The following is a 144,179-nucleotide window of genomic DNA, read 5'->3' on the forward strand; positions in this document are numbered from 1 at the left end:
AAGGTCCGATTAGGGCCAATCAACCACAACAAGGGCCCCAACAAAGGATTCATGCAACAATTAGGAACCGAAGAGCAGGATTCCAGAATGTTCCCGTGGAAACTACAGGTACACTGTTTGAACAACCAATTTCAATTCTAATTGACACTGGGTCATCTGAATATTTCATCTCACCTAAATTAGTAAGCAAATATGCTTTAAAAGTTAATCAAATGGAGTCATCATGGACGATTCAATATGGGGATAAGGCAACTAGGGAAGTAACTAAGTGTTTGCCGAGGGCAAGGGTACAATTTCCTGAGTTTGAAACAAGGGTAGATCTCTATGTGGCACCCCTAGGATTATATGATGCAATTATTGGAATGAGTTGGTTAACAGATCATCAAGCTAATGTAGATTGCTATAACAAAGTTGTTGAATGCTTGGATGATGGGGGGGAAAGGGTCAAAATCCAAGGAAAGTTTAACCCCATTAATATAGAAACCATATCAGCCATGCAGTTAAAGAAGGAAAGAAGAAGAGGAGGCCTAATCTATATGGTTGAAATTGATGAAGGAAAAGAGGAAAATACCCCAAACTTTGAAAATACCCCTTTCTTAAGAGAATTCAAGGATGTATTTCTAGAAGATTTACCCGACTTACCCCCTAAAAGGAAGTTTGACTTTTCTATCGACTTACTACCGAGAGTTGAACCAGTATCAAGGGCACCTTACCAAATGAACACAACTGAACTACAAGAGCTCAAAATGCAATTAGAGGAACTCTTAGCTAAGGGATTAATAAGGCCAAGTGTGTCACCATGGGGAGCACTAGTCTTATTCGTTAAGAAGAAGGATGGAACCTTAAGACTATGCATCGACTATAGGATGTTGAACAAAGTCACAATAAAGAATAGATATCCCTTACCTTGAATAAAGGATCTTTTTGACCAAATGAAAGGAGCAACAATTTTCTCAAAGATAGACCTCCGATCAGGATATCATCAACTCAGAATTAAGGAGGAGGACATTCTGAAGACAACTTTTAGTACTAGGTATGGGCATTATGAGTTCATAATAGTTCCTTTTGGTGTAACCAATGCCCCAACTGCATTTATGAACCTAATGAATAGTGTACTCCATGACTACTTGGACAAATTTGTTTTGGTATTTCTGGATGACATATTGATTTACTCTAGGAATGAGGAGGAACATTTAGTACACCTACAAATTGTTTTGCAAAGGTTGAGGGAGCATAAGTTATATGGGAAACTGTCAAAACGTGTCTTCTTCGAGGAAAAGATTCACTACCTTGGGCATATAATATCAAAGGAAGGAATAGCAGTTGATCCAGATAAGATAAAGGCTATAGTAGAATGGTCGATCCCTAAAAAACATTTCAGAGGTAAGAAGCTTTATGGGGCTAGCAGGGTACTATAGGAGGTTTGTGGAAGGATGCTCTAAGATAGCAAACCCCATCACCTCATTACAAAGGAAGGGTAAAAGGTTTGTGTGGACATAACAAAGTGATAAGGCATTCCAAATTTTGAAAGGGAAACTAACTTCAACACCCATTCTAAAAGTACCAGATCCGAATGGACACTTCATAGTCGTAACTGACTCTTCTATTGAAGGTTTAGGAGGAGCACTTGTCCAAAATGAAGGGGTAGTAGCTTATGAATCTAGGAAGATGAAGACTCATGAAGTTAATTATGCACCCCACAACTTAGAGTTAGCAATGATTGTACATGCCCTACAGAAATGGAGACACTTCTTACTAGGGAAGCCCTTTGAGTTAAAGTCAGATAACCAAGGACTAAAGTACATCTTTAACCAACCTCACTTAAATGCTAGACAAAGAAGGTGGTTAGAGTTTCTAAGTGAGTATGATTTTGAAATTGAATATATTAAGGGGAAGGAAAATAGGGTGGCAGATGCTTTAAGTAGGAGGAGACACTTGATGACTATAGCAACATTCAAAACTTCTTTCAAAAGGCAAGTAATGGATGAACAGGGACATGACCCATGGTATGAGCAAGTCAAATTGACTTTAGAATACAATCCAACCGATCCTAAGGTTGAAGAGTATACATTAGATGAAGATGGGTTGCTCAGATACAATAATAGAATCTATATTCCTAATACAGGAGACCTAAGGGAAGTAGTCTTGTCGAAGGCTCATAATGCCCCTTACTTAGGGCACCCAGGGGTTAACAAACTTTATGCTGATCTAAGGAAGCTATACTTTTGGCAAGGGATGAAGAATGACATAGTCAAGTATGTGGCTAAATGTTTGGAGTGTCAAAGGGTAAAGGCAGAGCATAGACATCCAGCTGGATTATTACAGTTACACGATGTACCTCAACACAAGTGGCAAGTTATTAGCATGGTTTTTGTGCAAGGGTTGCCCATGTCACCTTCTAGGCATGATACAATAATGGTGGTAATTGACAAACTCACTAAGGTGGCACACTTTATACCAGGGAATCTGACGGATGATGCACCTACCTTGACAAGGCGCTTTGTTAAGGAAATATTTAGGTTACATGGAATGCCAAAGAAAATCATATCAGATAAAGATGATAGATTCACTTCAAGGTTTTGGACAACTCTTCAATCAACTCTGGGAACTCAACTAAATTTTAGCACTGCATACCATCCTGAAACCGACGGTCAAACATAAATGACAAATCAGATTTTGGAAGACCTACTTTGCATGTACTGCATGGACCAACAGAAGAAATGGGAAGATTACCTACCTCTGGTAGAGTTTGCTTACAATAATACATATCAAACATCTTTGAGAATGACACCTTTTGAAGCATTGTATGGTAGGCCATGTCGAACACCTTTGAGTTGGGATAGTCTTGAAGATAGAGCAATTGTTGGACCAGATATGTTGAAGGAAATGGAAAGGAAAACTAAGGAAATTAGGCAAAGATTGAAGGAAGCCTCAGATAGGCAAAAAAGTTATGCAGACAAGAACAGGACACCAAGGGAGTTTGAGGTGGGAGAGAAAATCTTTCTAAGGGTTAAGCCACACAAGAGTTCCATAAGGTTTGGGAAAAAGACTAAGCTTGCACCTTGTTATGTTGGGCCTTTTGAAATATTGGAAAGGATTAATCCAGTTGCATACTGGTTGGCCTTACCTCCCCAGTTGAGCCGAATCCATGATGTCTTCCATGTATCTCTTCTTAAAAAGTATGTACCTGATGAGAAACATATTTTGAATTGGGATGCTTTACAAGTCCAGGAAATGGGAGGAATATTGATAGAGCCCTTCATAATCTTGGAGAGGTGCCAGTGCCAATTGCGCAATAGAGAGGTTGATCAATGCAAAGTACAATGGAATCAGTATGATGAAAATAATGCCACGTGGGAAGATACTAGGGAAATGCAACAGTTGTTTCCTTTTTTGTTTTAAACTAATCATGAACTATAAACTCTTTTGGATACATTCAATAAGTGCATCGGGACGATGCACAAATTAAGGGGGGGAGGATGTCACAACCCTCCTTTATCACTTTTCGATTTGATACAATTCTATTATATTTTTTGGGTTGAGCTATTAAAAATAATTGAATGAATATTATAAAAGAATAAATAATGGACCCACATACACACTTGGAGAATATAATTTAAATAGACACTATTTATTTATTCTTTTTCCCATTCCCAATTATGGCACATGTTGTAGGAGAAATTAGAAGCTTCTAGAGGAATCTTCAATACCTTGCATGTAACTCCCCCACTAGGATATCAATCAATTTTGCATGAGTCCAATATTGGAAAAAAAGAATCTCATTCTTAATTAATTTCTCTAGATAGTGGAATTAAGGGATTTTTCCTATATATTGTATGCAAGTATTCAAAAGAGGGAGTTGGTTATTCTTTGAAGAAAGTTTTCTCAAATAGTTTATTTTTAGTAGTCATATTTTTTCATTTTGAAAGAATAGTTAAGGTTGTTTTGAAGAATTTTGTTCCAAGCTTGCAAGGAAGGATCAAGGAAGGCTAGGCTTGAAGGTTTGGAGAGGATTCAACATGAAAAGGCTTCTCCAGGTTCCCTATTTGCATTTGTTAATTCCTTATGTAAATTCTTTTTTTTTTTTTTTCAAAGGAAATATCTCCTCCTAGATTTTTTAGTTGAATATAACTTTATGAAAGAAATCATTTCTTAATTGTTAGATAGAAAGGAAATCTATTTTTCATTAAAGAAATGTAGTGATAAAAATTTCTTTTCTTTTTAAAATACAAATGCAGATTTCTCTTTATTTGTTAATCTATTTAAAAGAAAGAAATCAGATTCTGCTTTTCTATTTTTTTTGAAATCCAGAGAAGATCTTGAATAAAAAAAGAAGAAGAAGATAAATCATGCTTTTCAACATCTCTATTTTTTTTGTTTGAAAAACTCAATTTTTTTTCTATCTCTGTAAGTAATTTTTTTCTCTCTATGCATATAATCATTTGTATTTAGGAATCTCACTATGAGAAATAGTATATCAAGTATGAATTCTTCTCATTATTATTCTGTTATTTATTTATTCTAGAAATCTCTCTCTGTGAATATTATTTTCCTGAAAATCTCTCAAAGAAAGTTGTTTATCTCAACATAAGAGCAAAATTGTTGGATATCATCGCTGTGAAATCAAAATTTAAACATTTGCCTATCTCTGTGATAATCTAGTTATCTGTTATGTTGTTGAAACAAATTTCTCTATTGTCTTCCATGCCTGTGAATGAATTCTTATTCTTATTTTTATGATAGCATTTTTTTTTATATAAATATACCCCTCTTATATCATTAAATAGACTGGAGTAAAAACCATTATATATATATATAATTAATTTATACAAAAAAATGGTAATAAATAAATAAAAAAGTATTTTGCAAAGTCTTTTCGAATAAGTAATTTTGGGCAACGTGCAGGGGGAGGCGGCGTAAATGTAACTGCCGGGGAAGTGGTACCCTCCACTTCCCCTGCGGTCACTATTACGACAGTGGCCGCAGGGGGAGTGGAGGGGGACCACGGTGTCCCCTCATCCCTATGGGCCTACACCTGCAGGTCCGCAAGGGTGATGGGACCCGTGGCCCCCACCCCCCATTAACTCTTAAAAACAAGTTCATTTTTTTTATTATTTAGATTATAATTTTATATATATATATATATATATATATATATATATATATATATATATATATATATATATATATATATATATATATATATATATATATATATATATATATATATATATATGTATGTATGTATATAATTTGCAATTTAGGAATTGTTATTATTTTCTTAGTATAAATTTTAAGTTAGTAAATTAAACTTAGAATTTTATTTTTTTATAAATAATTGGGATCATTGTGTAGTAAATTCGTAATTGTAAATTAAAGTATATAATTGGAATCTCTCAATCTATTTGAGATTTATTGGGTTACTTAGTTTGAATTTTAGATTCATTATAAGTAATAAATTTATATTATTTTGATTTGATCCAAAATTTGTCTATGTCTAAACTAATTGCTATTTTTGGAACCTATGACTATAATTAATTATTCCCGTGGTAGGAATAAAACATTGCTTAATCTTGCATGTAAGTTACACTATTCTTGTATCATGCCAATTACTTATACATTAATTGCATTTATTGGCGTCTTCATCATCTCCATGCAAGTTACACGTTTTTAATTATCAATATGCGAGTTTTGTAATTGTCATTATTGTGTAAGTTAGATTTCAAGTTTGAAATATTAAATAGTTTAGTTGAAGAAAGATGGTATTTTTATCAAGTGGTACATGAATGCCATCGAGGTAGTTATTTCAATTAATTAAACCTTGCAATGTCTAATTATGTACATTCATTTCATAATTGTTTCAAGCATGATGTTTTTCATAGCTTCTTAGTTAGAAAACTAAATAAAGGAAGTCGAAAAACCAAAACCTAGCAGCGTTCGGTATTTACGGTGCCTCTGGGTCACGCTTACGGGTAATGTCATCGTGTTGAACTACTGCACTTAACACCTAATAAAACTGCATCAACGACGTTTGTGGCATCGTCCCTATAAATTGTCGGGGAGTAATAAGGGACACTTGGAAGTTAAAATCCAAGGGGCAGGTAATCCCCCTTGGATCGATAATCTAACAAAATAATCCTTAAATGATTTTACATCCGTTGAGTTAAACCATAGTAAACCACCTTTAGGGTTGATTAAGTGAAATGCTTTTATGAAATTGATTTAATCTTGAAGAGTTGTTGACGATTGACAATTGGGTCAAGGGTGATGCTCATGATAGGTATTAGGATCTAGTTGTTTTAGGCCATAAGCAATAGGCCACCTTGAGCCTTTGCTTAAGTGCTACCACCGTGGGTAGCAACCGTAGAGAAACTGTCTGGGACATTGACCCTAGAAAGGGTTGTGTACCCACTAATCAGTTTACATCAAACCATAGAGTAGAAAATAGAACTACATACTTTACGCTTTGATCCCATGCCGAAATGGGTATGTAGGCAGTCTAGGGACGGAGTTGCCCCTAGTACTCAGGCGTTCGTGGATGGGGTCTAGGTTTGGTAAGAAGAAGGATTGAGTAGAATCCTAACTTGAAAGATAAGTGTAATAAAAAGGAAAAAGTAATTCAATGCATACTCGGAAGGAATCCCGTATGGATTCGCTTGATTTCCCGAGGTCGAATTCAAGCTTGTATTATGTTATTTTGATTACTCCTAAGGACGGTGACCTCAGTGCACTCCTATTAGAGGAGTGTAGTACTTAGTGAGTGACTTAGGACCCAAATGGTCCCGATGAGTCTAAGTCTCTGGCCAGAGCACCTCCTATCCCAGTTGGATAAATGCCTACCCCGTATGGGTAGATGCCTATCCCGTATTGGATAGATGAAACCTCCTGCTCCATATGAACATATGCCTAACCCGTATGGTTAGATGCTCATCCCAGATGGATGAATGCCTAATCCTAATGGATGGATGCCCAAAGTATATGATTGAATCAAACACAAATGATTAAAGTAAACAAAATAAAAATGGTCAAATTTTGTTGGGTTGAGTAAAGTGGGTTATTACAGGGCTTGCTACATTCAATATTTCATATATTCAATCATGTAGCATTGCAAGCACAAGTATATGGTTTATAATATTGTTAAGTGAAATAAATTTTGAAGATGACTCAAAGTTGCTTTATTTAAGTGTATTTTGGTTGGAAAGTGCGAATGCTATGATTAAATTAAGACATCCAATGATGTTTATGAACAGTATTGAAAGAAAGTTAATTTATTGGAATGAATTCTCAATTGTATAAAACTATTGTAGTAATTTTGGATGTGATTGGAACTATTGAAAATTTGAAGGGATATTTATGAAAAAAGTATACAAGAAAAAAGTTTGGGATATTTATCCAAAAGGTATAAAAGACATTACAACTACCATAACAAATCATAGAATTTATCATATTTAAATCCCCAATTGGGTATCCTCCTTTGGCTTATTCAATCCCATTCAAAGATGCTTCTTGACTTTTCATAATGTTGTTCAAGATTCTAAGGCAACTCTTCAATAATCATGCTCTTACGTGTCATAAGGAACTCCTATCTTATAATATCATAAGACTCTCTTACACATCATAATGACATTATATGCTCTTACGACGTCTTTCAAAATTCCCAAAGAATCTAACAAATTATAAAGAGCATGTGAGGACATAGTGAATAAGTACAAATTAGAAGAAAATTAATTCATAAGCGCAAATATTGGGAATGCAAGGCTAAAACATATTTTTCTAGCACAAATCAAAGAAAGTAACCAAAATTTTGTTCTTGTAATATTAAAGTAAGCCTATTTGTACTCAAATATGAACAATAAATAATAATTGTGATCTTAAAAAAAATGCACCAAATAAAAGGAGGCAACCAAAATTTTATTCATCTTGCAATGCCAAAGTAGGTTGTTTTTATTGTTGAATAACATTAAACCATGTTGAAAAATACAAATGATTAAAGTCATAAACATCGTTATCTATAAACAACTAATGAAGAAGATTTGTGTGGTGAATAAGACTATTGACTGATAGCCAAAAGAACCAATATCATATATTTGTTTTAATGGAATCAACATACCATTATGCAACATATAAAGATAAATTTATGCTATAGTAGAAGAAAATAAAGGAAAAGCATCTAGTTCAAAAAACATCAACATGTTTAATCTTTTAAAAACTAAAGAGACTTCAACAAGTTATTCCAAGATGAAGCTAAATCCACCTTTTAAATATTTCAACACTTAAGAACAAACCTAGTAAAAAGAATAGACATCATATGAGCTAAAAACTACACTTTTACGATCATCACCATTTAATTATGAAAATGATAATATGAATCGAGGTTTCAAAGTCTTATTTATCATTGCTAATAAACTTCTATAATCTATAATATTAAGTGCAATTTTATTTGCACTAAATATGATGAATAAAGGGATGCACATCTTCATTAATTTTAATTTTCTTTGCTTTATATATATTTGGCAAGTCATTTTCTATCCTAAAATATTAATCGCAATTAAAATAAATCATATAAAGTCAAAGTATTTGATATATATGTCAATTATCATTCAAACTATTATAAAAAGTCTGAAAAAGGTTACACAAAATTTAATAAAATATTGTACCATCTTGGTTCTGAACATTCCATGGATCAAAATTAATGATTAAAAAATAGTTAATTGAAATATCAATCCATTCTAACAAAAATAATATTGATCATTGTAAAAAAATAATTAAACAACCAGTTTAAAGATTATTGAATCAAACTTTAATAGTTTTTTTGTTAAATTCAAACATTATACTTTTATTGTCAAACTCTTTAATTCTTGCATTTGATTAGTTGATGTATTAGAACTATTTTTTTTTTTTGGATCCTATAGTATACTTTTGTACTAATAGGAACTAATAATATGTATAGATGTTACATTATTCTCTCGATAGTAACATACTCTAGCATGTGTTATTTATGTACGCTGAATTCCTACATTGTTTGTATTTGTAGATCATAAACACCTATTTTTGTAGTGGCTATGCAATTAGGAGTAGTTATATTTATCCACGAGGAGCAATATTATTTTTTTGTATCTCAATCAATTAAAATTTATTTTCTAAAATAGAGATATTGTTGATTTAAACACATATTCATGCATGCTTATGTACTTGATAGGGATGATAACATTTATGTTATAAAAAAACATTCTACCTAATACCTCATGCATATAAGCTAATTTGAAAAACCAAGAAAATGCATGGATGATTTTTATTCAATTGAATGAAACATAAATATAAAGAGTGACACACACATATATAGACCATTTGAATACACAATTCGTTGAAGTGTCCCAATGAAGAGGTAATAATTTAACTTCTAATCACTCTCATTTATGAGGGGAATCAACACAATCTAACTAGCATGATAGATGGACTGAAACTCAATCCATGCTAGATAAGTGAATTACATTAATCAAAGCATATGCTTTATTGACACAACTACATAAGTGTGCTTAAATAGAGTGAATAAATAACACATAAATAAAAATTATTCTAGCTTAGTAGACTATCATGAACCTAGAATAATGAAAATATTTTATTAATCTAACACCTCTAAGTACAGTTTAGGGGGAGAGAACACCATAAAATATGGGTCTCAACAACTAAGCCTAATAAAGTACCCATGTACAATATGATCCATCCCAAAAGAAGAAGGAAAAAGTCTGTAAAATAAACCTCCCTCCTAGTGAGATAATGATGTATGGATGGACCTAAAAGATCTTGATACCTTAATGTTTATGGCAAATTATGATTGAAACAAATCCATGTGATCAAGTATCACGAAATATTTGGGAGCACTAACAATAATGAATGACTCTCAATTTGAGATGTGAACTAATGTGAATAAGATAATATTAATGAATATTTACCATGTATAAGTGGATCTTAAATTTGAGATTTGAACAAATGCAAATAAGGAAGTGTCAAGTAATAATAAAGATGTGGTAGCTTGAGAATAGATGGTCTAAAATATCAATGGGACTTGATGTGAATTTTCATGAAGTGGAGTTAGAGTGCATACAATGTGGTTGTATTACATATCCCATTATGTATTACTATGTAGAGCATTGGAAACCCATGGATTAAGCCCCTAGGGTGGAATTTTATTTTAATTTTTTTTTGCATAATAATATATTTTCCCCTAAAAGAAAAGCACATGTGGTAGCACTTTATAAGTCAAATGCATTTGTATTAATACTTCCTAAGTTATTTATGACACCATAATTAAGTTATGACAATCTATATATTTATGTGATTGTAAAGTTGTAACTAATATTCTAGTGTTTTACAATGTATAATGTAGCCCAAAAAATTAAAAGTACAATTAGATACCAGTATAAGAATAAATAGATATGGTTGATGGGTAGTGAACTAGTGGTATGGTTGGTGGATGTAGAACATAAGAGATCCAATGTCAACACGAGGTTGATATCTAGCAAGTCCACTTCAGTGGTGGAGGGGTGATATCATTGGCGATGATGTTATTATATAATAGCTAGATGGAGGAATGATGACACAAAGTATACATGTGGACAATTGCCTAAATAGCGATGGACTACCATCAATTTTTATTTTAAACACTAATAGTGGGGAGAGGTCCTTGACACCTCCTACTCATAATAGGGATCAAGGTACCCCTACATAATGTTGTTCAAAGTGCTTAAAATGTGAACTTATTTATGATTCTTTTATTTTTTATTATATTGTATCACGCATAATAATAAAAAATCATACTTTCATGTTAGGATTATATTGCTAGGAATTATTTTTTCAAAAGCTTTGATTTTGATAAATTTTATGTTGATCTAAAATATTTCAACCCTTTTGAAATGGAATGGCATGGTCTATTTTTGAATTTCATTTACTACAAAATATTCATGTAAAAAAAGAAAACCCTTCCATTAGTTGAAAACTAAAAGTGGATCCTAACTAATTTAGTTGTTCTACACACAATGATGGGACCAAAACAACTCCACCATTCACTAGAGTTGTCTAAAGCTCATATCTACTTGCTCTCATTATCTAGAAATGGACTAACTCTATGAGATTGTGGCTTTAATACCATATTTGAATTTTGTTATAAATAATTCTACCCAAAATTTTATGTGTATGAGTGAATCACAAAACCAAGAAAATGAGAATTTTTTTTAATTAAAAACTGTGATTTACATAGTTACAAAGAGTAACATACTAATGTATAAACCTCTTAGATAATTTGTGATTCATGGAAGTAACATGTCCAAGAGATAAGAGTTCAAATCCTAACCACTCCCAATCGTTAGGGGATTTAACTCACTCTAACATGATAGATGAAGTGTAACTCAACCTATAATAAATAAGTTCCAATCAAGTGCATAAATCAATACATGTGATTAATAGACAAAACTGCTTAAGTGCAATAAAATAGAAATAGAAATAGATAGAGAAATTATTCTATCCCAATGAACTAACATGAACCTAGACTGGTGAGAATATTTTATTATTATAATAACTTATAGGATGCATTAGCAATGTATTTTGTGTATCTTACTTTGTTTTGTCATTTGTATTTTGTATTTCTTACTCTTTTTTATCATTGAAAATCTAATTGACACCTTTCTTTAAATACATCGAGAAGTATGACTTGTTATTATTAATCTTAATTTCATGCGTACAAGATGTAAGCATAATTTGACAGGAATATGGAATATATAAACTAATGTTTATGGAAGTGTTGGCTAGAGGAGCCCTCCTAAACTAATTATATAGTTTCCATTACACTCTTCCTTCTTCACACATAGACACACACAAAATGTGTGTATATGTATGTATATATATGTATAGATACATACATACACACAAACATGTATATATATGTGTATGTGTATATATGCACATATGCATACATTCATATATACATATACATATATTGAATTGAATCAAACAAATGTCTAATAGAGAACACCCTTTTGACCATCAAGTTTTGATAAGATCAAGAAGTTAAGCATTAGTTAGATATAATATTATTATATTGAAACATTTTTATATTTACCTTTCTTATAATTGTAATAGATTTTTTTTAAAAAAAGTGACATATCATCTTAAAGTTTAATTTGTGTCATCCCTAACATCTACCCCAAAACAAGAGGGTCTTATCGAGTAGAAAATAATCATAAAATTTTATAATTAATGAGTGTCCATTATTCCAATTATTAAATAAAGTATCATTTGAAAATTTTGTCAAAGCATTATTTATTTGGAGAAATATGTAAACCATTGCAATCTTTTAACAAATGAACAAATGATATTTACATATCCATCCACAATTTAATTATAACTAGGAGGGGAAGTGTAAAAGATACATATTTGCTAACAAGGCATTGAATGGCCATCATTTTAACATGTAAGAATAGGTGTCATCACCCATATAATAACCTTTATGGGTGAGCTTTGAACAATTCCACAATCTAACCCAAAAAATGATCATTCTTTTACCAATACTCATAATATCCACATAACACGAAAATTAATAGTGGCTCAAAGATAGAACCTTGGAACAAGATTTGTCTCATAGCAAAGATATTATTTATTCTTCTATCTAATCCAACTATTTACCTTGTATAAGGTTGATGCATTATAATAGGATGTGGCTAATATCCATCCTAATACACATATTTACACATAAATGACGAACATGTGTTCTATAATGTCTTTGCAAGTAGGAGTAATATCTCCACGAACTTCTAATCACTTTAGAATCCTCTTCTTAACAATATATTAGATGGAAAAAATGCATACACATTGAAATTCAAAGGAGATTCTCACTATCTAAATTAAAACTTATTTTTAAATATTTGATGAAAAAAATATGGGTCATTTTTTTTCTTTCTATTTTTATGGATGCTAAAGAAATTAGTGATGAAAAAATCCATAAAAGCCAACATAAAGTCACGTATCACTTTAAGTTGTCATTTATGTACTACATATAATAAATTAGGTTGCAACGTGACATAAGAGAGCATTTAAGATATAATGTGTCACATTAGGAAAGGTTCTTTGGCCATATTCTCAATAAGAGAATATCGAAGGATTTAGGGAGACACTCATTTTCCTTAATTATTGGATTGAGCTTTCCTTAAAAAAAAAATGTAAGCATGATAGCATGATATCATGTGACATTGACTCAAATAAATTTTATCCACATAATTGTAGGGAAGGCGACTCACCCTACAATTCTATGGGGTGCATTAATGAAAATATTAATGAACCCCCATCTGTTCAGATTCTAGCTAGTTGGATGGATCAATTGCTAGTTTCCTCCCACCAACAACTATAGAATAGTAGGGGCTTCCCCACCCTTTCATTAACCTAAACCCATGCCTTGTTGATGGAAATATTTAAAAATATAGTTTCAAGCCTCTTCTTTCATGTTATTATTTGTGTTCATTATGAAAAAAATTATAATAATACTTTTTTTGGTCGATAATATTTTGATTTTATTAATAGTATATAAAAGGAGTACAAAATTGTATCAAAATTGCCTGAATAAGGAGGACAAGCATATCATTACTGTAGTCTACCCCAACACCAAAACACCTTGACAAAGCCAACACCAAACAATTCGAAGCCCCTACACATAATAGACAACAACATAACCCTAGCAACCCACATTACAAAAACAGGGGAAACCATACTTCGTGAACCAACCCTAAACACAAAAAGGCTGGCTAAATATACATTTTGTAAATGCTGTAAACTTTAATAGTGTTCAGATTTACATATAGGACATATGAGAATTGCCCAACAAATCCAGACAACCTAGAAAAAAACCAACATTAAACACACCACCTGGACTCACCACCCATCCTTGCCGCCACCTTCCCTGTCTTCTTCCGCTTCCTAGCAGCTCCCAAGTTCTTCTTCGCCACCACCATATTGTCCTTCGACTCCATCATCTTCTATTGTAGAAAAAATCTGAGTGAGTCCCATCCAATTGCCGCTTATGCTCGCCTTTTTTTGTCAATAGCCCAATGCATGAAGGGTACTAGCTCATGCACCTCCTCATCACTCTCAACCCCTCCTCGGATGACAAAGCCTACACCTAGAACAACCCATTCCAAGATTGAGCCTAGCAAGTGAGTCCAATCTTCTTGAACACACAATTTCATGACCCATTTAATCTCCTCTTCATCTCAGCCCAATTCCAAGCCCCATGCAACCACCATTGACACAATGTCAACATTGGTGTGATATTTGTGCTCTGCGTGCATAAAAGTATCCCTTAGCAAGGTCTCCATAATCTCCACAAAGGCATCATCCCGAAAATTGAAAAGGGCTTTGAGCCGTTTTGCAAAAATCAACCCCAAAAAGGCAAACTACTATCAGGGAGTATTGAGAGAGAAATTGGCCTCTATGTCACTACAGAGAAATGCCACCCGCCAACACCTCTGTTTACCACGTTGCCTTTACCAAAATTGCCACCTTTTAAAACCAACTCACATGGGAGAAAACACACCAACATGCCATTTAGTGAGTGCCACCAACTCATGACAAAGAATGACCTCCCTCCCAATATAATTGGGATAAATCCATAAGATTACATAAATCCTCCAAAACCTCCATCATACCATTGGTATTAAATTTAGTTACCCATTTTGAAAGGGCATCTGCCACATCATTGCCAGCACGTGTGACATGCAAAACCTCAAGCTCCTCAAAGGCGTGGAGTAAATTTTTTTATAGAAAGAATGAATTTATTTAAATGCCATGCGCGTGCTTCTCCATTTTAATAACATAAACAATAATCAAAGAGTCGCCTTCAAGGTGAATTTTTGAGATGCCAAGCCATTTACCCATTTTGACCGCTTGCAAAGTTGCCTGGGCCTCCACCATATTGTTGGTTCCCTCAGGTAATTTTGTTGATCCCATTGCAATAATGTTACCACACCAATCTCGTGCCACAAATCTTGCTCCAGAAGGACCTGGATTACCATTAGATGCACCATCAAAATTTACCTTGTACCATACTTCCCTTGGGGTGCTCCATACGACTTTCTCTGTATCCTCCTTGCTTGGATCAACTCGATTGGGCTCATTAACAGGCCAATTACAATAAATTTATTAATCATAAAAATTATATATAATTCTTTTATGTCTTTTATGTTTTATATGACAATTTATTTAAAATTTTCTTAACATTAATTAAGATACATATTCAATATATCTATTTAATATTTAAATTAAAAAAAAAAAACAATATATTAAATTGAAATGAAATCTAATTTTATTTTTAGTAATAATTTATATAAAAAATCATGGAAATAATATTTTTATTCATTTTTGTATCAATATTTTAAAATATATTTTCCTATAGAGGACTTATAAATTAATTTTTATGTAATATAAATTTTAATGTACTAATTTTTTAAATCTTTTATTACAAATGATTTTTATTTTTTATTATTTTTTAATGGAAAAGGAAAGTGACAATAGGATTACAATACAAAAGTGCGATTACCAGTAGAATGGTGGGAATATGCTATGGCTTCCCCAGTTGCGACATTACCTTGGATCAGCCAAATCTTAACCTGGCAAATATGCAACAATTATAATATTGTTTAACGCCTGCACCCAAGAAGTTTGAGTAAAATCAGACGAAATTTCAATGAATCCTCCCTGTCCCAATAATATGGGATATGCCTATATATTTATTACTCAACCGCAGACCAAAAAGGCCAAAGTGGTCAACTCCAACTCTTTCTCAGTTGAACGTGTGCCTGGAATGAAATCCAGAGACACTGCTCTTACGTTTATTTTAAGTATAATGCATCTGTGAGAGGGAGGGGAACAAAAAGTGAGGAAGCAATAGATTGCAAGGAAGAAAAATGGGTGAGGTGGAGGTGAGAGAGAGGTCTCTGGCCTTGACACCCACATGGTCTGTGGCCACTGTCTTCACAGTTTTTGTGGCTCTTTCTCTCCTGGTGGAACGTTCGATATACCATTTGAGTCAGGTAAGCAATGCTCTGGCAATTTTACTTTAATCATTAGTGTTGTTAGATGCTGTTTTAATGGTATTCCTAGAAAATAGCTCAGTACCAGTACCCACATTCATTCAGACATGACCCAGTTTGTTGGGCATCGAGCGTGTGGAGTGTCTTAATGGGGTGTGGGCTTGAACATGGGACACATATTCACCCGGATGCTCAGCCAAAATCTATCAAATGCACCCAATTTTCAGTACTCCACAACTACACTTACCCATTTTTTTCAGTCCATAGTTCACTTTTATGACTAGCTTTATGGGATATGAACCTCCTTATTGTGGTGTTCAGATTGAACCAGGTCACTCTCATAGAAAAGAGGCGCTTTACCATTTAAACTCAACTTTTTTGGGCAGATAGATTATTAGTTCAACTGTAGCTCATGGGTTTCTAGATTTTAGAGATAGATAATAGATCTCTTGACATTTGTAGGATTGGATCGGAGTATGTACAGATTTTCTCACAGCTGCATGGTAGGGACTGGAACAAGGGAAGTGCCAAACCATTTTGCTTGAAGCCAGAATTAAACTGATCTGTTGAATGCTGTGGTAGATTACAAGTTTGTCTGGATCTCCTTTGGCTAAGGAGGAGTAGCACCAGAATCAGGATTTAATCACTGCAGCGTGATTAAAATATTTCCTTCATTTTTGATTCTCCATACAACCTCACTGGCCGACATTTCAATACTTGACAAGCTCTGGTTTACTTGCTTGTTGCATCAATACTTGAACTTGGGTTACTCTAATATAATTTAATCCTTTACTATTATACTACAAAGCTTTCAATTACGTATTTTAACGAGTCATTTTTTCTTCTCCGTTATTTTTCGTTCAGAAATGAAAAATAATTGTTAATGCTAGAAGTAGTAATTACATAAATGATTGGGCTGTGAAGATTGACAATATATCCTTCCCTTTCTGCTAACAAATGCCATTTTTCTGTACACACAAAGTTAATTGTAAATATATATCAACTACTCACTACGGAAATGTTTTGCAACTTCACACTATTCGTTGGGACTTGAGAGTATCTGACCATTCATCACCAGGAAATAAAAATAACGTCTCAAAATTCATGAAACAACTTTCAGACTGTAAATGCGTACTTCCACATTAATAATAACTCTATCCTAAAGCTCTTCCAGCTGCTGCATTATTAGTTGCTTGACCAGAACTGACCACGCACCCTTGAAACTGTAGGTCTTTGTAAATGCTTACAAGCACTTCATTTGAAGCCAAAGCTCCCCTATTTTGCAGGTGATGGATTCCCATAGATTCATGAAGCTAATGTTGATACCTTTGCTAGTTTATTTTACATAGAATTGCAGACAGAGCTGGGTGGTCTTTGTATTTGTCGTTGGGGTGCCATGACTCTTCTGTGAAGTGAGAAACTGCCCGCTTTTTGCTTTCCTTGTTGCGGATGCTCAGACAGCTTGTGTTTGTGCTGCCCTGTATTTACCTTCTTGGATGACTAGAATGCGTGGTTCCTTTTTCGCCTAATTTTGAGAACAAAATACTCCAAAGTTTGGAGAGATCCATAGATCATTTAACGCACAAGGTCAGGTTTAATATTTTGAAAATTTTATATACAGTGATTGCTTTTTCTGTTTTTCAAAAGACGTGAGACTCCTGAGTTTCAGGGATTGTGTGGAAAAAGACATTTGAAGTCTTCAAGTCTTATCCTTGGTGATGAGTGTTGCAATTCATTTCAGCGACATGGTAGGGTAAATTCAGCATTGGAATAAATCTTATTTTAAAATTATCTGCAATATCAATAGATACGGACAAACAAAGAAGCTTAATAAGTTAAATGATATCAGTCTCAGCAGGTGCTGGAATTCCTTAGATTGGCTTATCCCAGATGCCATCTGATTTTGATCTGGTTGGTTTCAACTTCCAGGTTCAAACCTTAATTTATGGTTATTAAGTCGCCTGAGCTCAAAGCTCAACTACAGAGAAGTCTGTAGCAGAGGTTATATACCAGCCACTGGAGGCCAGACAATCTTGGTGACCTGGGAAGTACACCTATTTGGAGGAGTAGCGACACCAGCCCTATAAATGACAAAATCCTAATAGTCTCATATTTGGACACATTGCAAGAGGGTTTTCCATACCCAACTAGGAATTGGCTTGAAGATAGAATTAAACCTTTTTTGATAATTGATATTAATTCTCACCCTCAGATCCTTGACCACCGGCACTTGTTTATTTCTCACTGGCTGGAGGCCCGATGTTATACTATGAGTCTGTGATACTGTTAACTTTTCCTGATGTTTCTATCTAGACTGTGTAAATATTTTCAATTAATGATCAAATCAGATGATTCCAAGTGCTAGTTTGTTAATTCTTTTGGATAAATCTCATCAATTCCTTGTCAAACTTAATGCTAATTTAATGCCAATAGAAATTCAATCAAGCTCTTTTGCTTAGTACTGTTTACCCAGCATCAAATGGCCCACATCAACTAGGCATTTTTTCCTTTATTTAAGGATTGAACCAGTAATGTGGATCATTTTAACAATGGGTAAGTTGCTTCCTTTTTATCATTCTTCATGTCACCAAGGTTTATATTGTGTGTTATTGTGCAATTTTGCCATTATCCCGGATGAGATTACTCTTTTTGAAAGCATCTTACAGATTATTCGTTCTTGCAGTGGTTGCATAAAAGCAAACGGAAGCCTCTGTTTGAAGCAGTGGAGAAGATGAAAGCAGGTTTGATTCATCAAAAAAATAGTTTGGGTCTTGAACAACGTTCCAAAAAAAAAAATCTTCTCCATTTAATTGATTATTTGTTTAAAGTTTCCATGTGTGACTGAGATTAAATGCCAGATATCTGATTTTATCATAAGCCCAAAGAATGGCTTGCCCTTTTTAATTTAAGATGTTACTATGTCAATATAGAATCCCATATATTATTTTTTTATTATGATATTCTGCTCATTATATTGGTTTGTATCACTTGCTTACTTCCCTTTCATTTTTGGCTTCTTGTGGAACAGAGCTAATGTTATTGGGCTTTATATCTCTAATGCTGACTGTCACGTCAAGTTCAATTACAAACTTTTGCATTGAATCAAAGTACTATAATACCAACTTCTCTCCATGTACACGATCTGAGGTTGAAGGAAGTGAAATATCTAATGGGTCTACATCCCATGGACACAAGCAGCTGGAATATATTGTTCCCAGTTTGTCGAGGCGTGTTCTGAGTAGTGCAATGCAAAATAACTGTAAACATGTAAAACATCATTAATTGATCTTATTTCTGCAATTGGGATGTATTGAGTGATTCTTGGATTCTGTAAATAAAATTCATGCAATAGGCATAACTCAGCACAATGAATAATTCAACTAAGCATATAGGATAGCAGGTTAGTTGTTTCATTTGCTGCATTTGTACTGATACATATGTAGCAAGGGGGAAAAAGTAGTACAAAAAATTACTTGGTATGCTTTCATCCATTCCTAACATTCAGTTCATTCTTTGTGCATGCTTCTGAATGCAATCATTTGACCAGACAGAAACAAATTTACAGTTATGTGTTGTCTTTAAGAACATTGCATTGTAAACATGCTTATACATATTTGTTCTGCTTAACATTGCAGGGTTATGAGCCTTTTGTTTCATTCGAAGGTCTTGAGCAACTGCATCGATTTATATTTATCATGGCAATCACACACGTATTTTATAGTTGCTTGACCATGCTTCTGGCAATCGTCAAGGTTTGTGTGCTCATCTGTTTACCAAATGCAATTGAAGAGAAAATGATAATTATAATTCTCTTTTATCTTGACTGATCATTCTATGCAAAACATTCCCAAAATATATCTTAATTTTATCATGTAAAATTATCTTTTGTGGGTTAAGGATAGAATATATATTTTCAATATATTATAATTAGATACAAAATTCAGCTATTGGCCTGCCAACAAAATATCATGCTATAGCAAAGTTATAGATTTCTACAATCCCATTTATCATATTCTCTAAGTTAAAAGCTCACCTTTTAAGAAAAATATTAAAGCTAGATAAATTTTTATATACACAGTAAAAAAGGTTGCGAAGCAAAAATAGTTCAACTGACTTGGCTTGCACCTAGACAAGCATCCATTATATTATGCTCCTCTTTTCATCTCATTAACTGATCTCTGTGTTGCACTAAATAACTTTTGCTGCAACCTCTATGGCTTGCATTTCATGCCCCAAGGATTTTTCACTTCTTTCCTTCTCCTGGTTTGTAACAGCTTCCCCCTATATAGTAAAAATATAACTTTAGCCTTCATCTTGGAAGCTTAAATTTTATGACTAACGTCTGGCCACGATAGGTGCAATGTTCTCAGAGCCTCTTCTCTTAATATTATTTCCATAATTCCTCTTCCTTCCTCTCAAATGATCCCTGGAAAACCTTTTGCCACTTCCACAACCTTTAATTTCTCTCAATTTCTCAAGGTATTTAGGAAGCCATTTTTAGCCTGGAGGGATCATACCATTTTTTTGTTCAGAACCATTATCACAAGGGAAAATGCCTTTGCCAATGTTTTCTCCCAAACTGGGAAATGTTTCCTAATTTCTGAAGTGTTTCTTGTGTCAAGACTAGTGTTACAAGACTCGGACTCGCCTCAGACTCGACAAGCTAATTTTGGACTTAGACTTGAACTCGGCACCCAGACCCACAAAATTGAAAAACCCAAGAAATTTAGAGATCTTTAAGGATTTAAAACTTGTTTCATGCACTCTTTAATAAATAAACCTTAAAGACACAATAACCTCATCAATTAGAAGCTAATTTGATCACATACACAAGTATACATTGATTACATAAGTATACATGTGAATTTTAGTTGAATAACAAATTTAGATATACAAGTAGTGTCAAATGTATACAAAGCTCATGGAACATGAAATCCATGGCATCAAAAATTTCAAACAATTATCAAACAAAAGCTAGACGTCTATGATTTAGAGGAGCCTACAACCCTCTTGCGTGGGTATCTAAGATAGGTCCTGGATGATGTTGCAACCATGATATTTGCCTCTGTCTTGGTGACACCCACACCAACATCCAAAGTGTCTCTCTCATGCTCAATCCTTTTCCTCTACTATGGCTATTGACTTGGTCAACCCAATTGAGGTCCTCATCATTAGAGATAGGATATTGAGCCTTAGTGATCCAAGCAGATTGTGGATCGGCCTCCTCTAGCGTGATGGGGGATAATTCACTACCCAAAATTTGTCGTGGCAAAGATGAAGGTTGTAATGAACGTAGACTAGATAAGATTGTGGATCAACCTCCTTTAGCCTGATGGGGATAAGTCACTGCCCAAAATTTGTTTGTGGCAAAGACGAAGGTTGTAAGAACATAGACTAGATCGTTCAACCTTTGCATGGATAGTCTATTGTGCTTCTTTGAGTGTATGTGCTCAAACATGCTTCAATAGTGCTCACAACCCGAAGCATTGCATTGTTAGCTCAATATTCAAACTGCAATGCTCTGAAGATTTGGTACCTTAGCACCAAATCTTTACTACCATGCATCTGAGATGGAAAAAAATCAATCTCATTATCCAACTTTCAGTTTCAATATTTTCTAATAATATAAAAGATGCCCTTAATAGATTTTTACTTGGCTGCAATTACAATTGAGTTGCCTTGCATATCTCATGGGAAAAGAGATCTCCTTGTGCAAGTCTAAAGATCTCAATCTTGTGGACTATCTGTGCTCCAACACTAGAATTAGGCATCATTTGCTCTATGACTATGTAGTTTCCACTTAGAACCTCTGCATTCGACTTGAAATAAAGGTGGAATTGGAATGCTCGATTGAGGAAAAATAAGCAGCTACATGTAGGGGCTTGTGAAGTTGGAGGTGCCATTGCCTATCAATGATCTCCCAAATGAGGTGATACTTAACTTCAACCTTTGCATAAATGGATCTAATGGTTTCATTTGGTCCTATCCATTTCCTCATATATGTAGCCCATTGTGGGCTTCTCCCCTTCAACAACTTGTAGGAGAACTATTGAAGGCTCTATGAACTGCAATTATTGTGAAACATTAACATAAGTAACTGTGAACAAAAATAAGCAAATTAAAGAAAAATTTGAATAAAAACATATTGTAGAATTAGATTTATCTTTACGATCTCTGCAGTAGGTACCCAAAAGCCTTGCTCATCAAACATTTAATATGCTACATCAATCCCTGCATTGCTCTTACCATATGATGAGGAAGTCCACTCATTAACTAGCATATGCTTCAAAGCTCCCTTTGCCTAAAGCAAGGATTGTAATGTGATGAAATTTGCCGCAAATTGGGTTATTCCAGGATGAGCCATCTCCACAACTGTTTTGATTCATGGAATCTTTCCAAGATCCTCCAACATGAGGTCAAGGCAATGAGCAACACATGGAGTCCAAAACAATGATGGGTGACCATCTATCAGTAGTCTACCTGGAACAACATAATTTTCTGCATTATCAGTAGCCACTTACACCATATTCTCCTCACCCACCTCAGCTAGGACTTGCTCCAAAGATTCACAAAGGAATACAACATTTTTGGTGTGTCTTGAAGCATCAATATATTTGATGAATATGGTGCTATCTGAGAAAGAAACAAAATCAATGATTCAATAAAGAATAAATTAAAAATATTAATCACTGAATCAATGCATTTTAGGAAGTACAATCACTTGAGGAAGAAACAAGAAAATTTAGCAATGTTCTATTTCTTCTATCCATCCAACCATCGGTCATGATGATGAAACCCTTCCTCCATATCAATTGCTGCTCCTCTACTGTGGCTTTCATATCAGCCACCTTTTGTGTCAAAATGGAGCCCTTTATTTCCTCATCACCAGGGGCTTTGGACCCCACCCCACAAATAGTAGTGGCATCAACCATGTTTTGCCAATAAGGAGACCTAACACATGTCACAAATAAATTAAATTAAATAAGTATTGTAAAATGGAGAGTTTAAATTTGAATTTGACATACCTCTAAATATACAAATTCAAGAACAGAGAATCAAGCTATAAATTTTAAAACAAAGAAACAAAAAGGAATTACTTGGTTGCATGGAATGGAATTGTATAATAGAACCAAAAGTCGTTAATTGCACATTTAGTTGCATCATGTATGTCTTTGTTCCAACCCATGCTCTCAACTGAGTGCGTGGCAAAATATATGAATCCAACCTAGATGCACAAACTCTAGGTCCAATGCTAACACTACCACTGCCACTACCACTGTCGATATCACCAACACCAGCACCAACATCAACACTTCCAGCACTTGAAGATGGATGAAATGGAGGCATGGAAGAAGACTCTCCACTACCACCAATGGCTGCCATCTCCTCTCTTTGCCTCTTTTTTGATTCTACTTGTTGCTTAAAGGTTTCTAGTTGCACTCGTACTTCACGCATAACCTCAACATGCACTTTTGGGCATGGATTAACATCATGGACAAGTATATTTGCAATGGTATTTCGATCTATTAATGCCTCCATGAAAAGTTGATTTATAGTGATAACTTCTCCTTTCTTTTGCCCAAGGGTAGTGTTGATGTGTGTTTTATGCACATAACATTCAAAATAAAATACCAAAGTACTTTACCTCTCTTGAACAAAATCACCTCAGATGCTAAGGATAAGATCAACTCAAATTATTCCAAGGTTTCTACAGTCAGGTCTTGACGAGTGGGTAACTCAATGGTCGATGTGAATTGTTGTTTTCACTTGGGGACTTACACAATTGTTCGAATCAACTTTGTTTATCTTGAATATGGAATAGGTGTGCTGATAACTTAGGATTTGGCAATGTAGTTCTGGACTTAATTCTAACAAGACTAAAAAAATGACAAAAAGGAACAGGGTTTAGGAAATCTATTCTAAGCCTAGGAATGTAGGAAATTATGAACAAATTTAGTGGAATCAAACTAGGCAAGGTCTTTTGACACGAGCTTATTGCAATCATCTAAGGTATATTTCATTGATTTTCAAATTATTATCATCAAGCATTGAGACCATCCAAGTTGATGCATAACAATGGATATGTAATAATCGAACTTAAGTTTGCATAAATTTTCAGCTGACCATGCGAGGCACAATTACAATCAGCAAGAGGTTAGTGCTATGGATTAATAGATTCCAAACAAATATACTCAATAATTCTTTCATTCAATCTTACAAACATGAAATCAAATTCTAATCTAAAATTCTAATCTAATTTGGAGGAATTGAGAACCTTGAATGTAAAACAACACTTGAAAAACAAAATCACCATCAAGTCGAACAATGATTTATATTCAAAAGCTGCAGCATATACCAACAATTCTACAAAAACTCTCCTACAAATGAGAGGCAATGAGGTATATATGGAGTCTCATACAAAATGGATGGCCAAGATTAAACTAAAATCAAGGGCCAAGATCATGCCAACAAAACCCTAGAGTTGCCCTAATTAGGGTTTACATAAAAAATTGAGCCACCAACATATGGCCCAATAGAAAGATACCTAGTCATCAAATAGGGAATTTTTTAGAAGATTTCGTCCTGCATCTCTCTCTCTCTCTCTCTCTCTCTCCTAGCATACTCCAAGAATCTAGCCAATATAGAATCTAACTCCTCCATGGAAACGTTGGGTAAGGTATCCTGTTGTAAATCAATCACGTCCAAAGCATCCGAGCAAGCATCCAAAGTGTTCTCCCAATCTAGCAGGAGCTTCTGCGAATTATGAACATGAATCAACGAAGACACCAAATCATCTATCTGACTCTTCTTCAAAGAGTCCAACTGATTGAAATACATGAATTTCATTTTGTCTCTCAATTCAGCTAAGTGTAACCCACTAGCTTCATTGACATCAACTCCCAATAATTCCTCAATTGAGGCAAGGATCTTTGACTGAATATCATGAATAGATCTTTCCATCTCTGCACAACTTATTTGTGCGCTCTCATAAGTTGATTTCTTCATGGCTAATGAACAATACTAGTCATGGAAATCGTATCTATCTCCATTGTGCACAACATTCTCCTTGATCAATGTGGACTTAGGAATCTTCTTCAAAGCTCTAAGGCATGGAATAGTCTTTTCCTGAATAGGTCGGAATTCTTCCCAAACTCCCTCCAAATACAGTATCTTGAATATGAGCCCTGTTGTCCTGTCAAAAGCCTGGACAAACTGAGTAAGGAAATCATCTACTTGTCTCTTTGTATTTTCAATCCATTTCTCCACCTCCGAGAGTGTATCTCTCGCTGTCTCATAATGTGAATGTAGTCCACAATCAATTGCAATAGGGGAAATAAGGGTGGGATTCTCACGTCTTATCCCTACAATGTACTCTCTAAGTCTGATATTCTCTTCTTCATACTTCTCTCTTTTCTCTATTTCTCCATCCAATCTCGCACTGATTGCCTTGAGGGTATCACCAACCTCTTGGAATTCCTGCTCTTTTGTAGTACGACCACGGGCAATTGAAGTAATCTGGAAATCCATGGGAGTAGCAATGTCCGTTGTCACACCTCCAATAGGAACAACCACATGTGTAATCCGCATTCCTGTCTCATCTCTAGCTATGTGTGACAAAATCTCAGCTTTCCTAGGTTCTTTCTCTTTATTGCTCCTAGCTAAGTAGTCATCAATGTCATCAATAGGCTGTGCCTCTATCATCTTCTTACTTTTTTGAAATGTCCCCACTTTGAAATAGAATTTAATAATAAATGATAATAATAAAATTAGAATATTAAAAATTAAATTAAAATATAAAATAATATAATTAAATATGATTAATTAAAAATTAATTAAGTTAATGATAAAGTCAAAAGACATGAAAGGAAAAGTTGTGACTCCCTCAACAATGAGATATAAAAGGGAGAAGAGAACCTCATTTGAGAGGGGGGATAATTTGGAAATGAGAAGTGCAGATTTGATTTAGATAATAAGTGCACATCTGATTATGAAAGGTTGTGTCCCTTTCAAAGGGTAGAAATAATGAAGAGTTGCATTCTTTCAAAGGGTGCTAATGGTGAAAGGGTATGTCTCTTGCCAAAGGGCATACATGATGAAGAGGTGTGACCTCTCCCTCAAATTGAGAGATATAAAGGGGAGGAAATCACTGAGGAAAAATCACGTTTGGACTTCAGTCTGAATATATGCTGCTCTAATCACTAGCCATTGGTTGACATCCACTGCATACGATTTCCTTAGGCTGGGAATACGCGTCTAAGATCAATTTACAGGAATTCCACTGCGATCCTACCAAGGTACACATAATTTACACATAAATATATATTCAATGCAAGTCATCCATAATACATCAAAATACAACATCAGTAATTTAATTCATGATTACTAGAATAAACCGTAAAGGGGATGTCAAATAGATCAGTGTTTTAATAAAATCACAATAATTCAATAATTAATTTCTTATCCGTAACACATGTATGAATCCAAAACTATTTATTCTTTATCATACAAACTCTTATCCGTAACTAGGAAATGAACAAGTTAGAACAATTAAACAAGATAGAAACAAATTGTTATCCTTAATATGAATGTAGTCGAAAGGTTGTATGAATGAATAGGGAAAGGCCTGTGTAAAACCATCGGGCGTCTATCCCAAGATGGATAGAGATCAGTGACCCATGTAAGACCTTGAGGGTGTCGTCCCAAAATTAGGCCTGGGCTTGGATCCAAAACCTTGAGGGAGTCGTCACACTGAGGTATCAAAGCGTCCTATTCAAGATCATAATCCTTTCCAAACTTACATTGGTAGTAAGGTTTTTAAGTTGAACTCCATCATGATGTTAATTTATATTTCTATTTCTATTTGCTTTGAGAATGTTGGAATTATGATGTCTTAAGTGGTTAAACTTATTTGGGGAGATTACATTTTCTCCATACTTCTCATCAGCCAGTCAGGAATAGCGGCCATCTCCATACCATCATTGAGACACATCTCTTGATCAAGCCCTCTCAATGCCGAGATAACATCATCATCATCATCAGGATTATCCCTAGTCAAATCGTATACATTCTTTGCCAAACTAACCTCCAAAAGGACAGTAGGGGATCCCGGCTGATCATCATCCTCATTAGGTGGAGAAGATGTCGTTGTGGCATGTAAATTCTGAATATTCTCTGGTAATATCACTGTGTTTGAACATTGTTCAAACTCCCTGTTTTGTTCTGGCATTTCAACTTCCTTGATTGATGAGACACTGAGGGGTGGTGAAGGAATGATAGTCTTTTGCTTCTTCTTCTTGACCTCCTCAATCTTCTTCGCTCTAGCCTTGACTTCTCTTGGTGTGTTCTTCCTTCGCTTGGGAGCTTGACTTTCCTCATCCGCATGAATCCTGATATCATTGGTAGTCCTCTGATCATCCTCGAAAGTGGATTCTTCCTATTTCATCTTTTCATAAGTGAAGACAACATCCATATCAACTAATCTGTTCATTTGAATATCCACCCATGCTCGGGAGAAACTCAAGACCTCTCTCATCAACACATTCAAATCTATTTCTTCTAGTTCTGACTAATTAGGCAATAAAATCGCCTTCTTCATTTCACTCTCATATTGTGGATGCGTATGATCCTTATCATCTAATACTTGATCAGGAATGTGGAAAAGTCCCACTTCCTCATAAAATCCACTGACATTCTGGACCACATTCTCCTCTTTACTGCTCGCTCGTCCATTAGGTTGGCCCAATAATATTCTATGTCTACCTTGTGGACGAACTTTTCTCCCCTGATCCTTCCAACTTTCTGATTTGGATCAAATCTTTCTCTTTTCTTATATGTTGCCAATCGATAGAATGCAAGCTCTTCAACTGTTGTGCTAGCTGCTAAGGCGGATTGGCAAACCTCCAATGTCTTCTCCACTGAAATAGGAAATGACATGCCTGTTCTGTGCTTTTCCTTCTGGATAGAATCAAACTCCAGAAGTTGTCTCACCACTTCCAACAAGATCACTCTGTCAGAAGGATACCTAGGAAGCCTGTAAGGTTGGATTGAAATTCGTGAATCCTTAGGTATGTGAAAGTGGGAAATTGTATATACCACGATCCATATTTCTCCATTAGCTCTGTTGCCTCCTTGGACAACCTCCTGTGGATTCCACCTTGCAACATTCGCGTGATGTACATAGTGAATACATCATTCACTCTCTTATAATCTTCAATTCGATACATGTTCAGTTGTGGATATCACCCATAACTCTTGAATTGTCATTGTCCATTCCCGACTTCACCTCTGCATATCAATCCTTTGTAGGTAACAAATCGTGCAAGCAGGTATACCAAGTAGGAAGTCATGGCGAATGACCTGGACCGCTCCATATTCCTCAGCTGAAAATCCAGATTGTCATTGATGATTTTAGACCAATTAATCAACGTTCCTTTCAGACAATCCTAGATGAAATATAACATCCATCCATCGTATATTGCACCCTGTGGCATCCCCATCACTCGGTTAAGCAGGAATACTAAATCACTATATTTATTTTTGAAGTCTGTGCACATAAGTGTCTTGGGAGCCTTGGAATGATGAGTCCTAGGATCAATCATCCACTCCTTCTTCAGTACGGTCTTGCATGCATCCATCTTCTTCTTATATCTTTCTTCATATTCATCCTTAGTTATATCTTTCATATCTGCTCCACGTGGAATCCCAAACACCTCAACAATCGCTTCCTCAGCAAGGTAATCAATGATGGTACCCTTAGGAGTCTTGATCATTCGGGAGCAATGATCATAACATCGTGCACACTCCAGGATAAGCTCTTTGCATTGTATGGATTGAGGGAATCCGACGGTCTGATAAATGGCACTCTTCATAATGTTCACATAAGCTGGGGAAGGAATCTGGCTTCCAATTCCGAACATCCGCTGTCGCATCTGGCTCATGTTCAGGAAATGCATGTTCGTGTTTGTAATCTCCTTCCATTTGGATGACTGACATCTTGGATTTTGGATAGAATCCCGTTTCAACTATCCTTTGTTGTTCTCTCCTTTCTTTGAGTTCGGACTTTGACGTCGTACTTGTACGAAGCTAGAAGTTAGAACTTCGGAAAATATTCTTGACAAAAATTCTGATTTCCTAATGATTTAGACAAATTGGGGTATGGAAATCAGGAAAATAATCCACATTCTCAATAGATTTCATCTATAGAATGCAAAATGTGACAAGGTTAGGGTATAAAACCCTCACGAAATTCATTAAAATCAATAATTTTCAGACCAAAGTTTGAAGACACCTCGTTATACTTGGGAAATTTACCAAAATAGAGTGCAAAGGAGTATGCCGAATCAGAATTGAGTAAGGAAAGGTGTGAAAGGTTGTGTTTCCACACAAAACTATGTCTGAAGACACCTTCCAAGGTCAACAATGGCTGCCAGCAAGTCTGAAGACAACCTGCAACTTCACAAATTAATCTTTAAAAACATGTTGCAATTACCCGAATGTGCACAAACTTGATGAAAATCGATTTTCCAAGGCAAACATGGGAAAATCTGAGTATGTATGTAGGGCTGGAAATGAAAGTTGAGTTTGAAGACAATTCTGAAAATGGAGTTTTCAAACTTACCAGCACCCTTAGGAATGAAGATAAACTCAGAAAATGGCCCCGGAACGAAGCAAAAATCCTTCCCAATTAAAATCGCCTATGTTGACAAGTGGCTGGAAATGAAAGTTTTCTGAAGACAACCCCCTAAAATGAAGTTTCAGACCTGCAACAACTCTTAGAAGCTCTGAAAATTGACTGAGAAAAACTCCAAGCAGCCCTTTGGACAAATCAATTTGGCTGGGAACAAAATGTATGTCTGAAAATCGATTTTCCAGCCAGCAATGGAGGTCACACAAGTCTGAAAAAATGGAATAAATCAGGTCTGAAAATGTCTGACAGCAATTCCCAGCAATGGCGCCACAAATGGTGAAGAGAATCACCAAAAAATGGAGTTGAAAACCTCCCAAAACAAAATTGCTTAACTCCAAAATGGCGTCACCCAAGGAAAGATCGCTAAGTCTGAAAAAAAATGATGTCAAATGGTCTTCAATGGCAGCTAAAACAAATCGCCCAGCTAGGAAATGGAGGAAAATGCACAAGGAAATTAACTTCAAGTCTCAATGGTGTGAACTTGACACTCAACCAAATTCGCCAGTTGGAGAAAATTCACCCAAATCAACAACACACTTGGCAATAATAATAATATTATAATGCTGGCCTCCTCTTTTTAAACTTGCTTTTGCCTTTAACTTTCACCACACAAGCAATGTGGGATAAAAGACTTGTACTTATACTTGCCTGGCAAAAGTCGATTTGCTTCTAGAAGGTGAAAATTATTAAATGCTCATTGCATATCATTTATTAATTGTTTTTTTATTTTTTAAATAATCATCAGACTTTGTAAAAACAATTAAATTTGGGCCACATTATTTAAAATATTTCAAAATTCGAATCAAAATGGCCAATAGGGGGAAAATCGATTTTAGTTGGGACAAAAATCCCAATAAAAATCATTAAAAATATTAAAATATCCCCTTTAAGGGAAAATTGCACCATGTAGGGATAAAAATCCCTATAAAAAATTCATCAACTTTGCACAAAATGGGTCCAGGGGAAAATTGATTTGGGTCTGGAATGAGAATTCCAAGTCAAACTTTGTCATTTAGCACAAAAAACTCCTTTGGGGGAAAATCGACCCCAGTCTGGATAGAAATCTAGACACAAAAAAAATCCTCAAAATCATCCTAGTGGAAATTCGCCTAGGGTTTGGAATCATTATCTGCATAAAAATCCACAAAATCTTGTCATAAAAAGTCCTGATGGAAAATCGTCTCATGTTAGGAATCATCATAAAGGTCATCCGCAACTTCATCCACACTCCCAGTGGAAAAACGTGAGCTGTTAGGAAAATCTCCAACACTTAGACAAATTTTCAGTCATCTGGTGGAAAATCGCCCCCAGTATGGATTTTGAATGGTGGAAAAATGGGACATGTCTGGATTCCAGGGGAAATCCATGTCCAGTTTGGATTTTGAGTGGGAAAATCATGGGTAGTAAGGAATATGAGGGGAAAAGTACCTCTAGTGTGAAATTTTGACCTTTTAACCCTTAGAATATGGATTTTCATCCGGAAAATGGTGATTTTTCCACTCAAAATCACTAGGAAACTTCAAAATTCAATTAAACTCACCTAGACTTAGGCAAATTTATCAAAATTTTGAGCAAAACACAAGGAAACCTAATGGGATAAAGTGTAAAATCAACCTAAATAACTTCCTAGGAGCGAGAAAACAACTCCTAAAGGTCCCTGAAACACCTTAGCACTTAAAAATCACCGACGTAGACGTTCAAAAACACGTTAACGCTCAAAAGGTCTACACTTAGACAAAATTAGTATCATTTAAAACCTCAACTTTACGTGCTTGATCCTATAACTTCAAAAAACCCTAAATGACAATTAGGCATGATCAAAAATCTGAGACAGGGGCACGGGAAATCAAAATTGCCCACTATGCTGCCAAAACCCTAAACTAACCAACATAGAAAGCAGGAAAGAGGGGGTCCCCGTTTGCAATGGGGCGATGTGTGAAAAGGTCACAACAGGTAGTAATAGCATGTTTCTAACAAGGGTCCCTTCTATCTAGGGTTTTGGACATTGTGATAAAGAAAATTTGAAAATCTCAAGAATGCTTCAATAACATATAAATAGAAAAAAAATAACATTTGTCATGTATAATTAAACTAATATAAAAAATGTAGGATTTGCAACTATAAAACTAGATTTAAAAAAAAAAAGCACCTAGGGTGCTTTTTAAAAAAAAATCCGTAGACACTTCTAGATGCACCAAAAATAGCTACAAACCTGCCCAAATGTGATTCAACAATCGATATTTGCTCAAACTCCTTACTAGTTTCCTTACAATGCAATTCAAATTTGGCTCAAAACTCCCTTTTCTTCTTCTCCTTTGGCTTCAAAATGAAATGAAGTTACTTGAGGGTGGAGGAGGAAATATAAGTAAAGAAAATTAATTTAAGTTGCTGATTTTTATGTTCTTTTTGCTTTTCCATGTCTACCTGCGCAATTGAGTACAAGGCTCGAGACTCACCTAGACTTAGTGAGTTTGGTGAGTTCACCAGTCGAGTCTCCTAGACTCGGCGAGGGTGCCTTGCCTCAGGACTTGCCAAGTCTAGGCAAGTTTGGGCAATTCTTGGAACACTGGTCAATACAAAAGTACTTGAAGATTTATTTCGTTTAATAATTATTTTGGCTCCATTTCCTCCATAATATGTATTGTAACTCCTAATCAACCCTCACAATTGACAAATTTTTAATTAAAAATTTAAAATCCAACCAAGACAAGAACCATCCAGCCACACAACATAGGCAAAATAGAGTAAGTAAGAAAAGGCAATGCGCAGCAGGAGAGTAACCAGAAAAGAGAGAAACCACTATTAACAATAAAGAGATCAAAAAGAGTACAAGGTAAACTTTTGTCATTTCATAAATTAAAGTTTTACCCTGTTGAAAACTTAGAGGATGAGTGAACCTTTCTTTGAGGCTCTATGGACCATTAGGGAGTTGGAATTTTTGAAATTTTTCTGGCTTCTGTTTTGGAACAGTGTCAGAACCTTGTAATAGACAATATCCATTCAATAAGCTTGGTTTTCAAAATAGATGAGATCTTTGAAAGTCAATCTCAACCAATGAATCTTCTATTCTCTAGTGAAATTTGAGCTACTGCAATCAACAAGAAGATAGTATTGATGAATTGTGCAACTTTATTCATAAGATACAAAAAATCATAGGGGGCAACCATCAATATGACCATTATTTCTATGGCTTGACATTCATAAACAAGTATATGAGGGAGAGAGGTTAAATCTTATTTGAAAAAAGAGGAGTTCAGTTTTGTAAGTCTGCTCATAGTACAAAAGAAGAGAAACAAAAAGATCACATGAAGAAAACTTGTCCATTTCTATGCTCGGGGTTACTTTGCAAAATATTCTTTAAGACACATGTATTCGTGGGTTTCTATATATCCCTCCTATTTAGTTTTTTGAATTTACTATCCCCTCCTCTTACTATTGCAACCTGCCATCCAACAGGTTCTGCTACTTTAACTGGGTATAATAGTGTTAAAGCTATAAATAAAAAAATGTCCTGGTATTCATTCATATACATTGGTTTTATGGTTTACCACGTGTCTATGATGATTGCCTGTGCCTATACTTAAAGAAGTAGAAAATATGAAATTGGCAATTCACTTCAGTGAGCAAAACCTCCTGAATTTTGAAAGTGCGAAATGGTAGAAGGTGCAGCTGTATGTTAGGGGATGTCCAGGGGGCATCCAAATGTCGGGAATCCTGGGGATGGTTGGCCATCCTTTATGGCCCAGGCATGTTTTCAATCACTTTTTTAATTCCATTACACTTGGGTTAAGCCATCAACCTTCAGCATAAATGTAAATACATACCTTATTTTTCATATGACAGGTTTGAGGGCTGTTGTAAGAGAGAGGAATACACATCAAAAGACAATTTTAGGATGCTGATCTCATAGTCCTTGCCTTATTGATGCTGTCACAGGTCTGTATGGTACTGCTAGGATATGGAGTGCGTTTAATCAGATTTGGCAGCAGGACTGTTGTAACTGTATGAAGGCCTTTTCCTAACATAGTGTTGGTGTAAGAGAGAGTCAAGCCCTTGAAGACACTTTGCATGTTATTGACATCTCAGTCAATACAGGTGATAACACGATTCTGTAAAGTACATTTAGGTAATGGAAAATCTCACTCGTGTTAGAATATTGATTGTAGGTTGAACCCAGCTATACTAATTTTCTACAGCAGCAAATATATAAGCAATAAATGATCATAAATGTAGGCTCTAATTGAGCAATTTCAACATTAAATGTAAATTCAACATTAAATGAGTAATTTTAGGGCTAGTTAAAGAGGGACAATCCAAAAATATATGTTGAAAGATAACTTCAAAATTTTCATGTCATCAGTCTGTACACTTGCTGTTATTTTTATAATAACAGATTTCACGGGCAGTCAAGAGGGATTAATACATATCAAAAGATACCTTCAGGATGCTTATGTCATCAGTCTGTACACCTGCTATTGCAGGTCTTTGCAATAGAGCTTGGAGAGGGAAAACCTTACTTTGATCAAGTTTGGTGTTAAAACTGTTGCAGATGAGGGTTTTTTTTCCTTACAAAGAGTTCATGTAAGAGAGAATTAAGCACTATATAGCATTTTACATTTTACTAAAATTGTCAGTTTACGACTTGTGAATGTGTTTTTTATGCACATGCGAACACAGAATAAAATACCAAGGTATCTTATCCTCTCTTGAACAAAGTTTCCCCGAATGTTGAAGATTTCGCCTAAGGATCAATCGAGGCAACTCCAAGGTTCTTATATGTAGGGTCCCTACGTGTGGATAAGCTCTTATGGTGTGATATGATTATGCTGGAATCACAAGGGGACTTACATTTGAATGCCTGAATGCTTAATTAGCTGGAACTTGAGTCCTAACTACTCGCTGGGAGATAAAGAAATATCAAAAGCATAGGGTTTAGATAATCAATTCTAGGACCTAGAATGTAAGAATATAGATGAATAACTAGGTGGAGTCCTACTGGGCTAGATCTCACCATCAGGTTGAACAATCCGACACCAACTCAGTGCGATCTTCTAAGGAATGCTTCAAATATATTCAAATTGTACACCATTAGACACTGATCACCATTCAAGTTAATGCGTGAACAATAAACGCGTAACGACTTGAGATTAAGCTCATTCTATGCTAGTTGACCATGCAGGGCGCACTTACAATCAGCAAGAGGCTAGTGGTTTGGACTAGGCGGATTCCACGCAAGTGCATTCAATAACTTTCTTCATTCAATCTAATTATTTACCATCTAAAATGAAGATTCAGCAAGAGACCATGCATGTTGCAAAGAAACAACACACTTCACCATAACTTCAATGAAAATGGAGTTCATTTACAATTTAGGCAACTTGCCTTCTCTTCATAATCTACTCTAACTTCTATTCTATTCACTATTAATCATTAGCTATTCTAACCTCTATGAACTAACTATTAATCTTTACAAATGAAGAGCCAAAACTTTATATAGAGAGCTCTTTACAATTCAATGGCTCTGATTGATTTACAATCAATGGCTAGGATTACAGGATGAAAACCCTAATTAGGGTTTGTTACAACAAATTTCCCTTGGCTAATGAGAAAATTACATTCAATGCTTGTGAACCAATAGGAAACCGGGGTAGGTGCCTCGAAGTTTGCACCATCACTGGTGAGTCAAGTACATTGAATCTGGACATGCTAATGTGGACCTATTTGATTGGAGGATCAATGATTGGGATGCCACCTTGTCTTGCGTTTGTGCTTGGTTAATCAAGGAAAGTTGTATTTCTTGATATTCAATGTGATGATGATGAGAAACTAACTTTGTTTAACTCTTTTGAAACTATCTGCTTCTTCAACGTACCCTTGCACTGACCTTGGTTGATCTTCCCTCGCCCTCGATGTACTCGATGAATGATGTACCTCCCCTTGACTCTCTTATGTTTGATGAGGCTTCTTCACGGTCAAGTCACTCCTCCTTTTCTGGTAGCATATCTCTCTTTGCAAGATCCTTCTTTTTGACATCCTATGGTTTCTCCATGTGGTAGAATGAGGTCTTTGAGGATGGTTAGCTTTACTGTTTGCAACTCCTTGAACACTTGAAGTCTTCCAACTTTGAAGCACCTTGAGTCTTCTCTCACGCATTTGAAGTGTCCTTGATGATGATGAAACTGGAAGAGGTCGCCCTTGTCCTAGCCCGATCTTCCCCCATCTTGATTTTGCTGATCTGCAAAACGAACAAAAAAAATGGTGTCAAGCACTTATGATATATTCATCCTAACATGGTGTTTCTCACCTTAAATCATCAACAAGAAGGCATTAGGATTAATTTCGCTTTGGATCCTCTCCAAGGACAGGACCTATAATGAAATTCGCTTTGGACCCTCTCTAGGGACAGGACCTATAATGAAATTCGCTTTGGACCCTTTGAAAGGGTCAGGAGCGAAAATTGACAAAGTTGCTCAATTCTTCATATTTTCATCATTTCTTTGCTTTGAACTTAACCTTTCAAACCTCCTTCCATCATGATTATGCAACTAGCCTCCATCCTAGCTCTAAACAAGGTGAAATAAAGAGTCCTAAGGATTTCACTCTGGACCCTTTGGAAGGGTCAGGAGCGAAATTTGTGATTTAGTCTCAATTCTATCATTTCCTTGCCTCAAATCACTTCTCAGGGCAAATATACATCAGTCTTCCCTCAACTACGACATAGGAACAAAGATCTTGGTCTTCAAACAAGGAATAAATAGAGGTTTAGGAAATTTCGCTTTGGACCCTTTGGAAGGGTCAGGAGCGAAATTCTTCCTTAGGCTCATTTCACACTTCTTTTCCTCTTAAATCACCTTAAACTTGTCTTATCAAACCTCCTCCTATGATGATCAAGTCAATTTGCCATCTATTTAGCTTAAAACAAGATCTTTTAGTGCATTAGGCAAAATAGAGTCTTTCTAGGAATTTCGCTCTGGACCCTTTGGAAGGGTCAGGAGCGAAATTGATGTTTTAGGCTCAATTTTCCATCGTTGACTTCATTTTCAACCTTTCCTCATAAAAAACAAGTGTTTTGCCTTCAAAATTACTTGGGAATGGATTAGTTCAAAGGTTTGAGCAAGGTATAATGCTTTTGAAGAAATTCACTCTGGACCCTTTGGAAGGGTCAGGAGCGAAATTGCTCCTTTTGGCTCAATTCTCATCCTTTTTCACTTAACTTTGTCTTAAACTTGATATTTGATCCTTTTCTCTCCATGATCTTGCAAATTTGCCCTTACTTTTGCTTAGAATGACAACCATTCAACTACTTTGGTGAAGAATTAGGCCCTTTAGAGAATTTCGCTTTGGACCCTTTGAGAGGGTTAGGAGCTTGGATAAATTTCAATCTGGACCCTTTGGAAGGGTCAAGAGCGAACTTTGGAAAATAGGGCTTGTCCTTGATAAAGTTTTCTCTTAGCTTACTTGTTTAGCTTCAAACCATCTTAGGAAAATACCTTGAGGGCAATTTGCTTTAAAATTGTGAGGAAAATACATGTTTTTGAGAAATTCGCTCTGGACCCTTTGGAAGGGTCAGGAGCGAATTTGTTCTCTAGACCCAATTCTTCCTTCTTTTCACTCATCTTGCTTTAGACTTGTCTTTTTGAATCCTTTCCTTGCCATGTATGTCCACCATTTGATGTCCCTAGTGAAGAAATAAGTCTTTTGGAGGATTTTGCTCTGGACACTTTGGAAGGGTCAGGGGCTTAGAAAAACTTTGCTCTGGACCCTTTGGAAGGGTCATAAGCAAATTTGCAATTATGCTCAAATCCTTCACTTTCCATCACTTCACTTTGTTTCACACATCAATACTCTCTCAATCACACCATAGGGATAAGGTTTATGAGGCAAATTAGGACCAAGAAGGGAGATATAAGGAAATTCGCTTTGGACCCTTTGGAAGGGTCAAGAGCGAATTTGAGGAATTAGTCTTAAATATCATCCCAACACTCAAACTTTACCCTTATTCACATTGTCCTCACCTTATGGCACGCCAACAAATCACCTTAAGGAAGTGCCTAGTCAAAACGTTGAATGAAAAGTGCACCTTAACAATTTCGCTTAGGTACCTTTGGAAGGACATGACCTATCTAGGAATTTCGCTCTGGACCCTTTGGAAGGGTCAAGAGCGAAATTTCTCTTTTTGCACAAATTCCTCATAGAACTTCACCTCACTTGGTTGCAACTTACTCACAAGGCTTGCATGAATCAATCTTGCCAAAGATTTTGTCCTAAACAAGGAGATCAAAGGAAATTCGCTTTGGACCCTTTGGAAGGGTCAAGAGCGAAATTTGTCTTTTAGGCTCAAATCTTGACCTTTTCCCCAAATTTCCATTTCTAAGTATGTCCAAGGCTTCTCCAAAGGTGAACTCAAGCTTATTTCCCCCCAATCCATGCCTTAAAGTGAAAGTTTTGTCTAGAATAGGAGTCAAAAGGGAGCTAAGGAAGATTTCGCTCCTGTCCCTTTGGAAGGGTTAGGAGCGAATTTGACAATCTGGCTCAAATTCGTCATTCAACTCTCAAGCTTTCAAGCTCAATCTTCATGTTCTTTGCTCCTCGAAGGGTAAAATTGGTATCAAACAAGGCTCTAATGCAAAGACTCTCCTAAACTCAATCAAGGCATAACCCCAAGACTAGAGCAAGGCTTGACCCAGAGAAGGCTTTCAAAGAGACCCTGACCTGGACCACCTACTGACCCACCTCAATTCAAGCAAACCCTGCTATCCTAATGATCTCTCTGGCAAATCTCCAATGCAAAGATTAATAGCCAAGACCAGACAACCAAGTAAAGAAAACTAACTTTAGAAAGCAAAAAGTAGGGGTCCCCATTTGCAATGGGGTGATGTGTGAATACGTGACAACACGACTCTATGCAGCTGATATCACATCCATGTACGGAACAACTAGAGTAAAGAAATTGTCATTTTTTCATGTTGAAGGTTGATGATTCATCCCATCGGTATGGAGTCAGAATTGCAGTGTTACCAGATGCTTATTAGGCACAACTGCAAATCTTCTATGTTATTGTTATTTTGTAATTGAAACTTGGGGGAGCATAGGACCTATTACTTGTTAGGGATAAAAAATAACTTAACACACATTTTTCCAAATGTGCAACGTTACCACAACTTTCTTCCATCAGCCATAGCGTGGAACACAGTAGCACCATGGTTTGATAGTGCAAGCAATAGTTTTTTGGGGTTTCCTACGATGCCCCCAAGAAGAGCAGGATTTTACCTACGAAGAAGACATGGACCTCTAGATAGTGGAACATAGGGCCATATAGGTATTGTGCATAGGAACAAGAAGCACGAGAGTTGAAAATGAAGTCGCAACAGTTTTGAGTTTAGCACATTAAAGCCTTGAGAGAGTTGTGATGAGTTAACTCATCATGTGAGGCATATGTTTTTGTTTATATATTTTTTGTCTTTTTTTTCATATGGACATACTGATAGCGTACTGAACTCGGAATTTTTGTATGGACATATTGTGGTGTACTAACCTGGGACACTAATTTATTTGCAAACTCCTCCACTTGAACCTTGTTGGTGTAAATAAATATTCATCATGGATATTATTACACTTTACTTAAGTTAACTTAGGATAATGCATCTCTTCGTAGTCTGGATATGAGACACTTAGGGAAGTGTGCACATAGGGATATAGCTTGTAGGAGAAATTCCACCTTTTGTGGTCTTATTTTGCTTTTACACTCCACATTCGGTGGGTCATCCACCTCTTGTGGAATATTATATTATTTCTCCTACCTACCCCTAGTATTTCTTACATACCCTTGTTTCTCATTGAGCCACATGTCATGATTGTGTGCTCGTATATCCATATGGCCTTGCCTATATAAGCAGGCTCATATTCATTGTATTGGTTAATCCAGTTGATCATTTGTATATTGATGAGAATACAGTTTGTTCTTGTCATTCTATTGTCTCTCTTTATGCTTTTCATTGTGCCCTTGATCTTGGCAAAATCTCACATGGTATCAGAGCTATTGGGGCTTCATTGATTGGTTTTGGGAGACATCGTGGAAGGCTTCTATTTTCGGATCTGAGGTACTGCACGTTTTGGAGGCATCCTAGAGCGTTTTCGACCTCACCATTGCGTTCAGAAGGCCGTTTCCATAAAAATCGAGTATAAACTCGACCTATTTTGGTGAAAGTCGAATTTTGGGTGTTGGAGAAATTTTTTGCCCAATTTGGGTGGTACGGTACGAAATTTTTGGATTTTTTCAAAAAAATTATTTATTTTTACTTTTATTTTCCAATTGAAATTTTTTTTTGAATTTTTTTTGGGGGTCCATACCTTCTGCCCAGTCAGCAGCGCACAGTCAGCGCCTAGTCAGCAGCGCCTAGTCAGCGCCCAGTCAGCATTTTTTGAAAAATTTCAGACCCCTCTCCGTTGAGCAGTTTGGATTTTTGGGTCAACTTTGGAGGCTCATAATTTGCTCAATTTTGCTCCTTTTTGGGTGCATTTTTTTTTTATTTGGGCTAATTTTTCATGCTCTTCGCAGTGGTGTGGTTTTTTTAATTTTAATGCACAGGTTTTTCGGAATTTTTGGATTCTCTCAGCTGTACCTGTTTAATCCTCAATTTTGCAACTTCAAAGGCTTCGTTTCAGCTCATACAACCTTCTTTTCAGGTGCTGTTTTTTTTGAAAGTGCATGTTTTTTCATCTACTTTCATAATTTATGATTAGTTTTCAGAGATTTTGAGTGGATATTGTACTTTCAGATATTGCTTTTTTTTGGCCTACTTGGTACTTGTGATTTGCTTGGATCTTAGTTTAGATCTCTTGCATTAGTAGTTTGAGTCTCCTTTGGCCTTATTGAGGCAGCTGTATAGTTGAAATCGGAAGTCCACTTTGCCATTTTTTGCAAGTGGCCCATTGTACACGCACTAAGTATAAAGTGCCAAATCATCATTTTGGGGGGAGATTCTTTGATTGAGTGAATTTGGGGGGGTGTCTTGTGTGATTTTGCCTCTCTTTCCTCGTGCTCTTTCATTTTTGTTGCAATGAGTCATCATAAATTTCCTCCTTTAACTCCACATAATTATGCATCATGGAAAATTAAAGTATGAAGCAAATTAATGGAAAAAGGTCTTACGCATTACATAGATGGAACAATAGCAACACCAAATGATTGTAAGGCTGATCCTAATGCTCAGTTAGAATGGCTCACTAAGAATTGCATGGCTCTTGGAACTTTGCGTAAGTATGTATCAGATGACCTCATTTTTCACAATGAGAAGTGTACTACAATCAAAGAGGCTTGGGATATGCTTCAGAAATTGTATGGTCAAGTTGATGAAATCAGAGGTTACAAGATTGACAATGAGCTCACCAACTTGGATCCCAAGAATTTTGATACAATCCAAGATTATGTCACCAAAGCAAATGAGCTAAGAGCAAAGCTTAAGGATTGTGGAATTGACAAAAAGGATGCTCAGTTGATATTCAACTTGTTGGACAAGCTTGCACCAAAATATGCAGCATTTGTTTTTAGCTTCCAAACTCATCGTTTGACAGTGGGGAGTTCCTACACTATGCCTTCATTTGATGCTTTCACAAAAATGTTGATATTGGAACAATCTAAGTTGTTGAACATGGGGCTTCTCAAGTCTTCAAAGTCCAAGGCTTTGGTGGCTAATCAAGGGAGTCAAGGCAAAGATTCCAACAAGAAGAAGAAGCAATCTAAGTCAAAGCCACAACAGGAAAAAGGGCAATCATCCTCTCCATCACAAGGCGATTTTTCATCCTTTTCCAAGAAGGAGACTCCACCTAAGAAGGATAAACCAACTTGTGCTTATTGCAAGAAGTATGGTCATGATGAGCATTGATGCCACACCAAGCAAGTTGATGAGTTGACAAATCTTCTTAAGAAAAACAATATCAACTTGCCATCCACCTACACAAAGAAGGATTCATCTCCTTCCTCTTCCTCACAGTCTAAGGGAAAAGGGCAAGAATTTGTGGCTACAACAGGTTTTTCACAGCAGTGGATACTTGACTCGGGTGCCTCTTATCACATGGGTTCTACAAAGGAGTAGTTTTCTTCATTGGAGCAATCAAAGGTACCTCACATTTACATAGGTGATGATACACAAGTTGAGGTTGAAGGGAAAGGTTCAGTTGACATGGATGATGGAACATTTGAGAATGTTCTTTATGTTCCTAACCTGTCTACCAACCTTCTCTCTATCCACCAAATCACTCACTATGGGAATGGGAAAAAGGTTGAGTTTACACCTGATTCAGCTATGGTAAAGGAACTTGATGATGATGCCTTGGTAGCAGTGGGACAAGTCAATGACAACTCAAGGCTTTATTCATTCTCCCACTTTGTGCCAAGTTCTCCTTCTAGGGCCTTGCTTACTCATTCAAATTCAGAAAGTAAGCTATGGTATGAGCGGTTTGGTCACCTCAACTATCGCTATCTTCAGCAGCTCAACACTAAAGACATGGTCACAGGTCTACCTCGAATCAGTTTTTCAGAGGGTGCATGTTCAGGTTGTTCCATGGGCAAGCATCCCGAGGAGAAGTTTGATAAGGGGAAAGCTTGGAGAGCTTTGGAAGTTCTTCAACTTGTTCACAACGATGTAGCAGGTCCATTTCCAGCACCTTCATTTAGTAAGGCCCACTATGTCTTCACCTTCATTGATGACTACTCCTGCTTCATTTGGGTCTACTTTCTTATTCATAAGAGTGAAGTATTTGATAGATTTCAAGACTTCAAGACTCGTGTGGAGAAGCAATCCGAGAAAGTGGTCAAGATTCTTCGCACAGATAATGGAAGGGAATATGTGAACAAAAGACTTGAGGATTTTTGTACATTTGAGGGGATTGATCTTTAGCATTCTGTAGCATACACTCCACAACAGAACGGAGTTGCAGAGCATAAGAATAGAACTCTCAAAGAAATGGCTAGTTGTATGATTCATGCATGTTCTCTTGATCCCGCCTTTTGGGTAGAGGCTATCAGTTGTGCCACACACATCCAGAATCGGGTTCCTCACAAAGCTTTACAAGGTATTACTCCTTTTGAGGCTTGGGCTGTGTTGACGTGTATTTTGTACACAATCATACACAGAATAAAATACCCAAAGGCATCTTATCCTCTCTTGAATAAAGTCTCTAACTGCTGAAGATATCGCAAGAAGGATCAGTTAGGATGACTCCAATGTTCTTTTTAGTAGGGTCTCTACGTGTGGATAAGCACCAGTGGTCGTTGTGATTGCTGTGTCATCAAGGGGCCTTACGTTTCCGAAGAATTTCCTAAACTAAACAAGCTCTCAAAAAATATCAAAAGAGTAGGGTTTGCAAGAGATCTAGTCTAATCTAACCCTAAGAATGACTCTATGTGAACGAGACTTGGCAAGATTCTACCAACTTCAATATTGCCATAAAATAACAACTCAATTGAAATTGATGCGATCTTCTAAGGTAACAAATGATTTTTCAATACATCAAAGATCAAGGACACTACCACGAAGGCACATATCCAAGATACAACAACGATTGAAGGTTTAAATGATTCAAGTATCTCCAGTTGACCACGCAAGGCGTTCCTACAATCAGCAAGAAGCTAGTGGTTTGAAAAGTGAATCCTACCAAAGATCAAGTCCAACACTTTGTCCTTCAAATTAACACACTACTTTGATTGAGAATGATTCAAGAAAATGAACAACCATGAAGATAACCATGAGAATTGCAATAAAACACCATAACTTCAATATTTTATTGATCTCAAAGCCATCATGTACAACAATTGTTTGAAATTCCTTCTTCAAATTCAATCTTGCTACAAAAGTAACTTGCTTCTATTAACTTGCTAATCTCTAATCTCTCTAATTCTCTAATACATCAATAATGACAAAATGAAAGAAGTGAGGGTATAAATAGCATCCTCAATTACAATGAACGGTCCAGATCGAAAGAAGATCAATGGTCAAGATTATGACACCTAAACCCTAATTAGGGTTTATTACAAATATCCCCCTTTTTACTGAACAATATTAAATGCATAGCCAAATATTAAATTTGGCACAAAAATCTAGGAGACATAGACCAATGACAATTAAGGTGCCATGTCATCTATAACAACCTCTCATCTAGAATTTTATTCCCTTTCCAATGCTCCTTTTTAGCATATGCAATGAATCTTGATACGATTCCTTCGATCTCAGCAATTGGAATCTCAGGAAGATTCCTCATTCTTTCTTCTAAGTGGATGACCTGATCAAATGCCTTGAGAAGAGCAGCGTCCCATCCAGGTTCAAGTTCTTTAGTCTTCTCAATCAGGAGGATGGTAGCAAACATCTGGTCTCGTTGCTCATCTGTGATAACATTAGCATCCTTGCAAAAGATGACCTTGACTCTATCCTCCAATTCCTGCAAATCCACATCTGTCTCAACCTCGATCCTCCTGCCAAGAATGGTACGTAGTACCTCAAACACTCTATCCTGGATCGGGTGGATAACCTCCTCAACATGACTGCATCTAGTATTGATGTCTTCGAAGAGAACTTCCTTCATCTGGAGTAAGGTTGACCACTGAAGCAAACTATGAGGTCCTCCATCCATTATCTTTTCCTGTGCTAAGACCTTCCTTGATGTTTGTCTGATTACTTGTAAGACAGGAATGATAACATCTTTAGTATGAGCAAAGGCGGCTACCGTTATCATCAAGTTGTGGATGATCTCAAGAACCTGGATAGCCCTATGAATGGTCTGCATCATCCTTGTTGCAAATTCCATGGCAATTGTATGAGATTTGTCAATCCATGAGCTCATAAGCTGGACCAAACTCCTGACTCTCTCTGCCTCACCAATTGATTGAAGGGGAAGTGCCTGTACAGGTGATCTTGCTGGATCCTGATGTCCCAAAGGCTGATTGAGATGGCTGAAATATGTTCTCCATGCACCGACCTCTCTTTCAAGCTTTCTATTTTTCTCCATTTCTTCCCTAAGCTTGTCTTTCAATGCCTCAAATGAATCGGTGGCATCATCTAGTGTCTGCGCGGCTGTGAGTGGACCAAGCTCAAATGTCTCTACATCATATTCCTCTGCAAGGATCTCACCTTCATACTTGTCCACTACCGGTGTAGCTATCTGCAATTTTCTGGATCCGATCTCATCTCTAATCATCTTGGACATCCTAGTAGCCTTTCTCTTCTCTGTCACTTCCTGGGAATGTCCAACAAGGCTCTCCAAATCAATCACATTGTCCTCGTCCTCGATCACAATCACCCTTGTTAGTCTTTCCTTTAACCAATCTGGGATGGCCGATCTTGTTTCTTTAACCTGAATCTCCTTAGGCAATTCATCTTCTCTGGGAGGAGATGTTACTTCGTTATCTTCCCTATCTTCATGTAACTCATTATCTTGGAGAGATCCCCCTGGTGACCTTCGAGGTGCCTGTCCTTTATCGTTCTGTACCATTGATTCCATAGACTCCTCTATCTCAAATGTCCTCTTCTCCTGTCGAGAAGATGTGCCGGATGAACGATCTCGGTTAGCCTCTTGTTTCTTCTTGGAAGATTCTCTTTTTTCAGGTCTCTCTTTCCTCTTCGAGCCTCTAGGATGGAGATTGCCTTCACTTGCGCTTCGAAGGTTGCCTTCACTTGCATTTCTGGGATTAGGATTACCCTCACTTACACTTGCCCCACCTTCAGTTGGTCTCTCCTCCAAGGTGAAAGTCATAGCTATGCCCTGTTCTCTCAACTTCTGATGCTGCACATCAACCCATCTGCGAGTACAAGACAAAACTGGAGCCATCAAAGCATCTAGATCCACAACCTCGGGCTCATTCCAATCTATCCTCACTGTTTTGCTTTCTCGATCATAGGATGATTGGAGATGTCTGCCACTGTCCTGAGCTTGGTCGGCCACTCTGTAAATCTTGCATTTCCTGATGAAATCCAAAGGCAATCTAGAATGCATCTTTCTTTTCACTTCAAGATCATCTAAGAGATTCATCATAAAATCCTCTATCTGAAACTCATGCTTATATTTTCTACCGACTGTCTCCTCTATATATCCATGTGGATCAAAGCTCTCTCTTAAGGCAAAGAATGAAAATGAGTACAAAGCTAACTCCTTCTCTGCGTCATCCATGGCTAGAGCATTAGGACATACCTCAACTGAATTGCCTAATATGATAGGTACAGGAACTCCATTTCCATGTCTGTGTCTAAATGCCTTCGCATAAGTTGCCAACTGTCTAGTTACTTCAAGTAACACTATTCTGTCTGTCGGATATCTCGGCAACATGTATGGAGGTGAAGGACATCCATGAACTCTGATATATGTAAATTTCGGGAATTGGATAAACCAAGCACCGTACCTCTTTACTAGCTCTTATGCATCCTGTGATAGCCTATTGTGAATCCCTCCTTGCAACGTCCTGGTGATGTTCATCGTGAAGGTATCATTAACTAACTTGTAGTTACTTCCTGGCGGATGATGCAAGTGAACGTAGGAATCACAAACTCTGACCTCGCCGGGTCCTCTTCCAATCACTCCTCTGTGAGGTAGTCCTGCGTACTCAAAGCTCCTGATCAAGGCATATATGACGTATGAACTCATGTGGAAAGACTTGGTAGCCTTCAGTCTCCTTAACTGTACATCCAAGCAATGGCTAATCATTCTAGCCCAATGAATTGTTCCTTTTCCTTGAACTATCACTTGGATAAAGTAGAACATCCATTTCTCGAAATAGAAGGCTTGAGGGGCTCCTGTGACTCGGTTGAACATTGTTATCAAATCTCTGTACTCCTCCTGGAAATCGATCCTATGTGGTGTGTTCGGGATCTTGCTCAGGCGAGGACGACTCTTGAGTAACCAGTTCTTATTGATGATGCTTAAGCAAGCATCTGGATCATCTTCGTACATGGACCTGGCTCCTTCTATGCTTTTGTAGACCATGTCTCTGTGCTCTGGAAGATGGAAAGCCTCACTTATACCTTCCTCTGAAAGGACAAGCTAAAGTGTTTCCCTCCTTGGACACGATCGTTCTGGACTGAGGATCATAATGGCGAGCGCACTCGATCATCAACTCATGGCACTGTACTGCTGGAGGGAAGCCGGCCGCCTTAATGATGCCACTTTCAATTATCCTCCTGGCGACAGGTGATGGCTTGCCAATGTAAGGGACCTCTCGAAACTTCTTCGTACTGAAGTTGCCCAAGTTGGTATCTCCAATGTTGCTCCACTTAGACACGATCTTGGTCTCCAATTCTTTGTTCTTTTGATCTTCCTTCATGAGAGCTGGATGACTGGGGGATGCTCCCGCCTTCGGGGTCGCCATTGTAATACCTACACAACATTTCATAATAAGTAATAGATTTCGCAATGCATGACTATAGATTAGAGATTAAATTTAGGAAACTTCATGATAAGTCTTTGAGTTATCATTTCCTAATACGATCGAGCTACTGAAGTTCAAAATTTCAAAATTCAAAATTCAAGGCTAGGACGATCAAAATTCAAAATTCAAGATAAGGGATCTTCGCCATACCTCACTTGAGAGCTAACTCTAAAAAGCAAAATAAGGAAATTCGCCTAGGCAAAAATCGAAGTTTGAAGATTTCAACGTGATCCTCCTCTAGCAAATGCCTTCCTTGTCAATTTCACCACCTTTGGGGGGTCTTCAACGTGATGATGGCAAATTCGCTCCACTTGAACCAAACTCGCACTCCCTTTGAATGGAAATTTCGCACCTTTCCTCAATGAAATTCGCACTTCTCCTTGTCTTCTCCAAATCGCATGCAAAGGAATGTTTAAATGATGATTTGAAAATGCAATAATTCACCCCTCCTTTATAGGCGCTCACCCTCTTAATCTCTCCTAGGCCGACTTTGGAAAATAAAGCAATTAAAAACAAATTTTAATTAAAAATTAAGGCCGACTTTTATTAAAATATAGAAAATAAAACCCAAGCGCTCACCCTTTTTATTTAATTAATTAATTAATGCCCTTGTAATTAATTTTTTCGATTTTTAAAAAGGCAAAATTAATTAATAAATGCTTTATACGCCATTTTTTAAATGCTAATTTTAATTGGACATTTCAAATTTTATCGATTTTTAGCATTTAATATAATTCAAAAATTCATTGGTGCCAAAATTTGGGAGATGTACGGGTACAAACCATATCGCTCTGGTCCCTGACTGAGGGACAGGGGCGAACTTTGCATTTACTCCTTGGCCTTTGTCTTCTAAATTGCCAAATTGATTTGTGAGGTAAGCAATGATCTCCTGTTTGTTTCACACATGCCAAACTTCCACCTTGCAAAGCAAACTTGTCATTTAAGTGGTTTTCGCCCTGGTCCCTGGCTGGAGGACAGGAGCGAACTTTAGTTTCTAGCTCAAATTTGTGATCTTTTAACATTCACTTCTTGTTTATCACCTTTCAAACGACACTTTCAACCTTGTATAACTTTGCTTTGATGTGATCTAGGAAAGAAAATGACTATTTAAATGAATATCGCCCTGGTCCTTGCCTGAAGGACAGGAGCGAACTTTGGTGTATAGTGCAAATCCTCCATCATATTGATATCAATTTGTCTTCAAGGCGTAAAATGACGTCCTTTGCTCCTTCTTGAACACTTGAAACGAACGTGGTCTTCAAAATTTAAGCATACTTAGAGATTTCGCTCTGGTCCCTAGGAGAGGGACAGGAGCGAACTTAGGTAATTCCATCACATTTGGCGGTCTTTGCAACTTCATTCTTCGTCGAGGCGTCCCAAACATCATTGCCTCCTTGTACCTTGACTTGGAGTGACTTAAACTTGAAGGAAACATTAGATATCCTTGATTTCGCCCTGGTCCCTGGCTGAGGGACAGGAGCGAACTTTCATTTGTAAGCTCAATCACTTTTTGCCAATGCTTAAAACTATCTTCAACGGACTCGTCATGCTCCCTTTCATTCACCTTTGACATGGAATTCATTTTATCTTGGTGAGAAATTCTCCTTAGGAAGAAATCGCTCTGGTCCCTGGCTGAGGGACAGGAGCGCCTAGGACAACATGGACTTCACTTGGCATTTTTGTAATCTTCAAATTATCTTCAATGGGTTCGTTACGCCTCCTTTGCCTGCCTCAAACTTAAAACTTACTTGATCTTTGCCCAAAACTTGCCTTATAAGAAAAATCGCTCTAGTCCCTGGGAGAGGGATGGGAGCTATCACTAAAATTCGCCCTGGTCCCTGGCAGAGGGACAGGAGCGATTTTGCTTCTATGGTCAATTTCCCTTATGATGGCAGTTTCAAGTTATATTCAACTGATAAACTGTATTTCCTTTGTTCTTCTCAAATCTCGAAATCGTTCAAATCTTTCAAGGACAAGGCAATTTTGGATTTTAAGCTCCGGTCCTTCAGTGAGGGACAGGAGCGATTTTTGTTCCTGGCACATTTCCTTGTTTGCAAATTTCTTCAAATTATATTCAATGGAAAGAACATGCCTCCTTTATCTCTTCCAATCCAAAAATCGTCTTGATCCTGCAAGGACAGTAAAATTTTGAGAAACAAGCTCCGGTCCTTCAGTGAGGGACAGGAGCGATTTTTGTCCTTGTGGGCAAATGTTCATCTTTTGTTGCAAATGACTAAGTCCTGGCGTTTCATCACTTTATTCCATCTTCTATCACGTCCTTGATGCTTTAGCTTGATCAAAATGAGGTCAGAATGGTCTAGACAAGACATTTTGCCCTGGTCCCTGGCTGAGGGACAGGAGCGATTTGGCTTAAGACTCCAAAAAATTTGTCATTTTCAAATCTTAAAATCTTCAAAGCTTTCAATCTACGTTCAACTGCATCTCCTGGCGACCCTGCACAAGACAAATGAAACAAATTAATATCCAGGATGCATAAAATATCATTTTCGCCCTAGTCCCTCGCTGAGGGACAGGAGCGAACTTGCTTCCTTAGGTCAAAATATCATGATTTTAGGGCTTTAACCACTTCACTAGGCAAAATTGGGCCATTTTCAATGCCCGGAATCGATTATTAAAATTTTCAAAATTTGGTCAAAATCACCCGGACAAAAGCTCACAATCCCATCATTAACACTTAGGCAAAATTTTGAACTTTCACTCAAAATTCCAACTTGAGCCTAGACAAACTCACTTGACCTTTGACGAATTCACGTCATTTCAAAACTGCATCCTACGGGAGGAAGCTCAACAAGTCTTCAAAATGGACTGGACTCTGGCCTGAAAACACTAAAACGGAAACCCTAAGGCTTGACCCTAGTCCAGATGACTGACTCACTAACCCAAAACCCTAAAAAAAACAGAGAGAAGGACGAGCAAAACGAGCAAAAAGAGGGGGTCCCCATTTTAATGGGGTGATGTGTGAAATGGTCACAACAGGCTGGTAGGAAACCGATTGTGAGACATTTCAAAGTCTTTGGGTGTCCAGCATGGGCTTGCATACCTTTGCAGAAACGCAAGGCATTGGAACCTTAGAATTGGCCTTGCATATTTGTTGGATATCCTGAGGGTGTTAAGGCATATAGATTGATGGATCCCGAGACACATGAGGTGTTCATTGAGAGGAGTATTCATTTTGAGGAAAGCTCTCCTAGCTTAGCCTCTCTACCTCCTCCACCTTCCTCCTTTGTGGATAGTGATGCTAGTGATTCAGATGATGAGACTCCTTCAACTCCGACTCACAGGGTTACACCTCCGCCGGGTCCACTTGCAATTGAGGAGCCTCGTTCTCCACCTCCACCTAGACCTTGTTGGGCTCGACAGACACTTGAGTCAGTGGGTTCTCTTGTTGGGGATCCTTCAGATACACGGAGGACTCGATCACAGCATCAGGACCTTCCACATGCATTCATTGCTACCGCTTCCAATCCACAGACATTTTGGGAAAAGCATCGGGGGTTCCTGAGTGGGACCACGCTATGGAGGAAGAGTATAGTTCCTTGATGAGGAACAACACATGGGATTTAGTCCATCTCCCTAAGGGGAGAAAGATGGTTCGATGTAAGTGGATCTATCGGACCAAGTTTGCAGTGGATGGTAGTGTGGATAAGTATAAGGCTCGGCTTGTTGTGAAAGGTTTCTCTCAAGTTCTAGGTATTGACTATACTGAGACCTTTGCGCCCGTAGCCAAGATGAACTCCATTCGCTTGACACTTGCTATTGCCGCAACTCATGGTTGGGTTGTACATCAGATGGATGTGAAGAGTGCTTTTCTTCATGGGGATCTTGATGAGGAGATTTATATGGAGCAGCCATAGGGTTTCATCTAGGATTTTTCCTTGGTTTGTAGACTAAGAACTCTATGGCCTTAAGCAGGCCCCCAGGGCTTGGTACGCCAAGATGGATTCCTTTCTTCTCTCAACAGGGTTCACCAGGTGTCATTCCGATCCGAATGTCTACATTTTGTGACAGGATGACTCTCACTTGATACTTGTGCTCTATGTTGATGATTTGATCATTATAGGGAGCACCGCATCCATCATTAGCAGGGTCAAATGTGCTTTGCATGACATATTTGCTATGACTGACTTGGGCCTTCTGCACTACTTTCTCGGATAGAGATTTCACAGTCACCTTCTGGGATTACACTATCGCAGCCCAAGTATGCTCTTGATCTACTTGCACGCTTTCATATGGCTGATTGTAAGCCTGCACCAACTCCCTTTCTTTCAAGAGTCAAGTTTGAGGCTCGATGTTCTTCTCCACCAGTTGAGGCCACATTGTATCGTCAACTTGTGGGTAGTCTCATCTACTTGACTCACACACGCCCTCATATTTCATTTGCAATTGGCATGGTTTCCCACTTCATGCAGGAACCACATGAGCTTCATTGGAAAGCTGCCAAACGCATCCTTCATTACATCCAGGGTACACATCATTATGGGATTCACTATGCAACAGGTACAGGACTTTGCTTGGTTGGTTACATAGACTCCGATTGGGCTGGCGATCTTGATGATCATAAGTCTACTTCAGGTTATAGCTTTCACCTTGGTTCGGGCTCCATTTGTTGGCAGAGCAAGAAGCAACATGCTATTGCTCTCTCTTCGACTGAGGTTGAGTATCGAGGAGTTGGTAATGCAGCGACTGAGACCATTTGGCTTCACTAGATTCTCACAAAGTTTGGGTTCACCATTCCACGACCGACAGTTCTACATTGTGACAATCAGAGTGCTATTGCAATCTCGAAGAACCCAATCCAACATCAACGGACCAAACACATTGAGATTCATATGCACTATATCCGAGAGCTGATTCAGGAGCAGGTCATTGATTTGCAGTATTGTCCTACAACGGAGCAGGTTGTAGACATCTTTACCAAACCTTTCACCGAAAGTAACTTCCTGCAGTTGCGAGCTCTCTTGGGGGTGCGGAATGTCTCATTAGGGGGGGTCAGCTGACTTCTCCTTCCTCTCTTATGGGGGGGACTTTTTCCTCTTTGAGGTTTTGTCCTCCTTCTTTGAGAGTCTTTTGTACATTCATCTCTCTTTTTTGGGGGGGGGGGAGTTTTTTCCCATTGGGTTTTCTCCCTTTCTCCGTTTGTGAGAGATTGCATTGCATAGTTTTGCTTGCATTTGCATTTTGTACACGGGTACCTATCATGGCCTAGTAGCCGGGACCCATCTTGCATTGTTGACTTGAGTCTTCATTCCCCTAAGTTGCACTTAAGGGGGGGTGTTGGTGTAAATAAATATTCATCATGGATATTATTACATTTTACTTAAGTTAACTTAGGATAATGCACCTCTTCGTAGTTTGGATATGAGACACTTAGGGAAGTGTGCACATAGGGATATAGCTTGTAGGAGAAATTCCACCATTTGTGGTCTTATTTTGCTGTTACACTCCACATTAGGTGGGTCATCCACCTCTTGTGGAATATTATATTATTTCTCCTACCTACCCCTAGTATATCTTACCTACCCTTGTTTCTCATTGAGCCACATGTCATGATTGTGTGCTCGTATATCCATATGGCCTTGCCTATATAAGCAGGCTCATATTCATTGTATTGGTTAATCCAGTTGATCATTTGTATATTGATGAGAATACAGTTTGTTCTTGTCATTTTATTGTCTCTCTTTATGTTTTTCATTGTGCCCTTGATCTTGTTAAAATCTCACAAACCTTTACTAGTACCCTACTAACATGCTAAAATGAACGATAAATCTTGCCTTGCTTTGCTTTCCAACTTAATGTGTCTCCTTGCATTTATTGCTGTTATTATTATGTGTGAATGTTTCCTATACATTTTATTTCAATGTATGTCATGTCCCCTCTTTAGCTCTGTCTAGCAGAGACATGTGAGTCAACTTATTATGGGGTCTTGTAGGCTGACAGTGATGGATAGAGACTCAGTGTGGTTATACAGTGTTTGGGACTTGGTGTTCTGGCAGTAGTTGATCAGTTTGGAGCAGTTCCTTATTTTTAGGAGGCAGTTACCACGTTTATGGAGGATATCCCTACTATTTAGGAGGTTATGACCATACCCAGGGTTGGGTCTCCTTGAGATTATTCCTTGGGTTCAGTTTCAGAGGATTTGGGTTTGTTTCCTAGTTTCTAGGAGCATCCCTAGATTTTAGGGATGAGATTGTCAGTGGATCCTTGATTTCCGACTTCAGTCACAGACAGGTGGCAGGTTGACTTTCTGGTTTGTGGTGTCATTTGAGCATTTTGCAGCTATTTGGGTTATATTTTTAATATTTCCTAAGTTAGCGTTTATTATTTAAATAAGGCTATGTTTATAGCCATTTTGGTATAATAAGGGGTTTTTGGCCTCATCTGGATGCGTATCCCTTGGTGTAATAGCTCGTTGGAAAGGTCTTGGACTTTTCTAAATATTTCTCTTTTGACTCAGATCCTTTCGGTGAACGAATTTCTTTATATTTGAAAAAGGGTTGTTTTTTAATGCAATTGGCAACTTAAAATGAGAAATATAACATTTTAACCCTAAACGCCACATTGAGTCACTTTTAGGGTTCGAGCTAAGTGGGAAGGTGTTATAAGGAAGTTGAGACCTAATTCTTGGTATCTTTTACACATTTTCATCTTTGATTTGGAGAATTTGCTATGGAGAGCGATTCAGCATCTGGGACGAAAACCCCAGGGTCTTGCCTGTCTAGGACGTAGCCCCCAGCACAGTGGTTATTGGTTCTAGCATTCAGTTTCAGTGCCTTGGAGTTGGTACGACATCTTTCTGGAGGATTCAGTGGACAGAGTTAGGGTTCAGCGTGGAGGTTGGGGTTTCCAACTTGGCATCACCTAACAGCCGTACGGCTGTACCTTGCAGCCATTTCTCTTCCCACGTGGAGCTATGTAAGAGCGTTGGACATTTGCAGCAGCTTCATTCTTGATTGTAGTATTCACTCTTTATCCAAGTTGGAATCATTGTTATTGTAATCTTCTTGGAATTGTTTGGAATCACTATCTGGATAATTATTTGATTTAAATAATCAGAAATCTGCTTGGTACGATTCTGATTTGGCTGTGTATGAACGTTTATTTCCAGTACTCTTTTCATGTACTTGTTCTTCAATTATTACTTGCTGAAAAACTATAAAAAACACAAAAATAAACAAACCTTCTGCAACTTCTATCTATTCTCTAAAACCATTAAAGGAAACACAGGAAAATATAGATTATTAATTTAAAAACTACAACAGATCAGCAAGGGGATCCATCAGGGATCTTTCAATGTATTTTTCATAATGGTCTGTGTATTAACAGACAATGAATTTAGCCTTATTTATAATGAAACGGGTTTTTCCAAAAGTAGCTCTAACAGATTTACTTATCAATTAGGCCTCATATTTTTCTATTTCAAGGTGTCCATACAATCTCTCTAGAGTCTATGCTCCAAAGTAATTTGAAATTTCATTTAATGGTTAAATTTGAGAAGTTTCTTCTTTTCTATCCTTCACTGGAAAATCATTTGGCTTGCGAAGTTTCATTAAGGTTCTTCACAATCCTGCTCACTCATCTTGTAGTTCCAACAACATTTGGCATCCTCACAACTCTAGATAAATAATTATTGTGCATGTCTTGTGCTGAGGCATACTCTTAATATCAATAAATCCTTTCTTCTATAAGCATGTTCCTGATTATTGTATAGACTATGAAGGTATATTAATATTATGCACGCCATCCTCTACAATCTGGTTTTTTATACTTCTTTTACAATTTATTGAATTATATTATATCATGTGTTGCAAATGACACATTGATAGTTTATTCCAGGTTTAAATAATTGAGAACCTATGCTGTGCTAGCATAATCATATCTAACTCTCTAATATCTAAAATTAATGTGCCTAATCAAGTGCTAGTATACTTTAGCTTGCAATTTCATCAATAGAAGATTGTATCTTTCTATAAATTGTATGGAATAGAAAATTTATCATGTATATTTAAAGAGTCTAATGCTACATCTATCTTGAATTTTAGTCTTCAACATCTGAGTATTCTCAAATACAAGGTTTCTAATGATTAATACAAATCTTGCCATCAGAATCAGATTCGTGAGCATGCTTCAAGTAAATAAATTGCAGCAATTGTTTTTTTTCCTTCATTTCCTAGTGGAGATTCTTAGATACTAAAATCTAGATTAATAGATCAAGGAATGCTTAATTGCAGATCTATACATGGAGGCAATGGGAAAATGAAGCCCATTTTGAAACGTACAATAGTTTGACAGGTAATTTTAGGCATTTAATTGGAATTTACTTATTTAAGTTTGCTAAGTATTCTATATAATTTTAATTAATAAAACTTTCATTTTACATGCTTTTGTCAGCTTACCTTTAGAATGATGAGGAAGAATGTGTTGTATCAATAATAGACATTAGGTTTCCACATTCCATGTTGATGTGATTTGAGCTTTTGGTTTTGATTGTGTTCTTTTTTCTCATCAATGTTTCGAATCATATTCTATGATTCACCATTCCTTCCTGATGATTAATCATAGAGTATGATTCAAAACGTTGATGAGAAAAAAGAACACACAATCAAAACCAGAAGCTCAAGAACGTGTTGTTTTTAAATTTGTATGTTTTCAGAATATTTATTTTCATTTAAAAATATAAAATTCTTATTCTAGAAACAATGCTTTTCCAAAATTTTGAATTCATAGGAAGTGAATATAATTTGCGAAGCGTTGTGACAATTTCACACATCACCCCATCATAAATGGGGACTCCCTCTTTCGCTTGCAGTCCTAGGTCTTAGGTTAGGTAGTTTGGTAGCAGCCTGATCCTTTAGTTTGAATGGAGTGGAGTTAGTTAGCTCTCAAAGCCTTGGAAATGAATGATCTGTGATGATCGTTTCATTTGATCATCATCATCATATGCCTTCAGGATCAGAGATCAAAATGTTGAGTCTAAGTGTGGAGAATTGTTGGACAAAGTGGAATGCTTGACGAGAGAGTAGTCAGGGCATAAACAATGATGAATAAACCTTGTTAATGATGAGTTTGCTTCTGCAAGATGAAGTAAGAAGCCCTTGAAATGGATGGAGTAAGTGATAGAGGCAGCAAAATGGGATAAATCAAGTCACTTCCAGTGACCTCCCAAATCCACGCCTTGCTTCATCACCAGTTCTAGTGACTCCCCCCCGAATCCACGCCTTGCTTCATCACCACTTCCACTGACACCCCAAATCCCTGACCAGCCTCTTCAAGTCACTTCCAGTGACCCTCCAAAAGTTCGACCAGCTTACAAGCAGTTCCAGTTGACTGTCAAAAGACCGATTAGGATGAATAGGTCCTTATTCTTGGCGAGTTGAATGCTGATTGAGGTGAATCCTTAAGGTTTTGAAGGATAATGCTGTTTTAGGTTGGTGTAGTTTGTTAAGAATGAGTGGAAACACTTTGATGTGCTAAATGAGCAAGTTACATTCATGCTTTGGAGTCACTTCAAGTGACCCTCAAAATCCACGATCTGCCTGAGGTCACTTCCACTTGCACCCAAAAACCACGACCTGCTTGATGGTGACTTCGAGTTGATGGTCAAAACCATGACCAGCCTTTGCCACTTCCAGTTAGCACTCAAAACCCCGCCCAAGGACATGGAGATGTTTTATGCGGCTAAGAGATGAAGGTGATTTCAATGTTCAAGCACAAGAAGTAATCAAATTGATGAAAAGATGTAAAGGGTCAAGGGAGGAAGAAGTTACTTCGAGTTGGAGGTTAAAATCGCAACATCTTATGCTTACTGTTGGTGGACCTCAAAATCCACGACCACTGCAGTAGCACCTAAAAACCATGACATCTTTTGCTTACTGTCAGTGGACCTCCAAATCTACGATCATCTTATGACTACTGCCAGTGGTATCCCAAAAGTCTGATCACTTTGCCTACTTCTAGCTGGGGTCTAAATTCACTACCTTCTTGATGACTTCCAGTGGAGGTCAAAAAGTCCGCCCACCTTATAGATGCTGCCAATGCCTCTCCAAATCCATGACAAAGGAAAATATGAGCTTAGCGCTAAATGTGAGGAGAGGGGCCTACTTGATGATAGATGTTTTATTCAAAAAATTTAAAAGCATAAGGCAAGTCGGCTTTACACATTGGGAAATAAAATTGCTAAAAATTAAATAAAGATGAATTAAGTTGGCCTGATCAATCAAGAGTTGCATCCCTTCAAACGAATATGAATGATGGGCTGATCATTGCATTTGATCAACCATCATTTGCAAAACGATTCCACTCTTTCATCAGCGGAAACCTTCCAAGGAGGCAGTAAATTTACTATTAGAACTCAGCGAATTTGTCAATCAGCTATCAACAACAGCGGACTTGCTTCTTCACAAGAAAGAGAACTTGTTTCTTCATTAATGACCAGCGATTTTCCATTATCAAAGCTCAGTAAATTTGTGTCTTCAACAAAGCAGCGATCTTCATCTTCAGCAAGAACAGTGATTTTGAACAAACAAAATACAGCAAACTTTGTTCCCATTCAGGCAAGCAAAATATAGCGATCTCCATCAGCATCAAGCGGTGGATTTTGCTATCATCAAGCATCAAGCAGCGATATCCTTCACAAAGGATCAGTGATCTTACATTGTCAAAGCTTGGCGATTCTCATTCAACAAAGCAGTGAATTCGGCCATCATCAAGCATCAAGTGATAACTCTTCAAAACAGAGTGATATTGAAGATCAATATAAACAAAATTAATTCAACAAGCAGACATTTAATACATTTGCAGAATATAAGGGGAATTTTGCCAAATTAAGGGTAGATCTGAGATAACCAGCACTGTAAACATCCATTATCTGGTCTGAATTGATTGCTTTTGGTCATTTTCATCAGGAATCAGACTTGGATTTGATGCTGATGTAGCTACAGACTAGGGTTTTAGGATTGAAGCATAGGGTTTAGCAATTTGTGCAGATTTTAAGTGAATTATCAGCTTTGGAGAGAAATTGCTAACCTAGCAGAGGACTTTCAGCCTTGTAAGCATTAATATCATATTAAAACCCTAACTTAGGTAATTCTTGCAGGTAGAGCATGGCAGCCCCGAAGGTAGGAGTGATTCCAAGGCAAACCCTCATCAAGGAGGACTCGTAGGGAGTGATGCTTGAGTGAAAGATTACATCATTGTGGAGTAATGTTAGAGACACCAACTTAGGCCGGATCTACATGAAGAAGTTTCGGGGTCCCCTCTATACAAGCAAGCCTTATGAAGTTTCGAAGAAGATGATCGAGAGCGGGATTGTGTAAGTGATAGGCTTCCTTTTGGCCATCCAATGTAATGAGTTGATAGTTGAGTGTGTTAGACACTATGATGCCAGTGCAAGAACGATAGTGGCACCTAATGGCAAGGTACTTACCTACCTATCCGAGACAGCCATCAGTGAGGCCTTCCACATACCTGATCATAAAGGCATGGTCTACAAGAACAAAGAAGGAACACGAGCGATCTTTGATGATGATCTCGACAAATGCTTAGGCATAATCAACAAGTATTGGATGTTGAAAGATAGGGCCGACATATCCAAGATACCCAACAAGCTTCACATAATTGATTTCAAGGAAGAGTTTAGTGATTTGATCACCTTGCTCAATCGAGTTGTGGGAAGTTGTCAAGCTTCTCAGTTTGAGAATTGGATGTTTTGCTTCATGGGAGTAGTGTCATCCGGTGGAGATAAGATCAATTGGGCAAGAATCATAATTAATAACCTTGATTTGTAGTTGAAAAGACTTGAGTGTACTAAAACATTCTACATGAGTTCATACATCATATATTCACTTGCTAGAGCCTATGAATATACGGGTTTGATGTATAGAGGCCCAGTTGGAAGTGGAGGTGGAGAGATGAGGGCATGTGAATCTTGCACACAGCTACATTATCGTAGCAAGGCACATTTCAAGAGGGTGAACGATGCTTTTACCATGCACTTGACAAGAACACTACAAGGCGACATCCATCAAAGATTATCCTTGCAGATGAAGGAGTTAGTAAAGAAGTACGATGCTTCGTATATCCAATTCCCCAAGTTCACCCATATAAGAGTTCAGGGATGTTCTTGTCCGCCATACATGCTACCCTACCGACAAAATGATACTACTAGAGCTAGTGAGACAATTGGTCACCTATCACAAGGTTCAGAAGAATAGACAAAAGACATGGATTGCTTTTCCCATCTCACTTGGACAATCAATAGAAGTGTGTCCATCTCTACAAGTAGCTGAAAAGTTGGAGGAAGAGTTGAGATCCTATCCCCTCATTGCGTATTCTTCTAGAGATGACTTTGATCCTTATGGCAACATGAGGAGGGTCAATGGTAAAAGGCACGAGCATAGGCCGCATAGAAGATTATTGGATGAATGCGTAGGATGATTTTGATATAAGGAAGAAGATATTTCTAGGCTGCCAATCAACATCGTCAGGATGTGTCTTCAACATCCCAGATCAAGCACAGGATGATGGAAAGCACCTCCTGCGCAGTTACGAACAAGAGAAAGACAAAGAGATCGAAGTCAATTGGATTGATATTGAGATCACTGATTTGGGAGACTTAATGAAACCTGTCATGGCCTACACACGACAATGGGTAGACACTCAAACTCATAAGTTGAAGAGACGAAACACATAGTTGACATTTGATTTGATGGGAGATCGGGACTCATCCTATGAAGAAACAAAAAGCATGAGCGTGAGTGAAAGTGCCACCCAATCAACTCACTCCCAAGGTTCCAAGAGAAAAGGAAGCCATAAGGAAGGATCAAAACAAAAAAGACATAAATCAAGTTCAAGTCGTCCTTCCAATAGTACCTCATCTATACACGAAGTTGAAATGAACTAGATAGCTGCCAAAGAAAGTGAGCCACACAAGGGAAGCATAGAGAGAGGTGTGAATGATTCCACAGAGTCGACAATTCAAGATAATAGATGTGAGAAAATTGACAAAGGAAAGCAACTCCAAGTATAGGACAATCCAACAGTACAAGAGCAAGGTACCAATAAGGCAACCGAAGATGAATATTTGGAAATAGAGAAAGATGATGATGAGGCAACTTCTCCACCCTGAGTAGATCAACAACTCAAGGAGGTGCTAATGGAGAAGGAATGATCAACTATCCTGGCATGGCTTAGGGAGAGAATAGCAAAGGAAGTAATAGTGGTAGAAGAGGAGCCTATAGATTATTTGGACAACTTCCTGAATAGAGCTGGAGAGACAGTTGAAAAGAAGAAAGCCACCAAGCTATCCAAGATTACAAAGTATAATACGGGATCTTGAGTTATACAAATTGCCACTCCAAGAGTAGACAAGCCAGAAGATGAGATCACCATAGATGAGTATCCATTGGAAACAATGGACTTAGGTCCTCCCACCATTGAATAGGCAATGGAAGATTTGAATGAGACAGTAAAGATAGTTCAAGATATGTTGAAGATTGAGGTAAAGAAAAACGAGAAGCTTGAGAGGGTGATGAATGCCTTGCAGAACTATCTACAACGACTTAGAGAATCGATAAGGCAAATTGATCCTTCAAGCATGTCTCCATCATTGCTCCCTTTGGATTCAATTGATAATTTAGAAGAAATGAGGACCTCATCTCATTTGTTGAAGATTTGGATAGATATTTCCTTCAACAAAGAAAATGCATTCGTGGAAGAACTAGTGAGCATATTTGATAAAGTTTCAGGTGTTCTTGACAAGACTCAAGTCCTCATGACCGCTTATGATGTTTTCACTTTCACCAAAGATTTTACCATCCTGAGATTACAAGCATTGATGAGCTCACCCAAGCAAACCTTGGTGAACGCTAGAGTGTTGAAGGAAGGGCAATCATATGACTTCCATAGGTGGTATAACTTGCTTCGAATGGGGAAGATTATGTTTGAGGATATTAGTAGTGGTTGCACTCAAGTGGAGAATGCGACAAGTGTGATACATGATAAGATTTTGGCAGTGGCTGAAATCATACTTGGAAAGGAAATGAAGGAAGAAGTCCACACAGTTGTTGATCAATTGGTAGAGAGAGTAAAATACATTTTCTTCAGGACCATCGGACCACCTTCAGAAAGGCAGTTGGAAGAAATACAGTCATTCATGACACTTGCCAATAAGACTCAAAATTTCGGGCTGGAATGGGAAAAGATTTTTGTTACTGCCTTGGCCAAGTCAGTTGAAAGTCATGCCTAATGCTCCAATAAACGAGATTGAATGCATCATGTCTAGATTCATTGAAATTGCATAAAAGGAAAGAGATAAGGGGAACAACTTCTAGATGAAAGTTTGTTATGGTCCCATGTGGCGTCTATTTTTTCACATTGGAGGATTTTTCCTTGAAGTTTGTGCCAAATGGATGTCATATTCCCATTGGTTGATATTTAATAATTTGCAATAATTAGGTATTTTGTTGTAACAAACCCTAATTAGGGTTTAGGTAGTATCATCTTGGCCCTTGATTTTGATTCAATCTTTGCCATTCATTGTATTGAGAGCACTATATAAGCTCCACTCATTTTATTTGTAAGGGATCGATTAGAAATTTTTTGAAGAATTGTTGCTTTGCTCTTGCCAGAAGTAATAAAATCATTGAAGTGTTGGTGACTTATTGTGTTTGGAGCATTTTCTTGTTTCATCATCCTTTTAAGAGAGAACTTAAAACTTAAAAACAAAAAAAGATATAGTAAATTTGCTTAAGTATTTAGATGAATGGAAGATCTATGTGCATGATTGATGGTGAAATTCTTATGTTCACACTGCTAGTATTTCATTGATTGTGAAGTATCTTGCATAGTCAATTGAACTCATTTAGCCAAGCTTAACTTCAGTTGCTACTTCTTTATTGATATGCATTGTCTTGATGGTGTCTATGTCCTTGGTAGTGATTTGAACATCATATGCTTACCTTAGAAGATTGCACTAGCTTTGTGGAGTTGTTCTTCGCATGTCAAAGCAAAGCTTAGTTGAGTTTCACTTGAAATCATCCATCGTCCTTGCATTCTTAGTGTTAGTCTAGCATTTCTCAACCCTTAACCTTTTGCTTTTTTTATTGAGCGATCATCATTAGCAGTGGTGGGAAAAAAGCTTCATTGCATATTATTAGTAAGACTAGCATTCCTTGTGATCAAGAATTTCGTCTCATGAAAGAACAACTATGCAAGTCCCTTGGAAGAGCAGCAAACACATCAACCATTGAAGCTATCCACATGTCAAGATCTGACATATATAAACCTTCGAGTCGTCTCAAGTGATCCTAGCACTCAACACTAGAGAAGATTTTGTTCAAGAGAGGATAGAGTATTCAATACTTTATTCTGTGTTCGAAGTGTCATAAAACGTACATCAACACTGAGGTACAAGTACAGGAAGCACATCAACATCCATCCTATTCTTCCATTCTTCTTTCACACATTCTCTCATGACCCATTTGATGTCTTCCTTTGTGCCTACCTCCAACACCCAAGCAAAAAACATTGTTGCCAAATCAACATTGGTTCGATACTTGAACTCCGAATCCATGTACTCCTTTCCAAGGAATAAACCCACCATCTGAAGGAAGCACAAATCCCCTATCTTGAAAACATTGCGCATCCATTCTTCTGATATAGCAACCATGAAAGCTAATTGTTGTTTGGATGCAACCAAGGAAAAATTTGGTTCCATTGAAATTGTTCCAGACCTCCTGCACCGTCTGCTCAAGAAATATGAGAATGTGAGTATGAAAATTTGTCGATGAAGTTTTAACCTGCCTTGTCACTTCTTGCATCATTATCACCTGCCTCTACTTAAACATTTGCATGCATGAACAGCCTCATTAAATGCAAAAATCTCCTCCTCAATCTTGTGCGAGGCAGCGGTGGCGTACCATCTGTAGAAACGGATGCATAGGGCGATGATATGATGGCCCTGAGGTCGAGGCCATCTCAAGTAATTTGAAAATGTCAAATCAGCATCAACCATGAGTGGGGTTAGGCCACCCTTACCCATAACTCTCCAAAGCTGGGCCCTATGATAGACCCTTTGCAATTTGGTGGCTCCACTCTATTTCTATCCCCACCCATTTTATGAGCTTCTTTGTTGTTTCTTCTTGCAATAGCCCTCAAGCCTTTCAAAAAAGCTTCATTGTCAAGTCTGAACAAAGAGCACCACACAAAACCAGAGAAATAGCTAGAGTTCATCATTAATTAACTGTAGAATTTCCCCTTCTTTGATCATAATTATCCATGATGTGTAAGCTGGTCTTTGCCGAAGAATCATTATTCTGAAGTGACTTCACTTGTGTGGGAACGGTAAATAAATCTTCCCATATCTTCATGTGATTTATATTAACACCAAGGCTTGCTAAATCGTTCACAAGTTTATTGCCTTCACTAAACACATGCTCAGAAACAATCTTGTTGAGATGATTAGCAATTACAATGGCATCTTTTATGAAATTATTTAATTGATTTCCCTTTTTCCAGTACCCCATTAGCCTATGGAAAAAAATGTGAAAAATAGGTTAAGTGTCATCAATGAACTTACATGTGCAAAAGGTACATGACATGTTGATTATTATCAATTTCTATTTTGCTATGGCATGGTTATGTTCTGTGTGTTGCATGCATGCTACACAAAATACATTGATTTTGTTTTGTGTGAATGCTCTTTTTATTGAGGTAGTTGCTGGTACGGAAAGCCAAAAACTCTAGTTTGGAGTGTTTTTGGTTGATTTCAGGGCTTTGTGATGAATGCAACAAGTATCAATGGAGTCCTCAATGTAGTGCAGAATGAAGTAAGATTTGGTGGATAGGTTCTCTCCCTCCATTGTTGTATCTGCTAGGAGACTTAGTTGTACATTTGCAATTGAGGATTTTGCTACCCTTTCTTTTTTCAAGTGTTGGGAGTAGATGGGCTGAACAATACTAGTGTGTTGCACATCAATTCTTAATATTTAGAGGACTAATCCTAGAAATTGGAAGCTAGAGTTGTAGATCTTGTGATGTGGGAACGGGTGGATTTTGCATAAAATTGTTCTTTTGGAGGAAATGTATTGCTTTGTTGACAACTTAGAGGGGGAGTAGGCTATGATGGAGGGGTGCATTTAATTTTTGGAGCGCTCTTGGGTCTTGTGAGGCTTCCTTTATTATATTTTGACAAGAAGTTCAAGTATCTAGCCAAGACATATCTCTATACATTGACAATTTATGGGTCATCCTTAGGGATGTATGCCATGAGATCTCCAGTCTTTTCAACCAACCAGCAGTCTTCAAAGTGTGGGATTACTAGGGCTATTGGGAGCTTGGGGTTTTGGTGATGGAGAAAAGTGACACTCTTGCTTCTGTGTAATTGGTGTAGAGTGAGGTGGTGTCATCAGACCCTTTTTGTAGTTTGTCTATGTTTTAGTTGGGTCTTGAAAGGCTTTTTTTTTCTTTTCTTGTCTTGGTTTTTCTACAGCTTTAAGTGTTGTTGTAATCGTCCTTCTAAATGGTCATGGGGCCCTATTGAACCCACAACTAATATATCAAAAACATATCAGCAAAATTTACTTAATTTCTATGCATATTTATGTTCTCTATAACAAGATTGATTGCTGCTGCTTCCAGCCAAATAAATTTCATTGGAATGGTGTTTTGCTTCTTAACTGGTGAGATTTATGTTGCATCAATGTAACTCTTCTAGAGAGCACCAGGGAATTGACCATGAAGCGGCAAATAACATTTGTACAATTTTACACTGCAAGTTCAAATTCATGGAGCAGGAATAGATTCTTTGTTTGGGTGGTAAGATTATTCATCTTGAATCCAATTATTTTTGAGTTATGGTAAATTACTTCTAAAATTTAGTGATCAAATCCACTTTTTTCTTTTTTTCATTCCACAACCTAGTGGCTATAATTTTGTTTCTAACATGTCTCAGCTGTAAATATGCAGACATGTTTCTTTCGCCAATTTGGCAAATCAGTGACATGGGCTGATTACCTAAGTCTTAGATTTGGCTTCATAACAGTAAGTTCAAAATAAACCTTCAACCACTTTGCTCAATATGTACGTGTTATAGTTCCTTGAGAATTTAATTTGTAAGATTGATTTTGATTTTTAGCTGGTTAGGCTCAAAGATCAAATGTACACACATGCTGTTCTGAAAAATCATCATACAATTCTTCAAAATGTCTCGCAAACTTTCATAAGCATTATAAGAGGAATCTTATTTTTGTTATTTCTTCTTCTTGCATCTCTCCCTTCTCATCTGAAGCTTCTCTTGTCTCTTTTGTCCAAGTTAATTACTCTATCCTTTCTTATCTGTAGCATTAGTATAAATCAGTCGTCATCTCTACATACATTGTAAAATTGTTTTAGAACTTTGCAAAAAAATTGCCAGATCCCTGACTTGTATTTTCTTAATAAATTATTTCGGTTTTCTTAAAGTTGTAAAATTGTTGTACAACTCTTCGTAGTAAATTATTCTGATTTTCTGCATGATGGATTATGGTTGAATTAATGGAAATATTTTTATTGTCAAACGGATTTATGTTTTGAACTATGCTTATTAAATATCCTGTTTGTTCTTGGTATAAATTAATTTAATTTTTGCTGCAGAATCATAACTTGACACTGAAGTATGACTTTCATAGTTATATGATCCATTCTATGGAGGATGAGTTCAAAGAAATAGTTGGTATCAGGTAGGTTGCATACATTCTTAAGCAAAATGTTGGCTATGAAAATGTAGTGCACTAAACAGATAATTAGTCAATAATAAATCCTTCTTATAAGGTTTTTGCATAGAATATTTTGTGTAGTTCATGGAGCTACTCTTTCATCTCTTAATGTCAGATCTATGACATATGTATTTAATAATGTCACTAGATCTATATATATATATTAATCAAATTCTTGTGGAATTTTGTGAGCAGTGCACCACTCTGGGGTTTTGTTATTGCATTTATGCTATGCAATGTGAATGGTGAGTTTTATGTTCTAAAATATGTTTTGGATATTGTGCTTTGTATGTTACATCGTTATTCATCAAAAAAAATGTCCAACTTTCAGAATAGTTTATTGGCAGACTGACTAAACAAATATAGCGAGTTTGTATTTATTGTTTGCACAAAGATAGTGATGTTGCGTTCAATAGCTTTACAGATATAAATTATGTATTCATTTTTACAGTATTGTCAAATTTTCTTTTTGAATAACTGGGTTCAGAAAATTTGAAATTCATTCTCACAGCCAGTTTTCTGATAATGCAGGGTCCAATCTGTACTTCTGGATATCTATTATCCCTATTACAGTATGTAGACTCATAATAGAGGATGCTCCAATTGATTCTCTGTTTTGAAGCTCAAAAATTAGAAATTGTAGTTATTCCTTGAGTATTAGTTCTCCAGAAGTATTAATTTTAGGATGTGTGCATGTAGCTTGTCCTTCTTGTGGGAGCAAAGCTGCAGCATGTAATTGCAACACTTGCATTAGAGAATGCAGGAATAAGTGAATCTTTTGTGGGTACAAAATTGAAGCCTCGTGATGAACTCTTTTGGTTCAACAGGCCAGAGTTGCTTCTATCATTGATCCATTTCATTCTTTTTCAGGTATTTAAAAAATAAATATACATTATTATTGTATATATGTCATGTATTTAGAAGCAAACTAATGCACTCTTTGGTGTGTCTTTTGTAGAATGCATTTGAATTGGCTTCCTTCTTTTGGTTTTGGGTATGTACTTTGTTTTGCTTATTAAAGGTTGTTTTAAAAATTTTAACACTTTTGGTCTGTTTACAATGGTTATTCTGAACTTTTAAGATAATTGTCATTTACACATTGTGTCCAACTTCAACAATAACTTTCTCATAGTGTTTTGATTGAAAGATTCTATACAGATGCATCTTTGAGCTCAACTCTTATATTTTGGTTTGTTTGCAATTTTGCAGTGGCAGTTTGGGTATGATTCTTGTTTTCTCCATCATCACCTGCTTGTATATATACGTCTACTATTGGGGTATGAAGCCTGTCCGAATCCTCATTTTTTGTAATATCCTTTTCTTTATGGAAGATATAGGGTTCTTTTGTTTATTGGTTCTACTTTAATATCTTACTGTAATATGGCTAAACAGGTTTGCTGGACAGTTCCTATGCAGCTACAGTACCTTACCACTTTATGCACTTGTCACTCAGGTATTCCCTCCCACTCTCTATATGTGTGCAAAAGAGATAAGTGTCAAGAAATTTCATTGCTTCTACTTGGGTGTTCCTACCATTTCATATTCCTTTTCAAAAGCCATCCTTAGGCTAATTTCTCAATTGGGATTTTTCTGAGTGACGAGCTTTTGAGAACTAGGATACTTGCACTCCTCCATTTCCATATCCCTGTTTGACTTGGTATTTTTCAGGCACACTTAGGGGTTCTGGTCCATGTTTAAATCATAGTTTAAGTGTTTCAGCATTCCTATACTATTTGCAGTAAACAAATGTGGAAAATATTAAATAATAGAAATAAATAATAAAATGCATGTCACTTCTCAGACCTTAGCTAGAACCTTGTATGGTGGATAGTTCCATGTAGGAGCTTTTGTTTTCCCTCAATCTTTAAATGTCATTTGCTTGTATGGATGCTATGGAATAGACATCAGATTTCCCACTTCAAAGCTACACTTTCCCCTCTATTGGTTTTCTTTTGTTTCAATTGGTTGGAACTCATGGAAATATTGTCCTTCAAATATGTTTGTATGTTTGGATCTCTTTTAATGCGTCTTAATGCTTAAAGGATCTTCTCCCCTTGAATTAACTAGTACATTGGGAATGTGGATTTGTAACCATACACAACCTTAAATAGGGACATCTTTATGGTGGGGTGTGTTGACGTGTTTTTTATGACAGCCCCTAACACAGAATAAAGTTGCCCAACGGTCATTTTACTCTCTCTTGATCAAAGTTCAATTGTATGCTAAGATTGCAATAAGTTCAAACAATTGACTCCAAGGTTCCGATTATGCAATGGACATGATTCGGTTTGATGTGATATGCTGGTAATCCAAGGGGACCTACGTTTGTATCATTCTTTCACTTCTTTGTTGTGTCTGGAACTTCATCATCAGATATAGCAATTCTATGATGCTTCTGCTTTGAACGAATTGAATTGGAATGAACTGAAATTAAAGGGGGAAAGGTTAGAAGGATCTAGATCTACTCCTAAGGGCAGTGATATCAACGGATGGTGCTCTAATGGGCGAATTCCAAATAAACCAAATTCTGCTTTGCCAAGATTAACTACAACTTCGCAGCAACCGGTGCAATCTTCTGAGGATGTTGAAAGATTTTCACATTGAAAAAAGCACATTTGAATACTCAACACGGCGCAATCCAAACGACTATTCACAATCGAACTTAGCACAAATTTAGTGGCTCAGGCTAACTTTACACTGCAACTTATAATCAACAAGATGCAAAAAGTATGAACCATGGAAATTCATCAAACACCATTACATTCTCCATTGAAATCAAAGCACTATTCTACTTCTACTCTAAGTGAGGAAGGTGAAACCGTGCAAGTTTTGAAAAAATAACTTAAGTGGACACCATCAGAGAACAATGTTTCATTGTTATTATCTCGAAAACTTATCGCAACAATTTCATACAAATCTCCCTTGCTATAGGCTTCATGCAAAACCCTAATTAGGGTTTTCTCCTAAAAGATTCCTCACACATGGTGCAACAAGGTGGGAATTAGCAATAAATGCCCATTATGTCCATATACAATTAATTTCAGCCCATTACAATTTGTATCCAAAATGCATTAAATGTGCCACTCTTCACTAAATTTGCCCAACATGCGTTGAATATTCCTCCATGCAAAAATCGCCCCATCATGCCATAAATGCTCTATCATCTCCACATGCAACGATTGCATGCAAAAGGAATCTGCAATAATGCCTTAAATGTGACGGTTGCATGCAAAAGATGCTCCATTAATTCAACATGCATTGACTTGGCTGCCACTTGGCGAGAAACCCCTGGGGAGAAAATTTATAGAGAGAACATTTAATCCAGAAGAATTGTCTTGAAATTTTGAATTTTTGCCTCGTTCTAGGAAAGCTTTTTCATTAATTTCCTCATCTATTTTTTAGGAATTATTTCCAAATTTGAGTTCTAGGGTCCAGGAGAGAGAAAATTCTCTCAATTAGCCAATTCTGAAGAATTTTTGAAATTCAGATGAATTTTGATGCCCCGAAAGAGGATTTTTCAAACTTTCCCCCGGGGGGGAATTTTCTCTCAATTTATCCTTGACTCCAATTTTCCATGCCATCGAATTTGATTTCTAACCCTGGGCGTGGAATTCATCATGAGGAAATTTCCCATTCTTTACTTTTCCTTGACCCCCTGGAATTAGCGCCCATTCTTGACCTTGGGCATTGGATGCATATAGTGGAGGAATTTATGGCGTGGAGGAAAATTTCTCCACATCCTTGTTTTGGCACCCTGATGCACACTTGGGCGGAATTTCAATGTTGTGGAGGATTTCAATGCTTAGACAAAATTCCATCACCCCCTCTGACTAGCGCTTTGAATTGGCTTTGGGCGCTGGATTAGCCTCGTGCAAGAAAAAATGATTTTGCTGACTTGACACCTCTTGTTTGGTGCCCAACCTCAAGTGTGGGCGCCAAAAGCACTTAGTTAAGGAAATCTTAAATTTGATGACTTTCTTTGGGACCCCTCACCTAGCGCTCCATTCCCTGACTGGGTGCCAAAATGATACATTGGAGGAATTTCGTGCCTTAGACCATTTTCTTGCATACCCCCTGTTTGGCGCTCCTACCTAACTTTGGGTGCCAAAAGCACTTAGTGAAGGAATTCTATGTGTGGAGGAAAATTTCTCCACACATCCTTTCTAGTGCCCACACTTGCACTTGGGCAGAAATTTCACTAGGTGAAGGAAAAATGGGGGTGGAGGAAAATTACTCCACCACCCCATTCTAGCGCCCACCTTGCATTTGGATGCATTTCTCCGGCTTAGGAATTCTTGCTTGGTTTTTAATCCAGACTTAGCCATTTTCACACATTTCCAGATTAGGATGCCATATCTGGAATTGAAGTGGATTTCTCTGTCGGACTTAGAAGATTTTTAACACTTTCCACTTCTAGAATGGGTGTCCACACTTAGCCACTTTTTGATCAAGTAGCCTGCTTTTTCGACTTTCCGGATTTAGGAATGTTTAGGAATGCTTAGTCTTTAGTGTTAGGAGCCCTGCTTGTAGATGAACCTGCCAAGAATAGACTTACCCAAAATAGAAAGTGTTTCAAAATGTTAGGATTAGGGAAAAACAGGACGCAGGGACACTTACTAAAAATAGAAACTGCTAAAAATGGTAAGTTTGATTTTTTGGAAAAATTAGACCAAACTGGGAGGCAGTGAAATCCCTAAAAAATAGGAACTTTCTAAAAATAGAAAGTTGCTCAGAATTCGCTCAAATTTCACTGGTAGGTTCCTTAAAGGGTCTCGATTCCAATGCAATGCTTAGTTTTTCCAAAACCCTAAAGGAAAGGCCTCAAATCCAAGTCTGCAGGGCAAAACCCTAAAATGGGCAAAACAGGTTCCAGATTTAGCCAAATTTATTCAAACAATTTGTAGACTTGATCAAATTGACCCCTAAAGACTTGCAAATTGAGGAGATTGACAAGACTGCTACAAAAGACCCAACAAACCAAAACCAAAAGACTGAGAGGGCCTAAAACGTAGGGGGTCCCCATTTGCAATGGGGCGATGTGGGAAAATGTCACAACAGGGTGATATGTAGCATTGTACTATTACATGGTGATGAATTGATATGTGGTGTTGTACTAAAATGTGGTGATGAGTGATACATTGTCAAACATGCTTCCAAATACATATTAACTAATTCTATTTGTCCACTTATATGGGGATGAGAAGCACTAGTTATATTGAATGTCATCCCCACTAAGTGGAATAAAATTGTTTTGGAAGATACAATCCTGATCACAAATGATTTGTTAGGGTATTCTATTAGAACCAAATTTACGAGACTTGGATTAGCCTCGGACTTGGCAAATTGATTTTGGACTCAGATTCAACTTGGCAAAAACTTGGCAAAGTGAAAAACCCAAGAAATTCAAATATTTTTAAGGATTTAAAACTCGTTTCATGCATTCTTTATTAAAGAAACCTTAAAGACACAATAACATCATCAAATAGAAGCTAATTTGATCACATAGTTAATGCCCAAAATCTATTTGTGGCGAAGATGAAGGTTCTAAATTTCTAATGAACATGGACTAGATCATTCAGCCTTTCCACTAACAATCTATTATGCCTCTTGGAGTGTATGGGCTCAAGCATAATCCAATTGCGCTCCCAACTTGAAGCATTGCATTTTTTGCTCAATATGCGAATCGCCATCCTTTGAAGATTTGGTATATTTTTTTTTTCGGTAATAGATATAATTTTATTGGTATATAAAGTATGTGATTACATAATTAAAGCAAAAGAAGTTTATGTAAACCATGTGAACCATATAGGCAGGCACCCACCATAACTCCGAACACCAAGCACCCAGACCCAGACACCAACTAGCTATGAAGTCGAATAACAGCTGGCAGAAGCAAAAAGAAGAGTCAACCTTTCACAAGTGGGAGGACAAACAACACCATTACAAGATTCGTCAACTCGGACCTACAGACAACCTACAAACAACCACGAAAATCCGAGAATAGACTGAGAAGTACATTACAATCTTCTAGACCAAATTTACATGTATTCATCTAATTAAATTCCAGCCTCATATTAAAAATTGGGCCACACATTGCACATCAAAAATTGACAAAAAGAAAACAAAAGCCCATCACACCCAGGTTTAGGGCACGCTCTACATGAAGCTGCTCGAACTCTCGCCTGTGTTGCGCACCTCAACTCCTACCAACACATCTCCAATGGGTTCCATCATTCTTTTCTGCTGCCATAGCCTCCTCGAACCCGGTCTCTTCCTCTTGCCCTTCACCTTCACTTTCTGCACTACAGGTCCACAGGGACCATTTCCACAAGATTCCACTTCCCTCTCCCTCAGGTAAAGCTTCAGTGAGTCCCAACCAATTGCAGCCTTTGCGCAACGCTCATCGTGATCAATCCCAAAAGGCTAACGGATAAATGGCACTAGCTCCCTCAATTCATGTATGCCATCGATGTCAAGACCTTCCCTAGCATCAAAGCCTGCTCCGGGCATGGCCATTTCAAGCAATTCCATCAACCCACTCAACCACTCATCCTCAACGCATCCCCTCAAAACCTACACCAGAACATCCTTCTTTTCACCCAACTCCAACCCCCATGCCATCACCATGTTCACAACATCAACATTCGTGCGATATTTGTTCATGGTCTTAAAAAAGCACTCTCCCAGAATTGTTTCTACTATCTGTACAAAAGCCTCATCTTCATACTTGAAAATGATTTTGATCCTGTTAGCAACAACATCGCCTAGAAATGACAGTTGTAGCTTGGGCGTGTAAAGCGTAAAGGTTGCTTCCATTCTTGCCGACACCTTGACAACTACAACACTAGGACAAACCACAAATGGGCTCGATCTCCTTTAAATAATGGTAGGGGGCCCACTTGGTCGATATTAATCGAGTTGAAGGATGTAGCGGTGAGTAAGTTACCCAATGCCAACGCCCAATTGACCCTCCCATGAACACTGGGCGTTTGAGTTTTTTGGCAAGATATCTTTCTTTGGCACCATATGCGCATGTGTTATTTTCACGTCCCCAAACCGCTTCAAGTCGTGCACATTGTTCACGAACAAAGCCATATTTTGCCATGTAGGTCACGATGAACCCTGTTCTCGAAGGATGCGATGATACAGTAGAACTCGGCAAGGCCTGTGAATGGGTCTCTGAAGATTTGGTATATTAGCACCACACATTTCCCACCATCTATCTAAAATGAGAAAAAAACAAAACAATCAATCTCATTATCCAACTTTAAGTTTCAACATTTAATAATAATATAAAAAGAGGAAAATTTAATTACATTTTTAAACTTAAATTATGCCCTTAAATATATTTTTATCTAGCTACAATGTTGTCTAATTTTCTTTGCACATTTGACGAGAAAAGACCTCTCCTTGTGCATGAGTAAAGGTCTTGATCTCATGGATTATCAATGTAGTAACACTAGGTGACATCTACTCTATCATTGAGTAGAGCCCATTGAGAATCTACTCATCCACCTTGAAATCAAGGCGGTATTGGAATGCCGGATTGAGGAAATAAGTGGTTGCATGTAGGCCCTGTGAAGGTGGAAGTGCCATTGCCTATCGATAATCTTCCAAATGGGACGATACTTACCCTCAACTCTTGCATATATGGATCTAATGGCCTCCTTGGCCCCATCCATGCCCTCATATATGTAGCCCATTGGGGGCTTCTCCCCATCAACAACTCGTAGAACTATCAAAGGCTTAGTGAATTGGAATTATTGTGAAACATTAACCTAATGTAAGTGTGAGCAAAAATAAGCAAATAAAATAAAAATATGAATAAAAATTAAAACAAAGTGTACAATTAGATCTTCATTTACCTTCACAATCTCTGCAACAGGTACCCAAAGGCTTGGCTCATCAAACATGCAATTTGCCACATAAACACGTGCAGTGGTCATAGCCTAGGATGAGGAAGTCTACTCCTAACTAATAAACATCCGCCTCAAAGTTCCCTTTGATTGAAGCAAGGATTGTAATGTGATGAAATTTGTAACAAATTTGGTAATGCTAGGACATGTCAACTCCTTCTGACCCATGTATTGCTTTATTAGGTTGAGAACCTATGTGTGATTGTTTACAAATTTACAAATATTTTTGGCTCAACCCACACATATTTTGATCAATGGAAGCATGCCAAAATCCTTGAATATGATGTCAAGGCAATGGGTAGCACATGGAGTCCAAAATAATGTTGGGTGCCTCTCTATCAATAGTCTACGTGCAACAACATAATTTGCTGCATTATCTGTCACCATGTGCATCACATTCTCCTCAACCACTTTAGCTAGGACTTCCTCTAAAGTCTCAGAAAGGTTTGTGGCATTTTTTGCATGTCCTAAAGCATCAATTGATTTGATGAACACGGTGCCACCTGAAAAAGAGACAAAATCAATGATTCAATAAAGCATAAATTAAAAATATTAATAACTAAATCAATGCATTGTGTAATATCCCACTTAACTTAACCCAAAAATTTCAACTATTTTTTTTCTTTAATTGTGTTTGATTCAATTGCATACTTAGGTACATCTATCCAAACGGGATAGGCATCCATCCAATTGGGATGGGCATCTAACCATATGGGTTAGGCATCTGTCCATATGTGACAGGGGGTTTCATCTATCCAATTCGGGATAGGCATCTACCCAAACGGGGTAGGCATCTATTCATAAAGAATAGGGGGTGCTCTGGCGAGAGACTTTAGACTCATCAGAACCATCCGGGTCCTGAGTCACTCTCGAAGGACTACACTCCTCTACTAGGAGTGCACTAAGGTCGCTCTCCTTAGGAGTAAATAAAATAAAATAAAATAAGCTTGAGTTCCGCCTCAGAATTTGGCCTAAAGCCTTGGGAAGTCAATCGAATCCATACGGGATTCCTTCCGAGTATGCATTAAAATACTTTTCATCTTCCAATTAGTGTTTCTATACCCTTTGATTGAGAGACTAAGAAACTTCGAAAAACCGACTACTCACCTTTAACCAAAGTCCTAGACCCCATCCCCGAACGCCTGAGTACTAGGGACAACTCCATCCCTAGATTGCCTACATACCCGTTTCGGCACAGGATCAAGGTGTAAAGTATGTAGTTCTAGTTTCTAACTATGGTTTGATGTAAACTGTTTGGCTCTATCATTATTCCCCCCGTTTCTTGGAATTGTAAGGCATCCCAATTCAAAACATGTTTTTTCATCAGGTACATACTTTCTAAGAAGTAACACATGGAAGACATCATGGATTCGGCTCAGTTGGGGAGGTAAGGTCAACCGGTATGCAATTGGATTAATCTTTTCCAAGATTTCAAAAGGTCCAACATATCGAGGTGCTAGCTTGGTCTTTATCCCAAACCTTATGGAACTCTTGTGTGGTCTGACCCTTAGGAAGACTTCTTCTCCCACCTCAAACTCCCTTGGAGTCCGTTCTTGTTTGCATAACTTTTCTGCCTATCTGAAGCTTCCTTCAACCTTTGCCTTATTTCTTTAGTTTTCTTTTCCATTTCTTTCAACATGTCTGGACCAATTATTACTCATCCTCAAGATTGTCCCAACTCAGAGGTGTTCGACACGGTCTACCATACAACACTTCAAAAGGTGCCATTCCTTAAGATGTTTGAAAGGTGTTGTTGTAAGCAAACTCCACTAGTGGTAGGTACTCTTCCCATTTCTTCTGTTGGTCCATACAGTACATGCGAAGTAAGTCTTCTACAATTTGGTTTGTCCTTTCTGTTTGGCTGCCAGTTTCAGGATGATATGCAGTACTAAAGTTTAGTTGTGTTCCGCTGATTGAAGGGTTGATTGTAATATCCCAGTAATTTTTTTTTTGTTTTTAGACCAATAACAATTCATCCACAACAAATAACCCGTTAAGGTTAGAGGAATAAACCAAACAACTGAAAGGGAACCCTTCCACCTTTTGTTCACCGAGAGCCCAGATTGGGAGGGTGAGAGCATATGGTGTTCTGGGGATCGTTAGCAATCATAATCAAACTGAAAATTACAATGCATGGGCGGCAAGCTAGCCCCTTTTGCTTGTCCAGCAGGATAGAAACCAAAGCTCTTGGCGGTAAACCGACCAAGGGAAAATTACAATAAACTGAAGTTCAATCACTCTACCGCGTATTTCAGCGGGAGGACAGTACATTAAGCTATCACTCTACCGCATATTTCAGCGGGAGGACCATTGAATTGAACTTATCACTCGACCACTTATTCAGTGGGAGGACTGATTACAAAACTGAATTACAAAACATAGAAGGCGGCAAGCCAGCCTCTTCCACTTATGCAGTGGGTAATTACAAAAGAAAGTAGAAAGAAGGGGATGATCAGTACTACTGAAACAACCTTACAATATAGAGATGAGATGAGATGAATAATTGCAGATTTCTACAACATGACTGTAATTTTCTGTTACACTGATCTGCAGGCTGAAAGTACAGTTTCAGCAGCCTATGGAAACATCAAAACACTCATAACTCACTCATTTTTTGCCCGAATCAACTCAAATCAATCCCAATCCCACCGTACATCAATGCAATGACAACCAATCAAAGCCACATCCCAAACAAACTCATTTTTATTTTGCACGCATCCCAATGCAAACAGAAAAACCCACGCCTAGCCTAGGAAGTTCGATTTTGTCTAATAAAATCATTGCTCAATCAAAGCAACTAAAAACTCACACATTGTATCGCCATGGCATGGAAGGAAGAATGAGTCGGTACCCAGATGGATGGAGTCGCCTGGTTAAGAGATATGAGCAAATTTCACTTTCAGCAGTCTCGCGACCAGCAACCAGAAACAATCAAATCCAACATCAATCACTCCATAATCTGCAACTGATTAACCAATCTGCAATGGGAACACAAGGGCACAACTAGGTACTATATTGCAAGTACGAAACTGAGACTCAGCTAGGAAGCCAACTTCGAAGCTCAGATTTTCAATAGCCAAACCGGCAGCATAACGATGCAATTTTCAAAGATAGTGCAAATGGGAGCCCAAGCCTCTTATTTATAACTTCACTCTTCAAATTCAAATGCCATTCCTCCAAATTCCACGCCTTGCATTTGAATTTCATTCCACTACATGTGGACCCAAATGTAGCGCCACTTTCTCCTAAGTCAAAACTCATACCCAAAAAGGGGGAGGACCCACGTTAAACACTTAGGCAAATAATGGAGATGCAATGTGAAATAATAATTTTCTAAAATATTTCTACATCCCATAGTACATATGAATTTCGCCAAAACTTACAATAAAATAGGCATTAATCCCAAATTTAATAAACCAGTAGCCAATAAATAGATTAATTAAATATTAACCTTAGGATAAGGAAATAATATTTAATTATGTCGCAAATGACTCCCGTACTGATTATTATCACAACCAGGATGAAACTGAGCCCGGATGACCACATAACTGCTGTAGAATCATAACCCTGTCTACTGCCAAAAATAGAATTGTGCCGCACAGTCACTTACTAAAAATAGTAAGTCAAGAATTAATGCTTAGAAAAGCATGATCATCGCGTCCAGAGGCAAAACATGGAGAACTTAGTAGGACAGTAACACCAGAATGGTCATTCCCTGACTTATTAAAAATAGTAAGTCCTTGTTTCATCAATGCTAGACCCTCATTCTTCATTCCACCTAGCCTACGGGTCTCAGGAATAGGCTAATGGACCACTGAAAGAGCATCAATGAGAAGGGGACATTACATTGACCAAAATCTTGAAGTGAATCTAGCATCTCTATTTGATATAATTTTCTTTGGCATCCCATGCAACCTAAATATTTCCTTAATAAAGTGCCTTGCCAAAGTGGGTGCATCATCAGTCAAGTTCCCTGATATAAAGTGTGCCACTTTTGTGAGTTTATCAATGATCACCATTATTGTATCATGTCTAGAAGGTGACATGGGCAACCCTTGCACAAAGTCCATACTAATAACTTGCCATTTGTGATGAGGTACATCATGTAAGTGTAATAGTCCAGTTGGATGCCTATGTTCTGCTTTTACCCTTTGACACTCCAAACATTTAGCCACATATTGAACTGTGCCATTCTTCATCCCTTGCCAAAAGTATAGTTTCTTTAGATCTACATAAAGTTTATTAACCCCCGGATGTCCCGAATAAGGAATATTATGGGCCTCAGATAAGACTACCTTTCTTAAGTCCCCTGAATTTGGAACATAGATTTTGTTATTGTATCTTAGCAATCTAGGGTGTACCCTTCAACCTTAGGATCTGTTGGATCATACTCTAACGTTAATTTGACTTGTTCATACCATGGATCGAGTTTTTGCTCATCCATTACTTGCTTCTTAAAAGTGGTTTTGAACGTGCTATGGTTAACAAGTGCCAAGTACAATGGAATAACAACCAGTTGAGTAGACTAGAACCGAAGACCTCCCATTTTCTAATTTAAAACAAAATAACAAAATCTTTCTCCTTTTAACTACATGAATTTTCCTTTTCCATAAAGAAAACAACGTGCATACAATAAAAACCCTCTTTTTGATTTAACAAAATATCAAAAAGTAACACGCATGCAAATATGAATCCCCACCCTTACTTTTAAAAGAAATCATGCATTAAGTAAGGAGGGAACCTGGATCTGCTTGATGAGTGAATTTGCTGTTGTTGAATCAACTCTTTGTTGCCCAGCTATCTTCCTTCGATCCTTGTCCTGAAACTTGGTATAGATCTCTTCCAAACCCCTGAAAAATCCTATCTCCTACAATACATTAGGTCTACCAAATTCTTCCTACAACTAACATGATTTGCAAGAATTCAAAAACTACTTTATCAAAGAAACAATGGACTCCCCATTTTGAAAATCTAGAATTCAATATATAGAAAAGAGAGTCATTTTCCCACTATCAAGGAAATTAATTGATTTTGAGATTCTTTTCCAAAATTAATTCCATGCAAAAATAATTGTTGTCATAGTATTTTAAATTTGAGATTCTCTTCTAGAACCTTCTCATTTTCTCCTACAACATGTGCTAGATTAACATAGAGTAAATAAGAAATTTCTAGATAAATTTATGACATCATGAGTGTGTCACTACTATTTCATTCTTTTTATTTTAAAAATTGTTCCAACCATATTCGATTTTTCTTTTTTAACTAATATTACTCAAGAAAACAATATTAATAACAATAATAATAATAACAAGTTTATCAAGGTTGAGAAAGAGGGTTATTGTTGGTTGAAAATTTTGTACACCTAGGGAATGTGCAAAATTGTGATTTCAACCACAGTGTGTGAGTATGATACTCTCCTAATTTAGGGAAGGCTCCCCCTATCTACAAACTAAGCTAATCTAATATGGATGGGACAACAGTCTTTCTTCTTCTTTCAAGAAAAACTATACTCTTTTCTCTTCACAGAAAAGTAATAGCAATTGGAAATAAATAACAACAAATACAGAAATGAGACTTTTTTGTAGGATTTTTGGAGCATAAAGGGAAGCAAAGTTTCCATGAAGGCACAAAAACCTCCGTCACTTCCCCGGGACGGGAAAACAGAAAGAAATTTCAAAGTCTTCAACTATCTATTCTCCTATCAACCTTTTTAGATGATTGTCTAGTAACCAAGCACAATATGTAGCAACTCAAAATCTAACTACATGATGCACTTCACCTTACATGCACAAGTCTTAAAAATAGAAGCAGCACAAAGTCTACAAGCTATCTTCCCTCTTGAGCTTTCCACACTAGCTTCAAATACGATAAGCAACTCAAAGTCTGCAAGATCAAATCTGACAACCAAACATATAACTCTAAATACAATTAGCAGCTCAAAGTTTGCAAGATTGAATTTAAATCTCTCTTGAAAAAGAGAACAAAATTCACAATCAACTCCAGAAAATGTCGTCACATAACAACTTGAATTGGCTTAGAGTCTCAACACAACTTGCCTCTTTTATTGAAAGCAATCTGATTTACATCTAAGCTCAAAGTCTTAGAGTGCACATACAAACTGACAGAATTTTGTTGCATTGCCAAAATATATCAATTACAATAGACCCCCTCAAGTATTTATAGGAGAGGATGCAATGCCCCGCCAGGAAACCCGAAGGGATAAAGCTAAAACACTCCAATGGAGTGTAAATACTTTTTTTTTAATAATAAGACACAACATTAAGATACATTGGAGTTATCTAACGCTTAGATAACACAGCGGAAGACTAAACGAACCTAAGGAGTTTCTCAACGTGATTACGTAACTTAACACCTAACTCAACTCGCGACATTTGATCCAATTAAGCAGGATATCTTAATTACATGTTATTACTTGAAACATGGGTATAATTTGTTCAGTGAATCAACATTATAGCAATTAGGAAGCGTTCATCTATTATGGCTGAAGGTGAGGCTAACATGAGGATATCTACCCCTTTGAAGTTAAAGCATAGATAACATATGAATTCATCCATTAAGGTTAAAATATAGTTATCTTGATGATTTCATCCAATTTAGTTAAAATATAGCTAATAAGATGAAGTTCATTTATTAAGGTTAAAATGTAAATAACCAAATGAGTTCATCCATTATAGTTAAAAAATAGTTAATAAGATGAAGATCATTTATTAAGGATAAAATGTAAATAACACAATGAAGTTCATCCATTAGGGTTAAAATATAGATAGCTAAATGAGTTCACCCATTATAGTTAAAATAAGTTAAATATGATGAAGATTATTTATTAAGATTAAAATATAAATAACTAAATGAGTTCACTCATTTTAGTTCAATTATAGCTATTATGATGAAGTTCATTTATTAAGATTAAAATGTAGACAACAACATGAAGTTCATCCATTAGAATTACAATTTAGGTGATATGATGAGTTCATCCAATAACTTTTAAACCATTCGTTGCGTTCGAGTTTACATTAACACATGCCATGCATTTTGTTCCAAAGTGTACTATAATTTCATCATAACTAATGAGTTCTTTCATGCATACTTAATTGTATCATCATTAATTGAAATTGATTACATTCCTTCATGATCCATTTATTGCATTTAAAATACGACTACATACATGCATTACGATAATTCTCATCTAACCCACTTATATATTCTATCCAATTATCATCCATACATGCTAGCACTATCTATGAAACATGAAAGACAAAAACATCACAAAACACAGAAATGATTTCGGAGTTCACCCCTAGAGGGCTACATCTCCGGGTCTGCTCAACTGCAAGACCCCTTTGGTAATTAATTAAGTTATAGTTACATAGGGTTCACGTCATTTACATTCCTACCCTTTTAGGCGAGCACAACAATATACAAATGACCACTTCGGTCAATAAATCCTAAAAGATCCCTACATAGAAACATATCCAACTGAGCATATTAAAAGAACTACAAAGGTCTCTTGTCTCGCGGTACTCTAACCTGGGGACTTGACCAATTATGGCCAAACACAAAACAACCAGACGACAGGGTCCAAACAAACATATCAAGGAACTTGCTATTACTTTAAACAAAAGCGAAAGCAAAAATTAAACCTTGCACAAGCAATAACCGGAAAATACAATCTTTTCTTATGTTGATTTAAACATTTAAATGTCGATCAAGTTTTTTAAATGAACTACGTTTTCAAAATATCCAATGATAAATATCTCATTCATTTTATTTTTACTTTTCAATTTCTCTATAATATGTTCCTGGATAAAATATTATTTAAAAATTATCAATTAATAAATATATTTTACTTCAAAAATTTTTCGATCAAAATAATATCCTATCTTTTTCCCAAAAAGATACTTTCTCATTAATACTGATACCAAAATTAAATATTAATTAATATATATTTATTAACCCATGATTAATAAAATATACACAATTAATAATTAATAATACACAATAATCCAATCAAATATTAATTATTATATATATATATTAATCTTCATTAATAAAATATATATTAATAATAATTTAATAATGCTCGAATTTCAAATTAATTATTAATTAATATATATATATATTAATGTTCATTAATAAATATATATTATTAATAATTAATAATTAATTAAACTAAAACCCTAGTTGCTAGGTACACAGACCAGCAGTAATGTATATATATATATATATATTTCTTTTTTTTGAGTTTTAATAACATTTCAAAAACAAATAAAACTAAAACCCCAGTTGCTAGGTACACAGACCAGTAGTAATGTATATATTTATATATATATATACATATATATATATTTATATATATATACATATATATATATATATATTTTTTGAGTTTTAATAACATTTCAAAAACAAATAAAACAAAAACTCCAGCTGTTGGGTACACAGACTAGCAGTAATGTATATATGTTTTTATATATATATATATATATTTTTTTTTTTTTCTTTTTTTTTGAGTTTTAATAACATTTCAAAAACAAATAAAACTAAAACCTCAGCTGTTGGGTACGTAGACCAGCAGTAATGTATATATATATATTTCTTTTTTTTGAGTTTTAATAGCATTTCAAAAACAAATAAAACTAAAACCTCAGCTGTTGGGTACACAGACCAGTAGTAATGTATATATATATATTTCTTTTTTTTTTGAGTTTTAATAACATTTCAAAAACAAATAAAACTAAAACCCCAGCTGGTGGGTACACAGATCACCAGTAATGTATATACCAGCAGTAATGTATATATCTTTTTATTTTATTTATATATATATATATATATATATATATTTTTTTTTTCAATATTCAGAAATTTTCTGAGAACAAAATGGGGATATTTTCCAGAATAGCAAAAGACCAGCATAAACATACTGTTTTTTTTTAAAAAAAACAAAAAAAACAGAAAACACCGGGAAGCCCCAAATAAAATAAAAGCAAACTAAAACAATAATAAACTAAAACCCCCAATTTCTTTCATTCACATATTCTATAATATTTTCCAGAATTTCAAAAATAAACACCATTTTGAAGATTTTTCCAGAATATTATTGTTTTTCCAAAACACATACTTGCTGAAAAAAAAAACTAAACCCAACAAGCAAATCTTGAGCATGATGAAGATCATTCCCCAAACAATGAATCCACCCAATTTCCACACTTGAAACTAAAATACATAGATTCAAAACCCAAACCCCATTTCAATCCAGAAATTTCTTCAAAGGAAAGCAACCAGAAATTTTATTTCATTCTTTTATTTATTTATTTATTTTTCTTTCAACAAAGGAAACAAGATAAAGAATCTTACCTCTCTTTGGCAAGATCCGACGGAGAGCCCAACCTGCAGCTGTGGAAATTCTTCCTTTCCCAAAATCCCCAAATTTTCTCCATCCAAAAAAAAAATATCTTTTTTTATTTTTTTATTTTTATTTTATTTTTTCCCAAAAGAAAATCAACAACTCCCAAAATGTTTTTCCAACCTAGGTTAAAAGAATGAAATTTCGACCTAATTTTCTAATTTCGAATTTAAACACTTTAAATAAAAAGAAATAAAAATAAAAATAATCATTCTTTTTAAACTATTCAAATAATCTAACTTGCTTTTCTAATAAAAGTTAAAATGCTTCTCTCTTATTTAATTTTAATTTTCTCAATATTAACTAAGCTCATATTTATATTTCACAATATTGACGAGGATAAAATATTTTAATTAAATTAACTCCCAAAATCAATCTTTCACATTATATCAAATATACATATAAATTAAACTTGCTTTTCTAATAAAAATTGATTTTCTTAAATAAGTAAAATTAACCTTTCTTTTCCAAAATGCAAATGAGATTAAATTATTTCTATTTCAAATAACTTTAAATCTTTCCCTTTTAAAAAAGGCATAAACTAATTAAATTTGTTATTTTAAAATTAACTATTAAATTAAGCTCGCTACAAACATAAATAAAATGATCTTTTTAATTAATGATTAATCACATAAAAGAAACCTATATATTTTAAATCCCTCAATTACTAATGCGTAAATGAACACATTAATTCGAGCTAAATATGTAGGATAAAATACTCCATTTTACCACACGCAAGGCACACAAACCAAGAAACCGACGGACCACACAAGACGCTCACTTGATCATTGCTAAGGCAAGACGAGGGTTTTACGACCACCTAATCCAAATTTTAAGGATGAAAGAGGTATACCCAACCCTGCAAATCCTGATGGAGACGAACCTCGCACCTAGGCTGTACCGTACTTGCAATATATATATATATATTATCAATGAAGGCGTTAGCTCGAGATTTATAACAAGAATTAGGGAAACAATTAAACTTACACAAGAATCGATGCGAAAGCACAATAACAGGTACGCACAATATTCATATTATCTAATCTACAACATTACATAATGGTAAATCAACCATCCAAGAATGCCACATAGAAAAAGTCAACCAAGGTCAAACCAGTTTTACAAAGCGGACTAGGGTAGGGGCACTACAGAGGAGCCTTGAGAAAAAGGTGGGAGGATCCTAACTTACTTGAGAAATTTTCTCAATCACCATGACTTATTCCAACTACAGTTCTAATTGAACTCAATTTGTAGTTGCTTTATAGGTAATTACAAAAGTGCAAGTGATGAGTTAACTTGCAATTACAAAGTTATTTTTTACATGTAACTTGTCAAAACAAAATTACAAATGCATAATTAAAACTATTCTATGTGTCCAAAGACACGACTCTAACTGCTTCATCCTTTGTCTGTGATGATTTTCATGCTGCTTCAGGATGCTAGAACTTGAAGTATTTTGGATTGGTGAAGACATCTTGAACCAGAACGAGAATTTGTATCTTTAATGATCTTTGTGTCATTGGCCAACGAACTTCAACCTTATCTTCTTACTTGGGGTAGTACTGGCTTTTTAGAAGGGAAAGGGCTGCCTTCCTCTTTTCATGTCATGACCATCTCTGTCGTGAAAGCATTCTATGTTCTCAACCATGAATTGTTGTTGTATCTCTTCTTTGTATCATCCTCCAATCTTGAAATCTGCTTGCAAAATAAGGCCCATGCCTTGATCCATTGATTTGGTAGATCATGTGTGCAAACCGGACTGAGAAGGGAAGGTATAAATTGATGCCAAATTGGGCTCACAAGTGAACTTCGGGTTCTAGAAGCTGCATTACATGTGTGAGAAAAACAAGAGCATTAACTTGCAATTGTGGAGAACAAACATGCAACTTCATATGTGTAATGGGTAAACACAAGTTTGCACTTGTAATTGGACCTTTAAAACTCATTTTCAAGTGTTTTTTGAGTGCATTTTGGACCAGTTTCGAGTTCTGGATGGTTGACTGCAAGTAGACTTTAAATGAGAAAAATGAATGAAGGTGTGAAATGAGTGGATGAAATGGTGGGAATGGTATGTACGGATGATGGCAATGAATATGAGTGAAAATGAAAAGATTTTGGGAAGATCATCTTTATGAAAATGGGAAGAACTTTCGACTTGTAATCAAGTTTTAAAAACCCGATTTTGAAAGGATGAGTTTTTTCCAACTGAGAACCTTGGAATTTCACCAAAAGATGATTAAGGTTTTTCAACGAAAGGGGTAGATCAATTATTTTAATCTTACTTGCAATCGGGTTTTTAAATCCTGAATGTAAGCAAAGAGGGAAAATGGGGAAAGACAATGCAATTTGCAAATTACTTTGCAAACTTGGAACAAAGGGGAAAATCTCTCACAAAACTGATGTTAGGCAAGAGCAAAACAAAACCAACATATACAAATTGACCAAGGAAACCCAAACAAACAAGAAATGAAAACAAAGAAGAAAGGAAAAGAACATACCTTGATCAACAAAATGACCTTCTAAGAACAAGAAACAATCCTTGAAAGAAGAGATAGAATCTCTTAAATAAACAATAAACTAAACTCCAAACCCTAGCCACATTTTTGAAAAAATGCCATATGGAGCAAAACACCTATCAAATGCATGAGGAATTGGTCAAGAAAGACATCCAACCTCCACGCCTAGGCAAGACAAGCAAAAACGATTTGGAAGAAGGAAGATTCGTGGCATTTGCATGAAGAAAATCGTGGCATTCTACAAACACGTGTTTGCTGTTTGAAGGGCACAAAACCAGCAATAACCTCCTCCAAATGGCATGAAAGGAGTTGGAAAATGCATGAAAATAGCAAGGAATCCAAAATGCCTTCTCCCTCCTTGAATCTTTCCACAAAAATTGGTGGAAATTGTCAACAAAATCCTTCAACAATGCTGGTCGGGTTCTTGGGAAAGAACAACAAGTTAAAAAATGCATGCAATAAGGAAAATCGGGTTTCTTAAACCTTTTTACATGTTTAAAATGTTCACTTTTCCCCTCATAAGGCAAAATCGGGTTTGTGAGAGCAAACAAGTTTAAAATACTTGTAATAGGGAAATAAAACTCCATTTACAAGTTTTTAAACAAAAGACTAGTAAAGGGAAAATAAAATTCCTTTTACAAGTCACAAAAATAACTTAAAAATAAAACTTGTAATAGGGAAATAAAATCCCTATTACAACTTAAAGTGAATTTATAAAACTTGTAATGGAGGAGAAACACCCTTACCATAACTTAAAATCACTTAAGTGAAACTTTTTAAACGAATTACAAGGTTTATTTAAACTTTATAATTTAAAGTTCACTTGTAATATGCCCAAAAAGTTTCTACAATGACTTAAAAGTCAAAAAGAAACAAGGGGGAAATAAAAAGTAAGTTACAAGTTCTATTTTTCATAAAGTGCACTTGAATTAACTTAAAATTTCCCTACAACACTAAAACAAAGGAAAACATAAAACTTGCAACCTAAGGAAAATTTCCCACCTGCAGTCAAGGAGAAAAAAATCAAAATTGAAGGAAAAACATAGCAAACGAACCCAGAATGCGATGAAATTTGAAATGTGGTTCGAAGATGGACTGAAGATTAAGCCAATCCAAGGGCGAAGAAAAATTATACCTCGGGAAGCATGCCTTAGAGTAAATTTTTTTAATTGTTTGACAAAAATTTCTATGTAATAGTCCATATTTTTTAAAACAAAAATGAAGACAACAGTTATGACACATTAAAGGAAGTACAATCACTTGAGGAAGAAACAAGAAAATTCAACAATGTCTTATTTCTTCTATTAGTCCAACTATTGGTCATGATGGTGCAACCTTTCTCCCTCCATATCAATTGTTGCTCCATTTTATATCAGCCACCTTTTGCGTCAAAATAGGGCCCTTTATATCATCTTCACTAGGGGCTTTCAACCTTTCCCCACAAAAAGTAATGCAATCTGTTGATGTATAGCTTCGGTCGGACTCCTCAGGGCCGACTTAGCCATTAAATGTGTGAATGGCTATCGACTTTATAATGTGTATATGTATTTATATTTAACACGCTACCGTTGTATAATAAAAGACGTGCTAGTTAAATGTAATCAACTTAACAAAAGGCCGTGATTGTTATTAAGGAAGACGACTCTAGAGGGAGACGTGTTGGTATATAGTTTGATCCTCTTCACACTTCCAAGACATCGATTATTCATTAAAAGGCAAATCAGATATTATACAAGTAGATCGAATCAACTGTAATCCTTTAACAGTTAGAAAACATATAACCAGATCGTGTTCACTCAGTCATACACAAGCAGATTGTAGAGCATATTCCTCAGTAGATCGAGTATATCATCTTCAGCAATTGTCTCCAGTAGTTCGATATCTCCTTTAGCATATTGTGATCTATCTTCAGCAGTTTGATTTCTTCATCTAAAGATCATTTACATATAAGGCAGATTGAACCTTTCATTACTTGATTCTAGAGTGAATCCATTTTTATATAGCTTCAAAGTGTGAAGCATTTGTAAAGAGATCTTGCTAATCTATAATAAGAAACTTTGTTGTTGGGTTTTTCACCTTCAAGAGCAAGGTTTTCCCAGGATATATTTTGTGCATTTGTGTTTAATTTAAAGTTCCCAGACTCGGACTCGGCTCTGACTCGGCAAGGCTGACTCGGCTCGGACTCGGCAATGACTCGGCAACGACTCGGCAAAATAAAAAAACCCTTGAAATTTAGAGATTTTTAATGATTTAAAACTTGTTTCATACACCCATTATTGAATTAAGCTTAAAGACACTATAACATCATCAAATAGAAGCTAATTTGATCACATACATAAACATACATCCATCACATGCATAGAAATGTAAATTGTAGTTGAAGGAATTAGAAAACATAGATATATAGAGTTATAAATGTTGTCCAATATATATAAAATCCATGACTTCAAATGTTCCCAAACATATATGTAACTCTAAAGTGTAAACAAAAACAAGTCTTATCCTATTTTTCCAATGGTCCACGGGCGTTGGGTATGCGTTTCCAGGACAGGGGGACCAAGGGCCTAAGTTTGGGGAGGGCAGGGGGACGGCGACGGGGGGGTGGCGGGGTGGTGGTGCTGATATAGTTATACACATAGTTGAAAAACTCGGACTCGCCACGGACTCGGCAAACCAAAAATTTGGACTCGGACTTGGACTCGTGAAAGACTCGTGAAAGACTCGGCAAGGACTCGGCAAAAAAAAAAACCGTAGTTTTACAAAAAAACATAAAGAAATTAATGCATTTAGAGAACATAAGAGCCATAATTGAAACATTACACATGTCACATACTCATAGTTTCAAACTTTCAACTCTAAAATGTATAATACCAAGATTTCTTCAATGCTAATTATGCTTTTATATGGAGCCTAATCAGACTCGGAGGTTAAATTTTCCCTACTTCCATCGGCGCAATTTCCCCCCATATTTTTCGACGGGGGTTTCGGGGCAACGCCCCCAAGTTGGGGTCAAGGGGCATCGTCGAAAGATCCTAAAATTTGACTAAGTCTGGAAAATTGAAGAATCCTCCAAAAACTAGATTTTGCATTATAACTCCTGGAGGTTCGAAACCACTCTCAAACATCCTGACAGTATATATGGAATATAACTTAAAGTCTGGAATGTCATCTTGATCTTCAAATGCCCTGAAATTTGGCTAAGTCTGGAATGTCTTCCTGATCCTGAAATCTGACTAAGTCTGGAAAATTGAAGAATCCTCTAAAAACTAGATTTTGCATTATAACTCCTGGAGGTCCGAAACCACTCTCAAACATCCTGACAGTATATATGGAATATAACTTAAAGTATAAGTGACATTTCCTTTTATCTTTCTCACTTATACTTAAATGTTATATTCCATATATGAATCCTGACGGAGAGACCTAATTTTTTCACATGTTAAACTCAATTTTAAAGATTGCATGACATTTTCTCTGGGTCGCACGAGTCCATCTGAAAGACTCGCGAGTCCATGCAAAAGACTCGCGCGAGTCCTTGCAAAAGACTCGCGAGTCTTTCAGATGGACTCGCCAGGACTCGCCTCGCGAGTCCTTGGCGAGTCGACTCGTGGCTCCCATGGACTCGCGAGTCCGTGGCGAGTCCACGAGTTTTAAAACTATGGTTATACATATACATATAGTACTTGAAAAACTAGTTTTGAAAAGATGTATGACACTATTATAGTATAAGAATTACATTGTCAAATGAGACTATAGGAAATTTGAAATACTAAATCTAAATACCAATTACCAAGATTTCTAAGTTGTGTTGTTATATGGAGCCTAATTAGACTCGTAGGTTAGATTTTCCCTACTTCTATCGGCGCGGTTTCCCCCTATATTTTTCAATGGGGGTTTGGGGGCAGCGCCCCTTGCGCGTTCCCTATCGGGATACAGGGCGGGGTCAAGGGGCAGCGCCCCGCGAGGCCAAAAAATCATTAAAAAATGTTATGTTTTTTTTTGGTTTTTTTTACTGCACTGTTTTAAGTGACTCTGGCTGGGTCATGACCCTCAGACTCGGCGAGTCAAGGAGTGACTTGACGAGTTCGGCGAGTCACGCCCCCTGACCCGTCCGAGCCCGGGTCAGGGTCACCGTGACTTGGCAGGGGTCGCCCGGCCCATTGACTCGCGTGACTCGCGTGACTCGCCGCGAGTCACCGAACTCTGGTTTAATTTACTGTCTATCTAATCTGATCATAAAATTTAACACAATCAACCGCATTTTGCCAATAAGGAGACCTAACACATGTCACAAATGAATTAAATAAAATAAGTATTGTAAAATGGAGAGTTTAAATTTGAATTTAACATACCTTTAAATATAAGAATTCAAAAGACAAAGAATCAAGCTATCAATTTTAAAACAATCAAACAAAAAAGTATTACCTGGCTGCATAATGGAATGGTGCTATAGTACCAAAGTCTTCAATTGCATGTCTAACTACATCATGTATGTCCTTGTTCCAACCCATGCTCTCAATCAATGGTTGAGAACCAGGAGTAGTGCGTGGAAAAAAATGAATATGTCCTAGATTTACAAATTATAGGCCAAAGAGTAACACTACCATTGCCATTACCACTGGCACTAGCCCTAGCACTAGCAGTAGCACCAACATGAGCAACGCCACCAATACCAACATCAGCAATGCCACCAACATTAGCACTAGTAGTAGGACGAAATGGAGGCATGGAAGAAGACTCTCCACTACCACCAATGCCTTCCATCTCCTCTCCTTGCCTCTTTTTTATTTCATTTTGCATCTCAAATGTTTTTGATTGTACTTGCATCTCATGAACAACCTCAGCAGGCGCTTGTGAGCATGGCACAACATCATTGGCGGGTATGTGTGCAAGATGGCTTTTCAATCTATCAATGCCTCCTCTAAGATAAACTATTTTGCAATAAAAACAATTCACCTCTCCTTTTTTTTGCCCAGGTTAAATTTCAGCATGTTTCCAATACGGGTCCCTTCTAGCAGGGGTTTTGGACAGTGTGAAAAAGATGATATGAAAATCTCAAGGCTGCTGCAATAACATAAAAATATAAAAAAAATTAACATTTGTGAAGTGTGATTTATTATTATTACAGTTTAATACTAAACTAATACAAAAAATGTAGGGTTTGCAACAATAACATTAGATTGTTTTACAAAAAACACCTAGGGTTTTGTTGTGACCATTTCACACATTGCCCAATCAAAATGGGGACCCCCTCTTTTTTTTTGGGTCTTGCTTTCTCTTTGCTTAGCTTTTCTCTGCTTGTTAGGTGTTTTGAGTGAGTTAGTGGTGGTTTCCTTCGTAGAGCTTGCCTAGGGTTCCTTTTAGGGCCAAGTTTGACCTAAGCTTGGGGAAGTCATTTTTCTCTGCTTAGAACCCTGATGTAATTTTAGCAGGAACTTGCCTTAGAAAGTTGGAGAATGTATATTTTGCAAGGAAGTCTTGAGGAGTTTGAGTTAGGATGAGTCAAGGTTGTGAGTTGTTAGGCCTGAGTCTTGTCTTCTGTAGAGTCTGAGTTGATATGATGAAGCAAGTGATAGAAGTGTAGGCACGAAAGACGAATGATAGCATGAGCAAGCTTGGAAGGATGTAATTATAAGAAATTGGCTTGAAAATTTGAGAAAAAGTTAAGGATGTGAGCTCAAAGAAGAATTTCGCTCTTGACCCTTCCAAAGGGTCCAGAGCGAATTCTACTAAGAATCTCCCTTGGTCCTAACTTGGGCTATGGCTTTTGCTCCTAGGCTTCAATTGAATGAAGAATGATTGATCCTTGCCATTGAAATGAGTTGCAACCATATTGGATAAGGAATTTGAGCCAAAAATAGCAAATTCGCTCCTGACCCTTTCAAAGGATCCAAAGCGAATTTCCTCATACCTTCTTTCTTAGTCCTATTTGCATCACAAACCTTGCTCCCATGGCATCTTTGAAGGGGATAAATACACTTGGAACAAGAGGGGATGAAGAAATTGAGTCTAAACATCAATTTCGCTTCTGACCCTTCCAAAGGGTCCAGAGCGAAATCCTTGGAAAGACCTAATTTGTCATCAAAAGCATTGAATTGACATCACCTTGTAGGCAAATGGACTTCATTAAGATGAAGGAAGGACCTAAAAAACCAAGTCTAAGAGCAAAGTTGAGGAGAAAGAAGGACCTAAAATGAGAAAATTGAGCCTAATTTCTTTGTATCTCCCTTCCTGGTCCTAATTTGCATAAAAAACCTTGTCCTTATGATGTTATGAAGGGAGCATTGATGTCTGCAACAATGAGAAGTGATGAATAGTAAGGAATTTGAGCATAATTGCAAATTTCGATCTTGACCCTTCTAAAGGGTCCAGAGCAAAATTTATCCAAGCTTCTGAACCTCTCTAAGGGTCCAAAGCGAAATTCCCTAAAGGACCTAATTCTTCACCAAAGTCATTGAATGGTTGGGCAAATTTGCAAGATTATGGAAGGAAAAGGATCAAAGATCAAGTTTAAAGCAAAGCTAAGGCAAATTGGATGTGGATTGAGCCTAAAACATGAATTTCGCTCCTGACCCTTCCAAAGGGTCCAGAGCGAAATCCTTAGGATAGCTTATTTCCTCACCAAAAACGTTGAAATGAACATCACCTTAGAGCAAGTTGGCTTGAGTATGATGAGGTAAAGGTCAAAGGGACAAGTCCAAGGCAAGTTGAGTGTAAATTGAGTCAAGAAAGAAAAAAATTCGCTCCTGACCTTTCCAAAGGGTCTAGAGCGAAATTCATCCAAGCTCCTGACCCTCTCAAGGGGTCCATAGCGAAATCCTTAGATGGGCTCCCAATTTCACCTAGTGCACTAAGAAAACCTTGTTTTGATGGCAAATTGACTTGATCATGGTAAGAAGAGGTTTAATAAGACAAGTTTGAGGGGATTTAAGAGAAAAGGAAGTGTAAAATGAGCCTAAGGAAGAATTTCGCTCCTGACCCTCTCAAAGGGTCCAGAGCGAAATTTCTTAAACCTCTCTTTATTCCTTGTTTGAAGACCAAGATCTTTGTTCCTATGACGTGGTGGAGAGAATATTGATGTGTACTTGCCTTGAGAAATGATTTGGAGCAAAGGAAATGATAAAATTGAGACTTAATAACTTTTTCACTCCCGACCCTTCCAAAGGGTCCAGAGCGAAATCCTTAGGACTCCTTATTTTCACCTTGTTTCGAGCTAGGATGGAGGCTAGTTGCATAATGATGATGGGACGAGGTTTGAAAGGTTAAGTTCAAGGCTGGGAAATGATGAAAATGTGAGGTAAATTGAGCAAAATGGCAAATTCGCTCCAAACCCTTCCAAAGGGTCCAAAGCGAATTTTCATAGAATCCTCCCTCTTGCTTCAAATTTGGACCAATTTTGTGCCTTGGAGCCTTAGTTAAGACGTTATCATGCCTTGGAAGCAATTGAAGGATGAGAAAGTGGAAGATTTGAGTCTAAAGAGCAAAAATCGCTCCTGACCCTTCCAAAGGGTCCAGAGCGAAATCTTTGAGATAGCCTAATTTCTTGCCATAACCCTTTGAAATAGACATCACTTTGAGGGTAGATGAGCTAGATTGAGATGGGGAGAGGACCCAAAAGCCAAGCCTAGAAGTAGAGTTGAAAGAAATGGTGAAGGTTTGCGTGCAAATAACTTTTTCGCTCCCGACCCTTCCAAAGGGTCCAAAGCAAAATTTCCCAATAGGACTTGTCCTTCCAAGGATCCACAAACAAGTTTGCTCATAGTTACCTTTGAACATTAAGATTTGTGCAAGGAGACCTCCAAGATGTCTTCCTAGCTAGCTTCAAGGGTGGAACAACATGGATAAAGGTGAGATAAAGTGTTTTAATGCTTGTCCAAGTCTAATACCCCTAGTTCGCTCTTGTCCCTTTCAAAGGTACAAGAGCGAATTTCTTCAAAACACTTTATTCCTCACCCAAATCGCTCATCAAACCTTATTTTGAGCAACTAGGGAAAATTCACCTAATTTAAACACTTGCTAAGATCGAAAATTATAAATATGCACCTTTGGCGCCAAAGCATTTTTTTTAATTTTTTACAAAGTCGGCCAGCTCAAGAAGGTGAAATTATATATTTTTTTATATATAAGCAAGGTCGGCCTTTTTGGAAGAAAGGTGAAAGCGCCTATAAAGGAAGGTGGATTTTAAAATCATTAATCATTCAATCAAACATTCTTCCTTAGCAAATTTAAAGAGCAGACTTGGAGAAGCAAATTCCAGCAGATAGTAGGCGAATTTCAAGACTTAAGAAGGCTGGTCAAGGTGAATCTATCAATCTTCAAACCTGAATTTAATTCTCCAAAGTGTGAATTCAAGGAGCAATAAATAAAATTTAGATTTAAGAAGGTGAATTAAGGGAATACCGATCCTTCCAAGGAGATTCTCACATATTTAGATTGCAGGTCTGAATCATTAAGGAGGCTATCTTTTGAAAGCATCACTTAGAAAGAAGGCGAATCCAGCAGCAATTTACCCTTTTACCCATCTTTTTCAGGTTGATAACTAAAATCAAGATTAAGGTATGTGCAATCTGATTTATTTGAAGAAGTTTTAATGAAGATCTGATTCAGTTCAATATCAATTATTTTTGAGAAGTTAAGTCTTCATTATTTAGATTGATTCATTTGTAATTTTCTATGCTTATTCATTTAAGTTCAAATTGAAATTCTATTGTTCTTTTTTAAGGTCTTGAATCGCCTATCTTTGTGACTATACCTAAAACCTAACTTAACCCTTTTTATAGGTAACAAATGGCGGTCCCCAAGGCAAGTGGATCCTTTATCTGACAAGCCCTCATTAAAGAAGATCAAAGGACTGACGACTTGGAGACGAGGATCGTATCCAAAGGGAGCAATATTGGAGACACCAACTTAGGAAACTTCAATGTAAAGAAGTTTCGAGAAGCACCCTACATTGGCAAGCCATCACCCATAGCCAAGAAGATAATTGAGAGTGGGACCATCAAGGCCGCAGGCTTTCCTCCTGCAGTCAGATGCCATGAGCTAATGATCGAATGTGCTAGGCACTATGATTTGCATTCAAGGACAATTGTAGCCAAAGATGGGACTATCCTCGCCTATCTCTCAGAAGGAGCTATAAGTGAAGCTTTTCATCTTCCAGAACAGAGGGATATGATCTACAAGAGCCTAGAAGGAGCCAAGTCTATCTATGAAGATGATCCTGTTACTTGTCTAAATTTCATCAATAAGAATTGGTTACTCAAGAGTAGGCCTCGCCTAAATAAGATACTCAATACACCTCACAGAATTGATTTCCAAGAAGAATTCAGAGACTTGATAACCATGCTTAATCGAATTGTGGGTACCTCTCAAGCCTTCTTTTTCAACAGGTGGATGTTCTTCTTTATACAAGCGATCGTTCAAGGAAAGGGAATGTTCAATTGGGCCAAGATTATTAGTAACAACCTAGATGTGCAGTTGAGGAGGCTAGTCCCTAGTAAGTCATTCCACATGAGTTCATATGTTATATATTCTTTACCTAGATGTTTTGAGTGTGCAAGACTACCACACAGAGGAGTTGTTGGGAGAGGGCCCGAAGAGATCAGAGTATGTGATTCTTATGCTCAATTGCATCATCCACGTAAGAATTACTACAAGCTAGTCAACTATACTTTCTCAATGCATATCACCAGGACACTACAAGGAGGAATTCACCAAAGATTGTCTCCAGAAGCACAAGAGCTCGTGAAGAAACATGGTGCGTGGTTCATTCAATTCCCTAAATTCACCTACATCAGGATCCATGGATGTCCTTCACCTCCTTATATGTTGCCAAGGTATCCTACGGATAGAATAGTACTACTTGAAGTGACTAGACAGCTGGCAGCTTGTGTTAAGGCATCAAGACATAAGCATGGGAATGGTATCCCTATACCTATTTCACTTGGAAATTCAATTGAAGTATGTCCTAATTCTCAAGCAGCTGAAGATGTAGAAAAGGAGCTATCTCTCTACTCATTCACATCTTTTGCCTCGAGAGAAAATTTTGATCCTAATGGTCATATGGAAGAAACAGTTGGGAAGAAGTACAAGCATGTATTTCAAGTAGAAGACTTCTAGATAAATGTTTAGGATGATGTAGAGGTAAAAAGAAAGATGCACTCTCGATTGCCCTTAGATCTTATCAGGAAATGCAAAGTTTATAGAGTAGCAGATCAAGCACAGGACAGTGGCAGATATCTTCAATCTTCCTATGAGAAAGAAGACAAAGAAATGAAGATTGATTGGGATGAGCAAGAGGTCGCGGACTTGAGAGCATTGATGGATCCAGTCTTGAGTTGTACTCGCAGATGGGTGGATGTCTAGCATCAAAAGTTGAAGGAACAAAACATAGCTATGACATTCAACTTAGAAACAAGAACGGAAGGAGAGGCGAGTGCAAGTGAGAACACTTCTCATTCTAAGGGGTCGAAGAGAAAGGAAGGACCTGAAAAGAGAGAATCGTCTAAGAAGAGACAAAAGGTGAATCCTGATGATCCCTCGAGTGCTTCTTCTAGACATGAAAAGGAGATAAGTCAAGGAGAGGATCGAAGAGAGAAGGTGCATGAGATAGATGAGTCCATGGAGTCCACGATACAAAATGATAAACAAGAGAAAGGAAGGACACCTCAACACTCATCAAGTTAGTCTCTTCCTCTCCAAGTTGATGTTAATGAGCAACAAGGAGAAAGAAATGATGATGAAGCGACATCTCCTTTTAGAGGTGAGAGGCCATTGCCTGAGGAAGTGCAAGTAAAAGAAGGGAAGTCTTGCATTCCAGATTGGCTTAGAGAAAGACTTATGAGGGTAGTTGTGGTTGAAGATGAGGAGCAAGTATTTGATTTGGAAAGCCTTCTAGGCAATTCTCAAGAGGAAATTGAAAAGAAGAAAGCTACAAAGATGTCTAAGGTAATCGGAAATGATATAGGATCCAGAAAGATACAGATAGCTACACTAGCAGTGGACAAGTACGATGATGAGATCATGGTAGAAGAATATGATTTAGAGACATTTGATCTTGGTTCGCTTACCTCCGAGCAAGCCATGGAAGATGCGACTGATTCAGTGAGGACAGTCAATGATAAACTAAAAGGAGAAATAGAAAAGAATAAAAGGTTAGAAAAGGAGATTAATGCTTGGACGAATTATTTTAGCCACCTTAATGAGCCATTAAGGCGACAGGATCCAGTAGTCTCACCCTTGCAGGCACTCGCTCTTGAGTCAATAAATCAAGTAGAAAAGATGAAGAACTCAGCCCGACTCATGGATACATGGATTGATAGATCCTACATGGTAGCCAAGGAATTTATAGGAAGAATGATGAAAATAGTCCATAGGGCTAACCAAGTCCTTGAGATCATTCATAATCTAGTGGTAATTGTCAATGCATTCACTCACACTAGAGACATTATCATCCCAGTATTGCAAGTGGTAAGGAGGACATCAAGACAAGTTTTAGCACAAGAAAGTATAATTGATGGAGGAACCCATAATCTCCTACAATGGTCAACTTTGCTCCAAATGAAGGAAGTTCTATTCAAGGACATCAATAGTAGGTGCAGCCAAGTTGAGGACACTATCCATCCTATTCAGGATAAGGTGTTTGATGTACTGTGTGCAATCCTTGATAGAAGGATAGAGATTGAAACAAATGTGGATGTCCAAGAATTGGAGGACAGGATCAAGGTCATCTTTTGTAGAGAAGATAGCATAATCACAGAAGAGCAGCGAGATCATATGTATATTACTATGTTCCTGATTGAGAAAACAAAAGAGTTGGAGCACGGATGGGAGATGACTCTTCTTGCGGCCTTTGATGAGGTCCTTCACTTCGAAGAGCGAATGAAGAACATGCCTGAGATTCCCATTGCAGAGATTGAGGGGATTGCGTCCAGATTCATTGAGTTTGCCAGAAAGGAGCAAGAAAAGGGGAACAAAATTCTAGATGAAAAGTTGTTATGAAATGATGTGGCGACTCAATCCCCATTGGATGATGCTTTCTCATTATTTGTGCCAATTTCTATTGGCTATGTTATGATAATGCTTATCTAAATAGGGTTATTCTTGTAACAAACCCTAACTAGGGTTTAGGTGTCAAAATCTCAGCCTTTGAACTTCTTTAAATCTGGGCCATTCATTGTATTTGAGAGTGCTATATAAGCTCTCACTCTTTTCATTTTGTAAGGTTAAGAGGAATAAGTTTATTAGCAGCAGAGAAGAAGAGTAGTTATACAAATTTGGTGAAGAGAGAAAGTTGAACAATTGTTGTTATATTTTGCTATGAGATCAATGAAATATTGAAGTTGTGGTGTTTATTGCAATCTTTGTGGCTTCTTACATGGTTGTTTATCTTCTTGAATCACTCTTATTGAAGATAGTATTTAGATGTTAGAGTTAGATTGAATGATAAATGCTGTGCCTGATCTTTTAGTGAAGCTCATAATCCAAACCACTAGCCTCTTACTGATTGTAAGTGTGCCCTGTGTGGTCAACTGGTAATATTGAAATTGTTTAGGGTTCAATCATTATTTGAATACTGATATGTATCCTATTGATAGTATCTATGCTCATTAATGATTTGAAAATCTTTGAATTCCCTTAGAAGATCACATTGATTCCAGTAGAGTTGTTGTTCTATGGCGATACTGAGATTGGTAGAGTTTCACTAAGATTACCCTCCATTTAGTCATTCATAGGTTTAGTTTAGCGTAGCCCTCTCTAATCACTTATCTTTTGTCCATTTTTGAAACCTTGGTTAGTATTAGGAGAACCCAGTTCCTCATTGGTTAAGTAGTTGCAAGAACCAACTTTCATAGAAAGTATGTAAGGCCCCTTGATGAAACAACAAACACAATGAACATTGGTGCTTATCGAGACGTAGAGAACCTACATATTAGAATGTTGGAGTTGCCTCGATTGATCCTTAGGCGAAATCTTTAGCATTCGGGGAAGCTTTGTTCAAGAGAGGATAAGGTACCTTTGGGTATTTTATTCTGTGTTTGATCGTGTATAAAAGACACATCAACAGGTTTGTTAAAAGAAATCAAACACATCTAGGGTTCTTTCTTTGATGTTGTAAAATACAATAGAAAAACAAATGAAAAGTAAAGAAAAATGCAATTTTTTGGTAAAAATAACACAAAAAAAACCAAAAAATTTGAAGCTTACCTCTTAAATCAAACTTGAAATCAAATGAAAACTCCTCATTGTTGGAAGACACCTCTTGATGTACCAAATATATCTACAAAGCTGCCTAAATGCAATTCAACAATGGATTTTTGCTCTACCTCCTTGCTGGTTGCCCTACAATGCACTCTAACTTTTACTCATAGCTCTCGTTTCTCCTTTTAGTTTGCCTTTAAAATGAAATGACAATGCTTTAAGGGTAGAGGAGCAAACATAAGTAAGCACTTTTCTGTCCATGACATGGGTAGAGTCCCAACATTGGGACTCGCCAAGAGTTTGCGAGTTTGAGTCTAGCGAGTCTCTGGGCTCTACGACTCTTGCAAAAACTTGGTCAAGTCCAACTCTGGGTTTGGATCCAATAGATTTGCCAAGCATGGCTCACCTCAGACTTGCGGAGTTCTGGCAAGTCTAGGCAAGTTTCGTTTCTCTTATTAGAACATAATATTATTAGGTATCAAACCTTTATAATATTTATAAATGTTCTTATTTTATTGCTGCTGCATAAAAACATTTACCCCTGGTTAACAATTAATAAATTAATAAATATTGAATAGCTCAAAATTTATTAATTGTTAAACAAAATTTTTTTTGAAGATTTAAATTATTTTAATTATTATCATAGTTTGAATATTTTCTATAGTTTCAACCTGTGTTACTAGGTTTGGCAAGAATTCTCACTGCACTCGTGTGGGTCTTGTACGGGTTCTAGTCCCTTATGGGTTCAGCCTTGGGTACAACTTCGGTCTGTTATGGGAGAACCCCGTCTGGTGTCAATCATTTGAGGGCCATATTTTATTTGATATCATCCATTTATTAAACAACGTCATGACAAATGGAAAATGTTGATGTGCTATTTTGCTACAAAGATATTTGATATAATATAAATTATTATATTTTATACTCTATTGTTTTTTAAAATATTTTTTAGATGATATTTTATTTTTATTCAAAATTATAAAATATAGTTTTCTAAAATATTGTTGATTCAATATTATAAAATAAAACTGCACATAATATAAAAAGTGTTATATTTAAATATTTTTAGTATAGTATTATAATATTTAATGTATACTTAACTATATTTAAATATTTTTAGCATAGTATTATAATATTTAATGTATACTTAACATTTATATAAACTATACATTATTAAATATGAATATAACATAATATATGATTAATATATATATATATATGAAATGTATTATATGTTTACTATTTTATCTATCTTTATTATTTGAGACTTGAGTATTTTCATTTCTGCAAATTATGAATGAGGCATTTAAATATTCTATTTATTGGCAATTATTGTTCTTATAATTTATAATTTTGAATATATATACAGTGTTGCAAAACTTGCCAAGTACTCGTAAAACTCACAAGTCAAAATGCAATGACCCACCAACGAGTTTTTGTAAAGCTTGCAGTGCTTTTTCTTGTAAAACTTGCGGTGATTTTTCTTGTAAAACTCATGAGTAAATGCAAACGATCATGATTTTTGTGTTAAGAACCTGTCCAAAAACCCATAATTTATTTTTCCTTGCTTGTAGTTAAAAAAAAGCGGTTTTCACTGGGGAAGAAAGTTTCAAAGGCCTTAATTTGGGCTTAGTGGTGGGGGCTCTGCTTCTCGACCTTGCCTTCCATTGTGATAGGGAGTGTGCTTGGGGCATTGTCGCTCAACCCCAAACCCCCACAAGGGGTGTTGCCCCGTGACTTTGCTGGGAGCGTTATTGTGATCAATCAAATAAGAAACATGGTTACAATGAGTGGGTGAGGAAGAATTGGGATATAACTCTTGAATCTTCTAACTTAGACATTATTATTGCACAACTTGCCAAAAATCTCTTTAGATGAGGCAACTTCTAAATATGACATGGCTAGTGGAAGTGGCATTGTAACTCATTTGGAGGTTGAACTTGTTTTTTGGTCTATGATATGTATTAAACTCTAATTTTGATTTATATATGATGGAAATTAGTAATATGTTCAACAAATTTAGTTATACGTATGTTTTTGATGAATATTTTTAAAATTTTATTTATTTTAAAATGTTCAATAAAAATTGCCGAGTTATTGTCTGGTCTTGCATTTAAATATATTTTGGGCCCATATATATATATTCCCATACCCATACCCATACCCAAGGAAATTTTTCTTTTGCTGTACTACAGTATTGGGTTCCAGTACCTATACCCAAACTGGCAACTTAGGTTTCAACATATTCCATGTAGCTTAGGTGGATTGAACTCTATTTTTGCCACATAAATGAAATGAGCATACTTAGTCAACTAATATATCACAGAAAATGTTTCCTCCTTATCTTCATATCTTGGCAAGCTTGTAATATACTTCTAATAGGGTTCTCCATCACTATATAGTAATGCTCAATGAAAAAGGGAACCATACTCAGGCTATAACATTGTAATGCCACTTACCAAGATTTCTAAAATACTTGCTAATTTTCCATTTTTAGCTTATAGACTTTTTATCAAACACTTCACAGGACAGCAAACTAAACGATATTTTTGAGTTTTGCAATATAGAACAGCCACAACTCTCGTTCATGATAACAGGCATATTCACAAACAATTGCCAAACATTGGGAAGATCACTAACATTTTAATAAACAGTTGGCCATTGTAGTCTTAATTTGTGAAACCAGCTGCTATTAAACATATGCAACTGCTGTGTTACTACTGATACAAAATCACACACATCCGTGTTCTCCAAATATGTTTATACATATGGTTAAAACAATATTAATTTGATCTTTTGTATACTCGAAAAAGTGGGCATGTAATGGCTGTTAAAAATCAGAAAGTAAATTCAGAAAATTGTACCTTAGAAAGAGTATTAGCAGAAATTAATGTGATGTAGCTGAACGATTAGCCAAACTTAGTCCCAAACTTCATAAATATCTCCAAGGCGACTCTTCCAAACCAATGTGTACCCAATAGGAGTGGCTAATAATAATAAGCTTCCCTTGATGTGCACAGAGAGAGAGAGAGAGAGAGAGAGAGAGAGAGAGAGAGAGAGAGAGAGGAGCTCCACCCCTCAATTCCTCTCTGTATTGTGACAAGGAATGTGCTAGGGGTGCTACCCCTAGACCCTGCAAGGGGCACTGCCTCTTGACCCTGCTAGGGTTTGATCCTTAATAACATTATGTTTTAATAATGTTCAACATTGCTTAATAGTATGTTTGCTTGCTTGTTCTTTGGAAAATACCCTCTCGGCATTATAAGCTTTAATATAGAGATTTTTTCTTCTTTGTTTTCTTTTTTAGAGGTTTTTCTTTGATGGTGATTTTGGGTTTTGGATTGGACTCACAAATGGTAGTGAGACTAGGTGTTCTATCTTGCATTATATGATTCTCAAGCCAAGTATCCATGGTATAAATGATAAAGGGTCACAAGATGTTGGGATGCAACCAGGATGCCAGGGTGAGTTGAATTTGGGTATGGACAATGGAGTGAACTGGAATAGCAAATTAATCGAACTGCTCCATTCTAGAATATTATTATTTCCCAATGTAGGCAGCATAAGGGAAAGGAAATTGTGATATATATTAAAAAGAAAGACTAGCAAATTCGGAATAAAAAATGAAAGATTCAGAAGACAATTGTTTAGAATTAGGCCAATATGAACAGTCTAAACAAGAAATTGATTTCCAATTTGATAATAGGAATAATTTTCAAATTTTCTACTGGGTGTCAGATAACCCTCTTTTTGAAATGGATCTAGTGAGAGAACCATATATTGGGATAACCCACTCTTTGAATTAAAGTCAGAAACATATCTAGGTTCAAGTTTTGCAACTTTTGATAATATCAGAGTAGCACCAGCGAAAGTTGACATATGAAATGGATCTTCATAAATGACAACTCTTAAGAGTGCTAGAAGTTGCAAAGAGAGAACAATTAGTAGACTTAGGTATGATTAACAAGTTTTGCAAGGTAAAATGAATCATCAAGCAAAACTATTTGAAGACAAGAAAGATAAAGTTGCTCAACAAGACTTAGCAACAGATAAGCAGTTGATGAATTACACTACATCATAAGAGAGATTCATAATATTTCCAAGATTGATTTGGGATCTTGGTATTTCCAAGAAAGACTCAATCAAGCGAATAAGAAATTCTAAGAGTATCCTAGTATATGATTGCTTGTCAATGACATTTTTACAAGCATCCAACAAAGACTCCCAGGCATCCTTGCAAGCAGCGGCCAATAATTTTATTGAATAGGAATTCCAATGGAGTTGGTGGCTGGTATGATTGGTACACAAATTTTTTTTTCACTTTCAAACTTCAATAAATTTGTTACTAGTAATTTTCAGAACTCCTGCAAATATAATAATATTGGAAATATATAACCTTTCTCAATACAAATGTATCTCAAAATTGTATCCTTTCAGCACAAATCGTGACTTTGAATGAATCACACTGTATTGGCTAGGAAAGATCTTTCACTCATGAAATCAATCTTCACCCTTGGGTTTTTATCTTAGGGCTGTTGTTGAACAAACTTGCTCAACCTCCACAACTAGGGTATAAGAAATTATCAAATAATCAGAATATAAGAATGAAGAAATAACTTATCTCAAATTCCTTTTATAACCCTTTGGGATCTTTCTAAAAGTTATCTTTTATAATCTTTCAATAACTTTCTAGAAAGATATCATATTTTATCTCTTTATGAAGTGATTATTATTTTAATTTACTTTTGAACTATATGAGTCACTTTATAATTAAAAATAATTATATTTCCACACTTCCACCAAGTTGCAGAACATACTAAAATGATCCAAATATGATTTCTTACCACACCAAAATAACTTCAAGCTCTTAGGATAACAAACTTAATGAATTGATGCTTTCCAAAAATTAAAAACTTCTCCAAGAAGTTTGGAGAGCTCTCAGAATGTTGAAATTGCTTTCAGAAAGTAGCATCGGACTCATCTTGATTTTCTGAGCTCACTACCATTGTCAGAATTCATTTCCTGAAAAGATTGATGCTCTCTAAACAAGTTGGAGTTCTTGAAGATACTGAAAAGGCCATGGAAAGGAGACATTTCAGACATAACCTTTTACTTGAATTAAACAGTAATACCAAGGGTAGGGACTAAAGATTAAAACATAAAAGTAATTATATGTTATGCGAAAGTATACAACAATCTTTCATATGATCCTTTCTCTAGTGTCAGTGTTGCTCACAATAAACTTTTCCTCTGTCTTGAATGCATTATGAGTCAATGCCCTTTTTGTAGAGTAGCCAAAAACTCCTTTGTCCCTCCGGTCCCATGATAGGGAGGCTACCTAGTTTGCCATCAATTAGATTTCTTGACGGTTTGCTTCTATCCCTTCTCGGGTTCCAAGTCTACCCCTCTAGACTTCTAAGTGCTTCCCTACCAGTATTTGCTTACCACACTCGATACAAGCTCATAAAGAAGCTTGTTCTCCATGCTCCTAGATTTTGTCACTATGAGTTGCAGAGGTGTAGGACTACCCTTGCTTACTCGCAATCTGTAAAGTCATCATCCTGTCTGATTTTGCAATCAGACTTCTACACCAGTCCTCCCCTGCACTTACTCCTTTACGGTCATTGAAACCTAGCTGGACTTCTTCCAAGCTTGCCTAGGCTCAGTATGCAGAAATGTCAATTGCCATTTCCAAGGAACAAAATGTGCAATGTGACTAGCATCATGGGTAGTTTTACAAGGAACAAAATGTGCCATCTTACTGAATCTGTCAACAACAACAAAAATGCTATCACAGCCAAGCTTTGTTTTGGGTAATCCAACCACAAAATCCATACTGACACATTCCCATGGCCTTGTAGGAATAGGTAATGGCTGATAAAGACCAGCATTAGTAGCTGTACCTTTAGCTTTCTAACAAACCATACATTGCTCAACATACCTTCGGATATCCCTCTGCATTCTGGGCCAATAGTAGAACCTTTGCACAAGTTCCAATGTCTTATTAAGGCCAAAATGACCACTCAAACATCCATTGTGCTTTTCTTGGATCAGATTTTCCCTCATCGATCTTTTGGGAACACACAACTGTCCACCTTTAAACAACAAACCATTCTGCAAAGTAAAGTCAGCATATTTATTATGAAAGTGATTCTGAAATTCTTGACAAACCTTATAAATGGCTGCAAAATCTTCATCATTGGGGTACAAATCCTTGAAGTAATCAACTCCAATACTCCGAATTTGCACTTCTCACACTGTTAGTAGCCTCCTACTCAAAGCATTTGCTACTTTATTACATTGTCCTTTCTTATGCTTAATAGAAAAAGTATATGATTGCAAATACTCAACTCATTTAACATGCCTATGACTCAACTTATCTTGTGAATTCAGAAAACTTAAAGCTTGATTATCTGTGTAAACAACAAACTCCTTAGGTAACAAGTAGTGCCTCCACTTCCTAAGAGCTTGGACAAGAGCATACAGCTCGAGATCATAAGATGAATACTTCTTCTTGGCATCATTGAGCTTCTCACTAAAGAAAGCTACAGGTCTATTCTCTTGATTCAAAACAGCACCAACTGCTATATTACTTGCATCACATTCAATTGTGAACAACTTTTCAAAACTAGGAAGAATGAGTACTGGTTGTGTAGCTACCTTTTGTTTCAAAATTTCAAACCCTTTGTTAGCTGCATTGGTCCACTGAAACTTAGTCTTAACTCCTCCTTTGATGGTATCCAACATGGGTGCACAAATCTCACTGAACCCTTTGATAAACTTCCTGTAGAACTGTGCTAAACCATGAAAACTTCTTACTTCACTTGCTATCTTTGGTGTTGGCCAATTTGTGATGGCTTCCACCTTTAATGTGTCCATCTTCAAATCTCCTCCTGAAACTACAAATCCAAGATAGACAAGTTCCTGCTTCATAAACTCACACTTCTCCAAGTTTATTGTTAGTTGCTCATCATACAATTTTTGCAATACAATACTAAGATGCTCTAGATGTTCCTCTTTAATTCTACTGAAAATCAAGATATCATCTAGGTATACAACAACAAATTTACCAATAAAATCTTTCGGCACTTCATTCATGAGTCTCATGAGTGTGCTAGGAGCATTACTAAGACTGAATGGCATAACAAGCCACTCATAAAGTCCTTCATTGGTTTTGAAGGTTGTTTTCCATTCATGACCTTTTATCCTGATCTGATGGTATCCATTCTTGAGATCAATCTTAGTGAAGTACTTTGCACCTCCCAAGCAATCCATCAAGTCTTCAATTCTTGGGATAGGAAATCTGTGCCTGATAGTGATTCTATTTATGGCTCTTGAATCTGTGCATAGCCTCCACGTTCCTCCTTTCTTGGGTGCTAACACTGTAGGTACGACACAAGGACTTATGCTCTTTTTTATCAACCCTTGGTCCAACAATTGTTGTACTTGTCTAGCCACTTCCTTGTTTTGTTTGGGAGTCATCTTATAGGCTCCTTTGTTGGGTAATGATGTTCCTGGAATGAAATCAATCTGATGTCTTATGGCTCTAATAGGAGGTAGGGTTGCTGGTGCTCCATCACTTATGATCTCTTTGAAATTGTCTAGTATCTGCTGCATTTCATGAGGTATTTGAACCTTCTTTTCTTGCTTTGCTTCCTTTGGTTTCACTATAAGAGCAAACCCCACTCCTCCTTCCTTGAGAGTGTTAATGAACTCTTTTTCACCTACTAGTAACGCCTTTGGGCCTTTAGTTTTGCTGCTCTCTCCTTCATCACTTAGGGACTGAATATGGTATGTAACTCCATCCTTTTGAAAAGAATAAGAGTTCTTCTCTCCGTTGTGAATGGCCTTTCTGTCAAACTGCCATGGTCTACCAAGAAGTAGATGGCAAACATCCATAGGCAGGATGTCACACAAGACTTTATCCTTATAACTACCTATGTTGAACTCAACCTAAGTTTGTTCATTCGCTACCACATGCTGCTCCTTGTTGAGCCAATGACCCTATATGGATTACTATGTGGAATTCTTTTCAACTTCAGTTTACTTACTGCTTCTTCTGACATAATGTTGTTAGTAGACCCTGAGTCTATCACCACTCTACAAACCTTACCAAGGACCTTGCATTTGATTCTAAACAAAGCTCTTCTTTGAGGTGGTTCTTCTTTGTTTGGTTAATTAATCAAGCCTCTTCTCATCATTAAATTTTCTTCATCTTCAGGAGCTAAGCTCACACCTTGTGTCTTGCCGCTTTCCGCTTCTTCTTGCGCATATGTCAGTTTTCTTTCACTTCCTTGAGATGAAGATTATTTTTTTGGACATCTATCGGTAGGGTGACCCAACTTTTGGCAATTGTAACACTTCATGGTGGAGAAGTAGGACCCTCTTCCCGGTCCACTAGATCTACCTCTTCCTGGGTTGCTAGATGATCCCCTTCCTCTATAGTTGCTCTTGCTACGTGAATCCTCACTTTGCTCTATAAGTTTGGACTCTCCTTGGGACCTTTGATCTATTCCTCTTCCACCAAAACTGCCTCTTTGGCCTCTACCATCTTTTCCTCTGCCTCTTCCTTTGTTGCTTTGTTCTTGCTTCTTTTTACTCTTTTCCTCCATCTTCAGTGCCAATTGATAGCACTTATGTACAGTGTTAGGGCATAACAAACTCAACTCCTCTTGAATATTCCATCTCAATCCATTCAAGTATCTGGCTACCTTGATGCTCTCATCCTCTACCACCTTGGATCTTAGACACAACTTCTGAAATTCCTTAGTGTAGCTGCTCACATCCAAGTCTCTTTGTCTCAAGTTTTGTCTCCTTTTGTGCAGTTGGATCTCATAATCTTCAGGGACATAGGCTTCCCTCACCTTGGCTACCATTCCATTCCAACTGGCTATTTGGTTCTTACCTTCTTTTTGCTTTTCTTCTTGGATAAATTTCCACCAAGTCAAGGCTGCTCCTCTCAATCTAGACTTAGCTACCTTCACCTTTTGGGCTTCACTAATTCCATCACACTCAAAGTGATTCTCCAATCCTTCAATCCATTCCATAACTACTTCAGGCTCCATTTTCCCATAAAAAAGTGGCACTCCTTCTAGGGATTTTCCTCCTAAGGCTTTAATTGCTTTAAGGAAAGGTTCTTCAGGTAGGACAGGGTCTGGGGGAGGTATCCTATCCTCTTCCACTGATTTTTTACCCTTCCCTTCACTAACCTGGGTTGTTACTTTCTCAGTTTTATCCTCAACTACGTCTAGTTTGCTCTCCAATTGTAGCAATCTTTCTTTCAGGAGTCTATTCTCTTCCTCCTGATCTTCTACCTTCTTGGCTAACTCTGCATTAGCCACCATTCTGAGACTATTTTCTCCTACTGATTCAGTATCTGACATCAACTACTTTCTTCCCAAGTTTAAACTTGCTCTAATACCAATATGATAGGGAGGCTACCTAGTTTGCCATCAATTAGATTTCTTGATGGTTTGCTTCTATCCCTTCCTGGGTTCCAAGTCTACCTCTCTAGACTTCTAAGTGCTTCCCTACCAGTATTTGCTTACCACACTCGATACAAGCTCATAAAGAAGCTTGTTCTCCATGCTCCTAGATTTTGTCACTATGAGTTGCAGAGGTGTAGGACTACCCTTGCTTACTCGCAGTCTGTAAAGTCATCATCCTGTTTGATTTTGCAATCAGACTTCTTCCCCCGTCCTCCCTTGCACTTACTCCTTTACGGTCACTGAAACCTAGCTGGACTTCTTCCAAGCTCGCCTAGGCTCAGTATGTAGAAATGGCGATTGCCATTTCCTGGTTTCCTCCTACTGCTACTCTACTCTTACTGTACATTTTCGGCTCTTCCTGAAGAACTCCAATGGCCGTGTGGATCCCAAGGTGGAGGTTCAAGATAGAGCCATATTTACACTGTGAATTCAAAACAAAGAAACGAACAACAAAAAGGAAACTTTAATTAGAGAACTGTAATGAAAAACTTGACAAAAACAAGACAATACAATACTCAACGATAGAAAACCAGAAAACAGACTTGTATGTATTTCGCTTGTGTTTTTTTGTAATATCCAACCAATCCAACGCCTTACAATTAGACTTTTATAGCTCATCCATCGGTCGTGAAACACAGACGGTTACAAACTGGAGAAAACGGTTTCATAACGGGTCATCAGTGTAGCCTCAGAACCTGGCTTCCGATGCCTGTTGGTGACTTGCAAAGTTCGCACTTTTCCATCGGGTGATCGGGGTAACCAAAACACACCTTTGCCGATGGCTGATAACCATGTCCACCACACTTTTCTATCGGGCGTTGGTATAGCAAGAAATCCCTTTGTTCGATGGTTGATGCTTTCCTTCGCTTCCTGGGCGTTTCCATCGGGTCATCGGGAAGACAGCCTAACAGCTATCCTGATCGTCCGATCTTGCTCGATCTCTCTTTTTGTGCTCCGCCACATGGCACCCCCTGATTGGCTTCGGGGTTCCTACCCTGCCACCTTAGCATGGCCTCACTAACCGCCCGAAATGAAACTCTTCTTTGTCGCTGGGTCCCACCATGGTTGCCAAGTCGTGAGGAATAAACTTCGTGCATCTCACCATAGAGGTATAGCGACAATCGTCCAATCATCCCGGATTTGCTCATTCGTTAACTTGCCCGAGCTTCTCTCTTGCCGGGTCCCACCACTTGGTTGCCAAGTCGTGGGGAATAACTTTCGTGCATCTCTCCATTGCGGTATAGCGACCACCGTTGATCCACCTTCAACCTGCACGGTCGTTAACTTGCCTCTTTTTTTTGCATGTGCTTTGTCGCCAAGTCGTGAGGATTATCTGGCGATCATCTTCCCATCGTGGTATAGCGACAGCCGTAGGATCATCTGCGATCACCGTCCGAGTATAGGTCAAGTTAATCATCGGGGAAACTTGAAACTACCCCTTTCGATACCTGATAACAATACTCTGAGCACTGACGACTTATCGGGTCATTGGGGTAAGTGAACCACTCCAAACTCTGGCGAACTCATCAGGGTAAGACTTGCCGATCGAGGTGGGTCTTGCCGATAAGAGACATTTTAAAAACAGCAACTAAACAACCATACAAATGGACTACAACTAGTCCTTGTGTATTTACATGACCTTTGGAAGGTCTCACAAGCCAAAATTGGTTAAGGGCATTTCAACCCTTAGGTGCTCTTGCACCATCCCGTTTCCAAAACGGATACATATCCGATACAGCCTGGATACATGACGAATATTGTACCCACATGTGCCCTAAAAACCTTGATTTCCAACCATGCTAGATACTACGTGATTTGATTTTTTTAAAAATTTGATGTAAATCTTCCTAAATTTAATTTTAAGAAACTTCATTCATTCATTTTCTTTAAAAAAATTGGTATTAACAAAACCTACACCAAATCAGAAAGACAAATGAAATGTTTTTCTATTTCAGTGACCCATTTTTTGTGTTATCTTCCAATGCAACTCTATTATCTTTGCATATTGTATCATGTTAAATCAACTTATCATTATTTATGTAGCAACTATGTGTCTATATTGCTTTTGAAGTAATGAAAATCTCCTCGCATAACTTCGAAAATTGTGTTGAATATATGTGTATGCGTTTTTTTATGAATGATGTATCCAGCCGTATCCATATTGGGGGTCTTAAAAAATGGCCGTATCCGTATCCGTATTTATGCAACTTTGCCTTTTTGTAGTTTGGACCTCTCTTCTGTAAATTTGAGTAGTAAAATGCATCTACCATGACCTCTGACTATTTTCAACCAGGTAAAATGAAAGTCCTCACCTTGTGGATTATACGTGGAGACTATGAACTTTAGTTGATGTTCCAAATAGTTAGATTACACAGTTCTCTGTTATAGGAAATATTATTCTCTTAGAGATTGCAGACATTATTTTGTAAGCTGTGGTTTATGAATGATGCTGGTTTCAAACAAAATGATTTTTTAGCAACTTTTGCAACTCTTCTTGTATAATGCATTTTTCTGTATATATAAATGACATGCATAAAAATGCATTGCAACAACCCAACTTTCAACCAAGAAAATTACAAAATGTGGTCATGGGGACATACTTGTATGCAAATGGCTATTAAAATTATGATCAGGCTAATACAGAGAATCACTTGCAACAATTATTTGCCGTGATCTTGTTTTTGTCTCTCTTTCTATGTCTCTACCTATGTACACAAACACATCATAGCCGGGAACTAGCACATCCAAATTTTAATATGTTTCACTCATTCGTTCTGTACCAGCACCCTTTCTTGCAGTTTCCCAGAACTATGGGGCAGAAACAAAAGCTTTACCCCTTTTCTGACATACCTCAAGAGCCCAGTAACAACTCTAGAGGTATTTGATGTCACAAACTTTATGGTCCAAAATCATTTTTGTCAAAGTTTGTCGGTTCTTCACTTTCTGCCTCATTCACCGAACTTTCATCATAACCTTCAAACCAAGTGCATTTAGAATGCATTTAAAACTTGTGATTTGAATCAGGGTAATATATGGCATGCACAAATACAAATTCTTTATTGTGGATTTTGACGTCAATTTTGCTACAGATGGGAACAAATTACAAGGCAGCATTAATACCGCCTAGAATTAGAGAAACTCTTAATGGGTTGGGGAAAGCAGCAAAGAAGAAAAGGAGGCTGAATTCTGTCATGGATGATCAATCTGCAATAAGTTTCAAAAGGAGCACCACACAAACAAGTTTAGAGAGTCATCAAACCATTTGCACAGACAGCTACAATGGTGGCTTCTCTAATCAGATAGATGGTGGTGATCATTCTAGAAATGACCAAATGGAGATTGAAATGCAGGCAAGCAGTGCAGCACAAATCATCTGCCCAAACAGCTACAATGAAGGCTTCTCTAATCAGATGGATGGTGGTGATCATTCTAGAAATGACCAAATGAAGATTGGAATGCATGAAAACTGTGCAGCACAAATCATCTGCCCAAAGAGCTGCAATGAAGGCTCCTCTAATCAGATAGATGTTGGTAATCATCCTAGGAATGAACAAATGGAGATTGAAATGCAGGCAAACAGTGCAACATCCATGGCTGTAACTTCAGGTTTGAATGGAGATGACAGCATTCCCCCAAATCAAAATTCCTGAAACAGTAAATAAAACATGTGTCTCATATTGATTTTACAAAGATTCTTTATCCGTCAGGATTGATGATAGGATTGGAGAGAGAGAAGTTTATATCTAGATGGACCAGATCTGAATTTTAGCTATCAAATTTGTTCCTAACTTTTGCCGGTCAATCCTAGATTTTTTTTTTTCTATTTGTAAATAACATCTTATGTCATTCAGAGCAAATTTGTATGATTCACTTCTGAAGTTGTTTAGTTTTGGTCGTTAACATGTACAAAACATTGAAACCTGGGTCTTATTTTAATTGACTTTATTTTACCACTTAACCATAGGCCTGTGGACAGTAAGAAGACGATACTAAATAGTTAGGTTTTATTCATGTGGGATCGAATAGATAAATCTATAATTATTAAAATCATGTGAATTCAAGTGTTTGTCTTTGACTTTGAATAATGCCTTTGTTTTACAGTAATTGCTACACTTGGATCATCTTTGGTCTTCTTCCATTTTAAATTTTATCTAATTGCTTGATTGAACTAATGGAATCTGTAACTTCTTCTAGATTGTGATGCATATGTAAGGTTGCGTGCTTCTCTTTTTAGTTTAGGCTATGTTGAGTATGTTAGAAGATTAAATTATTTTTAAAACATCCTATGTAATTGTATTCTTTTTAACATGTATTTTTCTTGGGCCTAGTGACTGTAATTATAACATTCTCATGTTATATTGCAAAAGCCAAAATCATATGCAAAAGCAGCAAAACTCCAAAACCCAAAGCATTTTGGATTTCTTTATTTGTTTTTGGGTTGGGTGGGGTGGGGTGGGGTGGGATGGGGGGAAGGAGAAAGAAATGCATCTTAAATTACAAATGAGAATACAACAGTTTGACTACAGGGTTGCTTGGAATTTTAATCCCCATAAATGATAGAAAAGATAATATCCACTTATAACCTCGAGAGGCATCCTCAACTTTGTTTTATGACATAGCCAGATCCGACTTAAAAAGCCTCATACTCTGTAAACTAAGCAGCAAACAATCATTATGAAAAGTTACCTTACATCTTGACGTTCTAAAGGAACCAATGGTGGACCAATGAATTATATGGTATAAATATTTGCAGCTACCCCTGATCACCCAAGTATCTTGTGTTAATGATAATTAGCTATGGTTGGATTCTACCTCACACAAACACCTTGTTTATCTCCATTGCTTCTTCAATATCTCTTTGAATGATAGTCTTGTTGCTTTTAGATTCACACAAGCACAAGTAGCAGTATGATTGCATGAAAGCTCAAAGATTGTGGTTAGAGAATGATAGGTATGAAGGTTGGATTTATAGATAGTTCTAATATTGTTCAACAGTGAAGATCGTTTGAGACAAATCATAAGATCAATTGTTAAGGATTAATGGATGGATTGGAGGCTAAGAGTGTGAGTCGACTACTTGCTTGATTTTGTGAACTTAATGCATGTAAGACTAATTGATAAGAAGACTAAAAGTGAGTGTTAGTTGAATTGTTGGAATTAAGATATTAATAGAATTAAGTACTTAAAATTTATTTAATTCATACGCATGAGGAAAAATAAATAAAATAATGATTTTATTTATTTTTAGAGGAACTAAATTTAGAAAATAAATAATTGAATAAATTAGAATAATTTATTTAATTATAGAAGAAGAGTTAGATAATTAAAAATAATTAAAAAATATTTAATTAAAGTGGAAATGGAGGGAAAACTCAAATTTGAATTATGAATGAAGAAATGATGTTAACTTAATTAAATAATAATAATTTAATTAATTTATGAAGAAGAAATGATGATCATTTTTTAGTGTTTACATTTTGTTCCTCTTTAAGATAGAGTTTGAAGTAGCATTATTTCAAAGAAAAAGTGAAAATTTTGTAATGTCATGCCCCAACATGCTCTAATGGATTGAGGGATTGAGGTATGATTTCCCCTCAAAAAATCAATCAAAAATAAAAATTGAGGTCTATTTCATGATAGAATGACAAGGCTGGGTTAGATGGCTAAGATGGAGAAAACAAGATGGAATGGTTTGAAAGTGAAGCGATGGGTTATGTGTAGGTTATGATGACATGAGATGGAGGGCTTAGGGAAATGGGGGGTATAAGTGGTGAAGGGAGGTCCCATGAGTCTCATTTGCACACTCACCTACACAACTTAGAGCTCTCAATTCCTTAGTCTCCGGAGATATTGGCTAAAAGGTAGGAGTTTGTCATGCAGATCATCACACAAAGTCCATTCAAGTGTACTAGTTGTTGAAATGTGGCGACTGATCAACAAAGTATTGTACACTCAGCACGTAATAAAACCCTAAAAAGATCGACTTTGTTTGTTGCCCTAAAAACGCATGTTATAAGCGGCTGGGATGCTTAAGGCATTGTAAGATTGATGAACTTTTTTTGCTGGATAATAAGAAAGATTGGATGGTTGTGTATGGTGGATGTAACCCATTCTGGGTGAACCACGTTAAATCTCTGTGTTATCTGTGTCTTGTTTTATTTCTTTATCTTTTGTATTTAAATCTGCATATAATTGTTAGTTCATATTTGCTTCGGATCTGCTTGAAACCCTAACAATTGGTATCAGAGCGAGGTTTTTTGTAAATTGGCAGGACTTTCAGATTTGAGTGGGAGCAATAGAGGATTCCAAATTCAAGGTCGAAAAGTTTAACGGCCAGAATTATCAATTATGGAAAATGCAGATGGAGGATTACCTGTATCAAAAGGATTTGTAGTGACCATTGGAAGGAAAGGCAAAGAAACCGACCACAATATCAGATGAAGAGTGGGACATTTTAGATAGAAAAGCACTGGGATCCATTCGATTGTGCTTTGCGTCGTCTGTAGCATTCAATATAACAGAAGCAAAAACGACTATAGATTTGATGGCAACATTGGCTAAGTTGTATGAGAAACCCTCGGCTTCGAATAAGGTATTTCTTATGAAGCGTTTGTTTAATTTGAAAATGAGTGAGGGAGGATCTGTAGCGGAGCACTTAAATGAATTTAATACAATTACCAGTCAATTGTCTTCGGTAAAAATTACTTTTGCAGAAGAGGTTAGGGCTCTCTTGATTTTATGTTCTTTGCCAGAAAGTTGGAATAGCTTGGTTATGGCTGTAAGTAACTCTGTCTCTGGTAAAAATACTTTGGTATTTGATAATATTGTTGGTGTTATCCTAAGCGAGGAAATGCGAAGGAAAAACACAGGTGAGACTCCAACATCATCGGGTAGTGTTTTGAATGTGGAAAACAGAGGAAGATCAAAGGAAAAAGGAAAAGGCCTTGGGAATGAGAAGTTACGAGGGAAGTCAAAGAAAGGATGCTCTCAATTTAGAGGAAAGAAAAAATGCTGGTACTGCGGAAAGCCTGATCATCTAATGAAAGACTGTTGGTCTCGGAAAAACAAAGAAGGAGACAAAAATGAAAATGACAGTAAGGAAGCTAATATTGCAAGTAATACTTTACAAGATGCTTTAATCTTATGTTTGGATAATGTTAATGATTCCTGGGTAATAGATTCTGGGGCTTCATTTCATGCTACACTCCATAGAAAATATTTTCTAGATTATGTTCATGGTGATTTTAGACAAGTATATTTGGGTGATGATGAGCCCTGTCAAATTGTTGGAAAAGGAAAGATAAAGATCAAGTTGCAGAATGGTAATGACTGGTTTCTGCAGGAGGTAAGACATGTTCCTAATTTAAGATGAAATTTAATTTCTGCAGGGCAACTAGGTAGTGAAGGTTGCATAGTTACCTTCTCAGACAGTATGTGGAAGGTCACTAAAAGATCATTAGTAGTAGCTAAAGGTGTGAAGGTAGGCACATTATATTTGTGTACTGGTAACACTTACTCTACCTTAGCTGCTACAAATAAAGTTACTGCAGGGACAACAACAATAAATGTTGCAAGAACAGATTCGATAATGTGGCACCATAGGCTTGGGGACATGAGTGAGAAAGGGATGAAAATCCTTCACTCCAAAAATCTATTGCCAGGACTAAAGAAGATTGATTTAGAGTTATGTGAAAACTGTGTTTATGGCAAACAAAAAAGAGTTAGATTTCTTAAGGCTGGGAAAGAAGAGTGAGAAGTTAGAGCTTGTACATTCAGATGTATGGGGACCGGCTCAGGTATCATCTCTTGGTGGCTCTTGTTATTATGTTATTTTTATTGATGACTTAACCAGAAAAACATGGGTATATTTCCTAAAACAAAAATCAGATGTTTTTGAAACTTTTAAGAAATGGAAAGCTTTGGTTGAGAATGAGACAGGAAAAAATTTGAAGTGTCTCAGATCGGATAATGGAGGTGAGTATTGCAACAAAGCATTTGAAGATTACTGTTCCTTAAATGGGATTCGAAAGCAGAAGACAGTTCCAAGAACTCCACAGGAAAATGGTGTGTCAGAGAGAATGAATAGGACCATCATGGAACGTGCGAGGAGCATGAGATTGTATGCTGGATTGCCCTTACATTTTTGGGTAGATGCTGTACATACTGCTGTCTATTTGATAAATAGAGGACCTTCAACCCCTTTGGATGGTGGTATTTCAGAGGAGGCATGGACTGGTAAAAAGGTAAATTATTCTTTTCTAAAAACTTTTGGTTGCGAAGCTTTTGTCCATGCTGATAAAGAAAATAGAACCAAGCTTGATGCTAAATCTCAGAATTGTACCTTCATTGGATATGGGATAGATGAATATGACTATCGGTTATGGGATTTTGAAAATAAGAAAATAATTAGAAGTAGAGATGTTATACTCAATGAGAAGGTTATGTATAAAGAACAGATGCAAGAAAAGAAGCATGAACAGGACAAACAAGAATATGTGGTGTTGGATGAGATTCCTGAAAATGAAATGCCACAGGTACCTGATGCTCAACAATAACAGATTGTCCCACAAACTCCTGCAAGTGTTAGACGTTCTACGAGGACAAGTAGACCCCTTGAAAGATTTTCTCCTTCTTTGTATTCTATTTTATTAACGGATTCTGGTGAACCAGAAGAATATGAAGAAGCAATGCAGGTAGATGCCAAACAACAGTGGGAACTAGGCATGAAAGAGGAGATGGACTCCTTGATGAAAAATAAGACTTGGGACCTAGTCCCTTTACCTGCAGAAAAAAGAGCTTTGCCTAACAAATGGGTTTATCGGCTGAAGGAGGAGGAAGGAGGTCAAAAAAGATATAAGGCCAGACTTGTGGTAAAAGGTTTTGCACAGAAAAAGGGTATAGATTATGATGAAATATTTTCTTCAGTTGTAAAAATGACTTCAATTAGAACTATATTTAGTTTTGTGGCTGCAGATGATTTACATCTTGAACAATTAGATGTCAAAACAGCTTTTCTCCATGGAGATTTGGAGGAGGAAATTTACATGTTGCAACCACAGCGATATGAGGTCAAAGGTAAGGAGAACCTGGTGTGCAGGTTGAAGAAAAGTCTGTATGGCCTAAAGCAAGCACCCCGACAATGGTATTTAAAATTTGATAGTTTCATGGCTGGACACGGTTATCATAGATGTCATTCTGATCATTGTGTATATTTTAAGAGATTTGATAATGGCAGTTATATTATCGTGTTGCTTTATGTTGATGACATGCTTGTTGCTGGGTCTAACATGCAACATATAAATGATCTTAAACAAAAATTAGCCAGGTCATTTGCTATGAAGGATTTGGTTGTAGCTAAGCAAATTCTCGATATGAGGATTACACGTGACAGGAAAAATAGAACCTTGAATTTGTCTCAAAGTGAGTATATAAAGAAGGTGTTGAAAAGATTTAACATGCATGATGCAAAAGCAGTTAGTACACCTTTGGCTAGTCATTTCAAATTGACTAAGGAGATGTGCCCAAAGGCACAGGAAGAGGTTAATAAAATGTCTAACATTCCGTATTCATTAGTTGTTGGCAGTCTGATGTATGCAATGGTATGCACAAGGCTAGATATTGCACATGCAGTGGGAGTTGTGAGGAGGTTTATGAGTAATCCGGGTATGGAATATTGGAATGCTGTGAAATGGATTCTTCGGTATTTGAAAGGAACTACTACGAAGACATTATGTTTCAAAGGATCTAATGCTGCTCTGAGTGGATTTGTTGACTCTGATCTGGCGGGTGATATTGATTCATGGAGGAGTACTACAGGGTATGTTTTTACTATATGGGGAACTACAGTCAGTTGGATTTCTAGGCTGCAAAAGGTTGTTGCACTTTCAACCACTGTTGCTGCTACAGAAGCCAGCAAGGAGATGATTTGGTTGCAATGTTTTCTGAAGGAATTGGGTCAGACACAAGAGGATAGCCCATTGTATACTGATAGCCAGAGTGTCATTCATCTTGCAAAGAACTCTGCTTTTCATTCAAGGACAAAGCACATTCAGCTCAGGTACCACTTCATCTGGACTGTTTTGGAGGAGGGCCAGTTACGGCTTGAGAAGATTCACACAAGTGAGAATCCTGCCGATATTTTCACAAAGGTAGTTCCACAGGAGAAGCTGATTTCTTCATCAGTTTCTGTTGGTCTTCTTGATTGATAATTGTGGAATTTATACCAGTCAAGTCCTAGTGTTTTATCCAGCGGATGTTGCATGTACAGTGATGTCGTGTAGTATCAATCTCCAAGTGGGAGATTGTTCGGTGTGGAGCCTGATCAGTCTCTAAGTGGGAGATTATTGAAATGTGGCGACTGATCAGCAAAGTACTGTACACTCAGCACGTATCCTCGCCGGGGTCCGGGGCCGGGCTGGGCCTCGAGCAAGGGTTCGGGGATGACAGCCCCCGAGAAAAGTGGGGGTTCGGGGGCGGCAGCTCCCGATAAAATTTTTTTTGCCGTTGTTCGTTGATGAAAACCGACATTGTAATAAAACCCTAAAAAGGCCGACTTTGTTTATTGCCCTAAAAATGCATGTTATAAGCGGCTGGGATGCTTAAGGCATTGTAAGATTGATGTACTTTTTTTGCTGGATAATAAGAAAGATTGGACGGCTGTGTATGGTGGATGTAACCCATTCTGGGTGAACCACGTTAAATCTCTGTGTTATTTGTGTCTTGTTTTATTTCTTTATCTTTTGTATTTAAATCTGCATATAATTGTTAGTTCATATTTGCTTCGGATTTGCTTGAAACCCTAACACTAGTGGCCATAAGAATACAAATCATCGACATGTGACCAATCCTTATTTCATCTTTTTGTGTTTTTCTCATCAAAATATAAACACTATAAAACTTAGGTTTCCAAATGCATTTAGGTATGTTTTTGCACATTTGATCAATAGTTTTTGAATATTGTATTATCCTCGCACATCTATGCATGTGTCGTGCATTTTCATTTAAACATTTAGGAGTGTACAATTGTATTTGCACAATTTCCATTCATTTTGGCGCTTTTGGTTTATTTTTGCACTATTGATTAGTGTTTTTCTGCGATTGCTAAATGTTGTTGTGCAATCAATGTTCTGAATTGTGCATTTTTTGCATGCATGCGTGCAAATGTGATGTATTGATGTGCAAGTGTTATCTTGTTGCATATTTATTAGATGCAATTGCACAATTGAAAAGGTGCATAAATGCTAGATTGACTTGCACAATTGAACAAAACTAAGGGTTGTTCCTATTTGGGTAGTTGATTTCTGATGTAATGACATATATGTGTAACATAGGAGGACCTAGATTCAGTTTTTTGAATGGAATGAAATACACACACAAATTTTTTAACTTGAGATGACCAAGGTGGAGTGTATTGCATTAGACTCAGTTGGACTATGAAATGTTGTGTATATGCACGAGATCAAAGATAAACTTAGTATGATCACAACATTGGTGGAGTAATAGAATAACACACAAATTATTCATATTCCTACAAGGGAGATCACAATCAATCTGGAGGATGTATAGTGCATCCTATGCGTTCCTATCCATGGAGAGAAGATGATTTACAAAATGGCCAATGGGGCTAGCAAAATTGAGAAGGCATTCATGACTAATGACCTTGAGATAGAGAATGGGAAGTTGGATTTAGAGTGGCTGATGAGAAGATTTGATGCCTATTCATTTGTGGTAGCCAAGATTATTGGAGGCATGTTGTTTCTAGATCAAAGATCACATGGGTTTTCCATTGGTTGGGATCAAGTGTTAGAGTGAATAATGGCTAATGGAGTACATTTTTCCTAGGGTGCATGCTTATTAGCCCATATATTGTTACATGCACCAAGTGGTGTACAAATGATTTACTATGATGACATGCAATATAATTCTATTACATATATGGGCATGGGAGGATATAACTATCATGATGCCAGTTGCTCATAGAGTTCATCCACACAAAAACCCATATGTATATATGTATAGTAATATGAGAGATTAGCCTTAGTTGGGCAAGATATGGTATTGGTGCAAGGTTTTTGATGATATGGGTATAGATATATAGACACCATGGCTAGACTGTGAGGAGTGGAGGTAGGGTTCAATATAACTAGTGTATTGTTGGCCAACTCAATTTTTAAATTGCTCGCATCGCGTATATAGTTGAGAGATACATGCCAAGATGGTTACTCTATTAGTTTGGATGAACTTAGGGAGTTCCACAAGGTTTATCCATTTTTTTTGACTCACAAGGAGAGGTCAAAAAGGGGTCCCATTGTTGATGTAGATTCAAATATTATAGATTTTGAGGGACTAACTCCTATGTAGTGGGACCTTCATAGGGATATTGTGGAAGCTAGTATGAATCCTAAGTATCAAGCATGGTGGAAGGCTCATAGGATAATGCATTTGTTAATTCTAGGAGATGCAAATTTGAGAGTGGTTGGTTGAGATGACATATGAGAGAGAAGGTGAGAGGGTATGCAAGTGAGGTGAAGGGATCAAGATGTGGTGGTGGAGGATGAACTATTGTGGAGGAAATAGATGATAGTGATAAGATTTGATGAGTTTCAAATCATTTATCTAGTTTGAGGTAGGGATTGAGTCCAAGAAAAGGGGGACTATCCCATGGTCAAGCATGATGTAGGGGCTGTGATGATGGAGTCCCATAGGATGCTAAGGATGGAGATGTAGTGGAGGACCTATAGGTGTATCTTGCAACAATTCTATCTGAGTGCAATGAGACCTATTTATAAAGAGATCCGTTGTGGTTGGAGCATGATACTTTGCAAACCCAGATAGTGAATTTGTAGACCATGGTGGCCCAAAGGGTTGCTGAAAGATAGTGTTGTAGTGCATTCACAAAGGATTTAGCAGGCCACGATTGAGATCAAGGACATCTTACAGGGGCCTACGATTGAGTTGGCATTAAAGTTGATTTGATCTAGATAGGAGACATAGTATTACATGTCTATTTATGAGGGTGTGATACCACTAGAGCAACAATCCTTGAGCTATACATGTAGAAGATCAAGTTGATCACATTCTCATTGATTAGTTAGAGAGGGTTTGTTGAGTCCACCACCTACACAACCACCACTAGTAGGGGCACATGGGCACACAAGGGAAATATTTTTGGGGACTTAGTAGGGCACACCCACATAGTCTGAGGGTGGGAGTTCATCATAGATCTTATTTTGATGCATATTTTTGTAGACACATGTAATATGTATCTTGTGGGCCTAACTTTGTCCAAACATTTTGATTTGTATCTTGACACTATTATCAAGATATATATATGATGAGATGCATTATTTTGGTGGCAACATAAATGATTATTATGTCATCTTATTTGATATCTATATTATGCATGTTCCTATTATAAGATGTTTCTATCTATATTCATATTTACACTATGAGTGATGGATGATTATGAACGTATTTATGATGCCTATGTTATGATGCTATGGATTTTTATGTGGTGCTATGGATTATGATTTGATGTTATGACTATGACTTAACCTTTTATATGTAGGATGTGATATGTTATGGATATGCGTATGACCTAGTGCTTAGGTACGAAAAGATAATATGTTGATGTATGTAGGATATGCAATGGATGCATTAATATGTCAATGTACCTACTTATTTTTATGTGTCATTATACATAATAATAAATGTATGGATAGAAGATTAATTAGTAATAAAGAAAAATAAATGTGATGGAGGACTAGGGTTGATTGATATCATATACAAAGAAATGGTTATTGAATGAGATGGACTATATGGAAATCAAATGAATTGATATAAGATTGGCTAATGGAAATTAAAAGATAGGAAATTGATGTGAAATTGTACTTTTGTTAGTTCTTTTTATCATCAAAGAGAATTTTATTATAGAAAATGGCTACATGTATACCAAGGTGTGAGAGAAACATGGTGACTATGGTATCCTTTGCATGGACAATGACTCTAGAAACAAGGAGTGTTCTGATTCATTTGAGACACAATATCACCTTGTGGAAACATGCACATAAGTAGTCATAAAGCATGCTAGAGGCTATCCCAATACACACAAGGAACATATCTGCACCAATAATGTCACAATGACATTCCAAAAACACAACATATGAAATCAATTACCATGGCCCATTATCCCTATTATCATTTGCAGATATTCTTAGGTAGCATAAGAACAAGACATAACATAAATCAAGCAAAATAAAAGACCGAATGACCAACAAAATTAAAAATCATTTAGATCTTCTTGCCAAAATATAGGTGCTTTAGATATGATGATGTTGGATGATATGGATATTGTAGGAAAGATGTATCTATTAAGGCATGCTATTGTGATAAGGATGGTTACAACTATTTAGGCAATCGATCGGTTTAGGTGGTAGGTAGGTTTTGCAATTGCTTGTTGTTTGAAATTTTGTGTAAAGCTCAATGTTTTTGATTTAATGCTTTTATTTTCTTTCTTAGGTCTTAATGTGTAGGCAACACAAATTTTATTATGGATGGTATAATGGTAATGATGTGAGTTTATTATGTTTGGTGGATAGTTTTATTATGGTAGGTGATTTGTGATGATATTATCATGATGGTGAAAAGTGAAACCTTTTACTCTGATATGATTTGAAGGCTCCACCCCAAATACTAGGACAAGCAAATACCTTGGTTAGGTATATGATCTATTTATTATGGGATGAGTGGGATGGACATGGGTTTAGCTGTATTATGACATAGGTGGAATGAAATTATTATGGTATGAGATGGAATTAGTGACACTAAATATTAATAAATACTAGGCCATGATATGCATGGAAACATGTTATTATGGATGGATTGATTTTATTATGAATAGAGCTGTAACTTGTTATGAATGGTCATGGATGACTAGGTAGAATTTTGATCGATGGAAGAGCATGGATTACTACACATGACACGTATCAATAGGTTTTCACCATGCTACTTATCCAAGGCACCACTGAAGTGTTTTTGACCATATGATGTATTATTTCTCTTTACTTTAGACATATTTACATTTTTTTGTTGTCACAAAAGATGTTTGTTTGCCAAGTTTTTTTTTAAGGTGGTTACCCTAAGGTTTCATTGGAATGGTTTACATCAAAGGGAATTTTTTTTTGTTTTTACTATTTTTTGTATTTTTTCTTTTTCATCTTTTGTATTTTTGAGAGGATACTCTAATGATCAAGTGCAAAACCTATGAAGGTGCATGTTATTTATTATCTCACGTAATAGTTCACCTTCAAGTGTAGCAAGTTGGTATGAATGAGATCCATATGCTATTGTAGGGATGAAAGGACCTAACTAGTTAGGTTCAAACTTCCCTCATCTCTATCATGATGGTTCTTAATATTTTCTTTCCCGACATTGAATCTCTAACTCCAACTCTCAAACTTGTGAACTTTGGCTCCCTTTTCGTAGCTATAACAAAAGCAATTTTGATAGGTTTGTAGGAGATTTAGTGCATTTTGTCACCTCTCATCTAGCAGCTATTAGATCAAGAATTCTGAGAACTTTATACTCTTCATCATTAATAAAATTTCTTAAGAAGACCCTTTAGATGGTCACTTGATCTCAATAAGTAAGATATATTTGGCTCCAAATACTAGGGAATATGGGATAGTAGTTGTAGGTGTATAGATACTAGTTTGGTATGCCCATAAGATAGGATTGAGTTGGATATACTAGTCAGCACCAACTTAATGTTGGCAATTGACACTCAATTGGTTGGTTTCAATATGTTGTCATTGATGGAAACATGACAACATGTTCTGACTTCATATTTTGGTTTAGTTATGTACTGACGGACACTTCACTAGCATCGACACTAGCACTAGAACCGGTAGGTTGGATGGTTTTCTTTGGTTATCGGCATTGTAGGCCGACATGGTTCACATTTAGGTTATCGGTATTGGTGGCTGATATCATTTGGGAGATCTGGCATCGACAATTGTTTTTGATATTCATGTGTTTATGTTATTTAGCCGACATGTGTATTCATATTGTAATTATCTTTGTAAGCCGACATAAGGCATGATGAATTGTAAAGGGGTATATAGGTCAATTGATTAGATCATTTTGTAATATAGAAGAATATGAATGTATGTATAGGCAAGGATATGGATATGTAATGGAGATGCAGAATATATGAGAGAGATCATGTATGTGAGGATATTTATGTAAAGAGTATTCAGGTAAGGGTTTAGGGTTTCAGACCGGAACAGACAGAGCTTGATCGGAACTATATTCAGGCATAGTTGATGCTATCATTGCAGTTCAATCATTTGTCCGGATTGTAGTCTGGATTTGTATGTAGTCAGTGAGGCTGCTTTTGTAATTGAGCAGTGTGATCTAGGCTATAAGCCTTCCTACAAGTGTAGGCCTGTATATTTTGTAATATCTCTTCATATGACAAGTGGATTGATATTGTGGGTCACAAATCCCACCTTGGTTTTTCCTCTTTGAGGTTTTCCACGTATAATTCTGTGTGTTATGATATTCATTTGTGTGATTGGCTTATTGATTGCTTTACTTGTTCAATTCTATATGTACCGATATACCGGTTGGTGATGCATGTTTTAATAAGGTTAAAATAGATCATTCTAGTAGAACACTGATTCACCCCCCCCCCCCCCCCCTCTCGCCTCTTAGTGTTCTTGGATTCCAACAATTGGTATCAGAGCCTTGTACCTCGGAGGAAGTTTAATAGCTTGAGGAAGATCTTGAATCTTGAATCCATGGATATGAGTTTGGAGAAGCAACTTGGGGTAGCACTTGAAGACTATGATGTTGAAAGGATGACGAACTTGAAGTTACAAGATGAATTGAATTCTGCTAAGGAATTCATTCTTGTCCTACAGGAGAGATTGTCATCTGTTTAGGCTAGGAGGAAGGAACCTTTGCAGAATAAGGATAATGAAGAGAAAGATGCACTTAATGAGAGATGTCTGAAGTTGAGTCAGGAGATTATGGTCATGAGGAATGAAATGCAAGCTATAACTATGAGGATGTCTAAGGAGATTGAGGACCAGAAGAAAAAGGAAGAAAATCTTGTTGTATCTTTGAAAAACAAATTTGAAGAATGTGGAAGGTTGGTTCATGAAAATGATATGCTGAGAACTGATTTAGTACAAGCCCAGAATAACGAACAAGAACCTGAGAGACAAATGATAATTCTGAGAGATGATCTGACTATTGCAAATGACTATAAAGAAAAAATTAAGATTAGTTCAGCACAACTAGATGAGTTATTGAAGAGACAAAGGCAAAATGGAGATTCCAGTGGACTTGGATTTGAACAAGGTCAGAGTTCTGGTACTGCAAATGAAGATCAAAACCATAAGGCATCGGTAAGGCATCTTAATGCTTAAAAATTTAATGGCTGATTCTTTGTTTCTTATAAATTTGGTCACATGGTTAGGCAATGTAGAAATAGAGAAAATCAGAACCCTGCTTCTGCTCCCAGTCAATGTTCTAAATGCAATAAGTATGGTCATAAGACAAAAGATTATAGAATGAATGTTAAATGTTATGCATGTGGAAATTTTGGACATATGATTAATCAGTGCAGGGCAAGCGATTATATCGGTTTTAGCAAAGCAATTCAAAAGAACAATGTTACATGCTATGCATGCAATGAGGTTGGACATATTTCTAAGTTTTGTAGAAGCAGAAATCCATCGGTTGGTAATGATGGATCAAATGAGAAAGGGAAAGAGAAGGTTAATGAAATCTGGCAAGAACATACCTAGAGATGGGTCAGGAAGTTAGAGGAACAATTAGCAGATGGAAATTCTCTGGTTACTCAACAGACAGAGGAGGCTGCTCCTGCACCGACAAGAAGCTCATCCGGTAACTAAGGTAGATGCCTTAGGGGTAGGCAAAATTCATGAAGATAGTGCATATGCCCTAGGAAGAGGTTTTGGAAGATATTCCAAACATTGGAGATGCTTATACGACATGGAGATGTTTAAGCAAGATTTAATAGCTTCCACTGGAAGTCATTCACATCAATGATGGATTAGGGTTTCTTGGAGGTTAAAAGGATGAATTCACTTCATTTTTTTATCACTTTGCATTTAGAGTTGTAGTGTCATAAAATTGTGACCCTAGCAATTTACGACTGCATTGGTCCTCACGCATGCAAAATCCAATCCTCTAGCCTGATCTGAGACCGAAGAGTGCTCGACTTGGAAAAATAGCTTCTTCCTTGGCCTCCGCATCACCTCGACTGCATTCTGCCCTGGAGAAAGGGGTAGGACAGGGGTGTGGCACCACTGTCCCCCCTTGGACAAGGGTGTGGTGCCCTTGTCTCTGCCCTATTTTAGGGCATAACCCTTCCTAAAGCATGTCTTGTGGGTTGTGCCTTAGGCGAGAAACCTCCTCGATGTCGACCCGCGATGAAATTCAAATCAACCAACATGTATTTAAGGGGAATTTATCCTCTCATTTGCATAAAGTGAAAATTGCATAAGTTGGATAGGTTGAAGTTGGAGAGATTCAAGTTGCATAAGTGATCAAGCATTCAAGCATTCTTTTCCAACATTGAGTATTCTCAAGTCTCCCTTCAAGGCTAGGTGTTGCATTCAAGTCAAGGATTCAACCATTGAAGAGGAGATCCCTTTTCACATTCAATTCCACACAAGCATTTCTATCAACATTTCTACTACAACCTCCCTTGAGGTGATTTACAATTCAGTCTTTCATTTACATCTACTTGCAAGTACTTTCTTTCATTACTTGGTTAATTTCAAAACTGGGGTTTGACCTAAACACAAATCCCCAATTCCAACACATTTCCCTATCTTTTCTGTGTAGATTGCAGGTGCGCAGTTGTACTTTCAGATTCAGGCTTCATTTGTAGAGGCAGAAAAACCCTTTTCATTTCGCGGATTTTTTTGGACAACCGTGTGTACATTCCTACCACGGTCCGGACAACTTTTCGTCAAATTTGCATGGTGACTTCATCTTGATATTTTACTACCAAATCCAGGTGCACAACTTTATCCCATATTCTGATCTCAAGTTATAATCGATTCTTTGTCACTTTTGCACTACATAATCTAATCAATTCCTTTCCATTTCAAACAAGGAAGAAGGGATCATCCTAACATTCTTAATTCATTCAGAATTCAATCGATTGTCTTTGTGTGGAGATTGAATCTAGTGAATTATCCCTTATCTTCCTAATGTAATGGTGAAAAGTTCTTGAAGGATAATCAATAGTGAAACTTTCATCTCTCTTTGAAGGAAAGGGTAGTTTTCCTCTTGATCTATCACTCATTATTTTCCCACCATTACATTTTGGTGAACTTGACGTCTTGCATGCTTTTCTTTGAACAACATTGCATATTTTTTATTTACAAGTTTCAAATTTTTGCAAACTTAGTGGTTAAATCATTAAAAACCCTAGTTTTTAAAATTAAAATTGAACTTGTGATTTGTGAAAATTGCTTGTGGTTATCTTAGATCTGAAAATTGATTTGTTTGTCAAATTCAATTTCCTCATTGTCTTGTTCAATTTGCAATTAAAATTTACAAAATTAAGAGGTTACTTGTCAAAACCCTAATTTTCAAAAATCATCTTGAACGTGTGCAAAAATTGGATTTCCATTTAAGTTTTAGATTTTTGATTGTTGCTAGATTTGTTTTCAATTCTACAATTCAATATTTTAATTTCCCCCATTTTTCTCAAAATTCAAATTTCAAAATTAAGTGGTTAGGCCATTAAGCCCTAATTTTTAGAATTAACTGAATTTTGTGTGAATTTCAAATCAATTTTATTTACATTCAGATTTCTACACATTTTCCAAAGTGTCCCTATCTATTAGGTTTGACCCTTTTCAAAATTGCAATTCAATTCCTCTTTTTTTTCAAAATCCTAATAGGGTCCTATTTTCACATTTGCACCTTCATTTCGCCCATCTAGAGATTGTAAAGTTTGCCAATTTTTTGGGGTTAGCTTTAAAATCATCATAATATCCATCCTTGAAAATTTTGAAAAATGTTGGTTGGACCATGTGCGTTCCCGCCATGATCCTCAACTTTTTTCCTGAAATTTCGGGAGACTGTTATGATTGTATTTAATAGCCTAAATCCATAAGATTGACTAATTTTATCGATTTTTGATCCCTCTAGAATCGAAAAATACCTTCAAAATTCAAAACTTTAACTTTCAAGAAGATTTTTAAAATTAACACGTTAATTATAGTCTGCCCTGATTTTACAAATTCTGATTTTAAAATTAAGTGGTATTCCCTTTGGCCTAATTTTAAAATTCCAATTTCCTTTCATTTTTTTGGAAATTGTGTCGTTCCCTTTCTCCAACAAAGTTCAAATTGTGTAGTCATTATTTTCTTAAATTTTGCATTACTCAATTTTGTAAGCTTTGTTCTACAATTCAAAATTCAAATTTTTCCTCTAGTGCATGAGTTTTACCACTATTAGCCCTACCTATCCTATCCCCGTTAGACAAAGCATTAGAATTAAGTTTTCCCAAGGTTTAATTACCGAGGAGATGGAGCCTAATTTGGGTGACTTCTTTAATGAGGATCATGCTAATGCTTCCCATCCTAATCATATGCCTACTCACCCCATTGATGGATCTCATGATGAAGAAGAGCTTTAACTAGGGTTTCTTTAGATCAACTTTCTACATTGGACAATCAATTTGATAGTTTTCAACAATGGATGTCCCAAGAATAGCCTAATAGTGAAGCTCTTCCATTAATTGAAGGTCTTAAGCATGTGCTTCAAAGTGATAAGAATGGAATTGATATATTGCGTGGCATTGCACATATTGTTGATTCTAATGTCATGCCTATCAAGAGTTGTACCGAAACCCTAGGTTACTCACAATCTTCAACACAAGTCAATTCCTCTATTCCTTTGACCAATCCTATGACTAGTATTCCTACTTTCACATCTAACATCATGGCTACTTCAACTCAAACTGTCATTCCTACAACCATGGGTCATGGGGGAAATCTCTCTTCTTCATTTAATCCTCCATCGATACCTATGTCTTCCATGAGTATTCCTACTATTCCTCAACCAATCAGTATGACACAAGAGGGAAATTCTTTCAACAACTTTATTCCTCCTTTAAGTGTCCCTTTTCCTACCCAAGCTTCACCTAAGCCTACTTATCATTATGTTCCACCACCTTATTCTCAGTCCATGCCTTCTTTCAACAACATCACACCACCTTCTCAATCACCTATGTCTAACATCAATTCTTCCATCGAAATGACAATAAACAATCTTGCTCAAATTGTGTCTTCCTTACAACAACAAATTGCTTCCATAAGTCAATTCAAGTTTAGTGTGCCCACCTTTGATGTTGCGAGCTCACTTTCTCTTGATATTGTTAAAGTCATGCCACCTAAACATGTTGAGATCCCTCAATTAGAACTCTATAATGGAAAAGGTGATCCTCTAACGCATGTCAAAACATTCCAAACCTTGTGTACCGATTTTGCTTATGATCAAAGATTGCTTGCAAAACTGTTTACAAGAACACTAAGAGATAAGGTTTTACAATGATATTTTTCTCTACCTTCCTATTCTATCACTTCCTTTCAAAAACTAGTGAATTCTTTCATCCAACAATTTCAAAACAATATTGGTCCCAAAATCACTTTGACTGATTTAATGCATTGTAAACAAGGTATTAAAGAAAAAGTGACTGATTTCATTGGTAGATATAAGCATTTGTGTGCTCAAATTTATTTTCATGTGCCTGATAATGATATTCAAAGAATTTTCATTTCTAATTTACAAAAAGATATTAGGGAAAAGCTTCTTTTGTCTGAGTTTACTTCCTTTTTGCAGTTGTGTGCAACACTCCACAATTATCAATTGGCTATGAGTCAAATGGAGCAATCCACTCCTATGGCTTCGAGTGATTAGGGGGAGAGTGTTCAACAACCGTTTGCAAAGTTCAAACCAGCAAAAAGCTTCATCAAGTTCAATGATCCAATCAACAACAACCATGTGAATGCTACAACAGGTGTGCCTCCTATTTCTATTTTTTTCCAAAGAGAAAGACAATTTACTCCTTTGTATGAATCTTTGCATAGTATTATGTCTCAGTTATTGCATATAAATGTTATCAAACTTCCTCCTATAAAACAAGTTGATCCTTCCAAACTTGCATCTCCTTATTTTGATAACAATTCCTTTTGCCAATTTCATCGTCAACCTGGTCATGATACTGAGAAATGTTTTGCATTGAAAAATAAGGTTCAAGACTTGATTGATAATAATACTATATCATTGGCAAGTGTGAATGATAAAGGGAATAAATCAGTTGCTCCTCCTAATCAAAATCTTAATATTTTCACTGATCCCTTGCCATCTCATACCTCTAACGTTATTGAGATTGTGCCTAATTCTGTCACTTTTGAAACATTCATCTGTATGGCTCCAAATTTGGTTAATATGCTAGAAACACAAGATACGCCTAAGGATCCTTGTATTACATTTGACCCTAGTGAGACCATTAGAGCACTCGATGGCCCTTTATACATAGTCACAAATGTTAAGGATATCCCTTGCCGTGGTGCCTTGATTGATCCCTCTTACATGGTCAATGTCATAACTGAAGAGTATCTTTTCACTTTACGATTGCATAAACCAATATATAATGCTTCTAATGTGGTTGTGAAGTTATTTGATGGCTTCTGATGTCCTACCATTGGCTCTATCACTCTTCCTATTGAAGTTCATACTAAATCCATGGATGTTGACTTTGTTATCATACCTTCTTCTGAGCAATTCCGTGTGAAGTTGGGCTATCCTTGGCTATCTTCCATGAAGGCTATTGCTTCTCCAATCCACAAGTGTCTGAAATTTTCTCACAATGGAGAAATCATAATTGTGAATCATAGTTTATTTCGTCCATCCAAAAGAAGCCCCGATGTTCCTATTGATCTCTTTTGGCCTAAACAATTTCAATCTCTTCCATCAAGGAGCGATGCTCTTTTTCAATCTTATAAAAAAAGGAAGAGTGATATGATATTATCCTTAAGTCAACCTAGATCACCAACACTTGACATTCCTATTATTCTTCAGGATGAGGTTCTTCCCCTCATGGATAGAACTAATCTCCCTCCTAAGGAAGATTGTCCACCTAACCCTATGGATGTGACTTTATCTTCTCTTAAGGAGAACACCAATATTCTTCCTAAGGTTAGACCTATCCCTCCTCTTCATGATAGACTTGGTCTCCTCCTTACACCTAATATTCCTCCTTTCTATGGCACAGTTCCACCTCCTTCCTCTTATCGAGAGAAGAGGCCTGCTTCTCCTATTGTTCAACAAAAAAGACCTCAACCTGAACCTTCCACTATCAAGGAGAGAAACATTCCCACTTTTTCAAGTGTTCCTCCTCCTACTCAACCTTCCAATAAGACTCGATGAAATTATTATGTGAGAGAACACCGACGAAGACGTCGTGTTCGAGCTCATGAAGCTATCCCTCAAAATACTCAATCTCCTATGACTCCAACAGTTGATATGATTCCCTTTTCTCCTAAGCAAGATGCTCAATCAACATCTCCAAATCATAAGTTGCATAAAACATGTGATGGTTTTACTCCTATTTGTGTTCTTGCTCCTCTTTCTTTAAACTTTGATGAAGAAATGGGTGAAAATGTAATTCATAATAGTAATACAATTCCTAATGCTTCTAACAGTGATTATGAGTATGTTGATGTGGACAAACATTTATAGGATGAGTTTTCATAAACTTTAATCCTAGCTCCTCGAATTGAACAAAGTGACTTACAACATGAGCATAGTCCTTGTTTGGATCTTGTGATAGCTCCATCTACTATGCTTGATGTCTCTGCTCTGGCATGTTGCTCACCTTCCCAAAATAGTGATCAGCCAGATCGGGAGGCGGATGTCATGCTAGATTAGCACTGTAGATCTCTCTCTCTCTCTCTCTCTCTCTCTCTCTCTCTCTCCTTTCTTTCTCTTTGTGACCATTCTTCTATGTGTATCACTCTTCTTCTGTTGTTTTCTTAATGTCTACTTGGGGATGATGCAAAGCATTGAGATCTTCTCTTGGTCTCTTTCATGTCGACTCAAAAGAAATCCTCTCTTCCCTTTCTTCTAAGGTAGTGTCCTTTGGGGAATGTAGATTATTATATGCATATCATATACATACATGATATACATGAGTTATCATACAACATACTGACCCTGAGGAAAGTGACACTACCTCGTGTTTTATGCTCATTATCCTTAGGTTTATACTTGAATTGGGGGATAAATCCTTGCGATAACGTGCTCCCTTTCTTCTCTCTCTCTTGTGTGTATCCTACCTTAGAGCCATCATTCGTGATAAGGTGCACACAATCGCTTTAACATGGGGGAATACACTCCGTTCATACTTTCCTTCTTGTGATACTTAGAATTACTTAGTGAACTTTTCTTTGCTTTGTAATCTTTTTATCCTTGCTTTCATGATTCATAGTAAAGGGAACTTTGCTACTTGCAGTCATGGTTCTCCCCTTCTTGATCTTGCCTTTTACTTTGTCAATCGAAGTCATAAGATCCTAAGTCCACTAGGTGCTTGGCACATCTTGCCTCCTTGACGTGGTGAAAGTCTTTCAATCTTGTTTCCTTGTACTTTACCAACAATATTGACATACGCTTATACTCCCACTAAAGTGGGGGCTAAATGTAGTGTCATAAAATTGTGAACCTAGCAATTTACAACTACATTAGGGTCCCGACGCATGTGAAATTGAATCCTCTAGCCTGATCGGAGACTAGAGAGTGCTCGGCTTGCAAAAACAACTTCTTCTTGGCCTCTGCATCACCCTGACTGCATTTTACATTGGAGAAAGGGGTAGGACAAAGGCATGGTGCCACTGTTCCCCCTTGGGCAGAGGTGTGGACAGGGGTGTGATGCCCCAGTCCTTGGCTTATTTTAGGGTAGGACCCTTCTTAGAGCATGTCTTGTGGGATGTGCCTCGGGTGGGAAACCTCCCCGATGTCGGCCCGTGACGAAATTCAAATCCACCAACATGTATTTAAGGGGCATCCGTCCTCTCATTTGCATAAAGTGAAATTGCATAAGTTGGATAGGTCGAAGTTGGAGAGATTCAAGTTGCATAAGCGATCAAACATTCTTTTCCAGCATTGAGCATTCTCAAGTCTCCCTTCAAGGCCAGGTGTTGCATTCAAGTCAAGGATTCAACCATTGAGGAGGAGATCCCTTTCAACATTCAATTCCACACAAGCATTTCTATCAACATTTCTACTACAACCTCCCTTGAGGTGATTTACAATTCAATCTTTCATTTTCATCTACTTGCAGGTAATTTCTTTCATTACTTGGTTAATTCCAAAACTGGGGTTTGACCTAAACACAAATCCCCAATCCCAACACATTTTCCTCTCTTTTCTGTGTGTAGGTTGTAGGTGCGCAGCTATACTTTCGGATTTGGGCTTCATTTGCAGAGGCGGAAAAACCATTTTCGTTTCGTGGATTTTTTGGAGGGCCATGTACATTCCCGCCACGGTTCAGACAAATTTTCATCAAATTTGCAGGGCGACTTCATCTCGACATTTTACTGCCAAATCTAGGTGCACAACTTCATCCCATATTTCGATCTCAAGTTATAATCGATTCTTTGTCACTTTTGTACTACATAATTTAATCAATTCCTTTTCATTTCAAACAAGGAAGAAGGGATGATCTTAACATTCTTAATTCATTCAGAATTCAATCTATCAACTTTGTGTGGAAATTGAATCTAGCAAATTATCCCTTATCTTCCTAATGTAATGGTGAAAAGTGCTTGAACGATAATCAATAGTGAAACTTTCATCTCTTTGAGGGAAAGGGTAGTTTTCCTCTTGATCTATCACTCATCATTTTCCCACCATTACAAGAGCGATTCAGAGAAGTCTAAGGTGATTCAGAGTGATCAATATAATCTTGAGCGATTTTCACTAGTGATCGGAAGAGTTCTTTAGGGTTTTTCACCGACAGCTATTCACAGGTATTTGTCTTTCATCATGGAAGCGGGATCATCATCTGAACCCATGTTTATTGCAAATCCTAGTATAGTTGAGGTCAAGGACCGTCCGAGGCCTATTTTCAAGTGATATCTGCATATTGCTACCCTAGATGATTTGGTTGGCACATTTTCCTATGTCCCAGAGGGAGTCGTGTATGTCGAAGATGTTAGAGCTTACAATCACTATCATATTGAGGATTTAGGAATGAGTGATATTAAGAGAATGTACACGAATGAGTTAATGGTAGATTCTTGAAAGATTAAGCCCGAGTACCAACATATTGAGGATCTAGGGTTTACCAACATTCTAGATATTCCAGAATTTGAAGATGAAATTGTTAGGTATGTTTTGAGCAGAGTGCATTGAGAATTTATCTGGCTGGATAAACCATATAATATTTCTAAGGAGGCTATCGGGGCAATCACCGATTTACCACAGGTTGGACAATGTCTCGAGAAGAAGGTTTCTAATGATCAGGTCAACAAGATCACCGGTGCAACATCAGACAAGCGATCAATGAGGATTGGTACTATCGCCGATAGAGATATCAGATTCAGAATCATGGTCATTGGCTACAAGCTAACTCAATCAAACCGACTGAATTATATTTCTAGCTCCTGCATTTATGCAACTCATAAAATGATGAGGGAGAATGAGAAGTTAGATCTATGTGGTTGGATGTTGGATGAATTGTTGATTAACCTAGGAAAGATTAACCTAATTGTCTGTTTAATGTTGTTTTTCATCAATGAGACTCCCAGTTTTGGGAAGAGACAATGGGCATTCGATATCCCGGTAGGGAGGTAACTAAAACAATCAATTGCTACATTAGGTAATCAGAGAGATGACAAAGTGTGGGGTTACTTTAAAGCATTTCAGAAGGCTATGAATTCCAGGGAGAGGGTTCCAAGGCACATTGTTGAGAAGTACTCAACTGAGATATGCTTCATGGTTAAGAAAGATGAAACTTTGATGAATGCTGTAAGGCCCCAGAAGATTTGGATTGAGGAAATGGGTTATAAAGTTGATGTACAGATCCTAGATGCTTATGCGCAGATGCTAATTGATGCACCTATAGATGAATATGTAAAAACCCACTAGTACATTCGGAGCCGATTTCCAATAGCCATTTGTCGGATTTTCGATGAATTTTCGTCGGAGTGTCGACAAAATCCACCGTCGAAAACTCGGCGTCGGATTGGTCAATGATGCCATTCCCATCGAAAATTCGACAATCCAATGGACTCTATTGACGGTCAAAGAAGTCGTCAGTCGAAAGCTTGGTATTCGTCATAATTCCGACGATGATCATTTTTATAAAAAAATAAAATAATTATCATCGATATAAAAGAGCCATCGAAGGAAGGAAATGCCGAAAGGACTCACCGAAGATAATAACTTCATCGACAAAAGATATCAAAGAAAGCAGAGAGGGTCTTCATCGACGGGAAAAGTTCTTGAGGAAATAATACTATCGGTACAACATAAAAGGATGCATCGAAAGGAGCGTTTTCATCGAAAGAATAATATCGATCAGACAAAAAGAAGCTACATTGATAAAATATATCAATGAGGATATAGGTTTCGAGGAGGTTAAACTTCATTGTCAAAAGATATCAAAGAAAGCAGAGAGGGTCTTCATCGACCGGAAAAGTTCTTGAGGAAATAATACTATCGGTGCAACATAAAAAGGACCCACCGAAAGGAGCGTTTTCATCGAAAGAATAATATCAATCAGACAAAAGGAATCTACATCGATAAAATATATCGATGAGGATATAGGTTTCAAGGAGGTTAAAAGGCATGTTCTCGATATACGTGCTTTTGCCGATGTAACTTTATCGTTGATGAACGATAAGGGAAAATAAAGAAAAGCTTCGGTGAGATTATAGACTCATTCATCGACGGGGCATAGTGATATTGATGAAAGAAGTATTTTGATGGAAAAATAAAGGAGGACACCGAAGCCCAAGGTTTCTTCAACATAAGACACGATGGATATCAGATATGTTTTGATGAGGAGACAACCATACTGACCGAATACAGTATTTTGATGAAGGGAAAAAATACTTGATCGAAGTAATATTCGAAACAAAAGTATTGTCGATAGAAACAAAGAGATCGATGGACTAAAGAAGCAAATGATCGAAAGACATATCCTCATCGAAATGATTATTGATTGCCATGAAAATCATAAACAAATCCCAGGGAAGGTCACGTCGCCATTAAATTCAAACATGTGCCTGAGTGACCGTTGTCCAAAGCGCCATTACTAACTGATTAAATACGCCATAAGTAGTGGATCAACCATCAAAGGGCATAACATTAAGGAATTCACAGATGACGAACTGAAAGCAGGAATTGGGTGAATTCACAGATAAAGCTCAGTAATTCCAAGTAAGTTGTTTGCACATAGACCTCTTTTTCAAAATTCAAATGGAATCATCATCTAAAACTAATAAGACCAGAAAGGGAAAAGAACCTATCGCTGCAGAAGAAAAACCTAAAAGACAGAAAAGGGAAGGGCGTTCTTTGGCCCAGGACCTGATTGACCAGTGCCCATCATCCAATTTGAGGTCCAAGAAGATTAGAGATGATGAGAAAGGCCTGGAGGACCGATTTGAGGATATTGGAGACATATGGACAGAGTTGAGAGGGTATGAATTATTCATATATGGGTACAATAGAAGAGTTGCCCCTCAACCTATCAACAATTTATGGCGATTGAACTTAGGAAGGTTAGCTATGGCTAATGTATTCGTGAATGTGTAGCTCATGAAGGCATTGGCAAACAATTATGACCCTAAAACCAGGACCATATATAACTACATGGATGAGCCAATTCTTGTAATCACAAAGGAGGTTATTGACACCGTGTTCGAGTTGGATTGGGGATTTGAAGAATTGATTGACCTCAAGAAGTTAACAAGTGAATATTTTAACCTAGAGCACATTTACAAAACGTGGAGACTCCCTATACATAGACCTAGGAATGCAGGGTCCTTAGTGCCACTAGGTCAAGATGACAAAGCTCCCTATGATGTCAACTCTTTCCATCCATATTTCAAGTATACCTATTACTGTGTTGCCCAAGTGCTAGGGATAAAAGCCCATCCTTTGATGGATATTGCAGCCATGGTCATTTGTGCTGATTTGCAGTCTAAGGACACCCGCTTCTTTGGTTTTTCTACTTATTTGGTTGAGGTTTTGAATCATGAGTTAGAAAAGTTAAAGGGGGATGTCATCAATGTTCATTTCAAGCATTATTCCTTACTTATGCATATGCTATTGTATGTGGGCCAAGATGAAGGGTTATGGCCACAAGAGTTATGTGTCAGGACATATGACAATGCTGGAATGAGAAAACCAGTGCAACTATGGGTTTCTTCATGGGACTAGAGGTATGTGAATAATCAATATTGGCATTTTGAGGAGTTCTTTGTCAAGCCATTATATAGACTGTTGGGATGCCCGTGCGATCATGCCCTTGCACCAGAGGTTCAAAGATTCCTAAGACCAAAAGATTTCGCTAAAGATCCCTCAATTGAACACAATTGGGGAGATTGGTATTATTTTTCAGACTGCACACAAGTTAGGGTATACGGGTTCGAAGGGAGACCATACTTACTACCACTTACAGTCCCTAACAGAGTGGCTTGTCTGGAAATTGTGAGGCAACTGTCAATAGTGAGTACAAAACATCTGATAAGCCATGGAAAACAATCAATTGTACCTGGGTTGTTAGTATTTTCATATTTTATTGTGAAAAGTTCAAAGAGTTATGGCCTGCTGCAGACAAAATTGGATTATTATGGCATGGCTATGGGGGATCCAAGGCCCAATTTCGATCCTGAAGGATACATAAGGATAGCCCGGTCATCACAAAAGCTGAAGGCTGGAGAGCATAAATCTTACCTATCGGATGGCCTCATTAAGAACATTGGCAGAGAAGAGGCCAGAGTGAAGCGAATAAAGTTTGAGAAAGCAATGCAGGCTTATAAATGGAAGCTTTATAGAAGGAAAATGGATTAGAACATGCTACAAAAGATTGAAGACCCCTTGGAGTTGGCCAACAAACTTGTGGAGCATGAATTGGAAATACTTGAGGGAGTCCCGCCTCATGTTTTTAGGGATTACATTGATACTATTAGGAATACAGAGCCTTTGGCTCATATGTCTCCTTCTTCCACATCTGGCATCGTTCCATTCACTCCTTGAGAGGATTAACCCCTTGGTTATGTAGAGGATTACCCCCTGGTTATGCAGAGGATACACCGATAGACTTGGCAATAGGACAACTGAATGTCCAAGAAGTGGCTGACATCAGATTCCTGGAGCATGAGGATTTCATTGCTGATAGTGACTTCATTGCTTCCAAGGAGTTCACCGCATCCCTCTATCAACATAAAGGATCTCAAATTAGGAATAACATGAGAAATAGTGAAGAAGAGCAACAACTTCAAAAGTTACAAGAGGACATGGATCTTGTGATGAGAGAAATGACACCTGAGAAGGGAAGACAGTTGCTTAAGGAAGTTGGTGTGCTATTATACTCTGGATGGGACATGAACTCTACCTTGTTGTTTGATGGATTCCTCAAGAAACACGACCCAAGTAGGCAAATGATGCCAAAAGAGATTGATAAACTCTTTATAGGATCAGGATATGATCCAGATCAGAAGGCTCTTCTATAGTGGGCTATCTATCCCAAAGATAAAAGACCTATATTGATTGATACAAAAGAAGCTTTTGGACATTTGATGGTGTAGCAGGTTGGAAAGACTGACCCTAGACCAACTGCTAAACTAAATTTGGATGTCGCTAAACTGAACCAAGATTAGATAGAGTTTCTGGTCCGAGAAAATTGTACATACAAAAGCCTATATGAGAAAACCGATGAAGAAAAACAAAAGATGCAAGCAAGATTGCTTCAGATTGATATAGGTACCAGTCAAACAGGGATGACATACGGTGTTGATAGAGATGCCATGGATGCCTTGACAGATGCTATGTATTGGAGGAACAGGGCCGAAAAGACATCTCGACAACTAAAAAAGGAACAACAAGAGATAGATAAGTTAGTTCTCGAGGTCGTTGACCATAGATTCAAAAGTATGATGTAGGTTGCAGAAATCTATTGGAAGACATACACTGGAACAGTCAAAGCTGTGAAGGAGCATGAATGGCTCAGGTCTCGGTTGGAAGGCTTGATGAATGACAACAGTCTGATGAATCCAGGTGAGAAAATTGAAGCTGAGGCTCACTTGAAGTCCCATGATGAATTGGAAAATCAATTAAGGAAAGAGCATCAGAGGCTGGATGATGGGAATACCCCTAGGGTGCCCTCTTTTTATAGTAATGGTGAGTTAGTATCGTTGGAATAGTGGAAACAAGAGTTTAGTGATGAGAAGAATCGAGCAATAGCAGAGTTGGATTGGGACAAAGATTTGTCGCTTTGTGTTAACAATATTCTATCCAATCATTTCCAGACAGAAAGTGACATGAGGACACTAAACAATGACGTTCTAATGTATAAAGATGATAAGTACATTGAACACATAGGAATGCTGAACTTGTTTATCTTCCAGTTTGTTAACAAAAGTGCTAATTAATAGTTATGTGCTGAAAAGCCATGATGCTTGGTGGCAATGTATACCCTCATATAAATGAGGGAATTTTTGTAACAATAAGGATCATTAGAGAAGAAGTAGAATATAGCCTCAGGCTTACTATTGTACCATTTTGTGAACATACATAATATAATTAGTCATCTTTCCTTTGTGTATATGCTATGGATTACTGCATCTTTCTGTAGGCAGTTGCTTGTGATATTATCTAAAGGAGATAAGGTTACTTGTGTTTCCAGTAAAACTCTATGTTTGATATTGTGGATTTGAATAAAAGATTTAATTGCAAATATAGTTTTGTATATAGTGCGCATGCATATTATCTCAACCATGGTGCGCCTGCATATGTATATAGTTTTGTTTATAGGTGGAAAGCCTGAGGTTCAATGTCGAACTTGGTTGCTCTGATACCATATGTAATATTCCATTAATTCTATACTTAAAGAAAATAAATTGTGATCTATATTAAGATAAAAAATTGAGCATTTCAAAATAAAACATAACTACTTCAGTTGAAGGAGAAAAGTAACTAAATGTTCTTCAACATAATAAGAATCTAACTAATTTATCTAAAAGGAAGGTAATATTTTAATGATAAAAAACATTGAACAAATATTATTAAGCTAATCAATATGAGAAAGGAATTCAAATGGCAAGTTTCATTTTTGAGGGAAGAGATAAAGGTTCAGAGGTTACTGTTATCACTGTTTAAAAAATGGGTATTCTTTTCCATAATTGGCTAAGTCTATGAAATTCTTGGGTCTCGTATGGCCTTGTGACTTCTATTGCTTTGGGTCCTAAAGAGGGTTTAGGGTTTAGGTTTAATCACTTTCAAAATGTCTGAGAAAAAACCCTTATAATTCTATTTCTGTGTTACTTTATTCACTTAAGTAATGGGTCCTTTTGTCATGCAAAGTGTTCCCCCCCTTGTTTTTTACCTAGGTGGTCCTTTTAAATGTTTTAATTTTTTTTCGCCTTTAAATTGCCTTTTCTAATGACTGTCGGGCCTTGTAATTGTCATGCAACTCTCAGTCAATCGGATGGCTTGCGTGGATTCATGAACTCAACATGCCCGAAAGTTACCTATCGCTTAGTAGCAAAAAGGTTTGGCGGGACCCAGTGATAAGGACTTCTTTCTTGGCTAAAAGCATTCTATCGAAGTATCTAAGATTCAAATAGTATTGATGAGACCCAGTGATGTCTCATCGATATAAAAGGGGCATCGAAGAAAGAAAATGCCAATGAACTTCAGAAAGGACTCATCGAAGACAGTAACTCCATCGATAAGAGATATCGAGGAAAGTGGAGATGGTTCTCATCGACAAGAAAAGGTCTTCGAGGATATAACACTATCGGTGCAAAAAGACTCACCGAAAGGGATGGTCCCACCAACAAAAGGTATCGAAGAAAGCAGAGGTGGCCCCCACCGATGAGAAAAGGCTTTTAAAGATACAATAGCATCGATGCAAGATAAAGAAGATTCACCGAAAGAAGCATTGTCATCGAAAAAGTGATATCAATAAAATAGAAGAAAACTACATCAATGAATGATATCGATAAGGATATGAGTTTCGATGGGAGGACAAAAGAAGTCACCAAAGTCCAAAGTCTCTTCGACATGAAACCCGACAGACAACAAAAAGATTTTGATGAGAATGAGTTTCGAGGAGACTAAAAGGCATGTCTCCGATACACATGGTTTCATCGATAGAAGCCATCTCTCTTTGGAAGAAATCATCATTTTCATTGATACCGTAATAACCCATAAGTTATCAAACAAGTCTAAAAGAATTCTATTGAAGTATCTAAGATTCGAACAGTATCGATAAGACCCAGCGATGTCTCATCGATATAAACAGGGCATCGAAGAAAGCAAACGCCGATGAACTTCAGAAAGGACTCATTGAAGACAGTAACTCCATTGATAAAAGATATCGAGGAAAGTGGAGATGGTTCTCATCGACAAGAAAAGGTCTTCGAGGATATAACACTATCGGTGCAAAAAGACTCACCGAAAGGGATGGTCCAGTTATCATTGTTTTAAAAATGGATGTTCTCAGTCCATATATGGCTAGGTTTTTTAAAAATTCTGTGTCTGGTATGCCTGTGTTCTTTCAATTTGTTTTAAATCCTAAGGGGTTTAGGGTTTAGGTTTTAAGTCGCTTCAATACTTGAGAAAAGCCCTTTTGGTTTCTATTTTGGCATTACTTTATTCACTTAAGTGATGGGTCCATTTATCATAAAAGTGTTCTCCCCTTGTCATTTACCTAGGCGGTCCCTTTAAATATTTTATTCTTGTTCGCTTTTAATCTGCCTTTTCTAATTTCTGTCGGGCCTTATAAGTATCATGCGATTTTCTGTTGATCTGATGGCCCGCGTTGATTCATGACCAAAAAGTGCTCGAAACTTAGTTTCCGCGAAGTAGCAAAAGGTGAAGGTGGACCCGACATATAGGTTTGGACCAAAGCTAAACACCGATCAAGTTTCATCTGATCAGACGGACAACATGGTTTCGTGAGATCAAGCTGAATGTGTTTTAACCTTCACGAAGTGGCGAAAGGGTTTGGCGGGTCCCAGAGATAAGCGGTCTTCTTTGGTTAAAGAATGATCGGGTTGGAAAAAGATCAATGGCTCGCGTTGATTTGTGGCCGCAAGCCAAATGAAGTATAATGTTTGCGAAGTCGTGAAAGACAGGTGGAATTCACACGGAGGTGTGATGTGGCATAATAGCTGCCGCTTTTTGTAGAGCTCGATAGCGATGTGTCGAATGCCACGTGGCTCTAAAAGTGGTTGAGGGCCCGCCTATGGTGTAACCAACAATTATGTGGGAATAGTACAAGGGAACACGTGGCGGATTAAGGGTGGAAACAAAAGGAGTTTCTAGGGCTAATGGCCAACTGCCATGTGGCGTTTATTAACTGAAGAACAAGCAGGGTAAGTAATTCCTGAGTAAAGGGCCCACTTAAAAGGCATTCATCTCAAGATTGATCCAATGCTTTTCATTGTTTTGTGGCCGTAAGATGCCCGTAGCTTAACCTCAGCGAAATGGCAAAAACTGTTAGCCGTCAAGATGAGGCGCAGTTAATTAAAAGGATTGACGGTCCCGGTTGGAGTTAAAGGCTGGGTGATTTGAGTTTTATCTAACGCTTGGCGCAGCCTTGCGAAGGAAAAGTGAACGACTATTAAAGTCTACGAAGTGGCGAAAAGGAGATAGGGCCCGACACTAAAGCAAAGAGATCAAATGGAGATAAAGGCGATGCAAGTTCTCATGATGCAACGACCGTCGTTGTTTCGCGAAAGAAAAGAGCACGGGTTTTATGTTCTGTGAAATAACGAAAGAGCGAAACAAAGGAAAGACTTAGAGGAATTATGACCCGTTGGAGCCAGTTTTGAATTCGATTTGGCGAATTCAATTCTGAAAAGAAAGCCGAAGCATGCAGAGTTAATTTCTAAAACTTAAATGCCAACTTGTCCTTTTTGAGTCCGCATCAACTTGATTGCTAAGTATTGTTTCATCGAAGTTTACTGTTGCAGAGCGATTTTCTTCAGGCGAATAATCAGTTTTCTTGCGCTTTTCTTGATAACTCTTGGTTTGTTCTCAAATACTGTTGTGTGAATTACTTCATTAGAGGTCTGTGCTAGTTGCTAGTGGTATAATTGTTTGACCAGAATGACACCCAAAAGAGAATTGACGGGGAAGGTGGATTACTAGGACCGAAATATCTGTGATGATTTTTTAGAGCAATTAACCATGTCCACCAATGTTGGGGCTAAGGCCAAAGAGCTATTACCTAAGAACCCTTGTCTAAATATTGGAGATGGCCTTTATGATAAGGGTAATTGGTTGAGGGACCCTAAAATAGTATTGTCAGGCTTAGGACTCTTCAAAGTTGGTTTTGGGCAGAGGAATTCCCCAGCTCCTTTGAATGGCAAATGGGAGCAAGATGTAGGAAAGCTTGTGGTCCCAG

General features: G+C 37.0%; 1 protein-coding gene across 1 annotated transcript; it reads left to right on the forward strand.

Moving 5' to 3' along the window:
• Positions 1–15,591: 15,591 nt before the first annotated feature.
• On the forward strand, positions 15,592–112,550 carry LOC131028546 (MLO-like protein 14). The gene is made up of 15 exons (XM_057958832.2): positions 15,592–16,073; positions 18,757–18,814; positions 19,102–19,340; positions 19,709–19,825; positions 55,423–55,483; positions 64,905–65,005; positions 65,156–65,230; positions 65,822–65,907; positions 66,139–66,188; positions 66,475–66,515; positions 66,643–66,813; positions 66,902–66,937; positions 67,153–67,220; positions 67,336–67,396; positions 111,574–112,550. Exons 1-15 carry the CDS (start codon positions 15,948–15,950, stop codon positions 112,132–112,134), a joined length of 1,851 nt encoding a protein of 616 aa, XP_057814815.2. The 5' UTR covers positions 15,592–15,947; the 3' UTR covers positions 112,135–112,550.
• Positions 112,551–144,179: the final 31,629 nt, after the last annotated feature.

Source organism: Cryptomeria japonica, chromosome 8 (assembly GCF_030272615.1).
Source record: "Cryptomeria japonica chromosome 8, Sugi_1.0, whole genome shotgun sequence".
Classification (NCBI taxonomy): Eukaryota; Viridiplantae; Streptophyta; class Pinopsida; order Cupressales; family Cupressaceae; genus Cryptomeria; species Cryptomeria japonica.

What these genes read in the sequence shown, in the direction of transcription:
- LOC131028546 (XM_057958832.2), top strand. Translation starts at nt 15,948, where the DNA reads ATGGGTGAGGTGGAGGTGAGAGAGAGGTCTCTGGCCTTGACACCCACA. An exon ending in TGCAAAATAACTGTAAACAT is followed by an intron (nt 19,341 to 19,708) that starts GTAAAACATCAT and finishes TTAACATTGCAG; the next exon opens with GGTTATGAGCCTTTTGTTTC. An exon ending in AAAGAAATAGTTGGTATCAG is followed by an intron (nt 65,908 to 66,138) that starts GTAGGTTGCATA and finishes TTTTGTGAGCAG; the next exon opens with TGCACCACTCTGGGGTTTTG.